Source organism: Misgurnus anguillicaudatus, chromosome 16 (genome assembly GCF_027580225.2).
Source record: "Misgurnus anguillicaudatus chromosome 16, ASM2758022v2, whole genome shotgun sequence".
NCBI classification, from domain to species: domain Eukaryota; kingdom Metazoa; phylum Chordata; class Actinopteri; order Cypriniformes; family Cobitidae; genus Misgurnus; species Misgurnus anguillicaudatus.
Genome location: NC_073352.2, coordinates 29,708,140 through 29,830,035, shown reverse-complemented (window position 1 = coordinate 29,830,035; position 121,896 = coordinate 29,708,140). Strand labels below are relative to the sequence as shown.

At 39.4% G+C, this 121,896-nt stretch overlaps 1 protein-coding gene and 1 pseudogene across 1 annotated transcript; one reads left to right on the top strand and one right to left on the bottom strand.

Moving 5' to 3' along the window:
• Positions 1-295: 295 nt before the first annotated feature.
• On the bottom strand, positions 296-99,298 carry fat4 (FAT atypical cadherin 4). Its single transcript, XM_055177466.2, has 17 exons — positions 93,771-99,298; positions 53,201-53,332; positions 46,957-47,218; positions 46,375-46,725; positions 42,997-43,919; positions 40,820-40,991; positions 24,054-24,234; positions 21,026-21,276; positions 16,580-20,935; positions 15,327-15,431; positions 14,786-15,093; positions 9,459-9,544; positions 8,990-9,169; positions 8,606-8,730; positions 6,142-6,359; positions 5,216-5,477; positions 296-2,760 (listed from the first exon to the last, which is right to left on the bottom strand). The coding sequence occupies exons 1-17, from the start codon at positions 98,874-98,876 to the stop codon at positions 872-874; spliced, it is 14,907 nt and encodes a 4,968-aa protein (XP_055033441.2). The 5' UTR covers positions 98,877-99,298; the 3' UTR covers positions 296-871.
• On the top strand, positions 32,840-32,956 carry LOC141350138 (5S ribosomal RNA; annotated as a pseudogene).
• Positions 99,299-121,896: the final 22,598 nt, after the last annotated feature.

Genomic DNA, 121,896 nt, shown 5'->3' with positions numbered 1-121,896 from the left:
AAAAATATTCATAAAACGCTGCTGACCCTTTAAGTTAATAAACAGTAAAAAAAGTAGAAACAGACATTTATAAACACTGATCACATTAAAAAAACAACACGAGAGAGAACACTGACTTCCAATGAGCTTCATTAATACAAAATGTTCATAGTCTTATAGCAGGTCAAACATTTTCATAAAAAACCTGCAATACACAGAGTCCACAGATAGTGTCCGCAGTCAATAATCCTCAAATATCCAGAAGACAGATGCCTGATTTCTCTCATATCTCAAGGTTTTGTTGTTTTAGACGGCAACTATTTATTCAGGAAGGGAAACACCCGTTCTTGGCTGAAGCATGAAGCACTAGAGCCAAATTCAGCCTTGATCTTCACACCAAGCTCATGGTCCTGTTTTCCTAAAGGCATTAACACACAAAAACTTGAGCCAAATGGACCGAGCTCAGAGCTTCGGTGCTGTAGGGTCACGCTGACCTCCCATCATGAACCCAGCTGTGTTTCAGCACTATGATCTCAGTCAGACTGGACAGATTCTGATTCACGTCATGTGTGTTTCTAGTAGAGCTACAGCACTCTAAACTTCTTGCCGTAATCTGTAGACTTGAATATGTAAGATTTCATGACGAGTCAATTGGTCATAAACCACAGTATCAATGCCAAACCTTAATGTAAATAACGTGCCATACATCATGCAGCACCAGTGGTCTTTGCTGTTTCTATCAAGTCCAATGCTCAGACCAGTTTGGAGTTGTAAACTGGCTAACAGAGAGTCTCTTTCAATTCAGTGCTCTGCCTTACTGCATTTAAGTTCGTCTTAATCTTATATTGAAAAGAATCAATTTTGTTCAGTATTTTGTACGAGTCTGTGCTCCTCATACATACTGCTCAGCCTCGCCCTCGTTGAGAATCGTGACAGATCCATCACCGCTCTTCATTTCGACATCGTTTGCAGCTGCGCCCTCTGGAAGCAGTGCTAAGTCTTTAAAAACATCCACGTAGTGAGTGAACCCAGGACCCCAGTTCAGTAGATTGTCCCAATTGAAGTTGTTAGACCCGTGGCCCAGTTTGTGGGGTAGAGTGTGATGCTGATGCTCAGACAGAGTGTTGTGGTGACTGCCAGGCCCGCCCTCTGCACGTCGACTGGAGTACCTGCGCTGTCGCAGCCTCCCGCCGTGGTCCTCGTCATCCGCGTCTGATTCATTGACCTGGGAGAGCTTGGGCACGCGAGAACCGTAGGAGACGGGTTTTTCTCTGTCGTACTCCATCTCTGAGCAGGTGAAGGAGTCATGGGAGTCGCTCTCGGAGGAAGATTCCGGAGCTGGGATGCCATCCGCAGGGTTCCGGACACGAGAGAGGGGTCTGCGGCAGTCCTCTTCGGATGAGGAGCGCCCGTGATCGGCACTGCAAATGCTTGGATTCCTGGGCCGAGGAGTGTTGAGCCGCTCCACCTCCTCTATAGAGAGACCCACCGGTGGCCCACTTTCCAGTGGAATTTGCTCTATGGGCTGCTTAAGGCGACTCCCAGGGCGAGAACCGTGACCCGCCATCGTCTGGGGGCTTTTACTGCGGCGCCCCAACCTTGTGGCATAATTGAACATGGCAGGTTGGCACACATCGCCGTGGAAATCGAGAGGACTGCCCTCACGTCGTGCCAGGTTGAGTTCACGGGTAGGAGTGTTTCGATAGAAGGACGATGGCTTGTTAAAGGGGGCGGGACTGTGGCGCGATAAGGGATTAGGCGTGGGGCAGGCGGAATGGCTGAGGGGTGTGGAACGGAGGCCTTGGGTGTAGGCGGGCTGGTAGCTGTAGCTGCCGGCCCCCAGCGGCAGAGGGGACTGGCGGGCGAAGCCCAGTGGGCTGTGGCGCTGAATGGAAAACTTGGGTGTGTGGCTCCGGAAGTGTTTGTAATGCTGAATGATGTCTGCATCTGAAGGAGCGATGCTGCTTGCGTTGTCGATGTCGTAGTGTTCCATGTCAGCCTCCGGCCCTGGGCACGGAGCACAGGGGGCGCTGGGAATGGTTTCGTTGTTGTGCGGAATGTCGGTTTCATCATAAATCAAGTAAGGATTTTCCCTTTCTATGATGTCAGGTTTGGGGTTTCCCTCTGGCTGCTTACGGACCGTCATGTCGTCGCCATACGGTGGAATGTTGTCTGGATCATCGAATGCCACATTTTCACTACCCTTCTTCTTCTTTTTCTTCTTCTCTTTTGTTTTCTTCTCTTCTTTTGGCACTTTTGTTTTCTTGCGGCCCTTACAAAGGTTGCACAGTATGAGACCCAAAACCACCAAAGCAAGGACTGTCGCACAACTGCCCACAATTGCAGGCACGGCCCAGATGGGCAGAACCATCTCTTCGTCAGTGGTGCTCGGACTGCAGGTAAACTCTCTGTTGGTTCCCAGCTTGCACTCTGTACCCTGTGGACACTGGACACCCAGACAGGCCACAAGACTCTCACACACTCTGCCGGTGTAGAGCTCATCGCAAGCGCAGGTAAATCCTCTTCCGCGGCCGGGCACGCAACTTCCGCCGTGCTGGCAAGGGTTTGAGGCACAGTCACCTGGAGAGACGCACTGATAGGTGTACCACTGATTAACACACATTAGCCCGTCCCAGCATGGACTGCTTTCACAAAGATTTGGGCCACGACAACCAATCTTCACCGAGGGGTTCGTTTTCGAGATGGAGACGGTCCTGTGGTCACCGCTGAAGGGGAGCATCTCTCCGTTATATTTCACATAGGCATAACACCCATCAAAACCTAGAAAGGGAAAAACAGAGAAAAAAACATTAATGTTCATTGTTTTCGTGATGGACCTATTCCTGTTGAAGTGTGTGGTTTTGGCCTGAAGACACTGCAATTTTAACCGGATTTTACGCCGCTAATCGAAAGTTTGGCTGCAGAGAACTAGAGATTGATTTGAGTAAATGGACATTGCTTAGTTTAACGCTACACAGGGAGACGTTTTGTTTGGGTTTCTGATTGTTGTAGCATCAGCCAACATAGAACCAAATTTTTCCCCTGGGAAACATGTCAACAAATGGTCGTTTTTACATTGGTAGGAAGAGAAACAGACTCTTCTCTTCAACACAAGAACCCTGCAAGCCAAAAAAAATTCCAACCTTTCAGCAATGCTCCATCTGGGAAAAATCTTGATGTCACTAATTCAGACCTGCACTATCATGTTGCCTAACGACGAACCTTCAACAACGTAAATAGATGTTTATTGAATTTGTGCCCCATTCAAACCGAGAACATTTGGTTCTATTTATTAAAAAGGAAAAAGTTGATTGGCCCAATTCTACTGCACTCGCTCTCGCTTTCAGCCCAAGACTGATTTTAAAATATGGCATGACCTTGCGTGCACAAAACATGTTTACCTTAAGATAGTTTTGGATCATTTCATTTGATATTTTGATTTACACTGTAAGTTATAAAGCAGCTGCTCAGTTTGACCATATAAGAGCATGTGCGGGTGATTTTTCTTTATAACCTGTCCGAACAAATCTTACTTGGGTCGTCTGCTGTCCTCATAAGCACATATAAAGTTTTCACGGTCTTATCACCAGCTGAGGTTTAACAGGGATCGCTCTCTCTCTCTCTTTCGCTCTCTCTCTCCCTTCCTCTCGCTCGCTCTCTCCCCCTCTTCTCTCTCTCTCTTCTAAAAGCATTTTAAATGGATTATAGTTTTGCTTGCTAGATTGCTTATTGGTCCTGAGGAGGAAAGTTCAGACATTCTTTCCTGTTGGCAGCCCTCAACTTAACCTACTTAACACACATGTACACACACACACGTACACGTGCACACACAACCTTCTGCTGTCACTTTTACTTGTAGATAAAAAACATTTCTGAATTTTGTTTCAGGAAGAAAATGTAAACGAAGCTACAATGCATCCAGCCAGGGCCTGCGAGGAGAAATTTCTCTGTCTTATAAAGTTTACTTCATAATTTACATTTATGTGATTTTTTTCCCTGCTTCTGTACCAGGAAATTTTAGATTTTATTAAATAACACTGAACACTTATCACAGGGACTATTTCTTTGGCATTAAACGTGCAGCTCTATAATGATATTACAGTTATCAATAAGTAACATGTTTACAGTTTTCTGCATGTCCATACAAAACTCCTCACCAATCAAAAGAAAGCATTATAATATTCTGGTATACATATATGGCAAAGGTACCTTCAATAAAAGTTTATGAGGATTTTTGGATGCTTTAACAGAAAAGCAACAGCACACGCTATTTAAGCAACAGCACACGCTAGTTATTCAATTCAATTCAATTTTATTTATATAGCGCTTTTCACAATACTCAATTGTTTCAAAGCAGCTTTACATTATTTTAAGCATTAAACGCACTGAAAAACGACAGATAGCATAACATAATTCACAATAGCATTAGCAGTCAATTTTGCTTCGTCTATGACTCGTAATTATGAGCGAGCATATTTCTAATGTAACGTCTAGAAGAAGAAGCTAAGTTAAGCCCAAGCAGTTATCTCGTCAATTAAGAGAAAAAATTTGCATAAAGTTTTCCTGATGAATTTTATGTTTATCTGCAGTACTGCGATTATCCACGCGCACTCCCAATTTATGAAAAAAAAAACTAAAGCCATCACTAACAAAATTCCTTCACAAAAAATGCAATTATATCAGCTTTTTGCTAAAAAAAAACTGAAAAATATCCATATTTAAGAGTTTATAAGAAGAAAAAATATAGATAAGATGAAATGTTTTTCCCTGTTTGTTTGTTTGTTTGTTGATTGTTTGTTTGAAAGCAGATTTCATTTGACATATTTGTATGTTTATATATTTTTAGAAGAAAATTTTCCTGGAAGGCATTTTGTAAAACTTTTTTTTAAGTTATATTTTTTGGCCATTTTGCCTTTATTTTTAACAGTGAATAAGCAGAGGACAGGAAAGTACATGGAGAAGAGAGGGGTATGGGATCGGCAAATGACCACGAGCCAGGAATCGAACTCGGCTCGCCAAAAGTGCGAAAGCACCACATGTCGGAGCGCTGCCCACTACGACATTTTGTAAAACTTATGTGAAAATCACAAAAAATGCTGGCTGGTAACTTTTCAAAAAAATTGCTGGCGGGGAATGAGTTAAGTTTGCACACACTTTGTAGTACTGATCGTCTATAGTAATGCTAAAACACCATAAATACAGTTGAGGGCGAATCGGTGTAAAGTGTTGAACTTACCTGGGGCGGCCTTCGGCTGGGCGACTCGGCCCGGGACTCCTCCCAGAGAGAGCGTATGAACTTCAATCCCTCCGAAGTCCTGCGTATTGTGCAGAATGACTCTAGAGCTGGAGTCATCGATGCGCAGGACGGTGGACGATCCGTTTCTCTGAAGCTTCAGCGTATGCCACTGTGCATCAGACAAAACTACATCTCCAACAATCCTCTCCACTTTACCGGCCACACCAGCGTCAGACACGTACTGCAGAAGACCGTTCTTCAGCTAAGAGACAGATAGTGAAGACAGAAAGAAAGAAAATGATAAATTATCCAAAAATGTGCTTTTTTTTCAGAAGAAGATAAAAACATGTTTCCAAAGCCTACTGTCCTGCGGTCTACATTGTCAGCTGCCTTCAAATCAGTCTTTATATGTAAAATACATTTGATCTTCAGTGAAAATGTATAGATTTAAAAAGACAGCTTTTGCTGTGAAAACCTCGTCTTTGATTCCTTGTGCTGTTTAGGTAGTCTGCTCGCTCTGTGTTTTTCATGATCAGAAACACATCTGCATGCAAAAATCTGACGGATTCATTACTGAATGGAAAAGCAATCTTAAAAGATCTCCCGTAACATGCAGTTGAGAGGAAACTGATTTAAAGTCCTACAAAATCTGGACATGGAAAATCTGTTTTGCCAAGATGAACCAAATAAAGATCAGCAGCAATTTCTGGAGAACAAATCGGAGATGTCCGACATTTTACAGTGAAATACGGTGCATGTGTGTTGTCGTGTTTGTGCGCGTGTGTGTTGAGTAGTAGCTCTCTGTGGCCTCAGTAGTCGTACAGAACGCCACAGCAGACGACTGGACGGAGAGGCGGGGGAGAGAGTTCAGCCAGCTGGCCATCAGCCCAGAATCACACAAACACACACACAACTGTGTGTCGTACCCTTATGGTTGTGTAGTTTGAGTTCTCCTGTGCGTGCAGCAGTGTTCCAGAAGCGCTGCGCGTGCGGAACTTCAGCTCCAGGCTGCTGTATTCTGAGTCGGGTCGGTTAGAGTCCTGCAGGGCTCTCCACAGCAATACGTCTCTCTTTCGGCTCTGACTTAAACTGTAGTCCAGACGGCCAGAACCATCCAGAGAGAGAGCCGTATCTGCTGTAATATCTGAAAGACGGAGAGCGAGATGTAAAGAGAGGCAATAAAGGTGATTCTGAAGATGTTGTTGATCTCTCTTGGTGAAATCTTATTGGTCCAAATCCACATAGCTATACGTTAAACCTCACATATGTGACCCGTGCTGGCAAATTGAGTCGGAATGAGCAAATTTTCAAAAATTTGTTTTTATATTTTGACTTTCTCTACAAAAAAAAAAGGTGGAATCTGACAAAAAAATAACAGAGCCAACCTGTTTAAAGTTGCTGCATATAGACTTTAAATCACTGGTAAAACTAAGAGTCAAAAACAATACCTATAGGAAAAATATATGTTCAACATTTTTTCTTTCTTTTATTGTTTGATTGACGTTGAAACAGATAGCTTTAAGATCTACTGCAATCTAATAACTAATAGAATGTTACACATCAGATATATTTCCCCAACAGTTAACTAAACATTCACTTAAGATATAACAGATTATATCTCCGTGAATTGTTGTCAAAATAGATCATTTTAATACTGTAATTCTGTGTAGATGTCTATGATGGTCGTGCGCTCGCGTGCCTGTTCATGCTTCGGACCTGTCAGTCAGCACAAGAAAGATCGGTTTCATGTCTTGGTGCTCTAGATCAGTGGTTTTCAAACTGGGGGCCGCGAGATGGTGCCAGGGGGGCCCCAGTTTTATGGCATTTTATGAAATACATTAATTTATCATGAATTCTGTGTAATTAAACCTAAAAAAAATAAGGCTACTAACCAAAAGCACCACTTTTTTGTATAATTTAATGTGTTGTTTTTTTTTTATTAAAATGTTTTAGAGTTTTAGAACAGTTTTTTGTCACAAATTTTCTTTGGGGGGCCGCGAAGGAATGCACCGTACACAAGGGGGGCCGCACGCTGAAAAAGTTTGGGAACCACTGCTCTAGATAAATCTTTTAACATAAATCAGGTCTCAAACTGTATCTCTTTTATAATTATTTTAACTCTTTCACTGCCATTGACAAGTTATCTTGTCAATTAAGAGAAAACATTTGCATGAAAAAAGTGTTCCTAATGAGTTTTTATGTTAATCTGTAATACCGCGATTATCCACTTGATGGCACACTTACCCAAGTATTTACTAATTTTAAACTCTGTGTATGTTTTGACAATCATTCTGAATCTGATCTCTAACAAAATTCCTTCACAAAAATGCAATTATTTCAGCTTTTTGCTAAAAATTTCGTATCTTAGGAAAAACACCCACATTTAAGAGTTTATAAGCAGAGAAAAAAATAGATGGGATGAAACAATTTTTTCCCGTTTTTGTTTGTTCGTTTGTTTATTGTTTGTTTTGAAAGCAGAGGGTCTGTTCTTTCATTTGATATATTTGTATGTTTATATATTTTTAAAAGAAAATTTTCCTGGAAGGCATTTTGTGAAACTTTTGTGAAAATCACAAAAAATGGTGGCGAGCCACTTTTCAAAAAAAGACTGGCGGCGAATGAGTTAACATAAATCAGGTGCTGAACTTTATCTCTCTTAATAACTATTTTAACATCAAGCAAGTCCTCCACTATATTTTATAGTTTTAAAACCAAAACAAAAATGTCAGACTGCATCATGAATAAATAAACTTTAGGACAATATTTGGCCAAGATGCAACTATTTGAAAATCTGGAATCTGAGACTGCAAAAAAAAAAAAATATTGAGAAAATCACATGAAGTCCAATGAAGTCCTTAGCATATTACTAAAAAGAAATACATTTATTTTTACATATTTACGGTTGGAAATGTACAAAATATCTTCATGGATAATGATATTTACTTAATATCCTTATGATTTTTGGCATTACAAAAAATAAATAATTTTGACCCATACAATGTATCGTTGTCTCTTGCTACAAATATACCTATGCTACTTATAACTTTGTGGTACAGGGTCACGTGTGTGTATGTTTGTATGTATATGTGTATGTTATAAGGCAGGGGTTTCAAACTGGCGTCCTGGGACCCCTGAAGGTTCTAAGGGGTCCCCAAAAAGTTTTGAATAAAGACAAAGCAAAAATTGTTCACTACTGTGTCACCAATTATTTAAATTTGGAAACAATGTGCTCTCTTTATAATTATTGTTTATTTAACATTTTCAATGTGTTTTGGTACTCGGCCCGACTCCCTTTTCCAAAGTGTTTTTTTATCATGCACCCCGCCTTTAATTATTTTACCCAATATCATACCAAGCTTTTGTCTCAGGTTTGACACCTGAAATACTCACATTTGTCACAGGAGGATCCAGTGAATCCCTCGGCACACTGGCACTGTCTCCATGACCACATGTCCAGACAGGTACCGCCGTGTCTACAGGGCTCAGAAGCACAAGCACCCTCTAACCTGGGACATCTGTGGACAAAAAGAAACCCATGAACTGTAAAAACAGCTGAAAGAATCTCAACAAAGTCCAAGGGCCAAGCGGTCAAGACTGCAGACGCCAACATGAATGTTTACATTCCGGTAGTGCAGCAGCCATCTGAGGTCACATAAAAACCTGTTTCACAACGCTGAAATGCCATGATAATAAGGCCTGAGGCCACGGGACTGACAAGACTGAATTACTGTGACTGAGGGATTTAAAGTGTGGTGTGTATTTTCGGTAACAGACCTATCGAGGACGCCGTGTGAAGCTAAAGCTTGAGATGGCTCCAGAGGTCGCCCGTTCACCGCAAACTCCATGATGCAACCAACGAAGTCATGCGTGGCCACCTGACCTTTACGATGCAGGAGAGCTTCGATTGAACGAACGCCTCCGACAGACAGACGGTTCGGCTGAACGTCCAGAATCCTGGACGGCACACATGGTAGACAACATCATAATAAGACAGATAATTATTCTGTTATATCAAAAAAGGTTTACATAATCTAATGTGAATTGGACTGAAACAACATACATATTGAGGAAAAATTTAAGTGCCAGACTAGATTGTAAATCTGTGTTTCAGAGGTCGCAAGTTAAGACTACTGATGAAACCTAAAAAGCATGCACTTTGACGAATCATTCATTTGACCAGAAATGTGTTTGATGTCATGTTGAATATCATTGGGCAGTCTACAGCAATTTGGGTATTTCTTACCAGTCTGTATTAACGGCCACATTGCTCACGGCACAGTATCCTGGTTCCTGTTCCTCTCCACAGAGGTCAACAGTGAGAGACGCCGCCTTTAACAGAACAGACAGACAGGTGAACAGACAGCTACAAAAGTGCAGATGATAGTGCAGTCCACCTCTAATGTAGTATAATGTCTCACCTTCAATATTTCAATATTATTTAAAGGTGCAGTGTGTACATTTTAGCGGCATCTAGTGGTGAGGTTGCAAATTGCAACCAACGGCTCAGTCCACTGCCCAACCTTCGCTTTTGAAATGCATAAAGAAGCTACGATAGCCACCACCGGACAAACATTTCATCGTCGGAGATAACTTAGTAAAAAGGTTTGTCCGTTAAGGGCTTCTGTAAAACATGGCGGCACAAAATGGCGACTTCCATGTAAGGGGACCCTCTGTGTATGTAGATAAAAACGTCTCATTCTAAGGTTATAAAAACATAACGGTTCATTTTAAAAGGTCTTTATACACCCCTGACAATATAGTTTTGTATATTATTTTGCATTTCTTTCAAGAGATCCTTCTAAAAATTACACACTGCACCTTTAATATAATTTCAATTTAACCAGACCCAAATCATAAGGTGATTGTTTAGCAGTACCTCCAGTTGTTCATGAGGAACACAGCGGAAAATCCAAAGAAATGGCACATTATTTTGTGATTCTGCATAATTTGTTATTTCATCGCAAGAATGAATAAGTTCTCATTAGATAATTAAAAAAAATATATATATATGTTCTGTCATGATACAGAGTAGACAACTTGATGAACATTTCTGGCTTCATTTTACTAACGCACAATCTCTCTTTCCAGCACGCTGCACCCCACTACCAGCAACCCCACAATTAACAGCCAATCACAATCTCCTGAGCACATATCACACAATTATCTCTTCTTTAATTATAAAGTTTTTAATTGTAAGCTATGCATTATTTTCATGAGGATACATACTTGAAAGATCTGTGTTAAACATGTGTGGCGCACTTGCTGTCTCATATAATGCCAAAATATCATAATGCATTACAACTGACAGTTTTGTAGCCCTTTTATTAAATTGTTGTGAACTTGGGAGACAAAAAAAGGCATCTGTCCCCTATCATCTCATCTCGACGTTAGCAAACATGTGCGCATATGGCTGCGTTTACACTTGGCATTAACATGCGACCTGTATCCGGATGTTGTCCACATACACATTGAAAAGACAAGTGTAAACGCGCCTGTGATCGGAATGTTATCCGTAGTCGAGGACGCTTTGTGATCGGATCTCAGTGTAATGTTAACGCAATCCAGCCATCATATCTGCATTTACAGGTCAACGTCACACAAAACCCCGCCCACTATCATCTCCTCTCACTGACAGCTGTCAAAAATAAAGGACGTTAGGTCATGGAGCGCAGGTGAGAGACGCACAAATTCATATTTGTGGAGCAATACTAGCTACGCTTAAAAGTATCTTAATAAATCGATATACAAAAGCATTTTAACACTGCTGACTGTATTTAAAGGAATAGTCTACTCATTTTCAATATTAAAATATGTTATTACCTTAACTAAGAACTGTTGAATCATCCCTCTATCATCTGTGTGTGTGCACGTAAGCGCTGGAGCGCGCTGCGACGCTACGATAGCATTTAGCTTAGCCCCATTCATTCAATGGTACCAAGTTAGAAGTGACCAGACACATCAACGTTTTTCCTATTTGGGACGAGTAAGTTGTGCGAGCAGGTTTGATGGTACAAAATAAAACGTAGTGCTTTTCTAAGCGGATTTAAAAGAGGAACTATATTTTATGGCGTAATAGCACTTTTGGGAGTACTTCAACTCGCCTGAAAAATCCGCTCCCCTTCTCACTCTCATAATGGGAGAGGGAGGGTGTTACTGCGCTGAGTCGAAGTACTCACAAAAGTGTTATTACGCCATAAAATATAGTTCCTCATTTAAATCCGATTAGAAAAGCGCTACGTTTTATTTTGTACCACCAAACTTGCTCGTATAACTACTCGTCTTAAATAGGAAAAACGTTGATGTGTTTGGTCACTTCTAACTTTATCTCTAAATGGTACAATTGAATGAATGGGGCTAAGCTAAATGCTATCGTAGCGTCGCAGCGCGCTCCAGCGCTTACGTGCACACACACAGATGATAGAGGGATGTATCAACAATTCTTAGTTAAGGTAATAACATATTTTAATATTGAAAATGAGTAGACTATTCCTTTAAGTTATTCGGGCATATGTTTAATATGTTACAACTATTCGTAGAGAGATTTAATATTTAATGGCAGAATTCACGATCGTTATAATGTTTGAGTTTCCATGGCGACATATCAACGTGAATGTTGCGCTTTTCTGTCTCATTTAACACATTTTAAGTTACTTTAAAGCACGTACAAGCATAATAACATTAACCAAATACATTTATTCAGTGTTGGTTTTATGCAAAGTTACATATGTGTTTGTAAATTACATTACTTCTTACGCACTGTAAAAAATACTTTTCTGCATTTAAATTTTTTGTTGAATCAACTCGGATTTACAAGTCATTTCAACTTACTATTATTTATCTTGACTAGAGAGGAGTTGTTATAACTACAGGTGAGTAGTTATAACTTATAAAATTAAGTTGACTTTACTCAACTTTATTTTATAAGTTGTGACAACTCATTTCTGTTGACATGACTTGTAAATCTGAGTTGATTTAACAAAAAATTTTAAGGCAGCAAAGTATTTTTTACAGTGTACATCATGTGGCTAAAGACAGTTGTACCCATTTTGATTGACAGCTATTCATTCAGCACGTCTCCCCGCACGATTCACACATCCGGATACAGAAGCCACTTTGATGTGGACAAATGTAAACACACCGTGTCCTGATATACTGATGATCCGATCTGCGTGATCGGATCACCGTGATCGCATGTTAATGCAAAGTGTAAACCCAGCCTGTGATGCCTGTCACCGCGTTACGACCGCACCTCTCTCAGTGTTGATGGTAAGGATTGATTCATGTGTTCTTATTAATTTCAAACATTTATTAAACATTTATGCACCTGAAGTGGTTAATAATTTTAATAACATTTTCCTTAACTCATCCTGCGACCCAGTTTTTAACTCTTTCCCTGCCATTGACAAGTTATCTCCTCAATTAAGAAAAAACATTTGCATAAAACTCGCCTGAAAAGTCCGCTCCCCTTCTCACTCTCATAATGGGAGAGGGAGGGTGTTACTGCGCCGAGTCGAAGTACTCCCAAAAGTGCTATTACACCATAAAATATAGTTCCTCTTTTAAATCCGCTTAGAAAAGCGCTACGTTTTATTTTGTACCACCAAACTTGCTCGTATAACTACTCGTCTTAAATAGGAAAAACGTTGATGTGTTTGGTCACTTCTAACTTTATCTCTAAATGGTACCATTGAATGTATGGGGCTAAGCTAAATGCTATCGAAGCGTCGCAGCGCGCTCCAGCGCTTACGTGCACACACACAGATGATAGAGGGATGTATCAACAATTCTTAGTTAAGGTAATAACATATTTTAATATTGAAAATGAGTAGACTATTCCTTTAAGTAAAGATCATGTTACTTGAAGATTTCAATTGTCAATTTCCTACCGTAAATATATAATAAACATTATTTATCACTAGTAATATGTGTCGCTAAAGACTTCATTTGGACAACTTTAAAGGTGATTTTCTCAATATTTTTATTTTTTTGCACCTCAAATTCCAGATTTTCAAGTAGTGGCATATATTGTCCAAATATTGCCCTATCCTTACAAACCATACATCAATGGAAAGCCTATTTATTTATTATAAATCTCAATTTTAAACAATTGACCCATATGACTGGTTTTGTGGGCCAGGGACACATATGGATCATACATGTCTTTGATTAACATTAATTTAATGTCTCTGTAAGGACAGGGTCAATAAAAACACAGATTCCTTCGCTTCATTAGTTAAGATATTGTGGATTCTACTCAAACACTGAAGCAACAAAAAATATGGATGCTTTGAGTAAACCACATCCTTTCCTGTCTTCTAGGTGGTTTATGAGTCCTGTGCAGAAGAAAAGTCTCAGAGGAGATTCAAAAAGTGCAAAGATGCTGTAAAGTAAAGAGCTCTACGCAAACACCACAACATCACAAACAGAGCAGAAGTCAACAAAACCTCGATGCTCGGATGACATTTTCTTTCCGTCAGAGTGGAATATTAGTCTATAGGAAGAAAATCCTGAACTTACAATGGAAACGGGTGAAAAATGACTGCTAAGTGCTGATACAGATGACTTCCTGCCCAGATCCAACGTCTGGCCGTCACATTATTGCTTCTGTGAACTTCAAAAAGATGGAACCAGACCACAGCCCACTCCCTTTCCAGGAGTCACACACTACTGCAAAGCATTTCTACAAGGGGAAACGGTGTTGCTTTTGAAAATGAATAGCAAATGCATGTGTTTACTCCACAGAGCAAAACCAGAATGATGCCGTGTGAAGACGGGCCGAGCGAGTAAATGCTTTGAGTTAGCAGTGTCCCATCCTCTGAGCTCGACTACACTGCAGTCTGAGAATTTGAAAGGGGACCCAGCCTGGTATATTAAATACTTTTGGCTGGATTTGTGAAGCGAGCCGTGCGAAGCGTGTTTGGAAAGTCATGCTTCCATATGCGCGTGTACTGTACTCAAGCGAGCACATTTCTGTTTTTCTTTATTTATCATTTATCAACCTCCTTCGTCGCTACATACAATGCGGAAACAATTGAAGACCAAAAACATGGCAGCGGACCAGCTCTAGATAAACTCCAACTCTCCTGTAAACACAACAGCCGCAGGCCTGAGACAGCAAGCCAGAACCCAACGCATCTGGCTGTGGGGTAAACTAGGACATCTTAACTAAACAAAAGTACCCTTGACTTCAGCTCTCTTCACGGGGGAATACAAGGGGCCACGTATGACTTTAACATCTGCTCAAGCTCACGTCTAGATAGGGGAAAAACATGGCCCTACAGAACCACTGAACTGACCCACATCCGCCTCTCCAAACACACGGATCAGGTTCTCTTTATTGCGCCACAGGGGCCCAGGTTCTTATGATACACGGCTCTACTCTTGGGCCTTCCATGAGGCCTGCAGACTTTAAAAATGCAGTTACAGTTTCATCCTGCAAAATAACAAACGTGCTATGCTCAAACTAAATGCCAAAGCTCAAGATAGGCCAGACAATGGATTAAATTCGAATTAAAAGGCAAACTAACTGTGAGCTGGAGTTAATTGAATTTCCATGTAGACAGGACTTACCATTCCTGCCCGTCTGGCGATGACGGTGTGGAACTGGCCGTCTGAAACCCGAATGCTCGTCATGAGCTTATACGTCCTGCTGCCCAAGTTAAATGAGAACCTCATTCGTCCTTCCAGGATCTCGAGGGCCAGAAACTCTGCTTTGTCCCCGGTCTGGTTGTCGTGATTGTACATGAGCAAAGCGTTTTCCTTCAGCGTGGCGAACTTAATGTAGATGTAGTTGTTGTTGGGGTCAAGACTGGGGAACTCCATGTACGAGAGCTCTTCGAATCCATAACTGTTCAGTTCACAGTGCTTCCCAAAAACACCTGCAGACAGAAAGTGATACTTGTGGTACAACACACAAAAACTTTAAAAAACAACATTGAACGTTAGCACACTACGTGCCAGCTGCCAAATTTTACACACTACAATTCCTGCTTATCTTTAATCTAGAACACATTTGTCTTCTATTTTCCATTACAGTTCTGCACATACTGCAGTCCAGAATTAATAACAGCAGACATAAGACACTGCAGGTGGGGTTGGAATGATGACTTACCAAAAGCACAATGACAGTAATAGCCTTCCACTCGGTTCTGGCAGGAACCCCCATTAAAACAGGGGTTACACTCACAGTAATTGATGATGGAGTCGCAGGCTTTCCCTGAATTCATGAAACAACACCAATGAAAAACAATGAGGTGAGCATGACACATAAAAACAGAACCCCCTGATTTTTCTCTCTCTCCCATTTCCAGCGCACTTAATCTTTTTTAATGTAAACACTCCGAAGTCTTACACCTTGTAAACAGACCAAAGTTTCTAAAAAAAGAGATTGTACAAATCTGTCATGTAGGCTTTAGCTCAGCACATCACATGCACTGGTTCTGGGAGATTCTTGTGCACACAAATAAACTGAAACTGTGATGATAAACAGAATGGATGGACAAAATGACCAACACAAATTAAAGTTGTGGTGCCTAGATGAACCACGAAGAACAACAGCTCCATCATCACTAGCAAAACAGAAAGTCAGCGGTTCAGCTGGAGTGCATGCACACTACTGTAAGTCAATAGGTGTAATTCTCTAACAGCGCTATTTATCTGAGGCCTTCAATGTGAACACACTGTGGTCATTTGTTCTGATCAGATTAAAAAAACAATCTTAATGACTTGGAGCTTGAAACAAAACATCTGTTATGGCTCCTTTTGGAAAACAGTATCCAAAAGTTCAAGCCACACCTGCCCAAACAGAGTTGATATAACATAATGCTATCACACGGGCTATTCAAACTTTCTCAACACAATGATTCATACACACATACTGTACATATATACAATCAATCTTAACACAAATCCATTTTCTTCTTTACAAAATGCTCTAGTTAAAAGTTTGTTAAAACTACGACTTCAACATCACCAACATAGACAGTCGACAAAGTGAAACGTTAATTAAACTTGGTCAACTATCTAAAGTATAAACAAAATACAAGTATTAACTGCATAGCAGATGTAATGCAAAATTTAGTTACAACAGCTGGATACAGCTAAATCCTTATTAGGTTCTCAATTCTGATCATCACTCTTCATTAGAGTAAACATAACAAGTTGATCTGATACCTCCCGATCTGTGACCCTAACTGCAAACTATTTATTTGGAGCAGTGTCCACTGTATGTTTGGGTTACAACACCTCTCCAATCACTCAGAAGCAAATATTTGTCTTGCCCTAAAACATTAATGGAGTGTATAACCTTGCCTAACATCTGTGGTTTTGTTACTTGAAAAATGTAAAACTGATGACAGACTGTACCTGCAAATCCAGATTTGCACAGGCAGTTGAAGCCCCCAGGGAAATTCTGGCACAGTGCCCCATTCTGGCAGGGGTTTGAAAGGCACTCGTTGATATCCCTCTCACAAGCCATCCCAGTAAAACCTTCCGGACAGGAGCAGGAAAATCCACCCACCAAGTTCTGGCAAGTTCCTCCATTGTGGCAGGGTGATGGCTGGCACTCGTCAATGTCAGTTTCACAAAGGGCTCCAGCATATCCTGGTCTACAATCACAGGCATATGGCTTTAGGGGACGATTCGAGACGAGGATGACTGGGACGCTTTCATCAGTCTTCATGACTGGCTCCACACCCAGACGTCTCTTACAGCTGCCTCCATTTTGACATGGGTTGTGGGAGCAGGGATCATGGTCCACAGAGTCGATCTTAACTCCACTTTGTCGGTGAAGAATCTCCTTGATGCTTTGAAAGAAAGTGGCCACTCCACTTGGATTGATGTACTGCCCGTGACTACGCTTGACTGCTGCCATCAGGAAAGTACTGTTGTTTAGTTCAAACATCCCATAGATCTGAACCCCGGTGCCCAAACCAGCCAATTGAGAATTGGCGATACGTAAGAAACTGAGGTAGTGATTGGTAAGGAAGTTACTGGCGCTATGGGAGCCGAGACGTATCAGAATGCTGTTCTCTACTGTGGCATTATTGTACCCAATGAAGAAAACACGCACATGACTGTTGACCGCATCATGGACCCCATCGCTGCTGCGCACAGTCAAATCAAAAGTGCCATCCGTGGAACGACTGTTTGACTTGAGGTCACAGGTTCCTGTGGGAATGCTGAAAAGGGCAGCTGCTGGGGGAGTCAGAGAACAGTGGAATGTGTCCTGTATATCTGGATCTTGTGGCTTCACAACCCCCAGTAATCCTCCAGAGAACATATTTCCAAAATAATGGACATAGATTTCCACAGAGCGAGACTCAGAGGGATTATCGTTCTGATCATTGACTTTGACATGGATGGTTCCTGTGGAGGACATTTGAGGAATACCTGAGTCTTTGATCATTACAGAAAGGTAGAAATCACTTGTCTGTTCTCTGTCTATCTCCCTGCTGGTGGTCAGCTCTCCAGTTGGACTGAGAGTAAAGTAGCTAGATGTTGATCCAGTGTTGATAAGGCTGTAAGAGAAGGGGCCTTGGTTTGGTGCAAGATCTGGATCAGTCGAGCTAAGAGTCATTACAGGTGTACCTGCCCTCTGGTTCTCCATCACTTCTCCACTTGTAGTCAGCAAGGTTGGTCCATTGTCATTAATGTCCTCCAGGGTCACAATTAAAATGGCACTACCAGTGGCGGCTGGAGAACCCGAGTCTACAGCCAGAAGAGTGATGTTGTACACAGGAACAGTTTCGCGGTCCAGTTCTGCAGCCACAGAGACTTGTCCGGTCTGTGGGTTTACAGTAAAGCTATTTCTTTCATTGTGGGAAGCAATTGCATAGGTAAATCTGCTCCAGCTAGGGACAGAATCTGAATCCTTAGCACTGACAAATGTTACCAGGCCTCCAGGAGAGAGTCCCTCATTCACCTGAACATCATAAAGCTCTTGAGTGAAAACAGGAGGATCATTGGCATCCAGGATAGTAATATTAACAAGAACCTCATCAATATCAGCCCCTCTTATGCTTCCAGCATTCTTAGCTAAGACTTTGAGAGAAATCTTCTCCTCTTTTTCACGGTCAAGTGGTCCAGAGACGTAGATCTGGCCTGTAGTTTTATTAATGCTAAACCCCTTTTTCCTGCTTCTGCCAAAAATCAAGTAATAAACTCGGCCATCTTCTCCCAAGTCTCTGTCACTAGCAAACACCTCCCCGATGACTGTGCCTTTAGCTGCAGCCTCCGAGACTTCAAAGTAATACTGTTTTGATACAAAGCGAGGGACATATTCATTTGCTCCTTTCAACTGAATGTTCACGTATGCAAAGCTGCACCGCTCTTCATCTGGCACATTAAAAGCCTTTACTGTCAAGTGATATGCTTGTTTTGCTTCATAGTCCAGGAAACCCTGTGTAGTGATGATTCCTGAGTTTGGATCAATTATGAATAGGTCGCTGTCAGATGATTGAATGACATATGCCATTAGAGCATTTGGGCCAGAGTCTTTATCTGTTGCATTCATTTTTACTACAGTAGTACCACTGGGGACATTTTCCTGCACGACTGGAAAGTATTCAACAGGGTCAAACACTGGAGGGTTATCATTTACATCGGTGACATGGATATTAACTGTAACATAACTCGTCTTGGCAATCCACCCTCCATCTGTTGCAGAAACTTTTAGTTCGTGCTTTTGCTTTTTCTCATAATCCAGTGGTTTTGCAAGGGATAAAACACCTGTTTGACTGTTAATTGAAAATAAGCCATCCTCATTGCCTGAGGAGATGTTGTATGTAATTAGACCATTCATTTGCTTGTCTTTGTCCTTATCTCTAGCTGAAAGGGTACGGATGGCTGTGCCGACGGTCAGACTTTCAGACACTGTGACTGTTACTTGGTTCTGTGAAAATTCTGGAGTATGATGATTTTCCTCTGTAACGACTATTTTGACAGTTGTCTTTGATGAGAGGGGAGGGTTCCCTTTGTCACTTGCCGTTATTTCAAGCACATATACTTTATTGGTGTCTGCTGTGAGGGAGGATGCTATTGAAACAAATCCAGTTTGTTTATCCAAGCGGAATTTGCTGGAGCTGTTCCCTCCAGACACAACATACTCTATTTCAGAGTTTAGACCAAAATCCTTCTCGTCATGGGCTTTTACTTGGAGAAGTCTGGTGCCAACCTTCACACTTTTAGTGACAGGAGTAAAGTAAAAGGCAGATTCAAATGTGGGTGGGTTATCATTGCTATCAACTACGTTTATGATAACCGTAGTTTCGCTCATGAGTGGCTTAATACCTCGGTCCGAAGCAGTGACAATGAAACTATGCCGGTTTATGTTGACATTGCTATGGCCAGTTGAGTTTTGATACCTGAGCTGTTGCTTGATAAAGATCTCCCCAGAAGTGGAGTTGATTCGAAAATACTCAGTTTGGGATCTGATAAAGTAAAATATTTTGCCATTGAATCCTTCATCTGGATCTGTGGCAGAAACTTGAGTCACAACAGATCCTACATCCATCAGCTCAGGATAGTCCAAGTAATACGATGGCTTGCTAAATCTAGGTGCATTATCATTCAAATCTGTCACAAATATTGTGATGTCTGTGCTAACAGTCCATCCTGAATCATGTGCTGAGACTTTGGCAATGTAGTGATCAGTGTCTTCTCTGTTGAGAGGTCTACTGATGGTGATGTCTCCTGTGCTAGGGTGGATGATAAAGGGGAGGCTTGCATCACTTATGGAGTATCGGCTTATAGCGTTAGCACCTGCATCTTCATCTGTGGTTGTTACTCGTGTAACAGTAAAGCCGACTGGGGCATTTTCAGGCACAGTAGCGCTGAAGATTTTGGAGAATCTGGGAGCATTATCATTAACGTCCAGCACGTTGATCAAGACTTGGACTGCTGTGCTTTTAGGGGGGCTTCCTCTATCTGTCGCCTTCACTCTCAAAGAATACTGAGCAACCTTCTCTCGATCCAGAGGTCGTGTAGAACGGATTTCACCAGTTGCACGGTTGATGCTGAAGCTGTTTTCTTTGTTTCCATCAATGATCGCATATTCCAGTTGCCCATTTGGTCCACTGTCCTTGTCAACTGCAGAGACTATCAGCACACGTTGAGGTGAAAGGTTTTCTAAAATCTCTGCATGGAATGGCTCTTGCTCAAAAACAGGATGGTTGTCATTAACATCCAGCACTGTAATCTCCACTTTCTCATAAGCTGAATAAGGAGGGAAACCTTGGTCTCGTGCCTCTATCCATAAAACGTACTTCTCAATATTCTCATAGTCCAAAGGCTTTTTAATAGACAACTCCCCTGAAACTTGATCTATATGGAATGCATTATCCAGATTTCCACTTGCAATGTAAAATGACAAATGACCTGCCCTGGGTGATGTTCCAGTGACCTCAGTAACAACAGTGTTTGTGGCTTGGTTTTCTGGGAAAGTGAAGATCTTCTCCTTGAGTCTAATAAAGGGGAAGTTTCCACCGGTCACAAAGCGAACCGTAACAGTCGTACTGTCTGTTTTCGGGTTGGCGCCTCCATCTTTCACATGGACTGTGAAGGTGACCTCTGAATTCCCAGTAAGTTTTTCATTGGCGATGATAGCACCTCTGATTGGGTCTATCTTAAACTTTTCCGAATTTCGGCCAGAGAGGGAATAGTGAAGCTGAGCGTTTGAGCCAGAATCTTCATCTGTTACCGTGACGGCAAAGACTAGTGAACCTGAAAACAACAGAACAGACGTAAATGTTGAGCAGTCAGATAAAATCAACACACCCATAAACTTTCAACAAACAGGTTCCCAAAACACACCTGTGGAGGTAGAGGCAGGTATGTGGGTGACATATGGATGATGGTGAAAGCGTGGAGGATTGTCATTGATGTCAGCCACCACCACAGACACTGTGGCAGAGCTGGACAGGGGTGTGGGCTGTCCGCCATCCACTGCCACTACCAGCAGCTGGTAACTTGCCCGTGTCTCTCGATCCAGCAGGGAACTGGTGATGATCAGGCCTGTGGATGGGTTTATTGAAAACTGACCATCTCCACCACTGAGGCTGTAACTGTAAATCAAAAACAAACCGGATGAAGGTACAGACAGACCCAAGATAAGATGATTTCCTGTATGAAGTTATTATGTCACAGTACATAATAAAAGAGAGCCTTTAATATTATTTTGATTGGATGCGACTTTGGAAAATGTAAAAAACAGCACTTCTGTGACTGCAGCTGTCATTACTCAGGCTTGACATTTATGTGTACGTTTGTAAATGTTAAGGAATTTTAATCTTGTCTGTTTCTCCAGTTTATGCGATAACGTGAATGTGTCTGTACTCTGCAGAAGCAGAATTTGAGAAGTGATTCAAGTTCACAGTCAGCTACTGGAAAACAACTAGGACACATGTGGCAGAAACGCTGAGTTTTTTAAATATGACAGTCATAAATCACTCATTTTCCAAAGAAAAAAAAACATTTATTTGAGTTCAGGGTTCAGAATCCTTCATTCATCCCATGAGCTAAAGACATCAGCCGAAGCGTCCTGATCAAAAGCACAACTTTTGAGCCGTTCTCATGCGGCTTTGAGTTTCGGTAAGGGTCTTGGACACAAACTCAATCTGACAGCTACATGCGCACATGGCAACTTTTCTGTGTCTGCGAGATACAATTTCCAAAAATGACAGAACAAAGTGCGAAAAATGAGCCTAAGAAGATAACATCCAGTCACGCACCCATCCGTTCTTGATCTGTGGGAACTGTGGTGTTGAACTGTTGGATGGCGCTGGTTCTGTGAAGTATTTGGAACTAAAGCCCCATGCTGTTCCACCCAACGCCCTCTGATCTGTCTGTCAGTGCTCATTTTTATCCTCATTAGCATTTGTTTAGAAAAGTGGAACACGTTGTCCACCCAGTCCATGAGCTTGTGGGAAGGGGTCACTTTATTTACATGACTGACATGTAACTTTGTATATGTGTGTCTCTGCATTTTTCTCTATGTGCGTGCTTTTGAACCAATCAATTATATTCTGTGGCTGTATTGGCGAAGCTTATTTTGTAAAAAATATGAGGCATATCTATACAAGAGGCTATATTACAGAGACAGACTCTAGAGCAGGGGTGTCAAACATATGACCCACAAAGGTGTCCAATCTGGCCCGCATGATGATTTATTATTAAATATTAAACACATATTTTAACAATCCTTTCAGGCGGCAGTCACGTGTGTTTAGTTTAAATAGAAGACATGCGGAAAGCAGCAAAATGCAGAGAGTTTCACTGGCGGAGCAGAGACGGAGCTCACGCAGTCCTTGTGCACCCAAACTTTTTGCCGATATCGCGGGTATGGCTTTTTGCGGTAGATGGCAAAAACGCATCAGCCTTCCGACGGTTGCGCAGCGTACTGTGCATAAATCAGTACAGCCATGAATCAGTTTCTGCTTTAAGCCGTGATGGCGACATGCGACAAACACACTGCAAAATATGGCTTTTTTACTTAGTATTTTTGTTTTATTTTTAGTTAAAACATCTACAAATTCTTAAATTAAGATGTATTTTCTTGATGAGCAAAATGGCTAAGGAAAAGAAGTCTAGATTTTAGACAAAAAATATAAAATTTAAGTAAATTAGTGCTTACAACAAACAAAACAATCTGCCAATGGAATAAGATTTTTTTTCTTGAAATAAGTTTACTTTTTTCATAAACACTTAATTCATTAATATTTTCTTATTCCATTGGCAGATTTTTTTGCTTGTTTTAAGCACAAATTCACTTAAATTTTACATTTTAGAACCGCCTTCTCCACTTTTTAAAAAAATGCAATTGCGCAACACTCCTGATTGACAACTAGGAGGACCAATAGTCCTGATGATCCACCCGGAAAAAGAAAATCCTCCGCAATACCTTTAATTTGAGGAATTTTTAGATATTTATATGGAAAACAAGACAAAAATACTAAGAAGTTGGTCCTACACTGCAAAAAAAGATTTTCAAGAACACAAATTCTTAGTATTTTTGTCTTGTTTTCAGTAAAAATATCTAAAAAGTTAAGATGCTTTTTCTTGATGAGCAAAACGACCCAAGAAAACTAGTCTTGTTTTTAGACCAAAAATATAACATTTAAGTGATTTTGTGCATAAAACAAGCAAAAAACTCTGCCAATGATGAGCAAATTTATTAGCAAATTTATCTTGAATTAAGTGTTTAAGAAAAATGTTCAAGATTTTTTTGCTTGTTGTATGCACAAAATTACTTTAATTTGATATTTTTGGTCTAAAAACTAGACTTATTTTCTTGGGTTGTTTTGCTCATCAAGAAAAAGCATCTTAATTTAAGAATTTGTAGATATTTTTACTGAAAACAAGACAAAAATACTAAGAAAATGTTTTCTTAAAAATTATTTTTTGCAGTGTAAGGTATAATAATTCAGTTCCATACAGTGGAATAAAGTTAAATAATATTAAATAATATCAAATTTAAGTGATTTTGTGCATAAAACAAGCAAAAAAAAATCTGCCAATGGGGTAATACCAGTGGGTTTTAACAGATGTATATTTGTGTGTATGTTTTATTGTACAGTATGAGTATGTTAATGTTTCTAAGGACTTATGAAATCACAGAGCCGTGTGCTTTTCTAGTTTTCTTACTAATTATTTTCTAGTTTTAGATAATATCAACACAATTATCAACACACTAAGGTTAAAAAAAGTTACCCGGCCCTTACATGGTGATGTTATTTACCATCCGGCCCTCAACCTAAAATAAGTTTGACACTCCTGCTCTAGAGCATCTATAAACTCCTATTCAAAATCTCTTAAGCTTGATAAACATGTGTGTGTGTGTTACCTGATCACTCCGTTGAGTCCGACATCAGCGTCGGAGCTGTTGAGTAGCAGGACATCTGTGCCAGTGGGAGCGTCTTCAGGAATGGTTGTATAGAAAGACATCGAGTTGAATGATGGAATATTATCATTAACATCACCAACCAACACTATTACTGTTCCCGAACCACTCAGAGACGGAGAACCTGCCGACACAAACAAAAAAGTGTGTGTTTATGTGTAGAAACATTGACCATTACCATTTCGGCCTTATGTGAAACATTTAACTGAAACAAAAGATTTTAAACACACATGGTTTGAGAATCAAGCACCGCAGATTAACATCCAAAACACCTTGGCTTTCAGTTCGAGTGGCCATGCCATGTGTTCCCACAGCGCCGCCCACCCGCTCCCACTCGCGCCGTGTCCAAAGCACTTTGGAATGTTTAAATATATCTGCACCGTTGCAGGGGGTGGCAGAGTTTTACAGATGTAATCTTGCTTTTTAAAACAGTGAGGCACACGGCAAAGATTTGGAAGAGAAAGAATGCTATTTTCAGCACAAATCAAGCCCGCAGGCCAGTGAGGAGAACCGGTCCAATGGGTCTGCGGGGATCAAGTTAAATGAAGAGCAGATGACAATAAGACAAAAGTGAAGTGATTTAAACATCTGCTGTCTCTCGCTGTGAATGAATGTGATTCAAATGAATTTGCTCTTCGCATAAATTTAACCTCTGATAACATCATACGCTTCAAGTGCTGCACTGTACAGCACCATAATGAGGAAAATCCAACTCATGAAAACAAAGGACATAGAGAAGAGACATGGAAGACCGTAGCCCAACATTTTCTCTCTGTGTGCAATCAATTACGGGCTGAGAGAGAGAGAGAGAGAGAGAGAGAGAGAGAGAGAGAGAGAGAGAGAGAGAGAGATGTGTTGTTCAGGCCTCTGGTGCTTCTGCAGATTAGTGTAATTAATAACACATGTTTATAAGCTGTTAGCACACGCTTTAATCTCCTCATCCTCACTGCAAAGACAAAGAGATTAGCATGGTGTCAGATTAGCATTTATCTGATGAGCAGGAGGAAAACGTGTCTTTATCATGGGCTAGCATAATGGACTGGACTGCTTAGTGTGAGTAGTCAACCAGTTTCCCAGAAGAGCAGTGGACTAGTCATCGGATCAACATTTGTTAATGACTTGTTGCATGCTGTGCAATGGTTGTTAATTGAGAGACAGTTTGTGAGAGAAAAGACTGAGTACTATAGAAGTCAAGGGTGCTTAAAACAGTTTTTGGTTACAAACATTGCCCAAAATATCTTCCTTTGTGTTCAGCAGAACAAAGGTATTTTTACTAGTAAATTATCAAAAAAATTGTTTTAAAGTAATCTGGTCCTTTAAATGATTACTTCACTTTCATAAAAAAAGTTAATTTACTCACCCCCATGTCATCCGAGATGTTTGTCTTTCTTTTTTCAGTCGAAAGAAAATTAAATTTTTTTAGGAAAAAATTTCAGGATTTTTCTCCATATAGTGGAGTTTAGTGGACCTCATAACAATCAATACTTTTAAACCACAACTTCTCGTCTTGCACTAGCCGTATGATGCACTAGCCGTGTGATGCGCCAGCGCAACCTTATGTATTACACAATCATGTCGAAAGGTCACGCTTTACACTTGCGGACCATTTTAAACAATAAACTGACATTATTTTGACAAAACACCTAATGCACATAGGATCTCTCGACATGCAGGACACATATTTTGGAAAAGGGAACCATGCACATGATACTCCGAACACTTGTTTTGAATTAGCGCCCCTCGGATAAGGAGTCACGAGCCGCCACTGCCTGTGTATCGTCTAAACCCAAACACTTTTAATACACATCACAGATGGAAGATTTTCTCTTATGAGTTTAATGAGAACACAGCCATTTAATGTCTCAATGATGCAGGTGTATATACATGTGACAGGTGTTCCATTACTCAGGTAGATTATCAGACACCTGATTCACTTAATCTGATCAATTTAAATCTGCTGGTATACAGTGGAATCATATCTGTCTGTCTCTCTCTGTGGTCGAATGTGTTCGAGTAGCCACATGATGATGTACCGAGCACAATGTTCTAACATCAATCCTGACTTCTAGTCCGAGCCTACAATGTTCAGCGCAGTTTTTAGGCTTTTATTAACAAAACTTAAGCAGCGGCTCTCTACCTCTTTAATTTTTGTTTCTTTTTGCGAGCGTGAAAGTTGTGTGAGCCTATTTCATCAATTGCGCTGAAATATCAGAGAAAGCTCTTACGTATACATGTGCAAAACGTTGAACAGCATGTATACTAACAACACAAGCCGGGACCTGGACATTTCTCCCGCTTGCGTTTAAACGAAGCAAAGGAACTTGCACACAGACCATCCCCTCAGTAATCAGGACAAAACTGAACAAAAGAGACGGATAAAAATACCAGGTGAAAACATGAATGTGTCTCTCTCATCCACTGTGATCCGATCGCCCAAAACGCATCTTGATACCAGGTATACCCTACTGAAAAATCCAGCATAAGCTGGTGAGCTGGTTTTAGATGGTCTCCCAAATTGGTTTTAGCTGGTATTGCTGGTGTAGTAAGCTGGTCTAGCTGTGTTTTGGTCACTTTTTATGCTGGTCTTGCTGTGTTTTGGTCACTTTTTAACTTGACCAGCTTTGCCAGGCTGGGAGGACCAGCTTAGACCAGCTACTGCCACCTTAAATCAGCTAAAACCAGCTACCAGCTTATGCTGGTCTTTCCTGGATTTTTCAGCAGGGTAAACAGCCTCTGAGTTTAAGTTTGTTGCTTTGAGACATTTGCCATATTGTTATTTGTATAGATGTTTTATTCCTGATGTGTGGATTAAGAAACGGTAACAGTGTCAATGACCTAATATTTTACACACACACACACACACACACACACACAGGCCACACACAGCATCAACATTTCCCTACCATTGTTTCTGTTTCAAAACCAAACCCTGTTTTCATTTTGCAGGATTCTGCTGGACGAGCTCCAGACGCTTTGACTTTGACTACAGGAAGTGATGTCATTACCTGTTTACAAGCATGACATTGGGTGAGTGTTAGCAATGGACCTCCATGTGAAACACAGACAGACTGACCTACACTCATATACATGCATGTCTAATGCCACGTTCACATGGGACTTTTCTCAAGTCACAGGTCTGATAAAGGCGATGAATCTAAATGGGTGAATATCTCAACTTTATACATACAAACCGTTTGGCAGACAAATATCGTCACTACAGCGTGTGCGTGTGTGTTCAGTAGAATTAAACAAAATGGTGTATTCATGCCACGATAACTTATCAATTCACTGTCCCCATATACCGCGTGTATTCGGAGGAGTAAATCAGGGTCACGGTCCAGTAACAGAGGAACGATTCACATTTATAATGAAACACTTATAATCTCTCACTGTGGCCTTTAGGTGGAGATAACCGTTTCATTTCCTCACAAATAAATGCAGCAGATGAATTTCTTTGAAAACACACACACACACACACACACATTGAGTTGGATTGCAGGTGCCGTGTGCTCAAGCCCTGAAAATGTGTTACGAATGTTCAGTGTACCGAGTCTGAGCATTAGTATCAGACAGCAGATCTGATCAAATTCATCTGAGAGGACTGAAATCATCACATGCAGAGACAGATCAGACCAGAACAAACGGCTCAGTCTCTCTCTCTCTCTCTCTTAACTACACAAACTGCTCCATCTGTCCGGAGTTCCTGATCTATAAGTCTTTTGTTGAATCCACAAACATATGGACGTCCTAAAGCCTCTTATGAGCCAACATTACTACTGACCTGCTGTGTGTGTGTGTGTGTGTGTGTGTGTGTGTGTGTGTGTGTGTGTGTGTGTGTGTGTGTGTGTGTGTGTGTGTGTGCGTGTGCGTGTGCGTGTGTGTGTGTGTGTGTGTGTATACCTGATAATCCCTAAATGTCTCCACAAAGATAGTAATACCAGTAATTTATGACATTTTGGAGACATTTTGGTCCCCGTGAGGACAACTGCTTATAAATAAAACTAAATGATGTTTATTTAAATATGTAAAAATGCTGAAAGTTTTTGTGGCGTTTAGCAGGGCTTCAGACTAACTTTTTTACTTACAGTATTACTAAGAAATACTTTGATAGTATATAAGCTTAACTCTATGGGGTGGTGTTCCGGACAGGGATTAGCTTAAGCCAGGACTAGGCCTTAGTTTAATTAGGAAATATTACTAGTTTAACAAACATGCCTTATCAAAAACATTACTTCTGTGCATTTTGAGGCAAAACAAAGGACACTGATGTATTTTAAGATATGTCAGTGCAAGTTGTTTTCATTTATTTTATTGTAGTCTAGGACTAAGGAACCCGCCCATAAATGCATTTGTTGCACATGTCATTATCATGCACAACTGTTTAAACTTTTAGAATAGAAAGTTATGAACCAAAGAATCAAACAACCTCTTTGACTAATTCTAGGCAAAAGACTCAATTTACAACAAAAGGTACATAATATCAGCAAGATACAGATGTCTTTTAAATTAGCCATATAGAATCCCTATGCTGATCACTATAGTTAGGTTATAATACATTTCTGGCTGGTAACATTATTTGATTAAACTATATATGAAGAGTTTGGTTCCAAAATACGATAAACGCCATTTAAACAAAAATGAGTTACCGCCAAAAATCAGTATTGTATCAGGTCAGTATTAAAAAGTTAATTATTAATTTTACGCAAAATCCAATATCAGCCGTGTTGTTCTGTCATCTTTTCTCCCCTTTTTCCCAAAACGCAATAAACGCCACTCCTCCTTTTCTGCAGAATGCAATAAATCCGCTCCACAAATTACAGCACACCATTACACGCATTTTAAACAACAATGGCAGCCCTTTGAATACACACCAGTGGCTGCTCGTGACTGCACTTCCGAGGATGCGCTAATTCATAATAAGTGTTCGGATTGTCACGTGTGTGGAGAGATCCTGTGTGCATCACGTGTTTTGTCAAAATAAGTGCCTGCTGGAGACGCGTCAAAACCGTTTATGATAAAAGAGACGCTCACGTTCCCTAAATACACGCAAGACACTCCCTTAACAGTAAACTCTGATTACGCATGAGATCTGGCACACGCGAGCATCTCCTTTCAAGTTCAAGGCAGCAGGCACTTATTTTGGCATGACACGTGATGCACACACGATCTCTCAAAGCACAGAACACATATTTTGAAATGACGAACCACACACATGACAAGCTACATACATGTTGTGACGAACTTCGCATTGCGAGTTTCAAAAAAAGAAGTCACCAGCCGCCACTGATACACACACAATCCTAGTTTTCCTCATCTACTTTGTACTTCGTGATCAACAAACAAACAAAAACAAAATAATACTTTTGATGACATTGCTTAACCTGAAAGACTTTCCACTATTTTACGCGAATCCAACGAAAATCGAGCAAGACCAAAACATTTTACAGCTGATCGCTGTGAAAAAAGTTCAGCGACGACGTCCAAAGTATAACAGCAGCAATGACAGTGTTGTTAATATGACAAAGTAAGTGTTTTGATTAATGCCATTGATGTTTTTTTTTAACCAGTGTATACCACTAGTCAACTAAATGAATATAACATGGCAAAGATGAATTCACATTTATATATTGATTCAATACATTTATAGCATTTTGAAAAAAAAACTTGGTCATGGTTTTATTGCATTTTGTGGAAAAAATAATCAGTTTTTATAATAAATCTTTAAAATTAAATTATGGATTTGAATTTTTAATGTTTTTATAACCTAAAGATGCTATGTGAAAGTCTGTAACAGAAAATTGTGTTTTTCATCGTGTCACTTTCTTGGTATAGAAAACGCGTTTTTACCGAAATTATTCAAATGGATTTATTGCGTTTTGGAAGCAAACTCTTCATATACAATAAGTTATATCCAGTGTTATCCAGCATATTGTATTGAGAATAAGTGGCATGGCTATATGCAGGGCTCGACATTAAGGCTTGTCCGCTTGTCCGGGACAAGTGGATTTTTTGTAGGACAAGTGTAAGAGAAAATTAGTTGTCCGACTGGACAAGTTAAATTTCAATCAATGTTACTTCACGTTATGTGCCGTAAACGACAGAGCAGAACGCGCAGCGCAAACACCGAGCGGAATATTGAACAGAGAGCGCGGCACGCCGACACACACGTTTACATGTACTGTTATTGTTACAAGCTGTGCGCGCATTAAACCTGATCACCAAACACGGAGGGGCAGGAGTTGCGGGACGGGATGGAGTGAAGTGGAGAGTGATGTTTCTTCAGGCTCCGGCGTGAATATAAATGACTTCACTGTGTGTCAAAAAAGCCGATTTAAGTCCGCATTTTTTTATCTTCTAAAGTTCGGTAAAAACACATAATGGGCTTAAAATCTTGTTTAAGAATCTGTTTTATAATGAGAATCTTTCTTTCAGCGCGCCTACGATTGTGTGCGCTGCGCGACAGCTGATTTGAATCTGACAAGAGTTCGTCACTGTACATTAAAATTCCCACACAAACATTACAGCGTAAATGCTAGGTTTAAGATTGATTGTATATATATAACAGATAATCTAGATACATTTATTCTGATAAGTTTTTAAAACTTGGTAATGTTTTAATGTTTTGCTTTAGTGTTTTTTAATGTCAGACAATCATTGAAAAATCTTCTATTATTTTGCTTTATTTGCTAGTCCGGGTTTGGTTGAAGGCTACAGTTTGTCCAGTTAGAACAAGTATGTCTCACTCAAAGTATTCAAATCGTTGACTTTATTAAATGTGCATAGATGTGTGGTTAGTATAATGCACGCACACGCACAGTCCACAAAACCTCCTTTGATTTGAATCAATCCTGCTTATTTAAACTATAACTATTTACACTATTCAGACGATCTCCTTTCCCGTTATCATTCACCTGCTCTATTCTCCGACACTGCGCAGACTCTCTAGCGGAAAGTTTTGGAACAGTCCATTTCGCACTTAATAACAGGGGTGACCGGATTAGTCCATTTATTAAAGGTGACACTTTTCTACAATCATTGAAATGACTATAAATTGTATGTTAATCTCAATTCATTTTAATTCAAATTAAAGTATTGTAGCAATTGTATGTTATACATTATTCTTATTAACACACCTATAATACTTAAACGTATTTTAAGGATGGATGATAGAGATTTTATGTGTCACCAGAGTAACTGCTGGCCCCTGCCTCGCCACCCCTATGAAAAATCCCTTGCTCCGCCACTGATTAGCAAAACACAAAAAATACATTATATTATTAATCTTTACCCGGACCAGTGACTTTTGTTCATGGACAAGTGAAACATAAATTTACTTGTCCGAAGGACAAGTTGCTCAAAAAGTTAATGTCAAGCCCTGATATGCATACTTTTATCCTTTACACGTTCCTTCTACCCAGTTTTCCTGACCTAGCAACCTGGGGCCGGTTGCACCAGCTGGATGTAAAAAAGTTTACGTCGGGCTTAGCAACGTCTGGCTTTGTGAAAAATATTTACGCATGTTGCACCATCTGAAACTACAACCAGGTGATGGAGATGATGCATATCTCTGCAATGCCTAATAATTCTAAATTAGATGTGTAACTTGTTTTCGACTTCACATGGGGCAGACCCATCAGTAGAGTAACTGAGCGCATGGTGACATTAAACGATTGAAGTGACATGCAAAAGAGGGGTAAAACCCAGTCGCCCATTTTGTTTTTTGTTGCGGATCCCCCACACAAAATTCAGCACTCGGCAGCTGCCCATGTCGCCCATGCCTAAATCTACCATAGCACACTTATAGGCTTACGATCTACTCATCTTTCAACATGAAATAACAACTAGAAGACATTTTTAAATATGTAGGTCCCATACTTGTAAAAAATGCTCGTGCTGTCTAAAAAAACTGTTCGCAGCCTGGAGCCCTGGTTTAGAGGTTGGGTTACAGGAAAAAGATACAGATTGTACAGTATAAAAGTCATTGTGTCTAAGAAGAGTCCCCATAAATCATGGAAACCAGTATTTATGTGGACTCTTGGGTGTGTGTGGAGGCAGTTAAACACACACACACATTTAACTTGTTGCATTTAAATGAGAGAGAGAGAGTGAGAGTTTTCTTTAAAGAGTCAATTAAACTCCAGTTAACACCGAAGGCGAAGATGTTTGTGTGAGCCGATCTGTTGCCCTGTTACTGCACCTCCTGTATATCTTAAAGAGCTCTGAATACAGAAAGACATCAAACACACTCGGCTCTCTCTGACACCTCAAATGTCCAGCTTTACTGCTTTTAATTTTGCTCAGGAAACATGTGCACAGTGTATCTCTTCAGTAAATTTGCATTTCATCAAGCGGTTGGATGTGAGGATTACATCTGAGTAAAGACTCTCATATCTCCCACCAGACATGACACCTAATTCGAAGATTAAAACCGAGAAACCATGACCTTAGTATCAGCGCTCTTTCTTCTCAATCCTTTCTCCCAGACATTAACTGCGCTTCCATTACCTTTCAAATTGCGCAATTGAAATGCAAATTGAAAATGCGTCAAATAAACGATTTTAGGCAATTCGAAAAAGGAATATACTACAAGTTTTTTCACATTTACCGCTGACCTAATTTGCGTAAAAGTCACATGATCATTCTTTAAATATGGCGTGGTATGTTTGGTTGGAGGACAAGACAGAAGATGTGTGGCGACGTCACAAAAACCGAGAAGCACATGACGTTAATCCAGCAGCCATATCACCCTGTAGCCCAAGAAGGCTTGCCCACTGAAGCTAAGCAGGGCTGAGCCTGGTCAGTACTTGGATGGGAGACCACCTGGGAAAACCAGGTTGCTGCTGGTAGAGGTGTTAGTGAGACCAGCAGGGGGTGCTCACTGTGGGTCCTACACACCAGTATAGTGATGGGGACACTATACTGTCAAAAAAGCACTGTCCTTCGGATGAGACGTTAAACCGAGGTTGTGACTCTCTGTCGTCATTGTAGGGGTGTGCCCTGGCATCCTGGCCAAACTTGCCCATTGGCCTACTAATCATCCCTCATACTAATTGGCTATATCACCCTTTCTCCTCTCCATTATTAGGCTGGTGTGTGGTGGGCGTTCTGGCACAATATGGCTGCCATTGCATCATCCAAGTGGATGCTGCACATTGGTGGTGGTTGAGGAAATTCCCCCATTCATATGAAAAGCGCTTTGAGTACTGAGAAAAGCGCTATATAAATGTAAGGTATTATTAATTAAAATACCGCACGAGCGATTCAGGAGTTGACGGCTATGTATTATTTCAAGATGTTTTGATATGCACAGTACCGTGTGAAGTTGAACACATCGTTTACCACGGATTTTTAAATGACTTCAATTACGTTTTAGTCGCATAACATCAGTAAACGGAAACGCCTTAATTTCGCAGTTGTTTTTTGTCGACATTTAGCAAATAGCGCTAAAGTTTGCGCAAATCTTTAATGGAAACGCAGCAAGTGATGACATTAAAGGTCACGTTCTTTCTGATCCCATTTTTTTAAACCCTAGTCAGTGTGTAATGTTACTATAATAGCATAAATAATACCAGTAAAATGATAAAGCTCAAAGTTTACCGCCAGGCGATATATTTTCTTTAACAGAATTCCTCTTTCAAAGCCTACAGTGAACAGCCGGTTTGGACTACAGCCCTCTACTTCCTGCTTTAATGACGTCACTAGAACAGTTTTTTGACTAAACTCCGCCCACAGGAATACATCAGTCGGCAGCTAAGCTAACGGCAAGCTAAGCTGATATCGAATCACAACACACTAAACAAACAACGCAATCAGAACTTGTTACGTATTTCTGAAGGAGGGACTTCATAGAACAAAGAAGACATCAGCCCATTTTAAGGACAGTGAAATCAACGGTATACAGATAAGTAAATTGTGTGAAAAATACCACATTTTTCTACACATGAAACATTAACACATGTTATATTGCTCGCTGTAAACACAATCAAAGCTTCAAAAACACAGAAAGAACGGGACCGTTAAATAGGAAAGCAAACAGAGATGTGTGCTGAGGTCTACTTTTCTCTTGATCTCAGCAATCTCACAGAAGAGATCTCAAAAATTTCTCATCAAATTCTTCCACAATCACATGATCGGACTCTCATCATACACATTCATTATATAGCTCTAGCGACTCACTGTTTGTCTCCTACTAAATAATCTGGATGTACCAAGGGTTTTATACGGTTCACAGAGAATGTGAGAATGGGAACGGACGGAAGAGGTTTGTGAGCGCTCGGGCTTTAAAAGTGTTTATTCAGATTTATTAAAGAGACACAAATCCCTCAGATCCAGCCTATAGACACACACACAGGGGACTTATAGCAGCTCTGTTTGCCCTGTAACTTTTCAGCGCTTAGAAGATAAAGAATGTTAATGACTGTGGGTCCGTTTAAAGACTCAAGGCTTTTCTGTTTTCTGGCACCGAATCCGCCTTTAAACACTTCCAGAAGCAGAATTCGAACCCGTCCATCAGCACATCTAATGAGTTCATTTGTGTGCTATGCACACAGCGTCTTTTCTTCCTCGGATGAGAAGTTCGGGGACATTTTAGCCCCGCAATGTAAAATCCCTTCCATAAACGCTCAGGTACATAGCAAACAACCTATTTAATAGGTTTCTATGTCTTTGAAAATACAGAAATCAACCGATTAAGGCATTTTTGCAGTTTACAGTTAAACCAGGAGCCTGTCTTTGTTCAGGTTTTACTGCGGTGAATCTTGTGCTCAGCGTAGAGCCGGTCGTCCGCCAGCAAACGCTGAACGTAGCCAGAGAAAATATCCTCAGATGAACTTCTGTAGACCTCTAATGCCTCTCAGAACAATGTGCTGGAGTATTTTTACCATCGCTCTCATATCTCATTTGCTGTATTTTATTTCTGTAATCTCTACATGCACTTGATAAACTGCCCCAGGCCCTTCATGCGCACATGTTTGTGTTTTAAATCGGTGGTTAGACAGCAGAATAAGTGGGGTGATGCTTAGTAATGATCTTACCTTCCTGTTCTGTTAATCTCCCTTACAAAAATTAACCATGGGGTTTTGGGGGTATTACTATTGGCAAATACTAGAGTAAGCATGGTTTGTTGAAGGGCTACATAATTTATCGTTTCAGCATCGACACCGCAATGTGCTCATCTGCAAGAGTTACATCACAGAACATTTATTTTAAAAGGAAAATTAGTTTAGATGGGTTTGCTAGTGATACACTGTATGAAAATGGTTTCAAATGACAGAAAGTAATCACAAAATTCTCTTAAAAAAATCTGTGAAATGCAAAGCAGAAGTGAAATCCTCCCAAGCAGAGCTTTTCATGTCATCTGGTGAAGTCATCCAGTAGTTCTCATATCGCAATTTACAACACGGAAAAGCAATACACAGCAATGTCAGTCCTTCTGTTTCATCGTGCAGGCCTAGTTTCTTGGTTTTAACTGTAGTAAAAAAAATTAATTTAAAATTTTTGTCTGTCAAAAACAACTATTAAGAGAAGGAAATGTTTTCTAACTAAAAAGGCTTCATGGACTTTTTCCTAAATTTCCTTAGGGGAAATAAAAACAATAAAAAGTAAGAGTATAGTGCAAGAAGAATATGACTGAAAATCAGGGGCGATTCTAGGATTTTCATTAGGGGTGCCCCGATATATCACTTGCTATGATTCTCAATGGATTACGGTGAAAAGCCGCCACATCCAAAACCCAGAGGGCGCTCTCGTGCAGAAACTCAATATGCGCTGTAGACGAAGAACCATTACACACGCAGCTCCAAGAAATGGCATAAGGATATTTATATTGCTGTTCTTTAAACCTTTACAAGTATTTTCATGATAATAAAGAATATGTATAATGTTTATGTTTGGCGAGTGTTGCTTTTTAAATTGCATGTTATAAACGACTTAAATTAACAGTGATTTCAGATCGATAAGGACTTTACTGATCAAAAGCCGTAGTACATGAAATAGCTGTGAATAATATTGGCTGTGCGATTCAGAATAGTTATCAGACATGTATTATTAATGTATATCAGCATTTATCGGTGCACCTATAATTTTCATTTTAGGGGGGCTCAGCCACCCAATGACAGTATAATCGAATAAATAAATACTATATAAATATTGAATTCATACAAAAAATCAGAACATTTAAGTATACAAGTTGAGTCATAATAAATCTGCATGCCCTTCACAATAGACGTGAAAGAGAAGACAATGCTGAATAAAGTCATATTTTTTGTTATTTTTGGACCAAAATGTATTTTCGATGCTTCAACACATTCTAACTGACCCACTGATGTCACATGGACTACTTTGATGATGTTTTTACTACCTTTCTGATCATGGGCAGTATACCGTACGTAGATTTTCAATGAATGGTCAACAAGCTCTCTGACTAAATATAAAACATCTTAAACTGTGTTCCGAAGATGAACGGAGGTTTTACGAGTTTGGAACAACATGAGGGTGAGTCAGTAATGACAATATTTTCATTTTTGGGAATCCCTTTACCTTTAATGACAGAGACTTCAACAGGTAGACCTATAAGACCGAATGCAATAAAATGTTTAAGATAATCAATTGTTTACTATGATACTCACTAAGACATCTATTTTGAGATATGTTAATGTGTATTTAGGGGTAGGAAGCACCGCGCAAACAATGCATTTTCAAGTTCCAGGCAGCAGTCCAGTCCAACACAGGTAATCTCATCAAAGATCACTTCAAGAATAAAAACATGGCCTCGAGTTTTGTTGTAAAACAGTACAAAGAGAAAAAAAGAACAAACTTTAAGCGTAGACTTAATAGTCCATAGAAAGACAAATACTATGCACCCTCTTCCAGCCTACGATGAAATCATTATGTAAAATTTGCAACGTACATTAATAGTTTCTACTATTTGTTTTTAACAATGTGTTGCTACAGCACGTCGAAATAAACACGTCAATTAACAGGAAATACATTTTTTGAGGGAATGAAAGTAGCGCATTAAATTTGGACACCCCTCTAACTCCTTATTGGAGTATTCCACTGAACTGCATAGATGGGCTGAACGTGCTGAAAGTCGCAGAGGGAAAAGAGCCGAAGTCTGCCCTGCTGCCGTTTTCAAATGAAATTTAAAGGGGACTAAAGCTATTATGAATTCCTGTACAGTTTATGGAGCTAACATAGCTAAACTTTTAAGGGGGGCTGAGAAGAATGGGGGGGGGGGGCTAAAACTTAATTAAAGTTAAAATTGAGATTTCTGAGTATAGTTAGTAGTTCAGTTGTTAATTCATCAGGAGGTTCACCAGTGACTGCAGTTTGTCTCAATTTGCTCTCCACTGAATCTCAGGGATTTCTAGAAGATATAATTGAAATATTAAAGGTCTCATTTGTAATTCTTTTCTTTCTCCCTCTCTCTTCATTCGTCTGCCAAGCACTCCATGTTTTTCCTCAGAAATGCTGCCAACATCTTTCCACAGAGCGCAGAACAGGCCCTCAATATTTTCTCTCGCTCGCTCGTGCTCTCTCTCTCTCTCTCTCTCTCTCGCTCCCTCTCGCTCTCGTAAAGCACCTTTTACTGCTGGCTCCTCCGCCACACTCCGCAGGAAAAACACACATTTCCAAATAATGACTGCAGCCTGCCAAAATCTTTCCCTCCCTCCCTCACAGCACCAACCAGCTGCCAGAGAGAGAAATGATATGGAAAGATATTGGGGAGAATTCCAGAGACAAAGAAAAAGTGTGAGGTCAAAGGTTAGGAAAGTGAGAAATACAGCGGAGGATTCCAGAGGATCTGAATGCCACGGATTCAATGCCAATGTTAAGCTCAGGGCGCACTCACACTATCCAAACCAAACCGCGCTCGGGCGCGTTTGACCCCCAAAGCCTGGTTTGTTTGACTAGTGTGATCGCTCTGTTCCGCGCCCGGGCGCGGATTGGTTAATCGCGCCACGGCCGGGTTGCAGAGGTGGGCCGAAGCGCGGTTTACTTGGGCTCAGGCGCGGAAGGCTGTGGTGTGAGCACAATCACACCTGAGCGCGATTCAAAAGGTGAAGACGTCAGTTGCGCGACCACTCACCTTCATCTGCCTCCGTAAAAACACTTTGATGCGTGCAGCGGGGTTACGTTAATGTCCGAGCTGCACACCTGACAGATCAACTAAGCAATATGATGACATGAGAGAGGGCTGTCTGTAAGCGCGCACCAAACGACTCCCGGTAAAAAACACAGACCTATCATTACGGTGGGTTCCAGTGTTAAGAGAGAGCTTTACTTCCTGCTTTTTTCAAAACAAACGCATCTTAATGACGAAAGCGTGCCCGGACTCGGATCGATTGAAGTACAGTGTGAGTGCGTACACCATGGGGGAGAAGGGAGGGGTGACAATCGCGCTGGGGCATGGTTTGGTTTGGATAATGTGAGTGCGCCCTCAGTTTGTGACAGAAAATGATTACTGTAAAGCTTTTATAAAGAAGGTATTAATCTATTTGTTAGTATAAGTTTTTTGGCTTTGTCCGTTTTTGCTTTCAGTAGAAAGGTCACGCCGTGAAGTACACGTTTTCTACTGCTCTCATATTTCCACAAGATACGAATTCGCAGGTCAGAGTTCACCAGGCTGGACTTTGGTACCAACCCAATCTCGCAAATTTCCGTGTTATAGTCACGGAATATTTTGCTCATTTATCCGTGTCATTGTCATGAATCTCTGCATTTTTCCATGTCCGTGCCACGGAAAATGCGGTGAGATCTCTGACAATGACACGGATAAATTAGCAAAATATTCTGTGACTATAACACAGAATTTTGTGAGATCATGTTGTTGGTATGCAGCAAAATATATTTGCTCGAAGCTTGTGGTTTTTGTCTGATGCATTTGCATGCATATGGTGGAAGTAAAAAAAAACAAAAAGTGTAGTGTGACCACCTCTTTACTGTAACTGAACTGCCAATACAAACCTATACGACACCCTCATTTACATAGTTAATCCAATCAAACTGAGGCTGTACGCATTGCATCTCTTAAAGGTATTGCAGCACTTAACTGTTCTCTGTTTAACTGTATAATCAATAAAAACTACATTATCATTGTTTTGGTGCAGGAAACCTTGACTAACATTATAAATTGATTTAAGGAAAAGTAATATTATATAATCAAATAATGAAGTTTGCAATATGCTAAAACGTAGCCTTAGCACAAACTATTTTTACACAAAGCCTACAAGTTCCCAACATCAGTTTCTTACATCTATTATCAGAAATAATGACTTCCTCTACCTTTCCCGAGAGAGAAAGAGAGAGTGAGATAGAAAAGTCAGTCTGGTGAACATGTCAGTAGGTTTGTGGAAGAAAATGTGACCTAAATTACAAATCTACTGGAAATGGAGGAATGGGAAAGTCATTCAGTAATCTCGGTCGGATTGTTTTAGACTGCAGGTTTCTCCATATTCGACTATTAGGGCACAAAAGCCTTTTATACCTCCAACTTTGTCATATTCCTATAGAGTTGAAAATGTCTGAAGGTTTTCTGGTCGAGAGCAATGCAAACAAATAAACATTTGCAACGTTAATCATCTTTTATGATAAACGTGTATGCCTCTGTCTCAGATTCAAGTAATTATTCCAGAACACATAAATGTCCACAGCCAGGAAACAAACTGAAAAAAACAGTTCTTATGTCCTCACAATCTAAAATTTCTGCTTTATCACAAAACCACAAACTAATAAATGTAATATCAAGCTGCGCACATTTTAAAGCACATAGATGATTGTGAGTTCATGTTGACTAAGAGTATATAGCCGAGACAGCTTAAGTCAGACATTTTCTCTTCCCAGATATAACTTGCCAAAGTTCCTGCTTATGTCCAATGCCAATCCCTGTCATTATAGGAGGTCATGTGACATTGCAGGAATGAAGAATGAGACCCAAACTAAGATTGAATAACCACTAACCAAAGAGAAAAACGCTGTCCAAGGAACACACGTTACACGTCACACACTTTACCATAGTACAACGAAAAAGACAATTTTTCAATTACTTTTTTTTTTACATTTTGCTGTATATTGAGATGATGGACACTAATTCAACGCATAAGATTTTTTCATGTAATGTCATGACATTTAGAAAAGAGCAGTCACTAACAGTGTTGGGGGTAACGCATTACAAGTAACGTGCATTACGTAATAATATTACTTTTCTGAAGTAACGAGTAAAGTAACGCATTACTTTATAAATTTACACATGAATATTTGAGTTACTTTTGTAAAAAAGTAATGCAAGTTACTTTTCAGTTTAATTCAATTTTTTTATTTATTTACTGAATTAAACTTGACACGGCACACCTGAGCGAGAACAGTTTAAGTCAGAAACAGAGATGGCAGGCCAGAGCTTGACATTTTTTTCGATGAAAATATGCAACTTCTGAATGCAGAACTTCTCAGTCATATAAAACATCTGCAAGGCCTGAAAGAGATCAAGCCTAAGCCAGGTAAGAAAAAGTAACGCAAAAGTAACTTAAAAGTAACAAAAAAATATTACTTTCCATGAAAAGTAATTAAGTAACGCAATTAGTTACTTTTCTGGGGAGTAACTTAATATTGTAATGCATTACTTTTAAAAAGTAACTTTCCCCAACACTGGTCACTAATATAATGAAAACATTCATCGGCTGTATCTGGAGGCGTGATCCAGCTGTTCTTACCTGAGTCATGAGCTGTGATTATGAGCGTGTATTTGTCCTGTGTCTCACGGTCCAGTGTTTGGATCAGACTCAGTTGACCGCTGGACGTGAGGCTGAATGCCGCATCACTATCACCACTCAGAGTGTAGCTGATCTGACCGTTAGTACCCAAGTCATCATCACGGGCAACAACCTGCCAAACAACATAAACCTCTTAAAAAACAAACAATTCTTTAAACATGCAACATTTAACACTTTAGCAATGTTTTACAAACAATATTTTTAAGATGGCTAGGCAACATGTAGAACAATAAAAAAGAAATATTGAGAATTATGTGTTCAGGAGTATTTGGGCGGGGCTAAAACAGAGTATGGCCACGCCCCTAACACAATATCGAGGATCCTTTCAGGTTGTAGCGGTATTTGAAAGTTGAGACGGCAGCTTTCCAGCGAGTGGGTGTGGTTTCAAACTTATTTTATTCATTAAAATTTGGCTGGGTGGTTAATAACACATTTTTCTGTGGTGTCACAAATTGAAAACACATTTAATATTAGACTTTAAAGTGATGACTTGATACTCAAAAGGCATCAAATCGCACCAGCACTATAGACGGTTTCAGCAGTAAAAACATAAACAAACGGCTTTCGTGAAACAAACGTAACTTCTGGTAAAATACGCAAAGAATCATTAAAGGAACAGTATGTAGGATTGTGGCCAAAACTGGTATTGCAATCACAAAACGTGTGGCTAAAACTGGTACTGCAATCACACAACTGGTGGCCAATACACAAAATGACAACATAAACATCAGTTGAGGGCTGCAACTCCACTTTTTAAATGACACTGTTGTGAGTGATATAAGTATTTGAAATGAACATGATTTCTTAATGTCTAGTGACATATCAGGGCCATTTTATGATTAATTGATATAAATTTCTTACATACTGTTCCTTTAACAACAAAGTCCTTTTTAGAGTAGTTTATTTCTGATAACAAGCTAAATAAACAAGTAGATTACCTTAGTTCAAATAATAGCTAAAGCATATCAAAAACTATACTGAGATAACGTTACTGTGTAAAATGTGTAGGGAAGAGCGAGGCACAACCTAACGCTTGGTTTTGGCTCAATCATTCAAAAAAGATTTGAGTTTGATTAATTATATTTTTACACAAGCAAAACACACATCTCTGCTACAAATGAACATTTGAAGTTTGTTTCTAGTACTTACCATTCTTGCACAATTACACTAAACGTGACAGAAGTGCAAACGTTACATCTTACCCCATAGGTGGGGTTATTGTAACAGGCAGGGGGTTAGCTGTAACACTTGCTGAGAATTACGCTAACGTTAGCGTAACGTAAGTGCTGGGAGGTTAGTTGTAACACAGCGTTACAATTAACCCCGCTGGGTCAAAATATTTTTAAGAGCTGCAGACATATTTCAAAACGATGCTATGTTTTAGTCAACAAGACACTGATTAATATGAAATAGCATTGGATTTAGTATCTTACACACCCAACTTAGAAACCGAAAAAATGTATTTACATGCCACCAAAACAATTGTTCATCATAACTCTTTGGAAAAACATTATACATTTCCAATAATTTGCGAGAGATTGTCTTTTGTCAGCGTGAAAAAAATACCGGAAAAACAAAACGCTCAACCTTGTGCAGAAATGTAAATGGTACATGTTACAACTAGCCCCGCGTTAGTTTTTGCCCCGCGCACCCCTACTATATAATGTATACAAGTTTTAGAGTTTAGTTTAGCCACTAGTCAGACCATTAAACAAACAGAGACCAGTTCCACCCAGAGGCGTATCCGCGACAATGCACTTGCGTCCTCTGAAACCGTCTCTAAGCGGCAAAATGATCTTCAATTATCTTCAATTTAACAAAACAATGTCAATTCCCTGAATCGATTCTTTATGTGCATGCTATTTCTAGAAGTATGAGAACTTCATTTTAGCTATTTGATTATCATTTTAATATGATAACATAATATGTGAATATAGTAAATAATGTCGGGGCCGATGGTGTAGTGGGCAGCTCTCCTCCCTGTACTTTCCTGTCCTCTCGTTACACACTATCAAATAAAGGCTAAATGGCAAAAAAATAACTTAAAAAAAAGAAAATAGTAAATAATAAAAAATGAACAGGTGTGTCCAAATGTTTGACCTGTTTTGTGTACTTGCCTGTAAGATGTTCCTGGGCAGGTTCCCTAAGTTTTCCTGAACAGTGACGGAGTAGGGTGACAGCTCAAACGTTGGCACACAATCGTTTACGTCCAAAAGCACTACGTTAACCGTAGATCGATCCGTCCGGGGGCTGCTGCCGCGGTCTGCAGCCTGAACGACCAGAGAATACGATGGCTGTGTTTCCCGATCAAGGAGTTTCGCCACCGAAATAACTCCTGTTACAGAGTCGATCCGGAAATCTGAATTCACATTCCCAGTGACGATGGAAAACCGAATCTGACCATTGGTTCCCTCGTCCGCGTCGCTGGCAAAAACCTGGAGCACGTCGGTTCCAGTGAGAGTGTTCTCCTCGAGCTCTATGTCATAGATGTTTTGGGAGAAGCTGGGCGTGTTATCATTCACATCCAACACAATCATTGTGACCTCCATGGTGGAGGAAAGAGGCGGTTCTCCCTTATCCGTGGCCATGACTGTAAGTGTATAATTTGACATCTCCTCGCGGTCTAATTCTCCCACCAACACCACCTCCCCATTGATGTTCCCAATGCTAAACTTGTTTCCAAACATCCCTTTAAGGGAATATTCCACATAACTGTTTGGCCCGCTGTCTGCATCCATAGCCTGGGCAGTAAACACTACAGTATCCACGGGGGTATTCTCCTGAACATATGCCATTTTTTGAGAGATGAAGGTTGGTGGGCAGTCGTTGACATCTAGGAGTATGATTGACACTTGTGCGGTACTGGTGAAGCGGGTTATGGGAGGCGGAGCCAAGTCGTTGACAGTGATAACCAAGTTGTAGAAAGACTGCGTCTCTCTATCCAAAACCTTTGTAGTCTGCAGGACGCCTGTGTTAGTTATGGAAAACTGGGATTGTGGGTCGCCTGACACAATAGCATAATGTAACTCTGCATTCAGCCCTGAAAAACACAAAAATATTTAAATAACAAATGGTTATACTTCTGATACATAGCAAACACAGCCAACCTAAGACTAAGGCTAAGACTAGACACCAAGCTGGATAAGTTGGTTTTGATTTATTTTTAAAAGGTTATGGACACTTGACAAGGCTGAGTGACCTGCTGGGGGCGGTCATGGAATAGTTGTTAGAAAGTCGGGCTTATAACCCGAAGGTCGCCAGTTTGATTCCCAAGACCACAGGAAACGACTTGGGTGCCCTTGAGCAAGGCGCCTTTCCCCCAATTGTTCCTGGGACCTACAATGATAACTGACAACTGTTCCGGGTGTGTGTTCATGACTTGAAGTGCCATGGATGTCCTTAAATTAACACAAGCTCCTTGTTTTGAACATCTTATCTCACCATGTTAAGAATATTAACATAGGATGGGATCGCACAGTTGTGAAACAGACGTGACATTGATCATAGAGTCAATTGAGTATATTAGCACACACTGTGACTGCCCCCATCCTGAAGAAATACAAACTGGACATCCAGCACATAGAGAAGAAGTGTATATTGTACATAAAGAGTGTATTTGGGTCATTAGCTTGGCATGAAATCTTTCTTTTCCTGTCGTGCTGAATCAGCTATAATGGTACAGTGAGCGTGTGATAGGAAATCTCAGCACACAGTAAATGAGGTCTAATTGAGCGTCCACACCGCCGGTCGCACTGCTACTCATGTGGAACGCTGTGGCACCTTCCCACACTCGCTCTGTTTACAAAACATCTCAAACGGCTTCAGAACTAAAACTCTGTTCTCTGCCACAGGGGTTAGAGGTCAGGGGGCAGGATATGCTAACAATGATGTCTTGGTCTCATATCGATAGAAATGCATTGCGGGTTATCTGCAGGCACATACAGGGACGAGCTTGCACAGCGGAGGAAAGAAAGGCCACATGCAGGAATTTAGGTCACCATAACCACATTAGACATGAGATTAACCCAGCGACTCAGAAACAAGCTATACTGAACCTAAGCCCTGAGGACATGTCCTAACTTCAAAATAAAGAAACAAAAAGTATATTTTTTAAGAGCCTAAATATTTCCTTAAAGGTCTTTATAAATTTCATACCTTAAGTTTTTTAATGTTTATTACCGTTCCAGACCTTTACTGGTACATAGATTTTACTCACAGAAAACAAATTTCCAATTTTTTAAATACTTTGGAACAAAACTACATTAGATCATGGAGATTTCTATGACATTTTAGACATTTTCCAGGCCTGGTAATCATCATTTTAAAAGGCTTTTATAATTCCAGATTTTTTATGACCACAGATAGCCCAAATGTATTTATTCATCGTCTTGAATAGATGTCAGTTTACATAAAAAAGTCACTGTTACAGAAATGAGAATATAATGAAAATCATCATTAAAATTCGAAAATAGTGTTTTTACTGAATATATCTGAAAACTTCTTAAGAAGAACTTTCTTCAACTAAATTTTGACTTGGTACATTTATCCAGAGATAAAGCACGAACTTGACGAGTGAGTCTGGCGTTGCCAAGTCCTCTGCTTTTTGGCTGGTTCAGATTTGGGCATCTTTTAAACTGTTTCCAGAAGTTGTTTTTTTTACTGCAGGTTAAAGATGAAACGTTTTAATTTGTTAGTTATGGGTATTTGGGCTGTGAAGTGTCATTGGGATGCTTTTTGGCATATATTGAATGTCCACTGGGCTGGTTTTGATTCTCAAATCTGGCAACCCTGGCTGTTTGCTTGCGCACACATTTGGATCAGATTATATAGAATGTAAACGAACATTTTAATCAGATTGCAATGTTTAGGGTACATGTAAACGATGTAAACTGACGTAACCTGCAATCGGATTGACAAAATTTTGTGCATGTAAACATAGCCACTGTCATGACACATGTCACTGTGTCTTTGGATTTTAAGGTCAAATGCGACTGACATCTTTGATCTGAAAATAGAGACTGATGGCACATGTATTATGTTCACATAATGTCCATCTATGCATTTTTGCCAAAGCGTGCATTTTCAATACTGACAGCTTGTGCGTCAGAAAGCCATATATCAGCAAAGCATTGGTAGCAGCGAAATGACAGACATAGAAAACTTTGTGACTGCTGCCAGACGCTATCTAAATACGAAAAAATTTATTGATATATGCATGAAATTAATCATAATCGTATCACGGATTTCTTTTAAAAATAATATTGCTGGCTGAGAGAAACAGTATCATATCGTTTTGTGATAAGATGTCTGATGAGATGGTGCCAGTGTTCAGTGTATGTTCCTGTAGTTCAACTGATTTAGCATTGAGCTAGCAAAGCAAAGGTCATAGGGGTTTGATCTCACGGAACAAAGATTATAGCTGGAATGCACTGTGCCTGCCAAATTCATAACCGTAAATGTATAAAGAAAAATAATGAATGGATGATGCCTCATACCATCATCTGCATCTCTGGCGCTCACGGTAAGGACGGCCGTTCCTGGGTTCAAACTCTCCAGAATGGAGGTGCTGTACATGGAGCTGTTGAAGGCAGGCGGATTGTCGTTGACATCCAGAATATTAAAGTAGACTCGGACGAAGCTGAAGAGCCCTCCGCCGTCATGAGCCTGGACCGTCAGGATGTAGAACCGCTGAGACTCGTAGTCCAGAGGACGGGTGATGTTAAACACCCCGGTAACAGGGTTTAGGAGGAAGGTGCTGTCTTCGTCATCCTCCTCTACTGAGTATGTGACCTCACCGTTCAGCCCAGAGTCGGAGTCACTGGCCAGAATGGCTGCCACGATAGAGCCTGAATCAAAAAATAATGAATATTCACATCATTAATTGCAGTGTGTGGTAACAATGGTTTCAAACTGTAGTTAACTTTTAAGGTTTGTTTTGAGGCAAACTGCTTTCAAAGCCCGGAAATGAAGTGTTATTAAGACTCAATGACTTAATGTTTATTCTCTTTAATACTAAACAAATTATCTGCAGACTTCTGACTTGATGTTTGACTTCATTTTAAGCAGAGGGGTCGTACCAGGAGCCATGTCCTCTGGGACATCGAAGGAGTACACAGAGCGGGAAAACTTCGGCATGTGATCGTTGACATCACTGACGGTGATGTTGACCCGCATGTCAGACGACTGCTGCCCGTCATCTGCCCGCACCAGTAGAGAATATTTTGAGCGGCGCTCTCTGTCCAGACGCTTTGTGGCAATCAGGTCACCGGATTCGGGATCGATTCGGAAGCTGTCATCCGCTCCACTGATGATGGCGTAGGTCACCAAAGCATTCGGACCCTGGACACAAACCACAAAGTTTCAGATGTGGCTCTCTCAAACTCATAGAAATTACCTTCTCTTGCTTTAAAGTTAACATTTACTCATATTAGGGATATGGGACGGTATGAAAATTTCATAATGATTATAGTGACCAAAGTTATCACGATTATCAATATTATCATGGCTTTGTTAAAATGCGATGGAAATTTTCAAAAAGAAGTGATACATACACTGAAAATATTTGAACAAGTTTTATTTTTGAAAATCATAATTTAATATTTCATATCCCTGAAATTATTTTTGTGGTAAAAAAAAATCTGTCTAATAAGTTTACCGTAAATGAATACAATACATTATCCCTTAAATGCCTTCTTGTGCAAAAACTTTTTGCATGCATCAAAATTATTCTGGCTGGACAGGATTTACTGCGAGTTTTCAAAATCATGGTAATTCAAACACGGTTGAATGATAATAAATTTTAAATGATAATACTTACCGTCAGGACGTTTTATCATGGTCAATCGTGAAACCGGTAATCGTCCCATCCCTAATTCATATATATGCACATTTTGGATTTATGTTGTATTATTGTAGCAAATTACATAAGACATACAGGGCTCGAAACTGCAACCATTTTGGTTGGATATGCTCCTGAATTGGCACAACCTCAAAAAATATTTGGTACGACCTGTTTTAATTTCTTTACGAAATGTTTGCATACACTGGAAAAATTAGCGAACGTCTCACGGATGACTCAGTTTTGTGCTGTTTTTAGTTCATATTCAGAGTAGTAGTTCAGGTTCACGCAGATTGTATGGTTTCATTGAGAAATGCAATCGTCAAATACACACTGACAACCCATGAAAAAAAATCCATTGAACGTAATGAAGTTGACAGAATATATTACTATCGTATAGTAAAATTTACTTTTAAAATAATAAAATAATAATTAAATTAATTTAATTACACTCAAAAGATTTGTACAATTTTAATTTAAACAAAGTTTTGTTTTGCAGCACTTTGACTTTAATAAAGATTAAAATGTTTTGTTTTTATGTGATTATTTTAGAAAGATAAATTATTACATTTTATAAATTCAGTTTAATAACATGCTGTTTGATAAGAAAATGTAATTAACTATTAAAGAAAATGAAAAGTGAAAATACAGAATCCAGAAGAAAAATTGGGATGTGTAAACATACATTTGTATATAACTGAATAACTGAATTTTGAATAAATAATAAAAAAAAAACATTATTTTATGGCCCCATGAATCTGCACGTTTTAAACAAAAGAGCTTGTTAAAAATGGGCCAAGCACAAGTCAAGTATGTGGCAAATAAGTTAAGATCAAGTTTGATTGTTTAAGTTGTGGTGCTCCTATAATTTTTAATGAATCCTCCTAACTTTTTAATCTTCTGGCTGCTTTTCCATCACACGCATCCAAACTTAATGATCATTTCTAAAACAAACAAACAAAAAAAACTAAAAAATAAACCACAGACACAACTAGTTTTTAAGAAAACTTATGTAAAGCATTTAAGCATCACCCTTCAAAACTAAACATTTTTGATCGTAAGAAACATAAATTCAAAGTGTGTCCGAACACTTGCCAGGTATAGTATATGTGTCATTGCATTCCAGTCACTCCATTCAGAGATAAATACAGACATTCAGAACACTATCTGAACTTCAGATTCCAGTTGCACCAATCAGTGAGAGTGCTAAGTATTTCATTTCCAAACTGGTGTTGAGTTTCTGAGATCCGATTCCAGTCTGCAGCTGACAGTCGTCACCGGTGGAGAAACACACAAACGCTACTACGATCATCACGTGTATGAGAGAAAGACAGTTTCACATAGTCTACGTTCACACTGCAGGCGAAAGTGGCCCAAATCTGACTTTTTTGCCCAAATGTGACCCATATCGGATTTTCTGAACAGCACAATTATTTCAAATCAGACCCAGGCCACTTTCATACTGTATGTGGTCCTAAATCAGATACATTTCTGATGCAACTTCAGTCTGAACGGCTATGTCGCATTACATCCGACTTTTACGTGCAGCATCAATGTTTATTTCCGCAAAACACGGTGTGTTGCGTCTGACGTCACGTCACACATGCAGGTCACTTTAGGTCGCATTTAAATGATAATGTTAACATAACAGTGCAAAAAAATCTGATTTCTGCAAAAAATCCAAACTTAGCATTAAGACCTGCAGTGTGAACTAAGCCATAGAGAGAGACAGCTCCAGCAGTTGTCTGGCAGTGTCCTCTGAGAGCCGGACACATTCTTTGAACTGTGGGGATATACGGTTCCTCTATAAATTCAGCTAATATATCCCCTGGTACCACAAGCGCTGAACATCTGATACCATGGCGAGCTGAAGGAGGAGAAATCTAACGTGGCACATGAATAACACTGGTGACAGATGGTGACGTCCCGGTTCGAGCCGAAAACAATATGAGTTTAGACAGATGGATCAGGCGCAGTAAAGGAGAGATACTACAGAACATCAAAGACGATTTACTTTTTCAGTAGAGCCTTTCATAACTGGTTTATCTTTCCTAGCAGACTCATCTTACAGAGATGTACCATGAAACTATATTCATATACAATAACTTTTTTACAGTACTGTTTTGAAGGATGTCTTTACATCTTTTTTACGATTTGTTTTCCCCTATTTCTCTTTCTGTGCAAAATACCAAGTAGATTTTGTCTCGCGTGTGCTGGCAGGCCTTTAAACTGTGCCTAACACAGTTGTGAGTAAAAAATTATTTTGGTGCTGGGTATAGATTATTCTAGATTAATCTCATACAAAATAAAAGTAATTTTTGCATACTATACGAGTTTGTGCTTTGTGTAATTATTATGTACATATAAATACACACACATTCATGTATGTATTTAAGAAACATTTACATGTGTGTGTGTGTGTGTGTGTGTGTGTATATATATATATATATATATATATATATATATATATATATATGTATATGTATATGTATATGTATATATATATATATATATGTATATGTATTTATATATTTATTTATATTTTATATATTATATATAAAAATGATATATAAATTAAACATTTCTTAAATGTGTATATATTTGTATGTGTGTGTGTTTCAATATACATAATATTTACACACAGCACAAACTCATATTATGCAAAAAAAATATATTTTATTTTGTATGAGATTAATCTAGATTAATCTATGCCCAGCACAAATTCATTTTAAAATCTTTTGCCGAGATTGCCACTGGCGACTATGGAAATGTATAGACAGTTTCAGCAGTAACAACATAAACAAGCGGCTGTCGTGGTCCGCACGTAACTTCCGGTAAACTCCGCTAAGAATAAATAGCTGAAACGTTCTTTATACGTAGTTTATTTATATAACAAGCAAAAAAACAACACATAGATTACCTAGGAAACCAAAACATTTGTTATTTTCGACGAGATATTTCTTTAAGAGATCAGTTTAGCAACTAGTCAGACGATAAAAAAAAACGAAACCGGAAGTAAAGTTCGGATCCAGACGTGTATCGCTCAGGGCACGTGCATCCGATAAAACGGTCTATATGTTATTATTGTAAAATTTGCATTCTATAACTTTTATAGTAGTAGAAAATTACTAGTATAGTACTTTTACAGTATAGTACCTCTACAGTACTTTTACTTTTACAGCAGCCTATCACATCATTTGTTCTGTTTACGTAATAAAATAACACGCTGTGTGCGACGGTTTCACATAGGTAGTGCGCCAAATTACAGGCGTATCCCAAACAGAAAAACCACGTGTAAAGGAAAAATGTCAGACTTTTTCTTTTTTTGGTACTAATTTAAAAAAGAGGCCATGAGAAAAGACGACGGTAATCAAAAGTACACGTACAAAAATAAAAAAATTCATTCTTATGTGGCACTTAAAGTATTTTGGTGCCTGTTTTTTGCCTCGCATGAACCAGTGGCTCCTTAGTTGATTTTTTTTGTCTGGAGCCATGGCTGGAAAAGAGAGAGAAAAAAAGGAGTGAGTATTAATCTTCTGTCATTGATCAGTACAGCAGACCTCTGGATTTCCCATCAGCCACCTGGGCCCGCCCCCTCTTCCGCCCAGGAGCCAGCTAATGCTGTGATGGGCTTCTCAGAGCTGGAGACTCTCGGAGTTTAAGCATTCGTGTGATTCGCACTAAAGAGCGCCCGAGTTTAACGGCTCTGTGCGGGCGGGGCCCATCCACCAGCCAATGAAAACACAGACTGAACAAAACATACGGAAAGTCACTCAAGCCACGGGAGGAGAAAAGATGGAGAGGGAACGTTCACAGAGTTTCCTGTGAAATGAAAGAACGTAGAAGAGAAACACACATCGGCTGAAAAAACTCGACTGAAACCAGCCTCGGGTGGTCTCGCAGTCTGGCCAAACTGGTTAGTGTGTTCTGTTTTGCTGGTTTGAAAGCGGGGTTTGGACACAGACCAGCTAAATAACAGTTTGGCCATGCTGGGAGACCAGCAAAACCAAGGAATACCAGCTATAAGCAGCAACCCCCCACCAAACTTTATTTTTCAGCAGGGAAATGTGCTTTTGTGAGTTCAGCGCAACTTATAAAATCCTTGGTTTTATTATAGTCATGTTTCTCTCTCTCTCAGGCTATGACTAATGGATATGTCACAGTCCCACATGTGGAGTGGATGAGCATAAGAGATCATTTTGGGTCTTCAATCAGCTCTAGCGTTTGGCAAGCATCGTCTTTATCACACGTACGGCTTCATCCGAGACTGATCCAGCCCTGCTAGCCGATCCTGAGCTTTGGGCTTCCTGTACGGATGTGGCCAAAGATCTGGACACACAAAACTCTACAGGAATAACCCTGGATTGGATTCAGACATGTTGTTAGTGGCCAACTCTAAAACAGATGCCTTGTGGATCCCACAATTCCTGACTATTATGCCGAGACGGAGTTTGTTCTTTAAAAGAACGCGGCAACTAAATCTCAAAACAAAAGATCTCTTTAATATCTCAACGTCTTGCTAATGCATTGGCGACGTTTCCTGAAGTCTTTTGCATCCTACATGCTTGAGATGCCAAGATGTCAAAGTCTGCAATGAAATGTCCGAGATCTCGATATGAACCCGAACCTTTTGCAATTGTATTTAATGATGGTAATGGCACAGAACTCACACACGTCAGCTTCGGCAAGTCTCTGAAGCTTTATAAGAGCAATAACAACTGGTCTTTCTGATTTAAAAAAATGTTGTGTGCTTTTATTTATGTTTCCTAAAGGATTAAATGTTGTAATTGAAATTAGTGTTGTGGTTTCACGAGGATCAGTGCAGGAGAATGGAAAAATAAAGCCGTAGAGAGATGTAACTGAGCTCATGGGAGAGTTGGATTCCTCTCAGCGCTCGGTTTAATGTCGTCTTCCTGTCTGAGCTGTCAAAGACAGAGTGCTTTAATAGTTTAGACTAAATCCAGTGATGTAATATGAACTACAGCGACTGCTAACACAGCTTCACTTCGAGAGGAATCTGCATATTTACCATTCCACACGTCAGGTGACCCGACCTCAGCGTGCAAGAAAAACAGTGAACTCCGAGGACGAGCTACACAGGAAATGAATTTCATTTCTAAAGTCTGAATTCTGTCACAGAACATCAGTATTTCAGATCGTTCCCTTCCTTTCGGGTTGATTAAAATCTATCTAGCGCTTCAGAAACACGTCAAACGTTGCGCATCGTCTGCTTTGGACGCTGTCGACGTGTCTAGAGGTGGAGCCAAAACAAACCCGCCCATACTTTTGCTAGCCGAGATCAATCAACATATATGACACGTTTCATGTGCAGAGACGGCCCCATCGGTATGCTGATTATTTGTATAGACCTCATGACTTACGTTTGACTTGTTTTTAGACATTTATTTCACTCAAATGTCCGCCAGAGTTTATGTAGGAAAGCGTCTGGCACGGCCGACCGGTATTCCAGAAGGAATCTTTACCTCGTCCGCGTCGGTGGCTGTTAGCTGCATTATCCTGAAGCCGTCGCTGATGTTCTCCTGGATGGTGACGTCTAGAATGTCTGTGGGAAACACCGGAGGGTTGTCGTTCACATCCTGTAGGGTGATCTCAACCTGAGAAAGAGAGAAATTTATTAACATCAACATCATTCGGCCTCCCGTAGTCACTGAAAACCCCATAAATAATGTAGTGATATTTATTTTACTGTCATTAACAATAAATCCACATATGGATTCATTTTGGCTACATGTCAGTGCTACCATAGAGACAAATAACTTGGTCTTAGTGTCGTTCACATCATTTACATTCCATCCGAGCCCCCATCAGTTTTATTCTCACAAAAAAAACACTAGCACAGCAGCCAGCTCCCAAATCTCACACTTCATCCGAAGAAGTTTAATATCTGCCACATTTAAAATCATAGTTGTGAGCGGAAACCCAGTTTTAGAAACACCAAAGGATGAGTTTTTAAAATATAGTGTTATACAGTATCTGGAACGCCAACACCCCACAAGGAGAAATTTTGCCCAAAGGTACATCTGATCCGGTGCGCTCAGTAAATATCCAGTAAACAAACAGCTTACTCTAAACCATAACAGGACTTTCTTTGCATTCTGTGTTTGTTTCAATGTCTAAATGTGATCATAACACGCATATCAGCATCTTTATGAACTCACGCGAGTTTCCTTTCAAATGAGTCCACCTTCATCTCAACCATCAACTCCATTGTGGAACCACAGAACATTTCAATTCATTTTCATTCAAACAGACATTTAATACCAGAACGAGATTTCTGCACATGGGAAAGATGTAATTAAATTAAAAAGAGTGAGAAATGTATTTACACCAAGTCACGCCGTATAGGGTAACTGTGAGATAATAATGTTGGTGTATTGTCTCTCTTAATTGGGTTGCCAAATAAAGCTTCATGAAATATTGATTTGAGTGTAAATTTTTTAATTATTAATTAGAAATTAGAAAAGGAATGTGGTGTGATATGAGACAGTGGCATGCAGTATAAAGGCAAAGATGAAGTATAATGGAAATGTCAATTATACCATTTAGGGCTGAGCGATATGATGGTGTATTCCGTTACCGTGAAATAAAAAGTTTTCTGAACTTTAAGCAAGACAAAATTTGCGTTTATATCAGGACATGTGCGTTGCTGGAGCGATGTACATTGACGCGTCATTTGCTTATAACACAAACATCTCTGATCAGAAAGACAAGAAAGAGACAGCTCGTTGGTGTTTTAAGCCCTCAACGGAGCCTTCAAGACAGTGCTGCCTGGAAGGCACTCCCCGTGCCCCGAGCATTTCAGCCAATCACAGCACTGGCGCTAGATATCGAGCCTTCCACCAGCTTCTGGCAGTTCGAGCTCACCATTGGTCAGGTAAGTAGCGCAGATATGGTAAGATAGGAATGTGACTATATTTGAATTCAGCTCGAAATGTTTCGAGCGTTTAAGTGACGTGTTCCGCGTTTTCACGTGTCCGTGGCACGACTTTCATGTATTGGTTACTCAATTGTTTTTCCTATTTTCTTAACATTGTTGCTTGGGAGTGGGGTTGGAACGACTTTCTGTTACATAAAATGACATCCTAACCCAACTCTAACCAGATGAAAACCACAAATCTAACCCCAATCCCAAGCGACAATTTGAAAAAAGGAAAAAAATTGAGTAACCAATACGTGAAACTGGCACGAAAAAGAAAGTCGTGCCAGGCACACGTGAAAACGCAGAAACACGTCACTTAAACGTTCTAAACATTTTGAGCTGAATTCAAAAACAGTCACATTCCTATCTAACCATATCTGTGCTACTCACCTGACCAACGGTGAGCTCAAACTGCCAGAACCTGGCGGAAGGCTCGATATCTAGCGCCAGTGCTGTGATTGGCTGAAACGTTCCGGGGCGGTGAGTGCCTTCCAGGCAGCGCTGCCTTGAAGGCTCTGTTGAGGGCTTAAAACACCAACAACCGAAGAGACACATTTAAGGTCTAATAGAAAGTAAAGGGCGTCAAGACCTTAAAACAGACTTTATGGTCATCACCTATCTAGAGCTCCGTCTTTCATTTTACATATTGGCTATTTTTATGTACTGTATGCATAAATACAAAGCACAACGAATGCATACTATAGCTTTAATAGTCTATAAAATTCTCAACTAAAAACAATATATCTTCTTGGCATTTTCACCTTAACACTAGCATTAACTCTTCCATATTTTAACACTGTGGTGAGCAATAATTTAAAAGCTGATATTCGCGAAAGACGCGATATGGGCGGTGCGTTTGCCGTGAAAACACGCGCTATTCGCCTCAAACGCGTCTTCGCCCAAGTTGAAAATATTCAACTCAAGCGAACAATTCGCATGACACGAATTTAAATCCCGCGAGTAATCTAGAGCGGGCAACCCGATGCGATCGCACGCTTCGCGTTTCGTGTAAACCCACAAAAGGCATTCATATCTTTGACTTCATGATAGCTAGCACTTCCATTAATTTAATGCAAACATATATTTTACATCAATACAATTTAATATGATTAAGTTCTGGATTCTTACTGTTGTGTTTGGTACAATGAAAGTAAAATGATTAGTTTGTGCTAGTTTAATCTCAGTTTTGTTTTGAATTCTGGCTATATCAATGTCTTTCATTAAATGTAAAAAATCGTACTCCTCTCCCAAAATGTCCTGGAAATGCTAAAAAACCTAAACGACAATGAGACTAGCTGTGTTTTTATTAAAGAATTGCGCAAAACTTTAGCGCTATAGAGGGAATGCATTGACGTCACTTTTCAACATGACCACGCGAGAGCTCGCCCGGTTGAGTGCGGTTGAGTGGCAAAACGTGCAGAAAAATGGCTGGTTTTCATAGGGGCTGCTGCGAAAATGCCAGTAAAACTGACTATTATCAGCTTAAATTAAATTTAGTTGGACTTGAGGTAGACAATACTTAGTTACATTAGTTACATTTTCCAAGCATCTATGCTTTATTAGGATGTTTTTATTGGGAAAATTTTTACTTTACACATTCTAAAGCATTTAATCATATTGTGTATTCTTTAATATTGCATATTAAAATTTATTTAATTCCTAGTTACATTAAAATTGTGTACTTTTACTTGAGTAAAAGTACGTTAATGTACTTAAATATTAAATGTAAAACAAACACGTGTATTTATGAAATGTAACAAAATAAAAATTATGATAATATGCTTTGGAATGTATGTTGTCCAGAGAAAAACACAAATAAAATACAAATACTTGAAAAATACGTTTAAGTATAAAGTGAAACCTCCGCTTGACAGTGACCCTAGCAACTTTTCAACCCACCTGTGGTCTGTAGACGTTGGCATGAACGATCAATTTATTTCTCCTTTCTGTGGTTTTTTGGCAGTCTGTAAAACGATAGTTCCGAATTCTTGTTAATCTGTTAGTACAGTTTATCACACAGCTTTTCCCATTTCGACGCGTTTTTACCGTGTTTTCACCGAAGTCACGCTGTACTCAAATGCTACCGCTCTGTCTTTTGCCACTCACTGTGGGCGTAACCGCAGTCCGTCTCACAGACGGTGACGTCATATACATTCCCTCTATTCCTCTAAATCTCAACAAAAAATATTGCAAAATGATTAGTTTCCATTAACAACCTGATCTCACAAATGTCCATGGTATAGTGGATTTTGCTCATTTATCCGTACCACAGACTTTCTTTTCCGTTTCAGTTTTACTTATTGGTTACTCAATTGTTTTTCTTATTTTTAAACCATTGTCGCTTGGGTTTGGGATTAAATTTGGGGTTTGGGTTAGAATGTTACTAACTATTGCTTTTTTGAATCGCTTTTGGTGTATTTTGATGTCATGTGCTTGTCAGTTTGTGTACACGACATGAAGTCAAACACACCTCACAGCTACTGATACTGGTTTCCCTTTTTTACAGCTCATAAAAATATAAGTAACATTAACTGTCTCCACTAATCAATCATTTTTAATATTAGAACTTTTGAAATCTGGACTTTGATGCCACATTGTACAGTAAGGAGGTCATTACAATATAAAAAAATGAGTGCTTTAAATAAAGTTGGTACATTTAATGAACCTGTTTAGATATTGTAAAAATACACCTGGTTGTGCAGTATTTTATGTGCTTTTTTCTGGCCCTTCCCCAGCAAGGATCTTTGCACAACACTGATATAACAACACTAAATTGGCACAAGTCCTGTATGTAGGACATCAGTCATCACGGTAATTAGTCCAATCATAACTCAGTATCTCAGTAGATTCTTTGAAGTTTTAGACCAAACAGTATTGAGTGGTTCCTATAAACATTCAAGAAAAACTTAATTTTCCATACATTGCACACAATTCTCATATAGTAGCTAGATTATGATCCATAAGTGCATGTACTTAATGCTTCATAACATAAAAGTAAGCAGTATTCATAGTATGGAAGCTACAAAAAGTCAACGATTTATGGCAGGATATACACAGATCTAATACTGGCAACAATTTCCATGGGATTCTTGTATATGTGTATTTTTCCTATGTGGGTTTAAGATCCTTTGGCTTCTCGCAAGCTCTAGAACTTTCCTACACTTTTAAAAAGCTCTCAGCTTGGAACAGAATGATCAAAAAGAGAGAGATTTGGAAACGCACAGGTCGTAAAGTGAACAATCGCACACGTTCTGGATGCAGGAAACTCAAAGCATTAATCATTGTTTTGGACACTATGGGTTCCTGCGTGTTTGCATGTTGTTTTTCAGAACAGAACAGAAGATGGAAACGTAAGATCCAAATGTTTCGTGGATCCCAAAGAATATCATCTATTAAACGTTAACACCACAGATGTTGTTACAGGAAACATTCAACATGTCCAACCTGCAAAAGGTCTTTCTGCATGAAGCCAAATTACTGTGATTTTTAGCCGGAGCTTTTGTGAGATTGAGTTTCCCCTCATTAGTGAATCTGTAGCTCATTAGCAAACCCCTGTGACTAACATTCATGAATATAAATCAGTTATCTGCGTCTTTCGTTTGGAGACTGGAAAGACTTTGACCTCCATTCGGAGGTGAAAAGCTGATTGTTTTCACACCAGCGTGGTCCTCACGGTTCAGGTGCCAAGAATAACGCAAGAAAAGAAGAAATATCTGTCTGCGCAGCGCCGTCCTCCGTTCTGACCGCGTGGCCGGGACGCGCTAAAGTCAACAAACGATGAATATTTATGCTGGGCGGCTCGACTCTGATGTGTAAATAATCCGGAGGCATCATCAAGAGGGACGAGAAATAATTGCACATGCTGATGTGAGTTTATTTTACCCACAATCCCCAGAGAGAACCATATCAAAACACAAAGTGCGAAAAAAACAGGAAATGAAGAGGACAAGCAGGAAAACCAAGCGCTTTCTAATGGGAATATACACAGGTGAAACACATCACTTCAGCACACACACCGACAGATTGAGTTTCCATTCTCTGGGTCTCACTTTCACCCGCTCATAGCCCGTTTGACTCTATTATTAAACACACACACAGTCTATGGTGTGTGCTGTAGTATTTGGCTGAAGTTACAGTGAGGTGAGCTTAAGTTCAGTACAGTTGATTATTCCGAGCAAAATAACTTTAAATGTTTATTTTTCAGTTTGAAAATATTATCTCTTTGGTGACATTGACATACAAACTACATTTCTAAATGTCTGAACTAAAGTCACACGTTTATATTTGTAGCAATAGCCAACACTACATTGTATGGGTCAAAATGATTTTTTTATGCCTAATATCATTAGGATAATATATCAAAACTTTATTTTCGTGAGTGGATGCAGTTGCTAAGGACTTCATTTGGACAACTTTAAAGGCGATTTTCTCAATATTAAGATATTTTTAGTGCATCATCAGAATCCAGATTTTCAAATAGTTATATCTCAGCCAAATATTGTCCTGTCCTAACAAACCATCCATCAATGGAAAGCTTATTTATGTAACTGTATAAATCAATTTTAAAAAATGTACCCTTATGATTGGTTTTGTGGTCCATGATCACAAATGACCTAAATGTGTAACCATCTTGATTTTTACAAGTATGTCTCCCATTTATTAATATATATTTTATATATTTTAAATTAAACCGTCATGCAAATGTAACCATTTAAAGAGTCTTAACATTAGAGATGTTCTGATACCATTTTTCTCTTCCCGATACCAATTCCAATACCTGATTCATATATATATATATATATATATATTGATTTAAAATGTACTATAAATAAATAATATAATCTCTTCAAAACCAAAAAGTCTGTTAAATAAAAACATTAGAGATGTTCTGATACCATTTTTCTTCTCCCGAAGCCACCACAATGTAGTGAAATAAGAAATGTGTTCGCTATGCAGCTTTAGCGTTAGTGATAGCGGGCATAACTAGGTCTTGTTTAAAGAAATGGTATTGGATCGGTACATTGGGTTCCAGTACTTGCAGATTCAGATTCCAGAAATTTTTGTGGTATCGGCCGCATTTCCGATACTGGTATCGGAATCGGTACAACCCTACTTAACATATTGAATAACAAGAGCAAACTTTAATCATTACATACATTTTTAAGTTTCAAAATCAATTTCAAAACAGCCAAGGAGAAATTTTTCTCTTTATTCAAACTTCTGTCAGCAGGCGGCCGTTCTGAGTATTAATGAATCCTACAGAGCAGTTTGAATGGTATTATGGAAACCCAAATATGACCTACCCAAATATGAATCATGACCTCATCATTAATAATGTTACAAAATAAAGTCAGTGGTCACAGCCTTGATTCTTGGGATCACTATATGCAATACGTATCAGTTTAGTGCTCAAACGCACACAATCTCACACCTCATCATACAAAAGGTGCTTCATGAAAATCAAATGATTTCACTCTTTGGAACACTCTTTCAGATGAACAGCAGAAAATTTTTTACCACGGCAGGAAATTATAAAGCTTTGAAATAGGCGTTAACAGTTTACATCAGTGAACGCAGACTTTGGATCAAAAGCTAGCAGTGGACATAAAGAGCATTTTGGCTTCTTTGAGCTTATGTTTATTTGTGACACAAAATATCCTCAAATCACCTGTCTGGTTAAACAGGAAATGATATGAAAATAAGACAATTAAAACGTATATTTATATGGATTCAAACCCTAGCATACACACATTCTGATAAAATGTATGCCTTGTAATGCACTGTAAGACGCTTCGAATAAAAGCATCTGCCGAATGCATAAATGTAACGATAACGTATATAGTAGTGTGAACTAGTCAATAAGGTGTCAATAGGATTGTACTTAAAGTCGCCATGAAACGGAAGTAGCGATTGCCTTATTTTCCCCGTGGTAGTAATAAGGCAGAAATAAGGCAGGGCTGGATTTGAATTTGTCCATCGAGATCTGATTGGATCGTTTGAAGTTGGGTCGTGTTGCTAATTGCTAATCGCTGCGATCTTCTCCCGGACCCCGCCCACCAGCCATACTTATGACCGGAAGTGAAGAGAGATCATTTTGAGGAGGGGATAATATTTGAATTTTTGATTAAAGATTATGAGCACACACAAATTTTTTAAAATTAATGAAGCTCACATTTAAGTTTTATTTGTTAATAATACCACAATAATAATAATAATAATAATAAAAAAAAAATATATATATATATATATATATATATATATATATATATATATATATATATATATATATATATATATATAGTTTTTCATTTCAATTTCATTGCGACTTTAAAATGCTGTATTCATAGTAATATTCAAAAAGCAGGAAGTAATGAGGAAATAAACCAAAATGTTGTTGCCAATTGTTGCGGAAGTGAAGAACCAAAAACCATGTAAATTAGTCAGATAACGCCACTCATCAATCCGCACAGAAAGCCGTGTGTCTGAGATTGAGCTCATTCTTCAAAGTAAATCTGTTTATCATTATTTCCTTTTAGACTGGGTCATTCCAGACACCTGTGATACACACACACACAGCAGAACCTGAGAAACACTAGAATTGCTTGTCTGCATGTTTTTGCTTTTTTTTGTGTGGTGAAAATTCAACTCTGTGAACTTCACAACAGCTGAATCCTGAGAGAGACAGAGAAAGAGATTAAAGACAGTGGACAGACATAGCTGCTACAGTTGTCTTATCAACTAGGTCTATTTTTTATTATTTAATAATAAATAATATTCATATTTGATGTCTAATTTTCCCCTCAAAGAATAAACATCTACGGCAATCAGGGGCGTCATGCACCAATTTTTTTTAAGGGGGCACAGTGTGCACAGCTCACAGAAATTTGTGCATACACAGACATCAAAGGAAATATATTATAGAGCTTACAGTCTTTTCCATGACACCTACATTTCTAACATTCTGAACGCCCCCTGCCTTCATGCAAAAACCTCCAAAATAAAAGTGTTGACTAACTTTCATATTAAATACTATTCAATCGGAATAATTACATATTGGCATTATATTTACATCTGAAATGGCATGTTTTGTTTATTTAAGTTTTGTTTAATGACTTTTTTAATTGTGTCATTAATGCATTTTGCACAACAACTGCATTATCCTATGAAATCAATGTAATTTTAAATCCATAAAGTATATAAACAACAAAAATAACATAAGCTATAGCCACGTGATTGATTTTAATGTCCAATAATAATTTAAAAAATATGTTTAGATAAAATTATTAGAGGAACGGATTTTTGCATTAAATTTTATCTCATATGTGTCAGTCAGCATGTGTGAGTCAGCGCCCGCGTGAACTCTGGCGAACTTTGGCGTTTTACCAAGAAAATGAATCTAGAAATCACTACTAATATAACGTCGAGACTGTCACATTTTAAACGTTCAGGCCTACATTTTCTACACAAAGGAGGTTAACTGCACATTACCGTACTAGGGTTTGGAAATGTTGTTAGCGTTTCTTACACGTTTTAATTCCTCAGATGCAGCAAATGCAGCAGCAACAGCAAAGCTTGTGAGCGCGCTCAGACGCTGATGACGTCTGTGACTGCGCTGACTGCAGCACCTGCCGCCAGAATAAAATAATGTTACATGATCAAAACGGCAAAAATCTCTGAAAAGTGACATGGATGCAGCACAGAATTAATAATATTATGCATATTAAACAGATTAAAAAAAAAGTAACAGATTAATGGAATAACGGCTTCTTTGATTTTGAGGTTGCATGCAAAATCCATTTGGCTCAAAAAACCGAGGGGGCACATGTCCCCTTAGTTTCAATGGGCATGACTCCTCTGACGGCAATGCAAATACTTCTATAATGTGTCATTTAGACATAAAATGAGGTTTCATACCGGACAAGAAGTGCAGTGATGCGTCACATACAGAACAACTCACAGGTATCGCACACCGGACGTGCGTTTTAAGACGACGTTTATGCAACAAAAGGCAGCACTTACTGTATGTTGTACTGTATGTTGGGCAGGGGACGCGCGTCTACTTTTTGAGTTTGTCATTGGACTCTTTTATTGGTTCTAGAAAGCTTTTTTACTCACTGCTGTCACTCCATGAAGCAATAAGCATGTCGTTTATGTTTGTTTGCCTCTTTGCTGGCTAACTTCCGGGTGCTTACAATTGGGAGGAGTTATGCGCTGACATGTTGTTTCATCAACCAGATATTTACACTTGTCCAGTTTCGTCTGAAATGCGTCCCAGACCACCTCCTGAAGTGATTTGAGCGATTGGATTTAAATCGTCTTAAAACCGTCTTAAAACGTTTCGGAGGGCATTTACACCTGGCCTTTTTACAATTGGATAGCTATCCAATCAGAGAAAACACATGAAGTGACCAGGTGTAAAAAGCCCCAGAGTTAAATCTTAATTCAAATCATAAAATTCTAAAGGGTTTAAAAAATGTCTCTCTCTCTCTCTCTCTCTCTCTCTCTCTATGTGCATCAGGCGTTTAACGGGGCAGAAAGCTGATCTGGGTTCAGTCTCAGACTGGAAAATTTTAAAAGAAATGTTGATGCGTTTAACATGAGCGACTCACAAACCTTCCTTGGCCAAAGAGACCATTCCTCTTGCTGAGACTATTCATGGAAAAGAGAGAGAGAGAGAGACAGAAGGGAGGGAAGGGTGAGAGAGAGACAGACCGAGGAAGAGAGACAGACAGAAGGGAGGGTAGTGTGTGTGAGAGAGAGAGAATACACACAAAGCAAGTGAAGTGTCTTTCAGTACGTGTGGACAATGTGGCTCGTCTGTTTCTTGTCAGAAAAGAGTCGTTTATCTTCATTAGGACGAGTGTTTCATGCTCTTCAGTTTAGCAAAGAAAACTCTTTAATTTAATAACTATATTCCTCTCTCATCTGATTAGAACAGCAGACTCTCTGTGTCTGTCATTCAACACAAAACACAAAAAGTTTCGAGACACACACACACAATTGTGATGGTGATTTCTGTGCGTGACCCGTCAAGTTGTTTAATTGCAAACATGATGTTGATGACGTGAATGGTATGTGATCCTACTACAAATGTTAAGATATTAAAATTGTCGACTCTTGAATTTCTTAATACACATTCCTGGTGGTTTTGTTATTGATTCATCAATGAACTTTGTTCCTAAGAGGAAAACTATTTGTCTTCCTAATCTTCATTCCTTTTTCATATACAAAACAGACGGAGAGTGTTGAGCCACAAAGAGCGAGGAGGTGAGAGGTTTTTTCCTCATGTGACCGGGTCACCCCGCAAAAGTGACTCCTATCTTCAGAATGAGATGTTTTGTGTCTCTTTGAGTCTTTGTGTTTTCATCATTTACACCCTTCAGAACATCATCAGCAACCCACAGTACTGAGGCCGTTTCTAGCTGTCTGTCTTTCGAACAGTGAGACAGACTCTTTGTTTCTCACGAATAGAGGAAGAAGAATCTGTGTGAATCTCTTTTAGAGACATTAGCCATGAACGCATTACTATGGTAGACTCCACCCTGTCTCTCTCTGTCTTCTGTCTCTCTGCTGTAGATGTTGGGATCAGCGGGGAGGTCAATAGGCGGTGATTTGTCCTGTTAAGAGGTGACAGTCTGGAAGCACCCATGACCCAGGGGTCATGACCTGACCTCAGTCTAGTGTTGTCATTTGTTATTTGACCTGTAGTGTGACTTTGACGTCTTTTTTGAGTTTTTTACACAATTTTATTTGGATTTAAGAAAATTACATTTGGCTATGTTCATGATGTTATAGCACCTAATGGAATTTATCCCTCTTTGGCACAGTTGTCTTTATTATTACATGATAACATTACTGAGGGAAGCAAACAAATTTAATTAACACAATTTAAAACACACTAGACCAGAAAATCAGATCTACGCAATGAAGACAGAACTTCTACTGGACCATCAAAAAGGACAAAAAGATTTCACTGCACACGTCTCGCTGTTCAGACAGACAGATTTTATTGTACGTGTCTTGCTGTTCGACAGACAAACAGATTTTACTGCATGTGTCTCAATGTTCAGACAGACAGACTTCACTGCACGTGTCTCAATGTTCTTCGCGTTGAGACTGATTTCACTGCACACATGATTTCACTGCACTGCACGTGTCTCAATGTTCTTAGCGTTGAGACAGATTTCACTGCACACATGATTTCACTGCACTGCACGTGTCTCAATGTTCTTAGCGTTGAGACTGATTTCACTGCACACATGATTTCACTGCACTGCACTTGTCTCAATGTTCAGACATACAGACTTCACTGCATGTGTGTCACTGTTCAGACAGATTTCACTGCACACATCTCACTGTTCAGACAGACAGATTTCACTGCATGTGTCTCACTGTTCAGACAGATTTCACTGCACGTGTCTCAATGTTCTTAGCGTTGAGACTGATTTCACTGCACACATGATTTCACTTCACTGCACGTGTCTCAATGTTCTTAACGTTGAGACTGATTTCACTGCACACATGATTTCACTGCACTTCGTTTCAATGTTCAGACATACAGACTTCCCTGCATGTGTGTCACTGTTCAGACAAACAGATTTCACTGCACCCATCTCACTGTTCAGACATACATATTTCACTGCATGTGTCTCACTGTTCAGACAGATTTCACTGCACATGTCTCATCGTTTAGACAGACAGATTTCACTGCACATGCCTAACTGTTGAGACAGATTTCACTGCACACATCTCACTGTTCAAACAGACAGATTTCACTGCATGTGTCTCACTGTTCAGACAGACAGATTTCACTGCACACATCTCATCTCAAAACAGACATGATCGTTAATCAAGTTTCACCGATATAGAGATTAAAAATATTTCCCAGGAAAAAAGTAAGTGAAACCGTAACAAACTGCAACACAGCAGTCACACTTAACAACATCTGTGTGTGTTTGTATAAAGTTTTGTGAGGTTTTTGCAGTTCAACAGACCACTAAACGAAAGAAAAATGAAGAAGGAAAAGAAGCAATGCAGGACAAGAAGGCAAATGTTTGTCTATTCTGAGCGTTCCCTCTGCTGTTATGTTTGGCATCAGTGCTAAACTATTCTGCTTTGTCCTGATCGCTGCATATCTCCTCAAACACACAAACTATAATCTGTACTTTTTATGCAGCGCTGGTCAGCACCTAAAAGATACAAATACAGGAAAGCTATAAAATAAATGAATTGTGTGTGTGATACTTGACAAGACAGACAAAAAGCAAGAGAGAGGGCATCATTGCTGCCCCCAAGGGCATTGAATTGGGTAGGGACACAAGGGACGTCCATAGTCCAGCGACCACTGAATTGTCTATAGCAAAAATATCAATTAAACAATTAACCTATACTTCTATTTGTGCATCATGGTATTATAATATTAGAGGAAGTGGTTACAAAAATAATATCCCAATGCCCAAAATGTTAGTATTCCTAGACCCAATTCTCTGTGTACAAAAAAGCAGAAAAAAACAAAGTTTCTTAGTGTCTTTTGTTTTTGAGGTCTCATAATGATACACACATGATCTTAACAGTTTTCACAAGATTCACCCACAGAAAGTCTTTCAAATCTTATGCGGTTTCACTTCAGCTGGGATATTGCCTTAGAAGGCAGCTGCCTATCTAGACAGTAAAGAGTGATACAGCTCACTTGCTTTTGGAACAGAACCTCAGAGGTATGAAGATCTGTCCTCTTCATCAAAACTAAATGGACCAGAAAATTCCACAAACCCCATTAAATATTTGCCTGAAAGAAAGAGAAAGAGGGAGAGACACGAAGAGAGAGAAAGTCAGAGAGAGAGAGAGAGAGAGAAATAGAAAACACGATTGTTTAATTTTACAACCATGTGGATAAACAAAAGAGAGACAGAATGAAAGGAGACGAATGTTCCCTGAGAGACATTTCATTGCTCAGATGTTGCTCTTTCATAGCTCAGGAGACTTAATGGCATTCTCAGTTACGCATGACTGAAGAATCAACTTTGTCTTAAAAATGTCTCCTAAAATTCCTTTGTAGACCCACAAAAATGTGTTGATATATACTAGTAAAATAGAAATATGCATTTAATGTAGACAGCACAGCTCAGATGCTTCTGATTTCTTTCTTTTTTTTTAGATTTGAGTTCAAAGACAAGTTTTTAAATTCCTAAAATAAATATGATGAATGTATTGGGTTAATAAGGCGTAACATAAATGGGTAAACATTTCTTAATAACAGCATTTACAGAGAGACATCGAGATTTCTGTAGCCAGACGACAACCTGTCTCCAAAAGTTATCAGACACTATCACACCTCGTCATCAGACGGAAAGACGAAGGAAAAACGAGATTTGAGTGGTTTTCCGAGCTGGACTCTAGTGAATGTGGGTCTGTAGTGTGGCAGAACTCCGATAAAAATCCACTTTGTTACGGCCGCTTCTAGCCAGGCGTCACTCATGTGAACTGTGATTATTAATGTTTTGAATCAGTTGAGTCAGTCGCACGAAACACTTATGAACAAACTCCAGAAAACCAGAGGTGGAAAGTAGTGAAGTATTTTTTACTTACTAAAGTAATTTTTCAAGTATGTTCTTTATCAGTGTTTTTTTTAAACATACTTAACTACATTCCAAAGCATAATATCATACTTTTTACTCCACTACATTTCATAAATAAAATTGTTGTTTTACATTTATTACTTCACATCCACACGAAGCCAGAGCTTTTTCTTGTTCTAAAAAAAGCCTGTAAACACTGCTTTGTCTCAAGAAATATCTGCATACACACCCCCGGAAACGATTCAAACCAATGTAATTGGTGCTGTAATTCTAAGAGATACACTTAAAACAATAAAGATGACTTGAAGGATGCGCATAAACCTTTTTGTTGTCTATCATCATTTGCTGCTCACCGTAGTAGCAAAGGAGCAGAAAATTTTGCTTTAGTAAAGCTAATAGGCTCACTACCGTCTGCAGCACAAACACAAGCATGTAGTCCGCCATTGTTGTTGTTGCTGTTACGTGACGTAGCAATGTCCAGGGTTCCCACACCTTAGTTAACTTCAAATTCAAGGACCTTTCAAGGACTTCCAGGTCCAATACCCTCAAATTCAAGGACTAAATGTGGGGACACATTTCAAGTGAGAGCAAGGTTACATCGTGTTACCTTTTAAGATACATTGTTACAGTTCCCTTTCCACTGCGGTGACACTTTGGGGACGCCTCCAGGGCTAAGTCCGTCTTAATGTGTATATCAAATTCAACCAATGGTGAGGCTTAACGACAAAGACAGGGTGACACGGGAGCCAGGTAGTATATCGCTGAAATATTGCCAAAGACGGAATTACAGGGAAGTATGGCAAGGGAGATGCAGCGTCTCGTTCTCTTCTCAGGAAACAACAGTTACATACGTAACCCGAGACGTTTTAATGTGTCAAACACAACTATGCAAAAAGGCATTTTGGTATGAATCAACATTCAGAAGATATAAACTTTTAAAGCGAACAGTTTAGCACGTGTGCTTAAAGTCTAGAATTTTTATGATATTATCCTACACTACACAAGGAATAATATGGATTTTTTTTCTTGCATAAAATAGATTCAAGCACTTTCAGTGACCTGTAAGTATGTATGTATATTTTTTCAAAAACTTCCCAGGGCCTTGATTTTTTTCCCAGATTCACAAACTTTCTAGGATTTCAAGGACCCGTGGGAACCCTGAATGTCTAACTAGGGTCGAGACGTTGGCTGATGACATCATCGTATCACAAAATGATACATGTGAAACTGCAAGGCTGTCATGTTCAGATTTATCGACTCTGGGATCCAGTATAAAAAATAGTGGTTTCAGGATACCTAAACGACAAATCCATCTGGACGAAACCCCGTTACTATACAAATTTTTACATATGTAGCTAAAAGCGTCTCAGTGTGGACATGCGCTTAAGTACATTGAAAATCAAGTACTTCCTAAAGAAAAAGCACTACATTTTTTATGTAATTTGGTATTAAGTGAAACTTAATGAAATGTAGTGGAATAAAAAACTATGATTCTATACTTTAAAATGTAGTGAAGTAAAAGTTTTCTGAAGAAAAAATCTGATCAAGTACATGTGAGTAGAGTAAAAATACATTGTCCACCTCTGCAGAGGACTGCATTACACCATTTTACCTCTCTAATGGGGTAATTTGCAAAAATATATATATTTATTTTAGCTACTCAATTTTTCTGAAAATGTGCACTGCACTGTTATCATCTTTGTGATTACTTACCCACAACAATACATGGAGCTACTAATCTCCACACTTACTAATGCATGAAAAGTTATATGTGATGAACAAAAGAGCTTTTATGGTTTCGCTCTAATCTACAGTATCGTATGTTGATAGTTGTAAATCAGAACATTAAAACATTGTCTGAGTTCAATGACTGGGACACACACACACACGCACACACACACACAGTGGTGTGATAAGTCTTCACTCATAAATCCTTTGGATTGGGAATGCTATAGAAATGCAAAGGAAGTGGCTCTTCTTTTCTTTATTTATTCCGTTGTTCGTGTACAGGCCTGGGGGGTAGTTGGGCATTCTCAGAAAGCAGACTTCATTAATTCACACTATTTAAAAGCTGAACGTGTGTGTGGGTCCTTGGCTTCCCTCACACTGACTGAAACAAGAGCACCATCCGTCAGACCTCCATTCACACACTCACCCTTCTGACTATCATCAGACAGAAAGAAACAGACAGACAGAAAGAGAGAAAGACAGATGGACGTGCTCATCCATATCATGCAGAGAAAACAATATTTTCATGCTGAAGTCATTTCATAAAGAAAGAAAGAAACACAATAATGACCCAGATCAAATCTCAGGAAACAAAAATGCTGACCTTAATAATGAATCTTTTCTTTCATACTTTCATAAAAGATTCACTAAAATTTGTTTAAAAAGGCATAAGGACTATAAAAAGGCGATCAGCATAACAGATGATTGTGGGTCAGTTTTCAGAGTTTCGAGTAGCCTCATGTGCGAGTCTATGTTTAATTCCCTACAGTCATATAAACCCTGTAATTATATGGTGAAAGAATGCGGCCCTGGACACCACGTAAGGCGCTTTTTTGTAAAGCGTTACAAAAACCTAAACTAAATTTCACACACAACACAGTAAATCCTGACACAAAACCACAAAGGAAAGACGATGTGAAAAGAGAGCTAGATAGTGTGTAATCTCTTTTCTGAAGGTGTTTGGTTATTAACCCCTAGCTGGACTCTCACAGGAACATCAGAACTGTGAGCTGTAATTACTGATGTTTCAGAATCAAGACCACCAGGGACGACAGTGTCGTCTCTTATGAAGAAAGCATTTGTGTCCCTGAGCTCCTGAATCAATTAAACGTCCTGTATTAAATAGACTGCAGTATCAACACAGCAGTACTGAAATCTATACACAAAAATCTTCGGTGGTGATTCACTACTCAGTTTAAACACTGTAATTCACTACACTACAATTATCTGTTTTGTTTATACTTTTCCTTTCTTTCTTCTTTTACTTTTCATTTTAAAACAAACATACTTTTGTGATGTATGTTTATGTATGATTTTAAACCTGATAACATTATTTAGGCCTTATCTGACCCTGAAGCTTAGTATTTATAAGGCTCTGTCTTTATTGGTATTGAGTAAATCATGCAGTAAATAAACAAGCCTTACTTGCTGTAAAAACATTGCTGGGTTTTTTTAACCCATTTTGAGGTGAAATATAAACATTTTCTGTGTTAATTTAAAGAGCCCCTATGGTCCAAATCACAATTTTACATTTCCTTTGGAGTGTAAGTGTGTATTAGTATGGGAGAGCAAGGCACAAGCTAACGCTTTTTGGTTTTGGCTCAATCATTCAAAAAATATTTGAGTTTGATTAATTTGATTTTTACACAAGCAACACACACATCTCTGCTCCAAATGACCATTTGAAGTTTGTTTCTAGTACTTACCTTTCTAAGACAATTACACCAAACATGATAGAAGTGCAAACGTTACAACTTACCAACTTACTAACGGGGGTAAGTTGTAACACTTGCTAAAAATTAAGTATGCAGGCAAATATTTTAATACTATTTTGTCTATATACTTGAAGTAGATATTGTTTATATATCTGTCTATAATAGACAGGTATCCACACTGTATTTATTCATCCAGCCCTTTTCTAACAATAGTTCAATTATAAATGGATACAAATGTCTAAAAATGTGAGAAAAGCAGCACAATTATGACAAAAAAATTGTATGTGACCCAGTCTGTAATAACCATATTACAGTTTTAAAAATCAAATTCTGAGATAATGAGCATCAAAGTCTGATTTTAGACATTAATTTCATTCATTCATTATGATTTCAATCTTTGATGTAGTCTTATTCAATCAATATTAAAGATATGAACAAAAAATTTTTTTTGATCAGACAGGCACTGTTATTTTGTTGGCAGAAAGCAAATATTCGTGTGTAGCCTATTTAAAACAACGGCAAGAATTACGCTAACATTAGCGGTTTTCATATAGTAAGTGCTGAGGGGTTAACACAGCGTTACATTTAACCCCGTTGGGTCAAAATATTTTCAAGCCCACCAAAAAGTTGCTAAGAGCTGCAGACATATTTCAAAACGATGCTATGTTTTAGTCAACAAGACACTGATTAATATGACATAGCATTGGATTTGGTATTTTACACACCCAACTTAGAAACCGAAAAAAAAAAACATATGATGAAAAAATGTACTTACATGCCACCAAAACACTTATTATTAATTTTATGAAAAAACATTATACATTTCCAATCATTTGCGGGAGATCATCTTTTGGCAGCGTGAAAAAAATACCGGAAAAACAAAAAGCTCAACATTGTGCAAGAATGTGTTACAACTAACCCGCTTTAGTTTTTGCCCCCCACACCCCTACATGTTAACTATATCCATAAGGTACCCAAAAGTAAACGATGACAGAAGTTATTACGTAAATCACTTTTCTTGGACTACAACATACATACGAATTGTAGGCAACAGTTTACTTCTTGGGAATGGTGAGGTAGACAAAACCGACATTATCATAATTCCTCCCGCTTCGGCTCAGCCTGTAAGTTAACTCCTGTTAGAATTGCATTGTGAGTGAATCTTTCAAACATGGTAAGGAGCTACAAATTTCCGGCTGACGTCAGAGGTATTCAGGCAAATCACAACTTAAAGATTAGCTGGCCAATCAGGGACACGGCACTTTTCAAATCGATGAGTTTTGTACAAAATCATTGCGTTTCAGTGAGTTTTTACTTAAAAAAAAAAAAAACATTCGTTCGTCAAATTCTGTGTAATTAAACCTCAGAAAAATAAAGCTAAAAAATCTTGGGTTATTTTCAACCCAGCGTTGGGTCAAAAAGGGACGATGGGATAAATTAACCCAGAAAATGTTTATATTTGATCCAACAATGGATTAAAACAAACAACCCATCCATTTGGCCCAGATAGTGGTGAAAAAATAACATTGGCCACATTCAATTCTGTGTTCAGTTTTTTTAATAGTGCTGTTATGTCTAACTTACCACACTCACTACAGTAAGAACTGCGGTTCTTTTTTAAGGATTAGATTGGCGATTGGATCTCAGACAAATAAACAGAGCACAGTCCAACAGGTAAACATCATCATGTTATAGATCTGTGCAATCGTATAAATGGTGAGCACAGAACTGAATTTGTCTGTGTGTGGTTTCCATTAGCAGCTTTAAGATCTGCCAGGAATGTGATGTTAGGAAATGTGTTGTGTGTTTATGTTCTGAGCTCAAACACTACAAAAGCAGGAAACTCAACAGACCCACAATCAGTGCCTATAGTGTCTGTTAAAAAGGTCTGCGACCAAAGTGAATGTATTGCACAGAACCTTTGTCTGTGAGAGAGCGAGCATGCAAGATTTGTCTCTCTTTCATTGTTCTCCTGAAATCAAATTCCTTCAGTATAAAGTAATCATTAAAGCTACAAAAAGAAGTGATCATATCCTACAGTTTTTTTTTTACGGTCAGAACTAGTTTTTAATAGTAATTGGAAAAAATCTCTGTGCCAGTAAAGCTTAAAGTAGTTTAAGCAAACAGCCTTGCAAAGAAGCATAGTTTATTGGACTCGTACATGTCAATGCATCTTCTAGGCTACATACAACATTTTCCTTTGTATGCGTAGGTTGCGCATGTGTAAAGTATGAGCGCTTACAAAAAACGGAGGTGCGCGTACAATGCGCGCATATTATTCTGATGACGAAATCTGCTTCACACACACTGTACGCGGATGCACACCTATGTGTAAAAACAAATCTATAGGGGAGAGCGGGGGCACAAGCTAATGCTTTTTGGATTTGGCTAAATCATTTTGAGTTTGATTAACTATATTTTACACAAGCAACACACACATCTCTGCTACAAATGACCATTTGAAGTTTGTTTCTAGTACTTACCATTCTTTGAAAATTACACCAAACATGACAGAAGTGCAAATGTTACGACTTACCCCATTGGTGGGGTTAATTGTAACAGGCAGGGGGTTAGTTGTAACACTTGCTAAAAATGAAGTGTTACGACAAAAAATTAAGTATCCACACTATTCATCATTCATCTAACCGGGTGATTCTCACGAAACCATTGAAACACCACGGCACTAATGATTTTAGCTTTAAAATGTGTAATATAATAACATTAAAAAGCATCAGAATTAACACAATACTGTGTTCTACCTTGCACAATGTGTGATTTCAACATAAGAATTTATAATTGTAAATTTTATCTCATTTTCTGCTGAAATTCTCATTACCGCAATGTGTCCGGCCGTGTTTGAACATGCGTCATGTTGTAATTTAATCAAATTAACACAAAAATATTAAGAAAAAAAATAAATGGATGTTTTGCTAGACTACTTTAGATGACAGAAAAAATATTTACTGAATATTCATGTATAATAATAATAATGAAGAAAAATTAGGAAAATGATGTGTCAATGCCTGATGTTCTCATCCTCCGCAACACTTTTTGAGAACAGTTTAAGCACACATACAGAATTTTAATAGTGTTTGATTTTGAGTGACCAAGCACATGGACCAGTTACTTCAAGATGGCTACCAGGTAAGATCATTTTTTTACAGTTAATTTGAAATATTGTCTTGTCAGAATGCTTACACGACATTTTGATTATCATTACCGCAACAGATGCTTATTAAATGTTAATTTAATTAATAGAAACATAATACTTTGATTTTAAATGCATGTGCAGAATCTCCAAATTATGTTCTTTCAGGTTTGTCATGTCATTTTGAAAATATGTCAGTGTTGATGTTTTCTGACTGTTGCGGTAATGATATTTTTTAGGACTAATTTTTTAAATTATGTTACAAAAAGTGTTGTTATGATAAGTAAAAGTTTTTAAATTAATGTTCCCATTTACTCCAGACTTTGTTTTTCAATGTCTGGTGGGAAAAAAAGTAAATTTAAGCAATTTTTACAATTTCATTCTTGACATTTTTAAAACCAAGTTTTCGTGAGAATCACCCAACCGTAGTTTATTATAAATGGATACAAATGTCTAAATATGTGAGAAAAAGCAGCATAATTATGACAAAAAAATATTTTTATATGTTTAAGTCTGTAAAAACCATACTAAAGTCTCAAAATCAAATTCTGAGATAATGAAAATCAAAGTCTGATTTTAGCCTTTCATTTCATTATGATTTTAATCTTTTACATGACCTTATTCAATCAATATTAAATATATGAACAAAAATACATTTTGACACAATTTTTGATAAGACAGGCACATTTATTTTGCTGCCAGCCGGCTATCATTCGTGTGTAGCCTATTTAAAACAACCGCAAGAATTACGCTTACGTTAGCTGTTTTCATATCGTTATGCTGAGGGGTTAGTTGTAACACGGCGTTACAACTAACCCCGTTGGGTTAAAATATTTTCAAGCCTACCAAAAAAGTTGCTAAGAGCTGCGGACATATTTCAAAATGATGCTATGTTTAGGTCAACAAGACACTGATTAATATGACATAACATTGGTTTTGGTATCTTACACAGAAACTTAGAAACGGAAAAAAACCTGATGAAAAAATTTACTTACATGCCACCAAAACACTCTTATCAATAATAAAAAACATTTTATCTTTCAATAAATTTGCGGTAGACCGTCTTTTGACAGCATAAAAACAATACGGGAAAAACAAATTGCTTAACCCTGTGCAACAATGTAAACGTTCCGTGTTACAAATTAACCCCGCATTTTTGCTCTGCGCACCCCTAACTTCTGCTGTTGCTACTTTGAAACTTGTGTATATAAATGATCTCACACAGTCCCGTGATGAAGTAGGTAAAACATCTAAATTGAAGTTGTTGCTGTAATAAAGCGTGGATGAGAACTCCATTAAGTCTCTTTCAAAGCTATGAAAGATCAACAAAATGTTCCTAAGGGTCCATCCTGGGAACTGTCTTACCCATTTCTGTGGATGTTAACGTGATTAATTCTGGGCTCAGTGGAGCACGTGAGCACATTCCAGAGTGAGTCTGTCCCTGATACGAGCGCCGTGTTTGGGCTGCAGGTTCCCCCTGGTGCCGCAGCGGACATCAAACGCGTTCACAGCCATTTACAGTCACACACTGGTGGAGATCAAGCCCCCCTCTGTAGGAGATAACTTATTCACAGGCATGACATGAACAGCTCTCCCTAAGAGGTCAAAGGTCGGGGAAGCCTCCTGCTCTAAACCCTGGGAGCTTTGAGGTCAGGCGGCATCCAGTGGAGTTACAGTGACAGCGGGTCAAAATTATAACAACAAAAACTATAAACTGGAAAGTTCAATTGTTTGGACACATTATTTGATTTTTTTTCAAATCAGATTTTGATTCACATAGAGGCGGTTTCCCGGACAGGGATTAGCTTAACCCAGGACTAGGCCTTAGTTTAATTAGGAAATATAGCTAGTTTTAACAAACATGCCTTACTAAAAACATTACCTATGTGCATTTTGAGGCAAAACAAAGGGCACTGGTGTATTTTAAGATATGTCAGTTCAAGTTGTTTTCAGTTTGGACAGCTCTTAATAATGTTTTAGTCTAGGACTAGTCTAATCCCTGTCCGGGAAACCGCCCCATACAGTATAAATTCACTGCTTTGAATTAAATATAAAAAGCAGATCGATTGCTCTCATGCACGCAGCACACCAAACGCAAAGCATCGCGTTCCTCATTCTAGATTACTCGTGGGATTTATCTTCGTGTCATGCGAATTTTTGACTTTCAGTTAGCTGAATATTTTCAACTTGCGCGAAGACACGTTCGAAGGGCAAATAGCACATATTTTCGCAGCAATCACACCACCCAATTTGTGTCATTCGCATTGTCCTGCGCAAGTTTGTGTCTTGGCATTGACATTGTATGCAATCTACTCGCGCATAACGCTGAATTCGCGTTTGGTGTGTACACCCCATTAGAAGAATTTAAATGTTTAACCTCCTGAGACCCGAGCTTTAGCTTGTCTTTTTTTCAGATTTCTTCCAGCTATTTCGGGGTTAGGAAGAACCAATAAAAATAATAACCAGATATTTTTCTTTAAACATGAAGCAGTAATTGTCCACATTTGTGTACAACAGGTTCCAGTTACACAGAATTAAGTATTATGTGGAAACAACAAATGTATGTGGACATCCAGGTCTTAGGAGGTTAAGTTCCTATTGAGATATTTTACTATTTATTATGGCAAATAATTTCTGAACAGTGCAACACACTGGGATCGCTATTAAACATCTGGAGAAGACACAGTGGATTAGCTAGGTCATCTCAGAAGAGACATTTGAGAAGATGAAGTATCAAAATATAAAGTCTCCATTTGATATTTGGCTTATAATTTAATCTTCTTTATAAAAATAGTGTATTTAAAAAATGAAAATTCATTCATCATTGATCTCACTGCTATCTAGGAGGAAGAATCAAAATATTAAAGAGAAATGTGACCCAGCCTGTGAAATCCATAATCTCATAATCTAATGATGGGATTTGGAGCATCAAAATTTGATTTTACTCATTGAATTCACATTGATTTCAATCTTTGACATGACCTTACACAGTCAATATTAAAGATATCAAGAAGATTATATTTTCACAGAATGTATGTTATGAGGGATGACTTTAAATCACAAAAAAAATTACTGTGTTTTTACAGACAGGGTCACAAATCATCTGTAATTTTTCTTTCTTATAACATCATTTGTGAAGCATCACTCAATGGAGGTGCAGTTGGGTCATCAGGGTGACACTCGAAGCGTCTGAGAGCAAATAGAGAATTACACTGTGTGTTGACCGGGGGGAAGTGGCACTTCAACTTTACAAGCAACACACACACATACACACATGAAGAAGGACACTGGGGCTAGTGTTCTGTTTAAGGTCTTTGTGTGCACCCTCTCATGTTCCCCTCAATTCACACAATAACACAATACTGCTGCCACAAACACACAAATACAAACACACATACACCTCCATATACTCTTATTCTTCACAGCCCCCATATACCAGGGTCTCTAAATGTCCACATTCAAAATGTTATGTTTAATTTACGTAATGAAAATAAACCATATGTTGGCATATATAAAGATATAGAGTCACTTGACTTTTCATGAACTTAAAACGCTTTTAATCTGTAGGCATTGGTCTTTGAAATTAGCTATGTGGAGAGAAATATTATTGTGGCAAAATATTAATTTCTTTCGTTACAAACTAAATGCTTTTTAAATGAATGACTATGACAGAATATTGAAGAAAAAGCAGCCAATAGGTGTCCAGAATAGATTCGATCTCATTCAATATTATCCAATGCAACTTATAGTGCATAACAAGGTATAAATATTTTTATCAGTAGGCGTGTTTCCTTGGTTTGAACCCATGACCTTTTGCACTGTTAATGCAATGGTCTACATTGAAGATGATAAAAATATTAAAGTTTATTTATTTTTTGTTATAAAATAGTTATTTTGATGGGTTTAATGTTAATCTAAAAAGTAAATAAAAATATTCATTTGCAAATAAGTGACCCTAGACTTAAAGTGTATATTTAATAGACCCTAAAATGTATATTTAATAGAATTTGTATACCATACCACAATCTGTAAAGCTGCTTTGCGACAGTGTAACTGTGAAAAGTGCTATACAAATAAATGTGAATTGAATTTACTGAAACCATAGCAAAAATTGTAATTGTCAAATTATATTAATACACTATAAAAAGCTGGATTATTTTCACCACAGCGTTGGGTCAAAAAGACACAAATCCAAATTTGGGTTAAGTGTCAATGACGTGACGTTAATTATTTTGTGTCCGTATGGTTCAATTAAATGTAAAAGGGTTTAATTTTCAAAATAAATTTGCAGATTACTGCATACATTTTCGTTTTCTCGGACCAAGTCTAAATTTCTGGGTTTATTTCATTTTGAAAGAATTTTTGGGGGATAATTGCAAAAATGTCAATGTGGTGTAACCAGTCTGTGTCAGTTGGTGTAACTAGTATATTTTTTTCAAATTAAAATATAAATATATTCATAAAAATGTGAATTAAAATATAATCATCATTTTATTTTTTTGCATACATTTTTACATAATTTGTAATAATAATAATTTAAGAATATAACATAATTTAGAAAACAGAGCTGTTAGGCATATGCCTGGAAAAATATTACAAAAACGCATTAAAATTTACATTTAAAAATAACTAATAAAATTATATTTTGAAATGATTTTTAATGATTACGCTTACATGCCATCAAGGTGGATAAAATATTTAATATTTCTTATTTTTTGGCACAATTGGCGGTTACACCAATTGATATTTTTAGGTCCATTCAGTCTTAACTTTCATAAAAATGGTGCAAATGTAATTTTGTTTTGCATAAAATCAACATAAATACACTATGTGCAATGAAATATACCTGACGCATGCTTTTAAAACAAGTTTTTTTTAAAGATTTTTGAATTTCGTATCTTGCCAAACCATTTTGTCACTGACCCTTAAATTAATCCAGAATTTTGTTAACATTTGACCCAACAAGGGTTAAAACAAAGAAAGAAAATTGTTCCTGTTTATTCTTAGACTCACATATTATGTTGTAAATAAATAAAAATTATGAGTAAACATTGATCATGAATGTTTTATGAATTTTGCCTACTATAACAAGACATAAACCATACATCATTACTTCACTAATCATTTAGTCCATTTTTATTTTTATGGAATGGCACAAATGTGGTTCACAGTGTGTAGGGTGGAATGGGACAAATCTTTCTCCCTTCTTTCCCATCACGCACCTCACTGTGACCCGTCCTGACCGACACCATCAACCTCGCCTCATCTCTCTCCTCTCTGTCTACAGGCCAAAATAAAATGCTTTCCTTCATAGTCAGTTCACTTGTAAATGATGTGATTGTGACCGATTCGACATAGTTTTCCTCTCGTATTCCCTCTTTATCTGGCTGCCCAGAAGAGGAAGTGAATATGGCGGGAATGTGAGGGACGTTAAAGAGTGAACATGAAGAGCAACTTTTTGACCCAACTGACAGAGAAAGAGAGAGAGGATATGTGAAGCGTTTTTCACGCTTTAAGAGTTTCTTTAGTTCGTTGCTGTCAGATGCGAGTGAAAGCTCTTTCTCTGCGCACATTTCACACTCTCACTCGCCGCATTTGCATGTAAAAGCTCGCGGACAGCCCTGAATGCTCCTCGCTTCCAAGACGCCATGGCAACGGCAGAAAAGGTGCAAAATTCAGTCGGCTGAACTTAAAACAACTTTATTAAAGTGTCAATGATCAGAGAGGAGACACAGAAGCGCTCAGTGTTGGCCTCAAACTGCTGTTACACGCTCAAAAAACTTAATGAGCAGCTAAGAGCATTACGCTCTAAAGACTTGTTGACGGCATCTTGATGCTCACGCTTAAAGATTAATTCCCTGAAAATTGCAGGAATTTGACTGAAACACAGAGCCAGTGAGAAGTTTCAAATGCTAAACATCTCACAACCTATATTATAGCATTTAAGCAACTTCAGAAGTATACAACCAGTTTATAACCTCATTCACACAGGAAATTGGTCCCAGAAAACGTCTGTAAAATTGGCTGACAGAGAGGCTTCTGTGTGGACGCAAACACGTTCTGTAAATGTTCTGGGATCACTCCTGTAAAGCGGACCTAGTAACATTGCTGTAACATACACAGAAAGCATTTAGATGCAAAAAAATGCCGTAAAGGTGTGCCATTTCAACCATAAGTTATGGTTCAGCTTTTTGACAAAGAGATTTAAATCAACATTTACGTCAAGAAATGTCGGCAAGCAGAGATCAGGGAGTTTGTCACTACAGAACAGCGTGTCACACGCTCCTTATGACCAGTGTTGGGCAAGTTACTGAAAATTAGTAATTAGTTAGAGTTACTAGTTACTTCTTTTAAAAGTAATTGAGTTACTCTACAAGTTACTGTATATCAAAAGTAATTAGTTACTAGGGAAAGTAACTTTTAAGTTACTTTTGTGTCTGCTTTTTAAATGTAAATATGAACAGTACTGAACAGTCAAACAATAAAATTATATGAATGGGCTATTTTACACGTAAGACTAATATCACATACTGTAAGAGCCTATTTTGCTTTAGATTCAACCTTTGAATATTTTTTTTAGAAATTATCTTAATATGTACGCTTAGTTTAATGATGTATATCATTTAGACCATTTAGACAAATATTCTGTGTGTTTACAAAAATATCTAATGTGTTAAAATTGTGTAGTGTCTCTTTAAAAATTTTGGAGACAATTGAGTCAACATGTCATATTTTCTAAAATAAATTATTATTTTTCTGATTCCATATTTATTTTAATAAGTTAGAAACGTCTCCGCTGTGTCCTGCTGACAGGCGCGGTGCGCGTGCAGCAGGTGACGCAAATTATGGGTCCTCCGAAGGTTAGCCCGTCTCATTTCAGTTCTCTTCGCGAACTTCTGAGGCGTCCACCTTGAAAGACCGAGTGCTCACCTTTTTAGGTCGCATGCTTAGCAGGGCGCGGCCATGGAATTGGGACACAGCGTGTGAAGCTTGCGGTGGTAGTGCGCTCTTTGGTCATATATTGTTTGTATATGTTTTCTGTTGGATTTAAATGATACTCAGGATTAAAGGAAGATATTTAATCAGAAGACAGAGTACGTGGATGATTTTGTCAGACGGACACAGCGAGTGGATCGTTTTGTCGGATACGGAGCAAGTGAAACCAAAACTGAAACTTAATGCGCACTCACACATACTATGGAGTTTTAACAGTTGTCATCCCAGCAGGATTAAGCGCAGTGTGAATATTTTTCTGGAAACAACAATCGCGGATCGTTCTCTTCCATGAAGGCCGATGTAAACATCTAAGATATATATGAACATTTCTCAGATTTATTGCTTTTGTGGACAACAAATGCCAGTTAATGTCATTGGAATTGCATGGCAAAGATCATTTATAAACATGAGACCGGATGGATTATGACTTGAGCACAATTTTTAAATAAAGGTATGTTGTCCCGTTTAGATTTTTCATGTTCATTCTATACGCACTGTCAGCTATGATGAAGTTTAATGATTCATTGCGCCGCCCACCACGGTCATGCGACGTAAATCAAAAAATGTCTTGTCTGTAAGTGTTATTTTTTTTTACAAAATAGAGTAACGCGAGTAACGAACTCATTTAAATTTCAGTAATTGTAATTGCGTTACTTGATTTAAAAAAATACTTCGTTACATACTTGTTACTGATAAAAGTAGTGGAATTACAGTTACTCCCTTCACTGCTTATGACCTTGTCATAAACTAAAATGCATGTGCGTGGTTTCTAGAGAGAGAAATCACAGATAATTAGCAAACCTCCGACACTGTGAAAAAAATGTCACGTGTCTTTACGTGATCTTTACGGTATGTGTGTGAATGCACGCACAGCAGGGTTTCCTGCAGCACTTTGCAGTTCGGGCGGTCCGCCTAAGCTGGGAAACCCTACCGCCTTAACTAATTTTTTTGCTGCATAAAAGGCCGTCAAGTGCATCTCAGAAAATAGCGTGGACACGGTTCACTCCGCGAGCGGGCAAGCGCCACACGGCCGAATTGAGAAAGACGTGGTCCGGACCGTCACTGTCTGGAGGATAACTAGCCAGTTGATAAAACACGTGTCCGTGAGAACTGTAAGTGGACTTATGTTTTCGGTTTATTTAATCCTGTTATTGTATTAGTCTATAGTTCTTGCAAATTTAAAGTAAGGTTGCTGGTGATTTTGTTGTTTGACCAACCTGCTAGCTAGGTTTCACGTGCCTGTTGATTAGATATAATTGTTGAGCACTCTTGTTCACGTTATTTACTCCTTTAAGATAATGTAATTAATAGTGGGACATAATTAGTTTTTAACATAATTAGTTTTTAAATTAAGTTTTATTTGAGTGTTTTAAAGAAAAATAAAATATTTTAATTTTCATCATGGCGCGTACGCACCGCCCCTTTGATTGTCACGCCCCCTGTCACGCCCACCCACCAAACCCTACCACCTTAAATAACACATTTTCTGATGATTCCGAAAATCATTGGCAGTGTGAATGAACCACAAATCAACTAATCCCGGACGCATTTTCCGTGTGTTTTTTCCGTAATCTCTGTGTGAAAAAGTTTTTTGTAAGTTGGGCATTGTTATCCAAGTCTTCACACACCTTTGAGAAACATACAAATTAAAAATAAACAACAAACTCAAAAAAATTTTTTTTTAGGTATAAACCTGAATTAACCTGCAAATGAGCTCTTCTGTATATAACTCTTCTCTCTCACATGAACACACTATGGAAAAAATGAATGGACATCTGGAGGAGCCGGTAAATGAGATAACAAACTCGGACAATAATCACACCATAATCCTCCTTTGACAATACACAGCCAATCGAGAGAGAGAGACTGAGAAAGAAAGAGATGTGGAGGAGGAAAACAGGATTCAGAATATCTTGTAAGGATGAAGATCAGAGTCTTTGTGTTTGGTTACATCTTAGTGAGGCGTCCTGGGGTTTCTCCGTCCTCTCTGCTTTGTGTAATTAATGAGTTTCTGATTTATGCACATAACTAATAACAAACAACATTATAAATAAAGAGCAGCTCTAATGAAGCTTCCTCCAAATTACCCCCATGAGAGTTATAATGAGCAGAAGAAGCGCATCAAAGAGGACCAGAGTATCGACATCTCTGGAATGATGAAATATGAAGAACGCTAACAGACCTCAGCCATCTTTAACTTTACAAACATGTATATGATGAAAGACGATTTAAAGCGACTGCTCAAGTAAAACACAGAGGTAATGATTTTGTTAGTAAGACAAACAAACACCCTTTGGAAAATAGCAGCCGCTCATATATCTACACCAGTGGTCTGACAGCTGTTTATAAACACAAAACTAATTTTGTTTTAACAAGACTGCTTCAACAACACAGATGACACAAATAAACAAGTTACCAGTGTATAACATCCAAACCTTACAAACTAATTCCATATTAAATATCAGATTCTGTCATGCAAACATCATCTCGGTGCTCTCCAAACACTAATAACTAAGACCAATGTTTTCTGTGAGCGGCAACTCTCAACAATATTTTATTAACATTTAATTACACAATTAAACCTATAGCATTTCCAGCCTGATCTCACGAGAAATCGTTTGTATTTTATGAGTTGCCTAATTCGTATTAATTTGTACCAATATCAGTAAAACCGAAACTGATATGAAACCCCACCCCTAAGCCCAACATCGCAAAAGCAAATCATACAAAATGTATGAATGTGCTCGTATGAATTAATATGAATTCCCACCTCAAAATGCCATGAGATAGTGTTGAAAAAACAAAAAAAGATTTGCTGATTTTTCGTTAACATGTTCACATTACACATTTGACAGACACTTTTATCCAAAGCGACTTGCAGTGCATTCAAGGTATTCATTTTTTATCAGCATGTGTGCTCCCTGAGAGTCAAAGCCGCAAACTTTTGCACCGCTTATGCAATAACTTCTTTTCGAGGGCGCACAATGTAAAGCTCGTCAAAACATGTATTTAGCCCGTGCCCGTTGTGTTTGCCTCATCATGTCAAAATATGTGTTCGGCGCGTCATGTGAACCTGTGCATCACGTGTCTTGTCAAAATACATGCCTGCTGCAGACGCGTCTAAAGGGTTTATGACAAAAGAGACGCTCGCGTTTGCCAGAAACACGCTTAATCTCAGTTTAGTGTAATCAGAGTTTAGTGTTAAAGGGACATTCCACTTTTTTGGAAAATATGCTCATTTTCCAGCATTTTCCAGTTAAACATTTGATTCTTACGGTTTTGGAATCCATTCAGCTGATCTCCAGGTCTGGCGCTAGCACTTTTAGCATAGCATAGCACAATCCATTGAATCTGATTAGACCATTAGCATTGCGCCCGAAAATAGTCCCCTTGGTAAGTTTCAATAGGGCTTATTCGCAAACACCGGAAGTAGCTAACCGCGGCCATATTGTTGACATGACATCTGTCCTGCCCCTGGCCGCACGTAGATTTGAGTTGAGGGGATGAGTAGCCTAATGGCTTCCTCTTGTCGGTATCAAAAGAAGATAAGTTTGATTGGTGTGGACCCATATCAAATAGACCCAATAACCGATCCGTCCTTATTGCCAGCCGTAACTTATCCGGATATTTATAACTATATCGTTCATACAGTATCCGCATACATCATACAAGCACTAAAGGGCTGTTCACATTATAACGATAACTATAACGATAACTATATTAGCGTCCACATCACTAAACGATACGTTTATGCTAATTCACTCACGGCACTCGCGCAAATCACTTGCCTTTTAATATTGCTTGTAATAAAAACTTTTGCAGATGTCCTCAACACGCTGGATTTCGCGTAACTCTAAACAGTGAATCTAATAGTTTGTGTAATCTCTTACGTTTTCTACATGTGATAAAATGATGGGAACAGACTTTGCTATGAGGCATATATCCCTAACGCAGGGAGCTACACTGCGACCAAAATGGTCGCATATGCGACCTTTTGAACTGCCGTTGCGACCCTAATTTTTAATGGGTCGCAAATGTGCTACCTAATGTTTTAGACAATATGCTATGATTTATTATGAGCATTTATTAAAACATAAATGTGGATTTTAAGAATACGTTTTATAACGTGCTCTGAGCCATCAACACGTTGGCTTCATTTTGCGTGAAAGCACGTCGTGTCTCTCCCCATCAGTGTGCGTTTGCGTGCTCAGCTGTTTCTCAATGAATTGGGTGCGACGCAAGCGCAGTGTCTTCCATGTTTCTGAACTTGAGCAGAGGTCTTTCTTCACTGAGGACGCGGGACCCGTATGGTTCTGGGTTTATATTTTAAATGGTCTGTCGGGTCCGGTTAGGTCCTAGTTTAATTACTTTGGGTCCCAAGTCTGATTAATATTGAGTTTATAACCCGAGTCGATCGGAAAACGGCCATGAGCGCTACCGCGCTAAAGCTCGAGTGCAATTTAGCGTGCCTTCGGTTTCTATGGCGATGGTTCTTGTTACGACCACGCGCTGCGTTTTCTTTCTCACATGTATAATCATTTTAATAATCTTATTATTAATAAACCATATATTTTCTAAAACCATATCCATATTAAGTTTGCACAGATTGTAGCAAAAAAGCAGTGCTAATGTCAAGCCCATTGCACTAAACGAGCAAAGCAATGTAAAGTCTGTTACCGGTGTTGTGTCGAACTCAGTTCCCCCTATGTTTCCCTTTAGTGTAGTGCTTTTATAGCGTTTTCATCACGTTATCATAATACAATTTATTAAATATTTCATACATTTGACAGTTTTCTATTAGGGTATTTCTTTTAAAATATAGCCTGTCTTTTTCTTTTTTTTCCCTTTACTGGTTGTTTTAAAAATGTAATGTTTGCATACATAATTAAATAAATATTATACATATAATATGATTCATACTGTAAAAATAATTGACTTACCATTAAGAACAATATAGATACATTACAGAAATACACACATATACATCTCAGTAGCCATTAAAACTTTAAATATATAAGTAATAAAACCTATAACGTGATAAAAACGCCATAAAAACACTACACTGAAGGGAAAAAATAGGGGGAACAGACTTCGACACAACACCTGGACAGCAAGTAGATTTGAAAATAAAATAAGTGGAATAATACTATTGAAATAATAAGTGGATTAAGCTTTTTAAATCGGCAAGAGAGAAATAGAAAGATAGAGCAGAAGAAGCAGTTAAAAGTGCCTATTTAATAGAAATTATTACCATTATAACATCAGTCATAACATCAGTCACATTTATAATCTATAGACCTGCACTGTCTATTAATATACTATACATAGTATTGTATTATATTGAGTTTGATAAAAGGGGTCTAATTGCTTCATATATCAGTGCAAAAACAGTGTTTTCGTGGTGCTTTGACAAACAGTGTCAGCTTTGTTAATGGCAAAGAAAGTTTGGAGTGTTTAGATTAATGAAATATAATGTGAAATTAATATTAATTTTCAATAAATCAAAGTATTGTGTTGTGTCACACATTATTAGTTCTTCGTCATATGTATAGTAGACCATTATTTGTCAGTGGGTAATGATTGCCCTTTTTACCGGTTACCACCAACAAGTAAATTTCATGGAAACACTGACTGCAACGTTTAAGAAAACAATGCGGCATGTAGTTTAAAAGATGGCAAGTAAAATAAAAAGCATATCTGTATGCAATACAGTTTCATTATTGTTCATTATTAACCAGAGCGCCTTAATATAACTTGAAAAAAATATGTGCGACCAAATCATATTTTGCGCCAGTAACTGAAAACGTTGGTCGCGCAAGTGCCACAAGTGGAAAAGGTTAGTGTAGTTCCCTGTAACGTTACCTGTGGTAAAATGATGGGGACAGACTTTGCTGTTTGAAGTCTCTCCTTCGCTGGTTCAAGTCCTCTGTCTCCTTCCTTTCATGTTTTCTGACAGTCTGTATCGCATAAAAACTAATTCCGGGGTTCTTATTTTTTATTCCGGGGTTCTTATTGCTGTTGTTAGAACAGCCGTGTATTACACCACACACCATCGATGGCGCTGTTTAAAAAAAGTACATCTATAATACCATGGATAATACCAACGCTGCCTCGCTTGTTAATTGACAGACTGACAGGTGTCGTGGTTTTTATGTCAACAACATGGCCGCCGTGAACATTGATGACGTAGATCGAATAACTCCTATAGCAGGGGACTATTTTCGGGCACTGCGTAATATCATCATGCCTGCAGCTGCCATGTACATCAGCAAAGTCCTTGATTATTACGCCAGAATGAGAGTATATATATATTCTGCCTAGAAAATCGCAACTTTTAATTTTCCGTCTGTCTTATTACACAATGTAAATACAGAAGAGTCAAGTTCCAAATAGGAAAAATATCGAAACTCTGGTTATTTTTTAGCGCGATGCTAATGGTCTAATCAGATTCAATGGATTGTGCTAAGCTATGCTAAAAGTGCTAGTGCCAGACCTGGAGATCAGCTCAATAGATTCCAAAACGGTAAGAATCAAATGTTTAACCATAGGGGAGCTGGAAAATGTGCATATTTTCAAAAAAGTGAAATGTCCCTTTAAGTTAGTTTTTAGAGTATTTTGTAAACGTGAGCGTCTCTTTTATCATAAACCCTTTTGACGCGTGTGCAGCAGGCACGTATTTTGACATGACGCATGATGCACATAGGTTCACATGACGCACCAAACAAATATTTTGGCATGACAAGCGACACACATGACACTCTGCAGTTCAAACACATATGAATTCGCGCCCCTTGGAAGAAGAGAAATCACTGTCCGCCACTGTATAAAAATAACAACTGTATATATAGACAGGGCTTTATATAAAAATAACAACACCACCGCGTTTCAGCCCAGACCGGCCTTCGTATGGGTTTTTGAATACTAGCCATTTGGATTGCTACTATTGTGCAATGTATAAACTGTATAGTTACTATTGCCATATAAAAACTCACAATGTATACAATGCAAGCATTTGCCCAGAAAAATTCAAATAAAACCAGATGGCCTCTATATCATCGCTGCATGTGCCATACATCTTTTATGCCTTATAAAGGTATTACATTTCTTTCACTACTCCACAAGAGAAAGTCACTTACATGAGGATGCATAAACAATATCTGAATTTTAATTTTTAGTGAACTATCCCTTTAAAAAAGGATAAAAAACGGAGCCAACCAGTGTCTGACTGTTATTGAGTTATGAGCAAAGCCGCCCCTGGATTCATATTCACAGCTCAACATCACGTCCTGAAACCATATGGAAGACATTATCATCGGTAAGCAGGTTTTGTTGCTCCAGCTCTAATTTTTGGAGGCTGTTTCAAGGATTTTGAGACACACAATCCTGGCGACTATGCAAACAGTGAAATAACATTTCGAGCTAATACAGTCGCACACACACTTAATGTGCAGGGCAGACAGGTCAGTTGACTGTCAGAAGATCAAGCTTAAAAGTCACTGATCAACTCCAGATGACCAATAAAAGCAGACGCACACACGCCTCGAAAACACCTGAAGCACAGGTCCGAGATCAGATTCCACTCACTCAAAGGCAAATTTAATAAACGCAGGGCTGGTTTAGAATCAGATCAGTAGAAGAGAGACGTCACGTGTAAAATAATCCAGACGTAAAGTAACCACACATGAAAACTGAACTGTTGCGAAGACACACGATCTGTCTCGTGTTACAGGACTAAAATCAGTTTCATTTAAGTGGTTAAACCCGACAGCCAGAAATAACAACACTTTTTATCCATACGTGAATCTGAAAATAGTTTACTGACCAAAGAGAAACACAAAAGCATGCCTGCAGGTGTGTGTGTGTGTGTGTGTATGTGTGTGTATGTGACACTGCTGTATAAAGCCTGTCGCATCGCTAATCCACCACTGTCCCTTCTTAGATGCATGATGGGAAATAATAAGCATATCATGATTTGCGTCACATGGTTGTCAGCTGTCACACATACAAAGACGACACACAGAGAAGACACACATGCAGACACACACACACACAGCATTCGCAAAGAGGAACCTGCTGTGACCACACAAACTGATGTTAATTCATAATCCCAAAGCACCAACCACACACACACAATCATTTAAGCCTTTAGATTAAACAAGCTATGAGATCATAAATTTAGTGTCCAAACTTTTGGCCAATAGTGGATTAATGGTTAAAAATGTCATTCATATAAAATAAAAAAACAAAAAGGTCAGTGTGACATCATCTTTTACGCACTTACATCAGAGTGAGATTTGACGGACAAAGGTGTGACCCTAAATTCAAATCAAGCTGAATTGAGTGAGTTTATTCACAAAGTCACTTCCTGTAGAGTGACCCCAAACACACCCATAAATCACTGTCACCCGTCAATATAACACACACACAATACGCTCACCATGCGTCTCTACACACTCTCACGCTGACAGACAGACAGACAGAAAGTGTTAGAAGACGCAATCATGCTGAGTTTGTAAAACTGCAGCTCAAAACACACGCAGCTGTTTTTAATCATGCATGTGAGTGCATGCGCCTGCGCATAATACAACCGCATTTCTCTCTTTTTAAAGTTTCACTGTTCCAGCATATGATGACGGCTTCTGTCAGTATTTAACTGCGCTAACACTTAAGAAAACATCCATTTCTGTGTGCACGAAACAAACACATCCAGCTCTCGAAATGTATGCCAGAAAATAACGAAAAGATTATGTTTAGTGGTGTTTGTTAAGTCAAGCATCAGCTTTATTTTGCTTAAAATTGATGGTTTGTTTAAATCTACAATAACTACACAGAATCACGAATGACCCTTAAATCATGCATTGTTGTGTGATATTACTTTTCTAAGCAAACAGATATTCATCTAGGACTGTGTTACAGAAATCTCCTTATTTACGATTTGACAAGTTTAATGTTTTAACTTTGATTCTCTGTAAAAAAGGGCCCTGGTGAACAATAAAATCATTTCAATATCGGAATATTTTCAGTTAAGATGATGAACTGGAGGAGAGAGAGAGATACAGAAGGAAAAAGAGATCACATTCTGCCTGAAAACACTTGCTACCCTCACAAAAAAAGTCCTATGAGTGTCAGATTATAATTTTAAGAAACTTTAAGTTCCTCTGTGGCGTTTTTATTGTTTATATGTCTATGTAGTATTTTTTATATGCTTTAAGACAAACCATGTGCAAATTCAATCATTCAACACCATCGCTAAGTACTTTTTCCATAAAATTTGAGTTTTTCAAGGACAGACTCATTCTTGTGGTTTGAAATGGCCTTGGTTTTCTGAATCGCAAACACAGGTGAACGAGTTGATCAGTAGTTCGAGCCATAGATATGTATAAATACAGCATAGACTCGCTCTGAATCTATCACTGTACAGCTGCTTCAGCTCTACTTCTGAGCATGCTCAAACCTGTTAACATCAGCGCTAAAAGTAATTAATGCTAAAAACGCTGTGAAACCGAACTTAGCAGCTAGCTTAGTGTAGCATCTATGTACGTTATTAGGGGTAGTGATAGGCCAATATATTGCAGAGGCAAATATTTTGATTTTTTTCTTATCGGCATCGGCCAATAAATCTTTTCAATCGGCCAGTAAATTTCTCTATTACTCAAATTTTTTGTTTGTAATAAAAAGACACTCAGTGTCACTCAATGTAAAGCCAAACTCTGACAGACAGTAAAATGACCAATCACTATTCACTTTTTAACATGACGTGTTTAACGTGTGTTTTTAACACACTGGTTCAACACACTGATCTACATAAATGACTGGATTGCGCATAGAACGCTTGACGTAACAGCATGAGGTGAAGCCAGCGCAGAGTTCGAGCCACCATCTTGGTCTAGCCAACCGGCAGAGAGCGTCATTAACTTCCATTCAAAATCATGTTTTAAATTCACCCGCCTTACAGCGTATCAGTCATGCAAGATTATTTTAGGATACGTGTACGTAAATTAACTGTTATTTCTGATGTTATTTGCAATGTTTATGTTTTAATCGAGCAGGAAATGGATTTATAAAAAAACGTTAAGGTGTGTGTGTCTGCTGCGTTCTGTTAATGACACGAGTATAAATAAAGGTTTTTTTGACATTCAGCTACACAGTCAGCGTTATTTCTCTAAATAAGTTTAGGTAACTTGTAAGTTTAGATAACATAATTACCAAAAACCAGCAAATTATTGCATACACATACGGAACAAAGTATGATTATTTATTTAGATTTCAGAATGAGCACGTACGTCATTAATACCAAATATGCTGCGGTTTGTCTGCTGATTTTATACAGTATGAAGATGAATGTATAATAACTGATTAAAAACTAAAATGTACAACTTTCAGTAAATAACTATGTACATGCTTAGGACGTTTGTGTTGTAATAATGTACAGGGTAACTTCAGATATAAAAACGAAGACTAGTAAAGTGATGTTTTATCATTAAAATCTGATCGCGTCCATTAATAGAACGTTTGGGTTTACCAACATGGCAGCGCGGTGGCTTCACAGTTGTGACGTCATGCGCAATCCAGTCATTTATATAGATTAGTGGTTCAACACCCTTATTTAAAAAGTACTGTGAGATGTCAGATCCACATTAATTATCTCTTGTAAATATGCTTTAAGTCCTTTAAATCCTTTAAATTGGCTCATGTCGGTCAATCAGCTTTCTTAATATCGGTATCAGCCATAAAAACTCCATATCGGTCGACCACTAATTAGGGGTGGAACAGTACATTAATATAGATTGATGCATCGATTAAAGTCGCAATGAAACTGAAATGAAAAACTATATATATATTTTTAATATTGTGGTATTATTAACAAATGGCTTATCTGAGAGCATCATTACTTTTTTTTAAATTTGTGTGTGCTCATAATCTTTAATCAAAAATGCAAATCTCCTTCCCTCCTCAAAACGATCTCTCTTCACTTCCGGTCAAAAGTATGGCAGGTGGGCGGGGTCTGGGAGAAGATCGCAGCGATTAGCAATTAGCAACACGACCCAACTTCAAACGATCCAATCAGATCTTGATGGACAAATTCAAATCCAGCCCTGCCTTATTTCATCTCAAAAGCCGTTTCATTCGGATATACGTCACCATGAGGAAAATAAGGCAATCGCTACTTCCGTTTCATGGCGACTTTAATGTCTAATGATGTCGATATAAGGTACCTTTATTTTGACACTCTCCGCATCCTCATTCCTTGACGCATACAGTTTCGTTAAAATGCACATTTTCATTTATGTTCGTTGTGACTGCTACTGGAGGCAAATCGTGGGTTTGGAAATGTTTTGTATTTGGAAAATGTTTTGGACCAGAAAATCTTTGCCAGCACCAGCTGAAACACCATTAAAGACTTTGACTGTTACCATCATAAACTTGATTTTGTGTGACATATTTTCTCTCATTATTTATTTTTCTTTATTAAAAAAAAAGTTTACTTTTTTCTTAGTTTGTTGTTGTAAATGTCCCAATTGGGACAGAGATTGTTTCATTTAATTAATCATTCATGTTATATATTTTAGTTGCATTCGTGAGAATTAACATGTTTTACTGCATTTGAATAGACACACATACACACTAAAGAGGGTCCAGGCACATTTATGATGAATTACCTTAGCACACCGTAGCTGACACAAACCATGGCATTTCCTCAATAAACAAAAGAAAGAAAACAAAACAGTTTTGGCCGTACTAATGTTCACTCTTTCTTCTGGAACAGAGAACACGCCTTTCAAGAAGCTATTTTCAAAACTATAACACAAAGCACATTTCCTCGGACCAAGCAGAGATCTACTGCACCAGAGGAAAAAATCCAATTTATAAATGCGAATCATCAAGCCTATAATAACATAACATTTTCAGTTCCAGTTGAAATTTCCAAAACACATATATAGAATCACATTTGTTTTTCATTTGAGGAGAGGCCTGCGCACACAAACCCACAAGCCCAGTGTAGGATTTCATCTGGGTACTGCAGCAGAGAGTTTAACTCTATCCCTCGAGGGAGAGTTCAGCGGCAGCGACACAGATGCGACGCAATGTACCAACTGAACACAGAGATTAGATTTCACTTTTGGAGATTTCTCTACTTTCCTGCTTACTCTGCTCGGCCCCATCTGAAAATACATTTCTATTCACTGAGACTTAGTGGGTCAGCTGAATTTAATGGTCACTTATTGCCTGTTCATGCAAAGCTGGTGGTACAAAGCAGAATCTCATGGACCACCCTGCTCCAACATCGCCCGGAGCGCTCAAAGCCCGGATAATTTCTCTCTCTCTCACTCTCTCTCTCTCTCTGTGGGGGACAGGTATCTGAATCCCACACGCTCATCTCCACCACTCATTTTCCTTTCAATTGCTTTGCCTGCCTTTTCTTGGCCAGAAAACCATTTTAATAAGAAAGAACCGGCCAACACCATCCTGTGGATTCAGGTTATTAATATCTGCAATCACACTGTCTGAAAGTGCTGATAAGGGAGCCTGGTTTACTCACAGCAGGAACCCGAAGATTTACCCAGCGTTCCTCACTCTCTGCCAGAGTAACTCAAAAAACAGCAAGCTCTTTTCTCCGAGATTAAGACCTGTGCTCTCTCAGAGCTGAAACAATACATCTTGCCTGCCAAAAAACAAAGCCTGCATTCTCAAGTGCAAAGCAATTTATACTTAATACAACCCAGATCATCTAAAAAAAACTAGGGAAAAACAACAGGAACTTTAGTAATGCACATACGGTTATTCAACACTAAAGTTGTTTTTTTTATATTCTGTGTGTTTTTTCCATCACATTCACACAAATGACTTCAGCACATGTTTCAGATTATATTCCCTTGGACTTCTCTTCACATAATATGCAGGAGCCATCAAAAACACAGACACCTTTATAAAACGCCAATGGTTACTCACCTCTGCATGCTGCGTTCTGGGCTGGTTTGCGTCTGCTTCAATGGCGTACACGTCCAGCGAGTACAGGTTTGAGCCTTGCTCTCGGTCCAGTTCTGCAGCTGTTTGGATCACCCCGGTGTGGCGGCCGATAGTGAAAAGCCGGCCAACAGCCTTCCCTTCACTCTGAACTGAAACAATAAAAAACTCCACCTTAGCACCAGTTCCACGTGGACTGGAGGCATCCAGTGAGATGACGTTGGTTCCGGGCGGTTGGCCTTCTTTCAGTATTGTGATGTACTTGGGTTGAGAAAAAACTGGCCCATCTGTACCCTGAAGGATGATTGTGAGCTCGGTTCGTGAGGTCTTGCGGTCTGAGCCGTGATCTGTTGCAGACACGGTCAGACTATATATGAGTTTTGAGGGCACGAGTTGAGACGCTAGTCTGATATCCCCACTATAACGATCCATGATAAACGTATCAAAATCTCCTCTTACTAGCTCATACTCCACCTCTCCATTCGGACCTTCGTCGGGGTCAAAGGCCACGACGGTCGTAAGAATGGAACCAATCACAATGTTTGATTCAGCCACTAAGGCATTCTGGGAGATAAATACAGGCAAATTGTCATTCTGGTCTGTCACCCATATAGTCACATTCTTTAGAGCAAAACGGCGAAACTCAGCGGGTACAGCCTGGTCTGTCGCTTTAATGGTCAGCTCAAAGATGTTGGAGAACTCTCTGTCAATTTCCCCATATGTGTAAATAACTCCAGACACTGGGTCAATGCGGAAATGACCACCCCTTGGCGTCTGCTGCACGACTGAATATTCCAACTGACCGTTTATGTCAGCATCTGTATCGCGAGCTGTTATAGTCATGACAGAGGTAGATTGGGGAAGATTTTCAGGGATGGACTTAAAAATGTCTCCTGGAGTAAAAACAGGAGGATTATCGTTAAAGTCTCGTACATGAATGATGACAGGAATAAAGGATGACCTTGGTGGCCTTCCGTTGTCTCTGGCTGTGACATTGAGTTTGTACAAAGACTGGGTCTCAAAATCCAGTTTTTTAACCAGGAATATACTGCCAGTATTAGGACTAATGCTGAATGTACCGTGGTTGTTTGTGGCAGAGATACTGAATGTGATGTCAGCGTTGGAACCCGAGTCAGAGTCTGTAGCGGTTATAGAGGCGACCAGCTCCCCAATCCGCATGTTCTCCAAAACATCCACTGTTAGGGTAGGTTTGGGAAACAAGGGCGAGTTGTCATTTTCGTCCAGAACAGTGATGCTCAACACACAAGTGGACGACAGGGGCACAATGCCAGAGTCCTCAGCTATAATTTTCAGGGAGTAAAAGGGTGTTGTCTCATAGTCTAGTTTTCCCACTAGAGTAACTTGACCAGAATTGCTGTCAATGCTAAATTGTTTTTCCTCATTTCCCTCCGCAATGTTGTACTGAACAAGGCCGTTTTTATTTTCATCTACATCTGAGGCAGACACTCTGAGCAGTTGTGTTGGATTCTGGGCTGATTCAGAGATAGAGGCCTGAAAGACGTCTTTTGTAAATTTTGGTGGGTTGTCATTGATGTCCTGTATGTATACTTGAACTTTGGCCTGGTCTTTGAGAGGTTTGGGAAGGCCCTGATCAGAAGACATGACATTGAAACTGAATACTGCGGCACCTCTTTGTCTCATGAGAGACTCACGGTCAAGCTGAAGCGTGCTGGTGATCTCGCCCGTGATGGTGTTAAGCTCAAAGTTTGACTGTGGGGTTTCAAACGAGTAACGAACCTCACTGTTTGGTCCAAAATCTTTATCTTCTGCGAAAACCCGCCCAACCGGCGAGCCTCGTTTTTGCTCCTCCTCAAAATGGAAAACATAATTTGTGCTATTAAAAAGCGGACGGTTATCATTGACATCATCAAGGAGTACAGTCACATTAATGTTGGCGCTCAAAGGCTCAACAGCTCTGTCTTTGGCCACCACTAATAAACTGTATCGATCTTGTACTTCTCTATCTAAATCTGCTTTAATATATAACTGTCCATCGGGGAAGATCCCAAACACATCATTTGTGTTACCGCTAATAATGTCATACACAATTTCACCATTGAGCCCCGAGTCTTTATCAGTGGCCTCAACTTTAAAAAAACGACTGTTTACCGGCTCCGATTCCAAAATGGTGACCTCATATGAGAGCTGATCAAATATCGGCGCATTGTCATTGACATCATACACACTTACAGTGAGGACGAGACTAGAGGTGTGCTGCGGAATACCAAGGTCGGAGGCCACAACCTCTAACTGGTAGGAGCTAGTGGTGACTTCTAGAGGGCCAGTGAGTGTGATTAATCCGTGTTTCTCATGGATGTGAAACAGGCCTTTAGGATTCTGTTTGAGGCTGTACACAATCACACCATTGGTCCCCTCATCTGGATCAGAGGCTTTTGCTTGGAATATTTGGTGACCCGTGGCCCAGTTCTCCACAGCGCTGACATGCTCAACCGTGTGAATGAAATGGGGGGCATTATCATTCAAATCTTTTACGGTGATGTTAACTAATGCATCCCCTGTAACCTCCCCACCCCTAGCAATTACTCTGAGCTGGTAAAATGCCTGCTCTTCCCTGTCTATCAGGCCTGAAGCTGTGATTTGCCCTGTGGCACTACCAATTGCAAACAGACCCCGCTGGTCCCCTGATGCTATCAGATAAGTGATATTTGTGTTCAGATCCACTGTGGTGGCTGACACAGTGCCTATAATGGTGCCCACAGCCACATTTTCAAACATAACAAAGCTGTATTCTTTCTGACTGAACACAGGAGGGTTATCCTGCGTGTCTACTACAGTGATGGTGACTATAGCCTGTACGTGTGAACGTAAACCCCCTCCATCTGTTGCTGTGACCTGTAGCTGATAGGCAGTTCTTTCTTCTCTATCTAGAGGCACTAGGGTTGTGATTTTACCCAAATTGCTGTTGATGTGGAACTTTGAAGAGTCACCAGCAGTGATGGCATATTTAACAGTGCCATTTCGGTCCAGGTCAGGATCGGAAGCTGACACTGACGTGACGAATGAGCCAGAAGGCTCATTTTCTTTTATATTAGCAAAATACTGCACAGGATAAAACACTGGGCTGTTATCATTAACATCCTTAATTGTGACATTAACTTTGCAGAGAGAAAATAGTGGGGGTGTGCCTGCATCTGTGGCTTTGATGTGCAACACATAGGAGCTTTCCTCTTCTCTATCTAGCTCTGTAGCTGTGCTCAACCGTCCTGATGTCACATCTAACCTAAACAGATTTTGAATGCTCACAGGTGTTTCAGGGTCAAACGAGAAACGGACCGTGCCATTGGCCCCTAAATCTGAATCTGTGGCGGACAGCACCACGAGCTCCGAGCCAGATGGAGAATGCTCAACTAAGGAGATGTGATACGTGCTTTGAGCGAATGTGGGAACCTGGTCATTGACATCTGTGATTTTCACTATCAGTTTGGTGTAGGAGATTTTTGGCTGCAGGCCCTGGTCTTTGGCACTGATATTCAGAACTACTTCAGATGCTATTTCCCTATCGAGAGCTGCAGCGCTGGTAACCAAACCGCTGTTCTCACTGATGGCAAACCACCCCAAACTGTTTCCAGACACCAGTGAGTAGCGCAGATTGGCATTCTGCCCAGAGTCTCCATCTGTGGCTGAGACCCCTTTAATGTAGCTGCCTTTAGGAATGTCCTCACTAATGTCTACTCTATACACAGCTTCCTGAAATATGGGCGGATGGTCGTTAATATCATTCACAAATATAACAAGACTGGCAAAGGAGGAGCGTGCCACGGGCCTGCCATTATCCGACACAGAAACGGTCAAATTGTAGGAGGAGATTCGCTCTCTGTCTAACACACTGGCCACTTTGATTAAACTCAGATTAGGGACTGGCGAACTATGCACTTCGAAGTGCCTCTGTTCGTTTCCGCCAAGTATAGAGACGGATATATTGCCATTAGCAGTGGCCGAATCAGAGTCTGAAACTGTCAGTAATGCTACTACAGTGCCCACCTGAGCGTTCTCGTCCACAGATGCGAATTTAGAGGTTGTGGGGAAATAGCGAAATTTAACAACAGGGTCATTGTCATTAACATCAACTAATTTAATAGTTGCTTCTGACCGGCCTGACAGAGATGGAGTGCCATTGTCCACAGCATGTATCGTAAGGGAATACTCTTTCCTGGTCTCATAATCTAATGCCTCTTTAATAATAATAGTTCCAGCTTTAGGGTCTATCTGAAATGGAGTTCCCTCATCTAAAAAATAGCTAATATCAGCATTTGCTCCCTCATCCAGGTCTTTGGCTGTTAAATGTAAAACGCTTGAGCCAATGGCTGCATCCTCAAACACCTTTGTCTGATACTGATCCTGGTCGAAAGCAGGCGGATTGTCATTGATATCCTGAATGGTGACGTTAACCTGTAGATAGCCAAACTTTTTGGGTTCTCCTTTATCCTCTACCTGGATGAGGAGCTGGTAGAATGGGGTAATTTCTCTGTCCAATCCCCCCGTGGAAACGAGATGCAAAAACGCGCCCTCCCCGCTCGGGTTGACCGTGATATCCAAGCGAAACTTTCTCTGCTCGTTCCCGCTCACGATTCGGTACGTTGTGTGATCGACTCCGTTACTTCCGATGTCAGCGTCTGTCGCCGTGTCCAGAATCACCTGCCGCCCGCTGCTCGCGTCCTCTTTAAATGACACGACGATCGACGCGTCTGGAAACACGGGCGCGTTGTCATTTATATCCAGAACCACGATACGAACTTCAGTGGGGTAAGTCGGCTGACTGGAAAGAACCACCACATTGATGATGTTGCTGGGAAGAACTTCTCGGTCGATCACGGAGGAAGTGTAAATGACACCAGTCGTGGCGTTTATGGAGAAAAGTTTGTGGTGTTCGCTAAATCGATATGTGAAAGTGGGTTTGGTCTCGATGGTGCCCACGTAAGTGCCCACCGGCTGCTCTTCAAAAACTTTAAACTCCTGCCGAACCTGACTGGAGAGCGAGCACCTTAAAAAAGTCCATACGATGAATAAAATGAGGTAAAAATTGTCCAGAGATCTCCCCGAAAGCGCCATAATCACAAATCCAGTCAGGGTTTTCCCTAACCTGACACATTCACCTCACATTAAAAACATCATATCCCAGAAAGACAGAAAAACTTTTCCAAACCGGATCCAAAGTAGCACCAAAGACTTTACACCTCGTATAATTCCCCAGCGTTATCCTTGAAATAACTTTTAAACTTTCTGTGAGGTAAAATCCTGTCAGCATTCATCCAGTAAAACTCACAGCGTTCCTCTCACGAGCAGGGATGAAGTTTCCATTGTGCAGAACAGAAAAAACTATTCGTGAAGAAAATCCTCAGGAATACGCAGTGTGTGGACACACGTGAAGTTTTCATGAGTAAAATAAATGAGTTGTGAATAGATTCATCTGCTTGTGAACCGGGACGTCCCGCAGAATAACGGTGACCAAAGTTCACTTTACTGTCCTGACTGAGAACAAAAGCCCGAGCTGAGAAAACACCCGCCTTCCCGGCTCCCTATTGGTTCTCTGTGTCTGAGCCCGCCCCACTCTGGCTCCCCGTTCTATTGTAAAATCATTGAGTCTACTGATGATTGGATAAGGGACGTGTCAATCATGTAGAGAGCGAGCATTAGAAGAGTTGCGCTCCAGGTATTGAATGTACCGTTATACGCCTATAATAACACACATTTACACACAACGCTTGTTTTAAACAATATTTTAAAGAATTTTGAACACTTAAAAAAAAATTATGACTTGCATTTGTTTTGACTGTTTATATTTGTCTAATACAATTATTTGTATTTGTCTTACTTTTATGAAATTAATGAGTTTATATGTTCAAACCTTTTTGGTGCTTTGGTCAAGATTGTTAAAATTACAAGAAAAATCAGCAGATTATATATTGTATTTTATTTAAATTATCGGATGAAAAGGCATGATTTAAATTAATTAAACTCATGCTCGACTAGGAAACAGGTCCTGCATTTCATTATTTCAATTATTAATAACAAAAAGGCACAACAGTTTTGCTTTATGAAATCTCCCCACAGTTTGTATGCAGATTAACACGCGAGTGGTACCATCTAGCGGTGATGTGAAGTACTTTAAAGTTCAAATGATGTTTATTGCAATTGTTAAGAATTAACAAATATATATATAATATTAATAGGTAAGAATAAGTAGGAATACCAGTTCAATAAACATTCAAAACTGTGCTCCAAAGGTTAAAACTATTTTATTTTTTTGTAGGCTATTTCTTAGCCTATTACAATCATCATACTGCAGAATAAATCTTTGAGCGCTCATTAAATGTTTAATCTGGTCTGTATTTGGTAAGTCAAAATCACAACAGGTCCAGCAGCAGGCATAGCCACATTAATGCTGATTATCTGCTGTCTCTTGACCTCATTCCATTAATCTCTCTGTGTAAAATCCCATAGCGTTCTTCTGTTTGTGCAGATCTTTTAATTGGCCCTGATGCCTTGATGTTTATTCCTTTGTAATTAAAACAGTCAGTTAATTTTAGCCTCCATTAATGCATCATTAATGTTCCACTGACCTAGTTAATAAACACACAAGTACACATACATCAGAATGACTTTGAGAGAATATATAGATCTGAATGTAACACTTTTTTTTTTTTTTTTGTTTAACCAACTCTGTAATTAAACTAACTATTGTTTATCTTGACTATATGAGTATGACTTATAAAGTATAATTGAATGTCAACTTCATTTTATAAGTTGTAACAACTTACAGTGTAGCAATCAATGTTCAATGCTCTTCTTTCTTTCTTTCTGTAATACTTTTTTATGCTTGTAGAGAGCTTTGTGTCAACAGTTATATCAAAAAGACCAACAGCACTAACACACAACAGCTGTTTGGAATAATAAAGGATTGTTTGGGAAATAATATTTATTCCCATCAAGGCCATGCAATGTCTTACATAAATAGATTTTCTGAGTGTATTTTGTCCCTATTCTGTCATTAAACTAAATTAATAACATAATAGTTTTGTTATAGTAAATGTGCATCACACTAGCAGGGGAAGGGTTAACTATGAAAGACTATTTGAGGTGAACGGTTCAATGTGTTAATGTCATCTTTTGTCTTATATTTTGCAATTTTATACAGTTCATAAATTAACTTTACTGTTGGTCCTAACAGTGTCCCCCAATGTGGCAACGTGGCATAGGGTCACCATGTTTTGAATAAACTGTAAATATTCCATGGCTTTTTTATTGTCACAACCATAAGAATGATTTCCTAAAATTGGTCTTCTCTATTTAGTTGGGTAGCTCAATTACGTGTGATGTGACTGTTTGCTTAACATGCACAAGTTTAAAACTTTTACTTGATCTCTCTCTCTCTCTCTCTCTCTCTCTCTCTCTAAATGCTCATCTGTTCTCTCCCTCTTTTCCAAGCCACAAACACTTAAGTTTCTCTGTTACAGGAAATCAACTTTAATTGGCAAGTGTGGAGTCTGAGCGCAGGCGACTACTGATATATGACATCACGGGTGAATAAACTTGTGTGTAAAACTACAGTAAGATATTGTTCACAGAGTCCACATTCAGACAGTCACTCAGCATCTAAAATCTCTTTAGTCTGTCTGTGCATTTAAGTCTAAATGGGAAAAGTTGCTGAGACAAAGTGCACATTCTTAATGACTTAGCAGTAGCAGAAATAGCATCATACTTTAAATTCAAAGTGGTAGGCTACTGTTTTACACAATATTGTTAAAACATAATTACAAAGAATGTGAATGGTTTGTTGAACATTAAAGAAGACATTTTTAGAAATGTTTTAGTCTATGAGCACCATTGACTTCCATAGTATATTTTTACTTACTATGGAAGTCAATGGTGCTCCTGTTTCCTTTTTGATTACAAATTGTGCATGCGTGTGCGTGTGTGTGTGTGTGTGTGTGTGTGTGTGTGTGTGTGTGTGTGTGTGTGTGTGTGCGTGCGCGTGCGTGCGTGCGTGCGTGCGTGCGTGTGCGTGAGTGCGTGCGTGCGTGCGTGCGTGCGTGTGTGTTTAATAGAACAAATAAAATAATACAGGTTTGTAACAACTTGAGGGTGAGTAAATGATGCCCCATTTTTCATTTTTGGGTTAACTATCCCTTTAAATTTGAGTTTGCTGTGTATGTTCAGTGTGGACTGTAGGAGGCAGTATCAGTTCCTCTTTATTGCCGTTCACCGATATAGCTTTATAATGACATTTAATATTAATTATTAATTAATATTAATTATTAATTATTTTATGTATATGTATGTTTGTATTATATATTTATTTATTTATTTATTTTCTTGTTTTTTATTTCTAAATCCCTCGTAACAGAATGTTTGTTCTTCATTCATTGTATAATACTAGTTTCAAATGTCAAAATATTACTGGCATAATGTTAATAAAAAACCTTAAAAAAAATAATATAAAAGTAATGAAGGTTTAGTTAATTAAACACTATATCTGATTGGTTAAATAAACACAGACCTAATACATGAATCAGACAAGGATCGCGTGCGTGTGTGCGCGTGCGTGTGTGTGCGCGCGCGTGTGCATGTGCGTGTGTGTGTGTGTGTGTGAGAGAGAGAGAGAGAGAGAGAGAGAGAGAGAGAGAGAGAGAGAGAGAGAGAGAGAGAGAGAGAGAGAGAGAGAATTAGATCTTGCAAGTTAAAACTTTTATTGCTGCTTTCAAGACAACTCGGATTTAACAGAAATTTAAGTCAGAAATAACGTCTGGCTTTAATAAAATGTATTAGTATTAGTAGTATTCAAATGCACATACAGCCTAGTATTAGCCTAGTAACATTAAAACATAAATGTAATCAATTATTTTAAATTGTAACATTAAAAGAGCGCAGTTTCAGACATAATTTCCGAGTTGAGGTGGGAAATTTCCTAAATCCGAGTTGTCGGGTAGCATCGTCAGTGCGTTTATTTTGATAAGTGATATACTGCTATATTTAAATTTATTTATATTTTTTATCTATAAAGTCCCTGATATGTACTGAATGAGGCATTATCAGTAAGCATTAGTGTTTTAACATTTAGATCCTCAATGTTCTGACTTTCTTTATCATCATCATCATGTAGTAATAGTTAATCTGCACTAGAGGACGCTTTAACAACATCATGACAAATAGAGTACTGCACACCAACTTAATTCTTCATCCTTGTAGTTACTAGTAGGTCTATACGTCCTTGATCTAATTGATAGCCTACAAGTAAACATAGCAGTGTATACATGGTAAATGTAGGCTAATTGAATGTTTATTCTGTATTCATGTTTTTATAAATGATTGTATGATAGGATAAAATAAGAAAATATGTTTAAGCATAATAATGGTCTTTATCTGCAGTTCATCATCTGTGAATTCTTGTGGAGCACTTCTGAGGTTCAGCACACCTGAGGTGTGATGGAAAATGATATCACTCATGAGATCTGAGAGGAATGTGCTGTTAAGAAAAGTGAGCGATACAGAGACAAAGAGGGAGGGGGGGGGGTCTTTCATTTATATCCATAAATGTTGATAACTGTCATATATCAAGTCAAAAAGAGAGAGAAAGAGAATGTGAACTGGTCCATGAGTCCTGAGGCGCCTCATTTACCTTTTAGACTCTGAAGGTTTTGAGGACTGCAGTAGTATCAGATGACTCTCAGAGATCTCAGTCAGACAAACTCACAGCTCTGTTATTTGATGTACACACCGAACGATAAAACAGCGTCATACAAACTCACTCAGATCAAGACAATTATCTTTTAGCTTTCAAAGTCTGAAAAGAAAACTATGTTCATCTGTTCATCAATCTCAAGACCTGTGTCTAAAGACTCGTCAGCATCTAACGTCTAACAACTGAAAAACATGAAAATATGCTACATTAAAAACCTGGTAACTGTATAGCCTTAACTGAAATACGATTAACCCTTAGTCTGAATGACCCATCATATATGCAAGTGTAATATATTAATAATATATTATAATATGTTAATTTTTCTTTCTATTTATTTCTTTATGTGAATGAACTTATGAAAAACAGTAAAATTGCATTCAGTCCCTATAACAAGCTCCATTTGATTATATTTGATTTATTTGATTTGTTTTTCCTGTTGTCATGTACATTAGGGTATATGTTACACATACTGTTATTTAGATCATGATTACTGAATGCTAAGTGCTATGTGTTTTCTTTGGGTAACACTGTACCTTTATTAAAGGAACAGTATGTAGGATTGTGGCCAAAACTGGTACTGCAATCACAAAACTTGTGGCTAAAACTGGTACTGCAATCACACAACTGGTGGCCAATACACAAAATGACAACATAAACATCAGTTGAGGGCTGCAACTCCACTTTTTAAATGACAATATCCTGGCCTGACCACTGTTGTCAGTGATATAAGTATTTGAAATGAACATGATTTCTTAATGTCTAGTGACATATCAGGGCAATTTTATGATTAATTTATATACATTTCTTACATAGTGTTCCTTTAATTATGGTTCAATAAAAGTCAAATCTAGTTTTCTTTAATTTTATCATCTGCACTGTTAAAAAGGTTAAAGGTCTGCATGCATGAAGTTAAAACAACTTTCCGAGTCAATTCAAGCTACTATTTTAAGTTCTGGCTTGTGAAAAGTTGACAACTTGTGATAACTTATCTTACTTAAATCAAGTTGAAATTTAGTTTTCATATTTTTGTTAAAGGTGGGGTGCACGATCTCTGAAAGTCAATGTTGACATTTGGAAATCACCTAAACTAACACGCCCCTACCCTAATAGAATCTGGACCTTCTTTTGATAGACCCACCCCACACATATGCAACCCAGGCAATGGTGTCGGTCAGTAGACACGCCCCTTACTGCTGATTGGCTACAAGTAGGGGTTTAACTATTAATTGTGCAAATGTGCGTTTTCTCAATGAATGAATTTGAATGCATTACGGTGAAATCCCGGCAGATCCAAAAGCCAGAGGGCGCTCTCGTGCAGAAGCTCTTTGTGCCACAGAAGAAGTAGCATTACAAACGCTATTCCAGGAAATGTTCACAGGAATATTTATATCGCTGTTCTTCAAATTGTTTCAGGTATTTTCATGATAATAATGAATATTTTGAATGATTTTGTTTAACGAGTAGGGGTGGGCGATAGGACCAAAATCTTCTATCACGATAGGATTAATTTTATATCATGATAACGATATGTATCACGGTAGAGGTTTTTTTATGTTTTAATAAGGTTTAAATCTTTAATACCATAGAAATGTTCATACTTCTCACAAAAAACATATACAAGCATAGAAAGAAGATAAAAAGCTAACAAAACTCAAGCTCTCTGAAGATAAACAGTCATATAAGAATGATAATAAATAATTAAAGCTGCAAGCAGCGATGGAAGGGCCCTCGCACGCATGTGCACCGCTACCCTATGGCATTAGTAAAGCAGTGAACCAGGGGGATATGAATTAAAGTGGGTAAATACAGGTGGATATTCAAAGGGAAACTGATGTGCCACACCGCCTGTGTGCAGCAGGTGGTGCTATGACTGAAGCTGAATATTGGCATTGAAATGTGTTCAGGCCAAGAACCTTATCAAACATTTGAAGTCTGGGGCAGATCGAACAATGCATGTCTGAATTACAACAGCTTCCTGTTTCATGGCGAAACATCACACTTTGCCAGGCCGCCACGGACACGCCCTTCAATGAAAAGTCAAGATATTCACAATTTATCACCGCAGAGGGCTTTAAATCAATCTAACCAAATATGATGATGATTTGATTAAATCTCTAAGGGGCGGTTTCCCGGACAGGGATTAGCTTAATCCAGTACTAGGCCTTAGTTTAATTAGGAAATATAACTAGTTTTAACAAACATACCTTACTAAAAACATTACCTGTGTGCATTTTGAGGCAAAACAAAGGGCCCTGATGTATTTTAAGATATGTCAGCGCAAGTTCTATTCAGTTTGGACAGCTCTTAAAAATGTTTTAGTCTAGGACTAGTCTAATCCCTGTCCGGGAAACCGCCCCTATGAGCAGTAAATCATAGCGTAAAACATGGTATTTCCTGCTACCTCTAGGTGGCGCTATGACTGAAGCTGAATATTGGCATTGAAATGTGTTCAGGCCAAGACCCTAATCAAACATGTGAAGCGTGGGGCAGATTGGACATTGTATATCTGAGTTAGAGCCACTTCCTGTTTCATGGCGAAAACGCCGAAATTTGGCAGCCCGCCACGGACACACCCTCCAACGAAAAGTCAAGATCTCTGCAATTTAGCATCGCAAAGGCCTTTAGATAAGACCGACCAAATATGACGATGATCGGATTAAATCTCTAGGAGGAGTTTGTTGCAGTATGAAGCCTGGAAATGACCAAATTTGCACAAAAATCAAGGCAAAAATTCAAAATGGCCGACTTCCTGTGGGGTTTAGAGCTTCGCTCCAAGAGACTTTTTGTAGGTCTTGGGGTGATAGATGATCCTACCAAATTTCGTATCTGTACATTTTTCGTAGCGGGGGGGCTGTTCGCTTGAAATTTTGCAGGTGGCGCTATCGAGCCATTTCTACACGCCCACTTCTGGCGCCTATGCCACATGTAAATTTTCGCCACTTCTGACATGTGTGCAACGTTTTATGACTTTTTGGGCTTGTTTAGCCTGTCAAAAATGCGATTCATTTACCGATACTTTGCGAGGCCGCCACGGACACGCCCTTTAATGAAAAGTCAAGGTCGTTGCTTTTTATCATCACACAAGGTCTTGAGATTACACAGGTGAAATATGATGTTGATATGGTTAAATATCTAAGAGCAGTAAATCACAGCGTAAAACATGGTATTTCCTGCTGCCTCTAGGTGGCGCTATGAGTGTTACTGAATTATGCCATGTTGATGTGTTCAGGCCTGGACCCTTATCAAACGTGTGAAGTCAGGGGCAGATTGGACATTGTATGCCTGAGTTATAACAACTTCCTGTTTCATGGCGAAACATCACACTTTGCCAGGCCGCCACGGACACGCCCTTCAACGAAAAGTCAAGATCTTCGCAATTTATCAAGGAAAAGGGCTTAGCATCAGTCAGACCAAATATGATGATGATTTGATTAAATCTCTAAGAGCAGTAAATCAGAGCATAAAACATGGTATTTCCTCCTACCTCTAGGTGGCGCTATGAGTGAAGTTGAATATTGGCATTGAAATGTGTTCAGGCCAAGACCCTTATCAAACGTATGAAGCGTGGGGCAGATTGGACATTGTATGCCTGAGTTAGAGCCACTTCCTGTTTCATGGCGAAAATGCCGAAATTTGTCAGGCCGCCACGGACACACCCTCTGACGAAAAGTCAAGATCTCCGCAATTTAACATCGCAAAGGCCTTTAGATGAGATTGACCAAATATGACGATGATCGGATTAAATCTGTAGGAGGAGTTCGTTAAAGTATGAAGGCTGGAAATGACCAAATTTGCAAAAAAATCAAGGCAAAAATTCAAAATGGCGGACTTCCTGTTGGGTTTAGAGCTTCGCTCCAAGAGACTTTTTTGTAGGTCTTGGGGTAATAGATGATCCTACCAAATTTCGTATCTGTACGTTTTTCGTAGTGGGGGGGCTGTTCTCTTGAAATTTTGCAGGTGGCGCTATCGAGCCATTTCTACACACCCACTTCTGGCGCCTATGCCACATGTAAATTTTCGCCACTTCTGACATGTCTGCAAAATTTCCTGAGTTTTCGAGCATGTTTCGCCCCTCAAAAATGCGATTCACTTTGGAGAAGAAGAAGAATAAATAATAATTAAAGCTGCAAGCAGCGATGGAAGGGCCCTCGCACGCATGTGCACCGCTACCCTATGGCATTAGTTAAGCAGTGAACCAGGGGGATATGAATTAAAGTGGGTAAATATAGGTGGACATTCAAAGGGAAACTGATGCACCACAATGGCTGTGTGCAGCAGGTGGCGCTATGACTGTACCTGATTATTTTTATATTGACGTGTTCAGGCCGTGACCCTTATCAAACTTGTGAAGTCGGGGGCAGATCGGATAATGTATGCCTGAATTACAACAGCTTCCTGTTTCATGGCAAAATATCACACTTTGCCAGGCTGCCACGGACACGCCCTTCAACGAAAAGTCAAGATCTTCACAGTTTATCACGGCAAAGGGCTTAACATCAGTCTGACCAAATATGATGATGATTTGATTAAATCTCTAAGAGCAGTAAATCACAGCGTAAAACATGGCATTTCCTGCTACCTCTAGGTGGCGCTATGACTGAAGCTGAATATTGGCATTAAAATGTGTTCACTTCAAGACCCTTATCAAACATGTGAAGCGTGGGGCAGATTGGACATTGTATGCCTTAGTTATAACAACTTCCTGTTTCATGGCGAAAATGCCGAACTTTGTCAGGCCGCCACGGACACACCCTCCAATGAAAAGTCAAGATCTCCGCAATTTAGCATCGCAAAGGCCTTTAGATGAGACTGACCAAATATGATAATGATCGGATTAAATCGCTAGGAGGAGTTCGTTAAAGTACGATGCTTGGAAATGTCAAAAAATGACAGAAAAAATTCAAAATGGCCGACTTCCTGTGGGGTTTAGAGCTTCGCTCCAAGAGACTTTTTTGTAGGTCTTGGGGTGCTAGATGATCCTACCAAATTTCGTATCTGTACGTTTTTCGTAGTGGGGGGGCTGTTCTCTTGAAATTTTGCAGGTGGCGCTATCGAGCCATTTCTACACGCCCACTTCTGACGCCTATACTTCATGTAAATTTTCGCCACTTCTGACGCGTGTGCAAATTTTCATGAGTTTTTGGGTATGTTTAGGCCCTCAAAATTGCGATCCATTTCGGAGAAGAAGAAGAAGAAGAAGAAGAAGAAGAAGAAGAAGAAGAAAAATAATAATAATAATAAACGGAGCAAAAACAATAGGGTCCTCACACCCTGGTGTGCTCGGGCCCTAATTAAAGCTGCAAGCAGCGATGGAAGGGCCCTCGCACGCATGTGCACCGCTACCCTATGGCATTAGTAAAGCAGTGAACCAGGGGGATAAGAATTAAAGTGGGTAAATATAGGTGGATATTCAAAAGAAATTTGATGTGCCACAACGCCTGTGTGCAGTAGGTGGCGCTGTGACTGTACCTGATTATTGTTATATTGACGTGTTCAGGCCGGGACCCTTATCAAACTTGTGAAGTCGGGGGCAGATCGGATAATATATGCCTGAATTACAACAGCTTCCTGTTTCATGGCGAAATATCACACTTTGCCAGGCTGCCACGGACACGCCCTTCAACGAAAAGTCAAGATCTTCGCAATTTATCACGGCAAAGGGCTTAACATCAGTCTGACCAAATATGATGATGATTTGATTAAATCTCTAAGAGCAGTAAATCACAGCGTAAAACATGGCATTTCCTGCTACCTCTAGGTGGCGCTATGACTGATGTTGAATATTGGCATTAAAATGTGTTCAGGTCAAGACCCTTATCAAACATGTGAAGCGTGGGGCAGATTGGACATTGTATGCCTGAGTTATAACAACTTCCTGTTTCATGGCGAAAATGCCGAACTTTGTCTGGCCGCCACGGACACACCCTCCAGCGAAAAGTCAAGATCTCCGCAATTTAGCATCGCAAAGGCCTTTAGATGAGATTGACTAAATATGATAATGATCGGATTAAATCTCTAGGAGGAGTTTGTTAAAGTACGACGCTTGGAAATGTCAAAAAATGACAGAGAAAATTCAAAATGGCCGACTTCCTGTGGGGTTTAGAGCTTAGCTCCAAGAGACTTTTTTGTAGGTCTTGGGGCGCTAGATGATCCTACCAAATTTCGTATCTGTACGTTTTTCGTAGTGGGGGGGCTGTTCTCTTGAAATTTTGCAGGTGGCGCTATCGAGCCATTTCTACACGCCCACTTCTGACGCCTATACTACATGTAAATTTTCGCCACTTCTGACGCGTGTGCAAATTTTCATGAGTTTTCGGGTATGTTTAGGCCCTCAAAAATGCAATCCATTTCGGAGAAGAAGAAGAAGAAGAAGAAGAAGAAGAAGAAGAAGAAGAAAAATAATAATAATAATAAACGGAGCAAAAACAATAGGGTCCTCACACCCTGGTGTGCTCGGGCCCTAATTAAAACTGCAAGCAGTGATGGAAGGGCCCTCGCACACATGTGCACCGCCACTCTATGGCCTTAGTAAAGCAATGAACCAGGGGGATTGAAATTTCAGTGGGTAAATATGGGTGGATATTCAAAGGAACTTTGAAGTGCCAAACCTCCTTTGTGCAGCAGGTGGCGCTATGATTGTAATTGATCGTTGTAACATTGATGTGTTGAGGCCAGGACCCTTGTCAAACGTATGATGTCTGTGACAGGTCGGACATTGCATGCCTGAGTTACAACGGCTTTCTCATGGCGAAACATCAAACTTTGCCAGGCCGTCACGGACACGTCCTTCAACGAAAAGTCAAGATCTTCACAATTTATCATTGTGAAGTCCATAAGTTCCGACTGATCAAATATGATGATGATCTGAATACATTTCAATGAGCAACAAATCACTGTGTAAAACATGTCATTTCCTGCTTCCAGCAGGTGGCGCTATAACTTTTACTGAATATTGCCATGTTGATGTGTTCAGGACAGGACAATTATCAAACTTGTGAAGCGTGGGTCAGATTGGACATTTTAAACCTGAGTTAGAACAACTTCCTTTTTCATTGAGAAACACAGAAATTTGGCAAGCCGCCACATACACACCCTCTATTAAAATGTCAAGATCTCCGCAATTTAGCATTGCAAAGCCCTTTAGATGACACTCACCAAATATGATGATTATCTGATTAAATTTATAGGAGGAGTTTGTTAAAATACGAAGGCCAGAAGTGGCAAAATTTGCACTCAAATTACAGAGAAAATTCAAAATGGCTGACTTCCTGTGGGGTTTAGAGCTTTGCTCCAAGAGACTTTTTTGTAGGTCTTGGGGTGATACATGATCCTACCGCATTTCGTATCTGTGCGATTAACGTAGCGGGGGGGCTGCTCTATTGAATTTTTGTAGGTGGCGCTATAGAGCCATTTTAACACCCCAAGTTCTAAAGCCTATATCACATGAAAATATTCGCCACTTTTGACACATGTGCAACATTTCATGAGTTTTTGAGCTCGTTTAGGCTGTCAAAAATGGGATTCATTTAGCGATACTTTGCGAGGCTGCAATGGACACGCCCTTTAACGAAAAGTCAAGGCCGTTGCTATTTATCATCACACAAGGTCTTGAGATTAGACTGATGAAATATGATGTTGATATGGTTAAATCTCTAAGAGCAGGAAGTCACAGCATAAAAGGTGGTATTTCCTGCTGCCTCTAGGTGGCGCTATGACTGATACTGAATTATGCCATGTTGATGTGTTCAGGCCGGGACCCTTATGAAACGTGTGAAGTTGGGGGCAGATCGGACTATGTATGTCTGAATTACAACAGCTTCCTGTTTCATGGTGAAACATCACACTTTGCCAGGCTGCCACAGACACGCCCTCCAACGAAAAGTCAAGATCTTTGCAATTTATCACCACAACAGGCTTAACATCAGTCAGACCAAATATGATGATGATTTGATTAAATCTCTAAGAGCAGTAAATCACAGCGTAAAACATGGTATTTCCTCCTACCTCTAGGTGGCGCTATGAGTGAAGTTGAATATTGGCATTGAAATGTGTTCAGGCCAAGACCCTTATCAAACGTATGAAGCGTGGGGCAGATTGGACATTGTATGCCTGAGTTAGAGCCACTTCCTGTTTCATGGCGAAAATGCAGAAATTTGTCAGGCCGCCACGGACACACCCTCTGACGAAAAGTCAAGATCTCCGCAATTTAACATCGCAAAGGCCTTTAGATGAGATTGACCAAATATGATGATGAACGGATTAAATCTGTAGGAGGAGTTCGTTAAAGTATGAAGCCTGGAAATGACCAAATTTGCACAAAAATCAAGGCAAAAATTCAAAATGGCGGACTTCCTGTTGGGTTTAGAGCTTCGCTCCAAGAGACTTTTTTGTAGGTCTTGGGGTGACAGATCATCCTACCAAATTTCGTATCTGTACGTTTTTCGTAGCGGGGGGGCTGTTCTCTTGAAATTTTGCAGGTGGCGCTATCGAGCCATTTCTACACGCCCACTTCTGGCGCCTATACCACATGTAAATTTTCGCCACTTCTGACATGTGTGCAAAATTTCATGAGTTTTCGAGCATGTTTCGCCCCTCAAAAATGCGATTCACTTTGGAGAAGAAGAAGAATAAATAATAATAATAATAATAATAATAATAATAATAATAATAATAATAAACCGAGCAAAAACAATAGGGTCCTCGCACCCCGGTGTGCTCGGGCCCTAATTAAAGCTGCAAGCAGCGATGGAAGGGCCCTCGCACGCATGTGCACCGCTACCCTTTGGCATTAGTAAAGCAGTAAACCAGGGGGGTATGATTTAAATTGGATAAATACAGGTGGATATTCAAAGGGAAACTGATGTGCCACACCGCCTGTGTGCAGCAGGTGGCGCTATGGCGGTACCTGATTATTGTTATATTGACGTGTTCAGGCCGGGACCCTTATCAAACTTGTGAAGTCGCGGGCAGATTGGATAATGTATGCCTGAATTACAACAGCTTCCTGTTTCATGGCGAAATATCACACTTTGCCAGGCTGCCACGGACACGCCCTTCAAGGAAAAGTCAAGATCTTCGCAATTTATCACCGCAAAGGGCTTAACATCAGTCTGACCAAATATGATGATGATTTGATTAAATCTCTAAGAGCAGTAAATCACAGAGTAAAACATGGCATTTCCTGCTACCTCTAGGTGGCGCTATGACTGATGTTGAATATTGGCATTAAAATGTGTTCAGGCCAAGACTCTTATCTAACATGTGAAGTGTGTGGCAGATTGGACATTGTATGCCTGAGTTATAACAACTTCCTGTTTCATGGCGAAAATGCCGAACTTTGGCAGGCCGCCACGGACACCCTCCAGCGAAAAGTCAAGATCTCCGCAATTTAGCATCGCAAAGGCCTTTAGATGAGACTGACCAAATATGATAATGATCGGATTAAATCTCTAGGAGGAGTTCGTTAAAGTACGACGCTTGGAAATGTCAAAAAATGACAGAAAAAATTCAAAATGGCCGACTTCCTGTGGGGTTTAGAGCTTCGCTCCAAGAGACTTTTTTGTAGGTCTTGGGGTGCTAGATGATCCTACCAAATTTCGTATCTGTACGTTTTTCGTAGTGGGGGGGCTGTTCTCTTGAAATTTTGCAGGTGGCGCTATCGAGCCATTTCTACACGCCCACTTCTGACGCCTATACTACATGTAAATTTTCGCCACTTCTGACGCGTGTGCAAATTTTCATGAGTTTTCGGGTATGTTTAGGCCTTCAAAAATGCGATTCATTTCGGAATATAATAATAATAATAATAATAATAATTAAAGCTGCAAGCAGCGATGGAAGGGCCCTCGCACGCATGTGCACCGCTACCCTATGGCATTAGTAAAGCAGTGAACCAGGGGGATATGAATTAAAGTGGGAAAATATAGGTGGATATTCAAAGGGAAACTGATGTGCCACACCGCTTATGTGCAGCAGGTGGCGCTACGACTGTACCTGATTATTGTTATATTGTCGTGTTCAGGCCGGGATCCTTATCAAACTTGTGAAGTCGGGGGCAGATCGGAAAATGTATGTCTGAATTACAACAGCTTCCTGTTTCATGGCGAAATATCACACTTTGCCAGGCTGCCACGGACACGCCCTTTAACGAAAAGTCAAGATCTTCGCAATTTATCACGGCAAAGGGCTTAACATCAGTCTGACCAAATATGATGATTATTTGATTAAATCTCTAAGAGCAGTAAATCACAGCGTAAAACAAGGCATTTCCTGCTACCTCTAGGTGGCGCTATGACTGAAGCTGAATATTGGCATCAAAATGTGTTCAGGTCAAGACCCTTATCAAACATGTGAAGCGTGGGGCAGATTGGACATTGTATGCCTGAGATAGAACAACTTCCTGTTTCATGGCGAAAATGCTGAACTTTGTCAGGCCGTCACGGACACACCCTCCAACGAAAAGTCAAAAGCTCCGCAATTTAGCATCGCAAAGGCCTTTAGATGAGACTGACCAAATATGATAATGATCGGATTAAATCGCTAGGAGGAGTTCGTTAAAGTACGACGCTTAGAAATGTCAAAAAATGACAGAGAAAATTCAAAATGGCCGACTTCCTGTGGCGTTTAGATCTTAGCTCCAAGAGACGTTTTTGTAGGTCTTGGGGTGCTTGATGATCCTACCAAATTTCGTATCTGTATGTTTTTCGTAGTGGGGGGGCTGTTCTCTTGAAATTTTGCAGGTGGCGCTATCGAGCCATTTCTACACGCCCACTTCTGACGCCTATACTACATGTAAATTTTCGCCACTTCTGACGCTTGTGCAAATTTTCATGAGTTTTCGGGTATGTTTAGGCCTTCAAAAATGCGATTCATTTCGGAATATAATAATAATAATAATAATAATAATAATAATAATAATAATAATAAACGAAGCAAAAACAATAGGGCTTTGCACCCACGGTGCAGGCCATTCTGGCCTGCTCCTCGGTGCTCGGGCCCTAATAAACGAAGCAAAAACAATAGGGCTTTGCACCCACGGTGCAGGCCATTCTGGCCTGCTCCTCGGTGCTCGGGCCCTAATTAAAGCTGCAAGCAGCGATGGAAGGGCCCTCGCACGAATGTGCACCGCTACCCAATGGCATTAGTAAAGCAGTGAACCAGGGGGATATGAATTAAAGTGGGTAAATATAGGTGGATATTCAAAGGAAAATTTATGTGCCACACCGGCTGCGGGCAGCAGGTGGCGCTATGACTATACCTGATTATTGTTATGTTGACGTGTTCAGGCCAGGACCCTTATCAAGCGTGTGAAGTTGGGGCCAGATCGGACAATGTATGCCTGAATTACAACAGCTTCCTGTTTCATGGTAAAACATCACACTTTGCCAGGCTGCCATGGACACGCCCTTCAACGAAAAGTCAAGATCTTCGCAATATATGATCTTAAAGTCCTTAAGATCAGTATGACCAAATATGATAATAATTTGATCAAATCTCTAAGAGCAGTAAATCCCAGCGTAAAACATGGTATTTTCTCCTACCTCTAGGTGGCGCTATGACCGAAGCTGAATATTGGCATTGAAATGTGTTCAGGTCAAGACCCTTATCAAACATGTGAAGTGTGGGGCAGATTGGACATTGTATGTCTGAGTTAGAACAACTTCCTGTTTCATGCCGAAAACGCTGAAATTTGTCAGGCTGCCACGGACACACCCTCCAACGAAAAGTCAAAAGCTCCGCAATTTAGCATCACAAAGGCCTTTAGATGATACTGACCAAATATGATGATGATCGGATTAAATCTCTGGGAGGAGTTCGTTAAAGTACGATGCTTGGAAATGTCAAAAAATGACAGAGAAAATTCAAAATGGCTGACTTCCTGTGGGGTTTAGAGCTTAGTTCCAAGAGACTTTTTTGTAGGTCTTGGGGTGATAGATGATCCTACCAAATTTCATATCTGTACGTTTTTCGTGGCGGGGGGGCTGTTCTCTTGAAATTTTGCAGGTGGCGCTATCAAGCTATTTCTACACGCCCACTTCTGACGCCTATACCACATGTAAATTTTCACCACTTCTGACGAGTGTGCAAAATTTCATGAGTTTTTGAGCATGTTTAGGCCTTCAAAAATGCGATTCATTTCGGAAAATAATAATAATTAAAGCTGCAAGCAGCGATGGAAGGGCCCTCACACGCATGTGCACCGCTACCCTATGGCATTAGTAAAGCAGTGAACCAGGGGGATATGAATTAAAGTGGGTAAATTCAGGTGGATATTCAAAGGGAAACTGATCTGTGTGCAGCAGGTGGTGCTATGACTGAAGCTGAATATTGGCATTGAAATGTGTTCAGGCCAAGAACCTTATCAAACATGTGAAGTCTGGGGCAGATCGAACAATGTATGTCTGAATTACAACAGCTTCCTGTTTCATGGCGAAACATCACACTTTGCCAGGCCGCCACGGACACGCCCTTCAATGAAAAGTCAAGATATTCACAATTTATCACCGCAGAGGGCTTTACATCAATCTAACCAAATATGATGATGATTTGATTAAATCTCTAAGAGCAGTAAATCATATCGTAAAACATGGTATTTCCTGCTACCTCTAGGTGGCGCTATGACTGAAGCTGAATATTGGCATTGAAATGTGTTCAGGCCAAGACCCTAATCAAACATGTAAAGCGTGGGGCAGATTGGACATTGTATACCTGAGTTAGAGCCACTTCCTGTTTCATGGCGAAAACACCGAAATTTGGCAGCCCGCCACGGACACACCCTCCAACGAAAAGTAAAGATCTCTGCAATTTAGCATCGCAAAGGCCTTTAGATAAGACCGACCAAATATGACGATGATCGGATTAAATCTGTAGGAGGAGTTTGTTGCAGTATGAAGCCTGGAAATGACCAAATTTGCACAAAAATCAAGGCAAAAATTCAAAATGGCCGACTTCCTGTGGGGTTTAGAGCTTCGCTCCAAGAGACTTTTTTGTAGGTCTTGGGGTGATAGATGATCCTACCAAATTTCGTATCTGTACATTTTTCGTAGCGGGGGGGCTGTTCTTTTGAAATTTTGCAGGTGGCGCTATCGAGCCATTTCTACACGCCCACTTCTGGCGCCTATGCCACATGTAAATTTTCGCCACTTCTGACGTGTGTGCAACGTTTTATGACTTTTTGAGTTTGTTTAGCCTGTCAAAAATGCGATTCATTTACCGATACTTTGCGAGGCCGCCACGGACACGCCCTTTAATGAAAAGTCAAGGTCGTTGCTTTTTATCATCACACAAGGTCTTGAGATTACACTGGTGAAATATGATGTTGATATGGTTAAATATCTAAGAGCAGTAAATCACAGCGTAAAACATGGTATTTCCTGCTGCCTCTAGGTGGCGCTATGAGTGTTACTGAATTATGCCATGTTGATGTGTTCAGGCCTGGACCCTTATCAAACGTGTGAAGTCAGGGGCAGATCGGACATTGTATGCCTGAGTTATAACAACTTCCTGTTTCATGGCGAAACATCACACTTTGCCAGGCCGCCACGGACACGCCCTTCAACGAAAAGTCAAGATCTTCGCAATTTATCAAGGAAAAGGGCTTAACATCAGTCAGACCAAATATGATGATGATTTGATTAAATCTCTAAGAGCAGTAAATCAGAGCATAAAACATGGTATTTCCTCCTACCTCTAGGTGGCACTATGACTGAAGCTGAATATTGGCATTGAAATGTGTTCAGGCCAAGACCCTTATCAAACATGTGAAGCGTGGGGCAGATTGGACATTGTATGCCTGAGTTAGAGCCACTTCCTGTTTCATGGCGAAAATGCCGAAATTTGTCAGGCCGCCACGGACACACCCTCTGACGAAAAGTCAAGATCTCCGCAATTTAACATCGCAAAGGCCTTTAGATGAGATTGACCAAATATGATGATGATCCGATTAAATCTGTAGGAGGAGTTCGTTAAAGTATGAAGGCAGGAAATGACCAAATTTGCACAAAAATCAAGGCAAAAATTCAAAATGGCGGACTTCCTGTTGGGTTTAGAGCTTTGCTCCAAGAGACTTTTTTGTAGGTCTTTGGGTGATAGATGATCCTACCAAATGTCGTATCTGTACATTTTTCGTAGTGGGGGGGCTGTTCTCTTGAAATTTTGCAGGTGGCGCTATCGAGCCATTTCTACACGCCCACTTCTGGCGCCTATGCCACATGTAAATTTTCGCCACTCCTGACATGTGTGCAAAATTTCATGAGTTTTCGAGCATGTTTCGCCCCTCAAAAATGCGATTCACTTTGGAGAAGAAGAAGAATAAATAATAATTAAAGCTGCAAGCAGCGATGGAAGGGCCCTCGCACGCATGTGCACCGCTACCCTATGGCATTAGTAAAGCAGTGAACCAGGGGGATATGAATTAAAGTGGGTAAATATAGGTAGATATTCAAAGGAAAATGTGCAGCAGGTGGCGCTATGACTGTACATGATTATTATTATATTGACGTGTTCAGGCCGGGACCCTTAACACACGTGTGAAGTCTCGAGCAGATCGAACAATGTATGTCTGAATTACAACAGCTTTCTGTTTCATGGCGAAACATCACACTTTGCCAGGCCGCCACGGACACGCCCTTCAACGAAAAGTCAAGATCTTCTGAATATATCATATTAAAGTCCTTAAGATCAGTATTACCAAAAATGATGATGATTTGATTAAATATCTAAGAGCAGTAAATCACAGCGTAAAACATGTAATTTCCTGCAACCTCTAGGTGGCGCTATGATTAAAGCTGAATATTGGCATTGAAATGTGTTCATGCCAAGACCCTTATCAAACTTGTGAAGCATGGGGCAGATTGGACATTGTATGCCTGAGTTAGAGCCACTTCCTGTTTCATGGCGAAAATGCCGAAATTTGTCAGGCTGCCACGGACACACCCTCTAACGAAAAGTCAAGATCTCCGCAATTTAACATCGCAAAGGCCTTTAGATGACATTGACCAAATATTACGATGATTGGATTAAATCTGTAGGAGGAGTTCGTTAAAGTATGAAGCCTGGAAATGACCAAATTTGCACAGAAATCACAGCAAAAATTCAAAATGGCCGACTTCCTGTGGAGTTTAGAACTTAGCTTCAAGAGACTTTTTTGTAAGTCTTGGGGTGATAGATGATCCTACCAAATTTCATATCTGTATGTTTTTCGTAGTGGGGGGGCTGTTCTTTTGAAATTTTGCAGGTGGCGCTATCGAGCCATTTCTACACGCCCACTTCTGGCGCCTATGCCACATGTAAATTTTCGCCACTTCTGACGTGTGTGCAACGTTTTATGACTTTTTGGGCTTGTTTAGCCTGTCAAAAATGCGATTCATTTAGCGATACTTGGCGAGGCCGCCATGGACACGCCCTTTAATGAAAAGTCAAGGTCGTTGTTTTTTATCATCACACAAGGTCTTGAGATTACCCTGGTGAAATATGATGTTGATATGGTTAAATATCTAAGAGCAGTAAATCACAGCGTAAAACATGGTATTTCCTGCTGCCTCTAGGTGGCGCTATGAGTGTTACTGAATTATGCCATGTTGATGTGTTCAGGCCTGGACCCTTATCAAACGTGTGAAGTCAGGGGCAGATCGGACATTGTATGCCTGAGTTATAACAACTTCCTGTTTCGTGGCAAAACATCACACTTTGCCAGGCCGCCACGGACACGCCCTTCAACGAAAAGTCAAGATCTTCGCAATTTATCAAGGAAAAGGGCTTAACATCAGTCAGACCAAATATGATGATGATTTGATTAAATCTCTAAGAGCAGTAAATCAGAGCATAAAACATGGTATTTCCTCCTACCTCTAGGTGGCGCTATGAGTGAAGTTGAATATTGGCATTGAAATGTGTTCAGGCCAAGACCCTTATCAAACGTATGAAGCGTGGTCCAGATTGGACATTGTATGCCTGAGTTAGAGCCACTTCCTGTTTCATGGCGAAAATGCCGAAATTTGTCAGGCCGCCACGGACACACCCTCTGACGAAAAGTCAAGATCTCCGCAATTTAACATCGCAAAGGCCTTTAGATGAGATTGACCAAATATGATGATGATCGGATTAAATCTCTAGGAGGAGTTCGTTAAAGTATGAAGGCTGGAAATGACCAAATTTGCACAAATATCAAGGCAAAAATTCAAAATGGCAGACTTCCTGTTGGGTTTAGAGCTTCGCTCCAAGAGACTTTTTTGTAGGTCTTGGGGTGATAGATGATCCTACCAAATTTCGTATCTGTACGTTTTCCGTAGTGGGGGGGCTGTTCTCTTGAAATTTTGCAGGTGGCGCTATCGAGCCATTTCTACACGCCCACTTCTGGCGCCTATGCCACATGTAAATTTTCGCCACTCCTGACATGTGTGCAAAATTTCATGAGTTTTCGAGCATGTTTCGCCCCTCAAAAATGTGATTCACTTTGGAGAAGAAGAAGAATAAATAATAATAATAATAAACGGAGCAAAAACAATAGGGTCCTCACACTTGTGTGCTCGGGCCCTAATTAAAGCTGCAAGCAGCGATGGAAGGGCCCTCGCACGCATGTGCACCGCTACCCTATGCTATTAGTAAAGCAGTTAACCAGGGGGATCTTAATTATAGTGGGCAAATATAGGTGGATATTCAAAGGGAAACTGATGTGCCACACCGCCTGTGTGCAGCAGGTGGCGCTGTGACTGCAACTGATTGTTGTTACATTAATGTGTTCAGGCCGGGACCCTTATCAAAAGTGTGAAGTATAGGGGAGATCGGATAATGTATGCCTGAATTGCAACCGATTCCTGTTTCATGGCGAAACATCACTCTTTGCCAGGCCGTCACGGACACGCCCTTTAACGAAAAGTCAAGATCTTCGTAATTTTTCATCGCAAAGGGCTTAAGATCAGTCTCACCTGATATGATAATGATTTGATTAAATCTCTGAGAACAGTAAATCACAGTGTAAAACAAGGCATTTCCTGCTACCTTTAGGTGGCGCTAGGACTGAAGCTGAATATTGGCATTGAAATGTGTTCAGGCCAAGACCCTTATCAAACATGTGAAGCGTGGGGCAGATTGGACATTGTATGCCTTAGTTATAAAAACGTCCTGTTTCATGGCGAAAACGCTGATATTTGGCAGGTCGCCACGGACACACCCTCCAACGAAAAGTCAAAAGCTCCGCAATTTAACATCGCAAAGGCCTTTAGATGAGATTGACCAAATATGATGACGATCTATTAAAATCTCTAGGAGGAGTTTGTTAAAGTACGAAGCCTGGAAATGACAAAATTTGCACATAAATTACAGCAAAAAATCAAAATGGACGACTTCCTGTGGGGTTTAGAGCTTCGCTCCAAGAGACTTTTTGGTAGGTCTTGGGGTGATAGATGACCCTACCAAATTTCGTATCTGTAGGTTTTTCGTAGTGGGGGGGCTGTTCTCTTGAAATTTTGCAGGTGGCGCTATTGAGCCATTTCTACACGCCCACTTCTGGCGCCTATGCCACGTGTAAATTTTTGCTACTTCTGACGTGTGTGCAACGTTTTATGACTTTTTGAGCTTGTTTAGCCTGTCAAAAATGCGATTCATTTAGCGATACTTTGCGAGGCTGCCACGGACACGCCCTTTAATGAAAAGTCAAGGGCGTTGCTCTTTATCATCACACAAGGTCTTGAGATTACACTGGTGAAATATGATGTTGATATGTTTAAATCTCTAAGAGCAGTAAGACACAGCATAAAACATGGTATTTCCTGCTGCCTCTAGGTGGCGCTATGAGTGTTACTGAATTATGCCATGTTGATGTGTTCAGACCTGGACCCTTATCAAACGTGTGAAGTCAGGGGCAGATCGGACAACGTATGCCTGAATTACATCAGCTTCCTGTTTCATGGCGAAACATCAAACTTTCCCAGGCCGCCAAGGACACGCCCTCCAACGAAAAGTCAAAAGCTCCGCAATTTAGCATCGCAAAGGCCTTTAGATGATACTGACCAAATATGATGATGATCAGAGTAAATCTCTAGGAGGAGTTCGTTAAAGTACGACGCTTGGAAATATCCAAAAATGACAGAGAAAATTCAAAATGGCCGACTTCCTGTGGGGTTTAGAGGTTCGCTCCAAGAGACTTTTTTGTAGGTCTTGGGGTGATAGATGACCCTACCAAATTTCGTATCTGTACGTTTTTCGTAGTGGGGGGGCTGTTCTCTTGAAATTTTGCAGGTGGCGCTATCGAGCCATTTTTACACGCCCACTTCTGACGCCTATACTACATGTAAATTTTCGCCACTTCTGACGCGTGTGCAAATTTTCATGAGTTTTCAGGTATGTTTAGGCCCTCAAAAATGCGATCCATTTCGGAGAAGAAGAAGAAGA

Excerpts from the sequence above, each read along its gene's own strand:
- fat4 (XM_055177466.2), bottom strand. The coding sequence starts at position 98,876 with ATGGCGCTTTCGGGGAGATCTCTGGACAATTTTTACCTCATTTTATTC. Across the intron at positions 24,235-40,819 it reads AATCACAGCTCATGACTCAG|GTTCTCCGTCTCTGAGTGGT; the intron begins GTAAGAACAGCT and ends TTGTGTCGGCAG. Across the intron at positions 15,432-16,579 it reads GTGCAAATCTGGATTTGCAG|GGAAAGCCTGCGACTCCATC; the intron begins GTACAGTCTGTC and ends TCATGAATTCAG.